The sequence below is a fragment of the Thunnus maccoyii genome, chromosome 21 (genome assembly GCF_910596095.1).
Source record: "Thunnus maccoyii chromosome 21, fThuMac1.1, whole genome shotgun sequence".
Lineage (NCBI taxonomy): Eukaryota > Metazoa > Chordata > Actinopteri > Scombriformes > Scombridae > Thunnus > Thunnus maccoyii.
This window is the reverse complement of record NC_056553.1, coordinates 12415437-12535322: the sequence shown is the minus strand read 5'-3', so window position 1 is coordinate 12535322 and position 119886 is coordinate 12415437. Positions and strand designations below refer to the sequence as shown.

The 119886-nt window shown below is 38.1% G+C and overlaps 1 protein-coding gene and 1 long non-coding RNA gene across 3 annotated transcripts; one reads left to right on the top strand and one right to left on the bottom strand.

Moving 5' to 3' along the window:
* Window positions 1-35831: 35831 nt before the first annotated feature.
* LOC121888409 lies at window positions 35832-36826 on the bottom strand. Its single transcript, XR_006093234.1, has 3 exons — window positions 36563-36826; window positions 36178-36281; window positions 35832-36088 (listed from the first exon to the last, which is right to left on the bottom strand). It is a non-coding gene; the product is annotated as an uncharacterized LOC121888409 (long non-coding RNA).
* Window positions 36827-52345: 15519 nt separating this feature from the next.
* On the top strand, window positions 52346-109098 carry vipr1b (vasoactive intestinal peptide receptor 1b). Of its 2 annotated transcripts, XM_042399886.1 has the most exons (13): window positions 52346-52574; window positions 63380-63470; window positions 69754-69864; window positions 81586-81686; window positions 88085-88182; window positions 92675-92807; window positions 99644-99797; window positions 99908-99968; window positions 100055-100127; window positions 103636-103727; window positions 104394-104523; window positions 105023-105064; window positions 107535-109098. In XM_042399886.1, exons 1-13 carry the CDS (start codon window positions 52521-52523, stop codon window positions 107724-107726), a joined length of 1332 nt encoding a protein of 443 aa, XP_042255820.1. In that variant the 5' UTR covers window positions 52346-52520; the 3' UTR covers window positions 107727-109098. The 2 variants fall into 2 exon arrangements, with proteins under 2 accessions (XP_042255820.1, XP_042255821.1); XM_042399887.1 differs by lacking the exons at window positions 52346-52574; window positions 63380-63470 and adding an exon at window positions 67934-68006.
* Window positions 109099-119886: the final 10788 nt, after the last annotated feature.

Here is a 119886-nt window from a genome sequence, read left to right as displayed (position 1 = left end):
TGACTAAAACATTTTATATTCAAGAATACCGAATTATGTAGTTCTGGTTTTTAACAACCACAAAATATTACAATTATGTCCACAAACACAAAATCAGTTTGTGAAAACTGAGCTCAACAGACAAGAATAAGTGACTGAAAGGTTAGAGTTAGAACTTTTTAACAAGATGCAGCAACTAATGTTAGCTGCTTTGTATCAAAATGTCAAGGCTTTTCACCAAAACTCAAGGTTCAGGAGAGCTGATGATGTTTGGCTTGAGGGTTAACGATAACGAATGCTGGTCCATTAATGTTAAGAGATGGATGACCATCAGAACATAACAAAAAATCATGACAGGCATTTAGCCATTACTATTAATCTATCCTGCTCTCTGCTCAGGGTAGTGACTTCATTTAAATATCAGTATTTTCAAAAGGATATGCAGCTATTTGCAAAAGAATACCATACTTTAAATACTTAATTAGAGCTGCAATGATTAGTCGATTAATTACTACTACTATTTTGGTAATCTAGTAATCCTTTTGAGTCATTTTTTTTAAAGGAAAAAATGCCAAAATTCTCTGATTCCAGCTTCTTAAACGTGAATATTATCTGGTTTCTTTAGTCTTCTATGAGAGCAAACTGAATATCTGGGTTGTGGACTGTTGGTCGGGACAAAACAAGACATTTGAGGTTGCACCGTGTGTTTTGGAAACAGTGATCAACATTTTTCACAATTTTCTGACATTTTACAGACCAAACAACTAAACGATTAATTGAGGAACTTGTTAGTTGCAGCCCTAAACTTTATAGTAATTTCAAATGTTATTTTTCTTATGATGCACAACATAAAGTCATCTTTTAGTCCGTCTGTTTAGTATTCTATGTAAAATGCAGCACCACACAGTTTAATCTACCTTTTATTATCAGGTACTTGCAACAGAAGGGAAACTTTCAGATAAGAATAAATACCAAGGTTCAAGCTACAGTAAAGTCTCTGGTGGTATTCAGTCAGCACAAAAGTGATGTAAAAAAAAAAGTGAATCTATGGTAAATGGGGTTATTATATTTTAAGGTAAAGACTGAGCTCAGACACCTGAAACAGTGGTAATATCACACAGACAACACACACCCAAGTCATACCGACTGTTCTGTCATCAAACATTTACTGACCTACTTCATGAGGCCTGAATTATCTCTCCGCATATGAATCTTATTGTTTCTTCCCCTTTATACTGTTAAATAATTAATGATACACTGATGCCAACATGTTTCTTAAACAAGAACCTTGGGATTGCTTTCTGATATTTGAGCAAACCTTGACACTACACAGCAATTTAGCTGTTAGTTAATAATGTAAAATATAGGCGGCGTATTGTGTAATTAAGGTGCTCCAATTAAAAATGTTGGGTCTATTTCTGCAGGCTACAACATGTCCATCACTGTGGCAGACGCCTTCAGATAGAGCAACTCAAATTAAACTAATCAGTATTCATGACTGCAATGCAAAACAAAAGAACAGTGCCAGTTTGATAATTTATAATCTTTGAATGTCTAGTGTTAGCTGTGCACGGTGCATCAGCAGCCTGAATCGCCTCAGGGCAGGATCTCCTTCAGTGAAGAAGATGCTGCTTTGACCACCAGAGTATACACTGGAACGACCTCCCAGGTCCTTAATTATAAACTATGTCTATGACCAAATGTGCTGCCTGCAACACATCTGTGCAGTGAAATGGTCTGAGATACATCTCTCACTCTCTGCTCCTGAGAAAGAAAAAGTCAGGGGAGTGAATTGTTTGTGGAGGATTTTGTGTTCAGATTGAACATTTTAACAAGTGTTGGATGATGGTATGTTACAGAGTGATAGCAGTATATTGTGCAGGGAATCAGTATTCATATTCTGTATGATGTTTTTATTTGTTCGTGTGTATATATTGTGTTTTGGTGTTTTATCAATTCCATATATGTGCTTTTAACACATTTATTAGCATGACTTTAATGAAAGACAGTGTTGCCAAAGCACTGTATGAATAATGAATGTTGACAATATTACAATATAAAGAAATCTATACATATACATTTATATATACATATATATATACACAAAATAATATAAAAAGGGTTCGAGCAGATTTAACATATTTTCTTTACAGGAAAACCAAAGTATGAGCAACAAAAACAACCCAACAACCCAACCAACATAAACATACATGATTATTGTGTGTGTCATGTGTGGGATACAGACTACAATACAAACATATAAAACATAAAAAGCAGGTCAGTCTGATTCCCTCTTGTTGTGGCAGGCAGAGACAAACTATCCTGCGAGAGCATGCCTGTCTGTCAGTTCCCCCAGTATGAGTTTTAGTTTTTCATTATCTGAGTTATTAAAATGTTGATGCCAATTACTGAATTTTGTGAAGAACTGTTCCTGGGCAGATTTATAATTTGGTTGACTAATAGTTCTGGTCTTAGACTGGTGACATTGCTTGAACTGCTTGAAGAGAGAAACGTGCAATATTGTTGTACGGCACAAGCTGCACTTGTTTCTAGTGTTTTACTGATACTACAGAGATGCCTCATGGTGAGCGAGTAACTGAGTGAGTGAGTGAGTGTCACAGCATTCTGATCAGCAAAGCCTTCAATTCACATTGACTGAGGTGTCGCAGCCCAAACAGAGCCAGCACACATGCTGGATGGCACAGGGTGGTTGTCAAAAACAAGTTTCCTGATCCTCTGGTTTCACTGATTCAAGCCTGTGTGTTTTCTCACCTTCTACTGACTGGATGAATCATGCTTTGTAATGAAGTACAGTAACAAAAAAATATCCTTTTTTTGGTTAATTTAGGAACTTACATCTTTGATAGATTAACAAGTTGCTTTTTTTCTATTTCATTTGTCGACCTTATCCTTGATTAATAATGCTAATCAAAGTTCCCTTCCAATCAAAGATGTGTTTTGTTGATTGTTATTTCATTTGGATGTTTGAGCTTCACTGTGCAGTGATTTATGTGCAGTTTGACACTCGAAGACTGTTTTCACATTTATCTGCTAAAAGTGGAAAGTTTCTCTGTCTACTTAAAATCTCAGTTCAAGGTGTGTACCAATGAGCAGGATTTGTGACATCACAATTATTTTGGAAGTCAATCGTGTTCCAATATGCAGCTACACAAATGTGATGTGGAAACCTGAAGCCTCCAGTGCACAAACACTGAGATTTGACTTTTCAGTGAAGTAGGAGACATCTTGTGTCCAGCAGTTAAACTATGGAAATGAAAAATATTCGCATATTTATAGTATCTGGATTTTTAAGGAGGGAGGAGTAGATGTCAACTAAGACATTCATAACCAGGTAATTGAACTTTTTATGGACACACCATACCTGTCACAAATGATTATTTGTGTTATATTATAATCATGAGCACCATTAAAACAAGACTAGTGTCTACAGCTATGCTAGCAGCTCTATGAGGCAGTACAGGCACTGCTGTGCTTTGTGCTAAATGATAAAAGTTAGCATGCAAACCAGTCCCTCCAGGAAATTGCCGCAATATTTGCAAGAGCTTGCAATTTTGCTAAATTACCACAACTGTTCTGCATGAAATGGCCAAATCTATAGACTGCTTGTGATTTAGACCAATTGTCGCATTTTGTGTCGTGGTAACTTACATCATCACAGCGTGCATTCAGCAAGGATTTAGGCGCACATCCAGATGGAAAATGGACAAATCTCACCTGGCAACAAAAATGACGCCATAGACCGAGCAAAACAACTCCCACATGTTCCCAAATGTAGTTTACATTCAGTTTGTCAGAAGAATACAAGTTGATGCGTTGTTCAGACAGCAAAGAAGGATATAATCTACCTCAAACAAGCACTTTGGAAATGAAACTGTATTTTAACTCAATGGCTTTATTTTAACGGTATTATTGACAGATTTTTTTTGGTGCTTTACTTAATAAAGACTTATAAATGAAACTCAAGTACAGTGTTTTCTTTCTTATATAACTTTGAGCCCATGGTTCTGATGTGAAGAAAATAAAAAAAGCACTGAAATATAGTTGTTTCTGTGATATGCAGTGTGCTTTTTATCAAAGGAAGTGATTATATGACTCTTCATTTGTTGTAGTTTTTTAAAAAATTTGCATTATTTTCATTTGCTTGCAATTTTTCCCAATTCCTGTAATTTTACTGCAATAAGAGCACATAAAACATCGCAAATAGTATCACAATTAAAAGTCGCTGCAATACCCAGCAATTTTGTATAATCACAAACCAGGGACTGGCTAACATGTTCACAATGACAGTGCTAACATGCTAATGTTAGTTGCATGCCACCATCTTAGTTTAATGTGTAAGCATGCCGTCATTTGCTCATTAGCTTGACATAAGATAAAGCTAATGGTAATGTCATTAGTTTTGCAGGTACTTCGTCATATTTGACAAAATTTATGGCACTAGATGAAAATTTCAGGGATCTTAAAAGTTATTTCAATTCTGAGGAGTACAAGAATGTGTGTACAAAATTTCATGGCAATCCATCCATGCGTCGGGGATCACCAAAGTCAATGAGATTCATCTTCTGGGGACCATTGATGTCTGCACAGAATTTAATGACAAGCCACCCAATAGCTGTTGAGATATTTCAGTCTGGACCAAAGTGGTGGGCCATCTGAATGACAGACCCTGCCATCCCCAGAACAGAAAAACTCACAAAATGATCAAACAAGGGACATAAATGGGTTTTGTATTTGTCTTAGCCGTCTAACTTCAGGTAAAGTGCAACTGCAGAATCCCATCCTTGGATAAGTTGGTTTAAGTCGTGAGAAAGGCTCTGAATAATGTATTCCTGAGAGACGACTGCCTCACATGGAGCTTAATCTCAGCCCTCACCAGCAAAATGCACCTTCTTACTCATCGCTATCTCTTAATGCATCTAACATAAGTATATTTGAAACCTTAGTTCTTCCGCCCGCTATACGCTACACAGTCAGCAGATGTAAGTATCAAACACCAGAGGCAGATAAATAGTTAGATCAATCAGAATATTAAAAAATCAGGTAGAAAGTAGAATGCAGAGGTGTGTCGCTTTAAGCCTAAAGATATGAATGACCTTTTAAATTTATCTCTCTCCAGTAAAAAAAGATTTGACGCAGGCAGTAGTTGCTGTGACGTCTGGTTTGATTGATTTCTTTTGCAAAGAGATATGACTGAATATGACTGAAGTGTTTAAAAGCAAATAGCTTGTACTGTGAGAAAATGAGACTCCAGACACTTTATTTACTCTTTTGAGGAGCTGGAGTGTGCACATATTTGTACATTTTCAGTGGCAAAAGTAACTATAATCCATTTTAACTCAGCAAATGTCACATTTCTGTCCACTCATAGTTTGTCTCACTGCTTTATAAGTATGTAACTGTGACTTAAAACAGCAGGAAGAAACAATGTCACACTAAAATCTGGTGGCAGTGAACACATTCACTAATCAGAGTGTATTAATCACACAGTATTTGCCTTGACTGAGCTTGGCAAGCCATGAATTCATTTGTCTACACAAAGGCTATACAAGTGCTCTGTGATTAGTTTCTGTCTCAAGTCTTGGAACAGACTTCAAGCATTGAGTATGATTTCCTTCCTTTGTTGAAGTTGGCTCTTAATATTTGTTTGGGGGCTGCAAACAGGCAAAATAGTGCATAATAAACTCCTCAACATGAGCTTGTGTGTTGCTCCATGAATCATCCTCTAACAATCTCGGAATTCTTTCAGGTTCGGGCAAATAACAGGAAATTATATTGTCTATTTCAATTTTTCACACAAAGACTGATTTAGGAGGACATTAAAGGCTTTTAATGTTTTCCGAAGCTTGTAGGTCTAGAGGCTCTTTGTGCATGTTTTCACCCAAATATGCATCTTGAATTAAACATCAAACAGCAGAAAGAGCTGCATACCCAAGACTAAACTCTACTACCCCACCTCCCCTTATACTCCCAGGGAGCCGCTCTACCATAATGACTTATTTTACATCCTGGTTACACCCTTGTTGACAACTAACAGAAGATACTGACATTTCAAATGACATTTTTACATTACAAGGATTACTTTGATTAATTATACACATGAGTCATACAGAAGAGTTTGTTCTTGTAAACAGTCTCAATGCTGACGTCAGTAGGACAATAAATGATATACAAATCCGTTGTGCAATATAGAAATTGCACCATTCAAAAAATTTCAGTTTTACACATGGTAGTTTTAAAGATTGTTCCCATGTTGCAATATTGTTTATATATCTTAAGTGGAGTGGAGCTTTCTTACTTGTGGAGAAGGAAGCTAAACATTTATTATTTACATGCAGTGGGTCTAAATAAGGGAAGCCACTGTGGCCACCATAGTAGGTTCATTCAGCTCTGGCACGAGCATTGAGTGTGGCTGTTTTATGTTTTTCCAGATTTTTTAATGTTAATTTCTGAGCATAACGAAGCATGAAACAAGAAAAAAAGTTGCAAATTAAGTTTACTTGCAAATTTTATGTAGTATAAACCAGAGCTGTCAGGATATCAGATTTTCACTACATGATTATCATGGCCAAAAGAATTCATGATAACAATATTATCGTGATATCTATAGAAAATCTGAAAAAAAAAAAATGCTGTCAGTCAAATCGTCTTTAACTTTGTTTATTGTGCATTCTGGCAAATTAACTACACTCAAAATACAAGTGTTTTTAAATATCATCATCATATCATATTATCTTCAATACCAGTATTTTTAAAGTAGCTTGTTAGATTTTACAGTGTGGTGTACAAAGACTCGTTCAGACATAAGTAGTAGAAGACTTTGTAAACTTTTCTGGGCAAGTAGAGCTAATAGTAAAAACCAACAGTGACAGGATTACCCTCGGTTCAATAAAATGAAATGAGATGGAGTTCAGGTGCTGCACTTTACTTTACCAAACACAGCAGAGTGAACAGTGCTGCATTACTCATTAATCACTGTCTGTGTTAAAGAGAACTGTGCACATTGAATACAAAGTACAGAGTACACTTCATGAATGAAATACAATTTAACCTATACTTTATGAAGTTTAATGACTTTTCTGACTTTTATTTTAGAAAATGTGGAGAAAGTGATGTGACTGTCTTGTTAATTCATTCTGTCTTTTTATGTAGATGACATAATAACACAGCGACAGCAACGTATTTCTTGTGATGCTGTCTGGGTGGTATCGAATGAAGAAGCACCTCAACCCCATCAAATTTATGCCGTTGCTGGCAGCCTTGGAGCTCTTAACTGCTTGAAGGAGGACGACCGCACACAGACTTCCTTGTTTCATCAACATCTTGTTTATTCAAACGGCACTGTGCTGAATCAAAGCCCAACATTTCAGCTTACGCCTTCATCAGCAGCCAGACAGGAATATTGGGTTGAAAACCACTTTTTATATATTTTCAAACATCACACAAGAAATCCTATATTATAATTACATCATTCAGTAATCAAGCCATCATCTGTGTAACCTGTGTTTGCTTAACACATTATGGCACCATTTTGTGGTTAAATCAAAACAAATCAATCCAGCCGAAAGAACAAACATAAAAAAAACACTCTGGGCAGATCTGTTCAATAGTTTTGTAAGAGTTCAAAGTATCTGCACTCTTATCAGCAGAAGGGTTGGATGATAAATGTCTATTTGCAGTGGAGACATCATAATCAAGTTGTTTGTACCTAACCAAACCTTAACCATCAGCAGTGTAAATGGGTGTTTTTGTTTTTTTGAAAAAAAGGATAGTGGCATCAGAAACTAAAAAAACGCTCATATGTGTCTTTCTAGAGAGCACGGACCAACAACATATTTTGTTGTCTAGTTTGAAGGACTTCTTGGGGTTGAAGGTGCTTTGACTTCTTTTCATTTGTGATATTTTTGCCCCATCATCTTCTTGACGTGTGGTAGTGTGCAGTAGCCTTTGAAATTTCTCACTTTTAAAAAAAAAAGTTGCCAAATTAAATATAAAAAAGAGAACCAGAGAGAAACAGGAAGTGTTTGATGCGATGTGAGTGTGTCTTTGACTGAAATATAGAAAAGAATAGTTATCTTATTTTCCATGTGTAGTCTGGTCTTCTTTTTTGAAATCCAGCCAGATCTTAGAAAGTCACTTAATGTCAGCTGTAAATTAAACATTCAACTGAACTTACAGCCATTTTATGATAACAGACAATGTTGTGTATACATATTTTGTAACGATAAAAAAATATACAGCATTGTATTGGCTATTGAAACCTTCCAACATATATATATATATATTTTAAATCTGTCAGCATTAATCCATGAATCTATAAATGGACGTATCATCATGATACAATAATCTCTTCCTGGACCACTTTTAATTTAAATCCATGTGGACATTTCACCTAATGACCTCTACCTGTTTCACCACTCCGCCCCCACCGTTAACTCAATCCCTGCACATCCACCGACAATCTCCCCCGTTAATTGAGTTCTGGCCTTCTGATCCTCTATTGCACTTATGATTACACAGCGGAAGACCTCCCAGAGGAAAAGCACACAGGTTTGATTTATGTTGGACCTAAGTTTCTCTTGAGACTGAAAAAAATTAGGCCTAATTATACAAGATACAGTAGAGCACTATGTTCAGGGTTCGTCTTGATGAGGCTTCTGGGAGCAAAAATAGCCTTTTGAATCAAAAATTCCAATTATCTTCTGACAGCCTGTCTGGTAGATCCAACCAAGCATGTTACGAGGTGGGAATGAGAAGGTGTTGGTAGCATTCCAGTTGAAAAAATGTAAGCCTGGACTGAGGGTCCAATGCTGTTTATTCTGTTTCCTCACAGTTCAAAGACCAAAGTGAGCTTGTTGCAACTCACTACTGGAGCTAAACTCTCATTATAGCCTCCTCTCCCCATTCATCCTTATCACTTGTTTCTCTCCCTGTGCTCTCTGTTACCGTTTCTGCAGTGTTTACTGTCAGTTTCTGCTCATTACATGCACACAATGTCTGTGTTCACAGGAAACAACAAAATAACAATATGATGAATACATAACAAAGGAAAACTTTATACATGTGAAGGTTACACATGTGCACGGGGACGAGACCGCATCTAGCTGAGGCCTATTCATTCGAGCAACAATGGAATATAATGGTAAATGCACTGCATTTATATGTAGTATATATATATAGTCTTCCAACCACTCAAAGTGCTTTACATTACATGTCACATTCACCCATTCACACACACATTCATACGCTGATGGCTGAAGCTGCCGTGCAATGTGCCAACCTGCTCCTCAGGAGGAGTTTCTAATCATTCACACCCATACTCACACGCTCACACACGCTCACCTCCTGAGCCACAGCTGCTCTACAATATAATAAATTATATAATTTAAAAATAGGGTTTGTCTTAGGCCTAGGTTACAATGAGGCAAAATTCTGTACCACCTCTAATGACAGTACAGAAGAGGTGATGCATGCTGGGTAATGTTTTTTCGGAGGCTGGCTGACATTGATAAATATATAAAATGTGCTACGATTGTGTTTAATTGATCAAACAACCACTTGTAACATTGTATAACTTAATTCAACTCCAGTGTAAATGCTTTAATGTACCAGTTACTATGCACAACTTCTGCCCGATGGAAAACCAAAAAAGGCGAGTAGAGTCAAGTCGAGCTGTGGAAAAGGGGCAATAGTTTGAAGCATAGGGCCACTGACAGAGCTGCATGTATCTGACAAGCTGGGAATGAGAATGTCTTGTTCTTTCAGCAACATAATAGGTTTGTTAAGAAATTGTTTGAATAGGAAATCAGTGGACAAACTATAAATGACAGATGTCCACATGTATTTACTTCTCCTTGTTAAACAGGGTTGATTTAGGGAAAAGTAATTTTTCATCAGAGTGCAGTAATGCTGCACACACTTCAAGTATCCTCTCTAGATGGTTGGCTGAGTTCCTCTTTAACCTTGAATTCAATCTGCTCCCACGGAGCACTTTAAAAACTGCAAATAGATGATGACAGCCTCAACTCCAGACAGATGCACCTAACTGCCTGTAGGCAACCTGGCTCTGAGATACAGAGCTAGAGGTCCCATTTTTACTGGATATCCAATGTACTGAAAAACAGGGCTGTAGCCAAGATTTTAGAAATACTGAGGTGAAATTACATGACTGATAAATAAGTAAATAGAATGTGAATAAATAAAACATAAATGAAAAATAAAATACTAGCTAAATTAATAATCAAATACTGAATCAAATCCCACTAAACACCTAAAACATGACACCCAATATAAATGTTTAAATTAGATTACAAGGAATTAAATGTCTGACCTAAAAATAATAAATAAAATATTTTCATAAAATTTGAATTACATTAAAAGAAAATTCATATTTTACTTAATTAGATAACTGTTCACATATGCTTTCTGTAAATTTTGTCTCTCAAATTGATGGTTTGAAAGCCCTCTTCACACTGCCACTGGATGACTGCTAATTTATTTATTATTAAAAGTGCAATCAAATTTAAATATATTGAGTCAAGATATTGCAATCTTATTGTAAAATACCAATCGTATAAGTTTCTTATTGAGCAACTGTTAGCAACTGTTGCTGTATTCTAGCAAGGCTTATACGCAGTTTTTACGGTTATAACTGGTTTTACCACTCGAAATTGTCTGTAATTTCTGAAATGATGGGTCCTTGATTTCACACAATGGTAGATAAAAGCAAGCTTCTGGGTCAGCTGCTCACCTTGCAGGATCATCTGGGTCTTTCTATGAATGGAGTTGAATTTATGTCCCACCTCCTTTTGAGGACTGATTTAAAGCAAAATAGTAAAAGTATATAAATCTATGAGAAAAGTGACATGAATTACAGTGTTATTTCAAATATTTATCTGTAAATTAGCCTTTAAATTAACAAAAAAACATGCACACTGAGTTTATTCCCCCATGAAAGTGATGATTTTTGACTGTCCCACATCAGTGACATTGAACTACAACATAAAATATTTCCTAAAACATCTTCCAGTAATATGGTGATTTAAATATAGTTGTGTGCAATTGTATGTATTTTAATATTCATAAATTATATAAATTATAATTATATAAAGTCCCACGTTTAAAGCGCAGCCCTGTTACCAAAACATGACCCCCCCCCCCCCACTAAAAAAAATGGAACACTCCATAAATCAGAAGTTACATCATCAAGATCTCTTCTGGAAAATAGAGAGGCGAAGTCCCTCCCCTTAAATTTCATGGTATTAGGCGTCATGACAGTTGTAGTTTGTACATGTATACACATGTAAACACAGGAAATACAATATTTGCAGGCTGGTAGAAAGCTGAACCTCAGAGGAGAGCAGACTGTGTAAGTAAAGAGAGAGAAAAGAAGAAGAAAGACGTTGAGACAGGAAAGAAGAAGTTGATAGGAGACATGAGTGAAAGAGCACAGTGAAGACAGTGAAAAAAGTGGACGAAACTCATAACAGTAGTAAAGCCAGGAAAAGCTGCTTTGCAAAACCTGAACAATCCACCAGCAAGTCTTGAATTCCACCCAGAGCGGTTCGCTTCCTCAGGTTCAGGCTCTTGTGTGTCAAGCTCAGGAGAAAGACTAGTTTTAGGTCATACGAGTGTACAGTGAACATGTGCTTCCTGTGCACAATGCTTGTTGTTAAGTGTGTGTAGTTTTGGGCTGAAGAGAAAAGGGGGCTATTTTAGGTAATAAGGACAAATAGTAGGAAAATTGCCTAAACATGAAATCTCTTGGTTCTGCCAACCTGCAATGTCAATGCACAAAAGTGTACATTTAAAAATTACATGATTACAATACATTTTATGATGGTGTAGTAGTCCAGTGATTGAGTGACTGAATAGTTTCTTTGTTTTGTTTTGTTTTGTTTTGTTTTATTTAATGCAACAAGAACTTGGCAAGAAAATAAGATGACGAACCTAGGAGAAACTGCACGAGATTGTTGACTTAAAGGAACGACTAAAGAAACAAGAACAACGCACAGCCAAATATAGAAAGAGGATCCGGCAGATGAGAAAGGGAACTGCCTCACCTCAAGAACAAGTCAACAAGCTTGTGCACTCATACTATGTTAGCTGAGAACATAAAAAGCAGACACAAAATCCAAGAGTGATAGGGTGAGGCAAATCATTGTGAAGATAGTAACAGGGTAAATCTTTAAAAAATACAGGCTTCAACAGTTGGCAGAAAAGTCCCTGAGCTTTTCATATCGAAGGTAGCAACACCTGTCTGATGGAAACATCAGCAGATACCAAAGGAAGCCGCCAATCAGAATTGCTTGTGCCCTCAAAGCAAAGATCAGGTCCTTCTACCTCCGTGATGACATCAGTAGGATTACAACAGGGAAAAGGCAAACAATAACAAGAGCCAAAAAAGACACAGAAGAGGTTTCTTACAGACACACTGAGGAATCAACATTGCAAGTTCCTCTCTGAAAATGCGGACTGCACCACCCCCTATTTGCTGTTTTGCTATCTGCACCTTTTCTGGGTTTTCCATCCCTCACTGGCAGATAGAGAAACCTGCATACAAGCTTCATGGAAATTTAGGGTTTGTTGTCAAGAAGCTGCACCAACTTTGTATCATTGATCACAAATCTAAATGTCCTTGCTCAGTCTGTAAGCTGTGACACCTTAAATCATAGGTGTATGTATGGGGAGCGCTCAGATTGACCAGGAAGACCAGGTGCTATCCCCTGTCCAACCAACACAACGCCAAAAGCCATGTCTCCTTCATTCAGTGGGCTACTGTTGAGAACAAGAATTAGCAAATATCAAAGGTCACCCTCAAACAGCAAGTGGAGAGCACTCAGGAGGAACTTGTTGAACGGTTTTAGACAACATCAAGCAGCAGTACCCATGCATAGATCCTTGAAGCAGACTCTCACACCCAATGAATGCCTCATCCATATCAATTTTTCAGAGAATTATGGTTGTTAATATAGCTCTGAGATACAGGCTGTGCATTCTGGGTCCTCTCATCTGCAGGCCACCCTACATACAGGTGTGTTGTACACAAACACTATTCTCATCTGCTTCACCTCTGTGTCTCTATCGAAATGTAAAGGTCTGCCTGCAATATGGCAGCACCTGAAATCAGTGCTTGAATATGTCAGAAAGGAGTATCCCACCATCTCTATTATCCACTTTTACAGTGATTGCCCATGCACACAATATAGGCAACAGGGAAATTTCTACCTCTTTAGTACTGAGCTCTTCAATAGAGGGTTTGAGGCTGGGACATGGAACTTTTTTGAAGCCAGTCATGGGAAAGGTGCCCCTGATGGAGTTGGACGAGCGCTCAAGAGGAAAGCTGACAGGCTTGTCAGCCAAGGTATCGAACAACCATCAAGCTTTTTTATGTGGAGTAGCAAGGTGTAAAAAGGTCAGCGGAGGAAATACTGGTGAACATCCCTGCTGTGTCATCCACAATAAGGCTCCAGCAGATGGTCACTCTTGCCCCTGGAAACATTACATACTGTGATGTTCGCTGCCTTTTCTTCACACAGAAGAATCTCTATTGTGAATGTTTTAATGCAAAGCAGATGTCCTTCAATAATGCAAACGAGTCATCAAGTGTTGCACTGGCAGACAACATGTGGCAGAGCACAGATGTCCAAGGGAAGTGGTGTGCTCTCAGCTATGATGGCACTGTGTACCCAGGGGTCATACTTGAAAAGGATGAAAGTCATTGCAGGGTGGAATACATGCATCGAGTTGGCCCCAATTGGTTTTTCTGGCCCTTCAAGGCAAGGCAAGTCAAGTTTATTTGTGTAGCACACTTCAACAACAAGGCAATTCAAAGTGCTTTACATAAAACATTAAAGGCATTAAGACAAAATGTAAAAGCAATACAAGGCAATATAAAAAGACATTTAAATACTATTAAAAAGTGTTAAATTGGAAATGAAAATAAGCTAAAATAGAATAAGATGGATAAAACAGGAAATTAAAAGTTACAGCGCAGTGTAAGAGACAGTATTAATCAAAAGCCTCAAATGTGATTTAATGAAAGGCAGCAGTAACCAAAGGTCTTCAGACTTGATTTAAAAGAACTGAGAGTCGCAGTAGACCTGCAATTTTCTGGGAGTTTGTTCCAGATATGTGGCGCATAAAAACTGAATGTTGCCTCTCCATGTTAAATTTTGACTCTGGGGACAGAAAGCAGACCTGTCACAGATGACCTGAGAGGTCTGGATGGTTCATGATGTAGCAGAAGATCAGGAATATGTTTTAGCTCTAAATCATTCAGTATTTTATAAACCAACAGTAATATTTTAAAATCAAGTCTTTGACAGACAGGAAGCCAGTGTAAAGGTCTGAGAACTGGGGTGACATGATCCACTTTCTTGGTTAGTGAGGGCTCGAGCAGCAGCGTTCTGAATCAGCTGCAGCTGTCTGATCGATTTCTTAGGAAGACCTGTGAAGACACCGTTACAGTAGTCGAGCCTACTGAAGATAAATGCATGGACACGTTTTTCCAAATCCTGCTGAGTCCTTTAATCCTTGATGTATTCTTAAGGTGATAGTAGGCTGACTTTGTAATTGTCTTGATGAAATTCAGGTCTGAGTGCATGACTGCGCCAAGATTTCTGGCTTGGTTTGTGGTTTTTAACATTATTGATTGAAACTGGGCTCTGATTTTTAATCATTCTTCCTTGGCTCAAAAACAATTACTTCAGTTTAATCTTTGTTTAATTGAAGAAAATTCTGGCACATCCAATCATTGATTTGTTCAATGCACTTACTCGGTGCTTGTACTGGACCGTAGTCCCCTGGTGATATAGTTATGTAAATCTGTGTGTCCTCTGCATAATTATGGTAATATGTATATATATAGGACCCAGAATGGAGCCTTGGGGAACTCTGCGTGTCATTTTTGTCTGCTTAGATGTGTAATTACCTATAGACACAAAGTAGACTGAGATCCAGTAATAATAAGACTGAAATTCTGCCACTGTCTGTGTTTAAGTTGATGTCACTGAAGACCTTAACAAGAGCGGTCTCAGTGTTATGGTGTGGTCAAAATCCTGACTGGAAGGCATCAAAACAATTGTTTAGTGCCAAGAAGTTGTTCAGCTGTTGAAAAACTGCTTTTTCAATTATTTTACTTAAAAACAGAAGGTTTGATGTGGGCCTATAGTTTTTCATTAGTGATGTGTCTAGATTGTTCTTTTAAGGATGGCTTGATGGCTGCAGTTTTCAGGGCCTGTGGGAAGATACCTGAGAGAAGAGATGTGTTGACAATTTGTAGAAGATTTGAGGCCCTGCAATTTGAAACATTTTTGAAAAAGCCTGTTGGCAGAATATCAAGGCAGCAAGAGGAGGATTTCAGATGTTTTATAATGTCCTCCAGGTTTTTATGGTTGATCGGATAAAATTGTGCCATACTACCTGTGTCCACTCGAATTTAAGTGGACACAGGGACAACACATATCCTGTAGCTGATATGGAGGCACTGACTGCTTGTCTTATTTTCTGAATTTTGTAGTGAAGGAGGCAAATTCATTGCAGACTCTGGTAGATAAAAGTTCATAGATTACTGACACAGGAGGGTTTGTTAGCCTGTCGACAGTAGCAAACAAAGCATGTGCATTATTATTGTTTTTGGTGATGATGTCAGAGAAGACGGACCAACTTGCATTTCTCAGTTCCAAATTTCAAATGCCATGTTAGAATCACCAACAATAACTACACAGTCAAAGTCAAAACAGATTATAGACAGCTTTTCAGCAAAGTCATCAAAAAAGGTTGCACAGTATTTAGGTGGCCTGTAGATATTTAGAGCCACATATTCAAAAGAAGTAAAATTTCCATAAGACATCTGCTTGCCTTGGAGGGAATCATTAAACAAAATGGCAACTCCACCTTCTTTCTTATGCACTCTAGCTTCGCTCATAAAACTGAAGTTGGGTGAGGTTGACTCGATAAAAACAGCTACACTGTTATTGTACTTGACAATAAAACCATTGATTAAAAATGGTTTTACTAACAAGACCTGATGTTTAATAAAGCTAGATTTAGTGTGTTAAAAGCATTATCTGCCCAGTTTTTTGGGACAGGTTATGGCCGACAAGGAATGGATGCTAAATTTGATAAATTTGCAGAATCAGTTGGATGCTTCCTGTTTCCTAGCAGATTCACCATTCTTTTTCCATTACCTATCGGGAAAGGAATTGAGAAAGCTTCCGGCACAATGGGCTTCCTGGACCCAGCAGATATCAGTTGGAGCTTGCTATATTTTGTACACAAATAACTGGACGTGCTTTTATCAGGCTGGGGAGACAGAGGATGATTCTGATGCTGTCGTGGAGGTGGGGAGAGTGGCCAGGCGCTGTAACTGTGATGAATGTGTCAAAACTGGCTGAGGACTTAAAGCTAGTGGTGGAGGTAGATGCCGAGGGGGGTTTAGGGGAGAGAAAAGGGTGGGTGGTAAGTTTGGTCCCAGCAGTGATCAGCTCTTTCATCTGGTCAGGAAACGCCAAGAGGGGAGGGGCAGGAGAAAGGATAACTGGAGAGGAGGGTGACCTGGACGGGGTTTGGGTGGGGTGATGAAGGTGGAGACTCTTCCTTCCAGCTCTGATAACTCTCATGTTTGAAGCATTCTTCAGGCAGGGGCTGACGTGGCTCTCTTTCAAGGTTTCTGCTGCATGTGTTATGTCTTCTTCTTGTTTTGATTCCTCTTTGTTTCTTGTCCTTGGCAGAGAGAACAGATAGGTGATGCAGGAAGTAAAATAGGTGAGAGATGAGCAATTTTACTCCTGACTTGTTAAGGCAAAGTCCATCTGCCTTAAATGTCTGTGGTCCCAGAAAAAGTTGAAATTGTCAATAAAGTGCAGTAATTGGACGGTAAATGCAATTGAGAACCATGTGTTAAGTGCCAACAATCTACTGAATCTCTCAGCTCCTCTTCTGACCGGCGGTAGAGGCCCACTGATAAACACCTCAGCATTCAGAGAGCTGCCTGTGTTCAACAGATCAATAAAGTCTTGTTTCAGTACTTAAGACCGTTGTTTCACAACATCATTGGTCCCTATGTGCAGTACGATGTTTTCACATTTGGAGTTACTGCCACAATAAGCAGAATTCTTTCTGTCATGTCAGAGACCATATCATTGGGAAAGCAGAGTATTTTGTTGTTCTTAATGCACATGCTTCTTACATCTTTTACAGCAAAGGCACCCACTATCAGAGTCTTAGGCCCAGTCATTACCTTTCACTGTAGCCTTTTACTTTGAGATTTACTCTCAGTCCTTACTCTGCTGTGTGAAGATGAGAGGTTATCCAGGCCATCAAATGGAGATCCAGGGTCCTGCAACAGTTGAGCAAATCTGTTCTCCTTTTGCATACTCGGTTGTTGGGGAGGTTTGTTGCTAGCCGCTGTCCACGGCTGTGTCCTAAGAACAGGGGTTGAAGAGGCGCTGTGCCAGGACGATAATGCACCAGTCGCAACACAAATCTCAAGGTGCTGGGCTCTGCCTGTTACTTGTCCTCCCATTTCCCAGGGAAATGATTTACTCTTTGGCTTTGCACCAAGAGAGTTCCAAGGAGGACTACTACTTGTAGATTTATTACCCGGTACACAGCTCTACTGTTTCTTGATAGTCTTATTGTGCTAATTAGCCAGTTGTTAACATGATCTTGTCCACTGTTTTGAGTCCATGGTAAAGTGGTGTCATCCATTCACTTCCACGTTCACTTCTAACTGGTGAATTTTGGTTTCCAGCACAGCAATCTTCTGTAGAAGTTTGTGGTAGTCATCACAGTCACAGCAATAGTGAGTGTTCTGATAAAAGAGATAGTAAATGCAATTTTATGTTTAAAAATGTGCATAAAATATGTTGAAGTGCATTATTTGTTCAACCTTGTTACTCGTTGCAACCCTGTTAAACAAAGTTCAACCCTTTTAATCACTGTTTAATGAAAATAGTATATATTAATTATATCTAGAAAACAGAAAAATATGTTGCAATCGAATTTTAAATGTTATTCAGAAGCCCACTTAAATATTAGTGACATAGTTGCAAAAACAGTGTACATGTCAGGAGAAAACAGCTTATAAAATACTTTGTTTGATGACCTGAATGGGGCAAATAACATTTTCTGAAGGTTAAAAATCTTCTTTCATTATGACTTTATTGAAATAAACCCAAAAACCTGCTTTTTCAAAAAAGCTTTAGACTCAATTTCTACTCCATTTGTGGAAAGGCCCACCTTATGACTTATCTCCCATTTTAATTTTCCAGTATCGACTAAAGAATATAACTTGTAATGAGAGTGGTGCCTAATGGTTCTGTGGCTCTATTCAAAAGTATTCCACATCCTGCTGATATCTCATCACATTACCCTATTGACATTCCTCATGGTAAAATCTGCATGTACCATCTAAAAATAATAATAGAGCTGTATATTCCCTATTTCAACAAAAGAATATTTTTATCTTACATGTCACCACCTGCTGGGATAATTTTGTCAGTGATATTTCATGGCAGAAGGTTTGGCTGTTGCCTCACAAATATCTCATCACCAATAAGATAAAGGGGGTGTCCTTTAAGCTTAAACAAAAAATATACCCTGTAAAACATTTTCTTAAAAGAATGATATTAATGTATTGTGATCATTTTGCTCTGCACAGCCTGGAACTGTGCCTCATTTATTTTGGCATTGTTACTATACTAAAAGACTATGGAAAGGGGTTTCTAAGTTTATTAATGTTACATTTATGGCTGATTTTGTTTTATTGTATAAACATGTACTGTTTGAGTTTTACGTTACAGCAGAAAGAATGGGAAACAAACATACATCATCAATCTTATAATTATCTTAGCTAAGTTTCATTTTCATAAGTGTAAATTTGCCAACAAAAAACCTCTTCTCAGTTTAAGAATGTGAGCAGTATTTACAGAGCATTAAATCTTGCACTAATAGGAAGGCTGTAAAAACTGTAAAGTGTATTGTTTTTAATGATTTTATTCTGTTGTTTTATTTATTTTATATATTTATTTTCTTATTCATTAATTTTAGTCTTTATTCTTGTTTGAAAATTTTTATTTAATTTTCTCTCTATTTCTTATGTGTTGTTTGTGAACCCCCCTGGCATTTTGTTCCAAAGAATGTACCTCATGTTCATTCATGTATTCAATAAAGTAAAACAACAACAAAAAACAAAAACAAACACACAAAAAACCCCCAACAAAAATATTGCATATTTCATGTAGACACAATAGTAACTGTTCATGAGTAAATGTATTCTAAAATATCCTTCATTAAGCTGTGTAGTGGGTCATTAGTATTGTTACATCACTGCTTATCAACAGTAAGTGTCAAATCACAGTCACATATTTAATAACTTCATATTTTTAGGAAGCTATACCAATCTGGTGGATTGTATAACATTGATGGATGTGAATTGAGAGTAAAGTACTGGACATAAAAAACGTAATGTTACTGTGAGACAAAAAGGCAAACATGTATGAGTTACAAACTAGCAAACTGATAGCTGATTACTAAATAAAGCAATAGGAATTAGCTAATGCTAAATCTTAGCCAGTTAGCTTGAGTGTGTTACAAGTTCAGAATGAAGCTGAGTCCAAACTGGTGCAACAGTAGTCAGTACGTTATTCATATCATCATGGCGTTAGCTCAGCTTGCATCAGCTTTACTATCTCTGAACTGTGAACTTCACTGTAATAGCTTTAATCTTACAGCTTTGATTTGAACTTCTCAATGGACTTCACTTAAGCATCCTGTACACAATGCTAAAAATACCTATGTGTAAGCTGAAGAACACACTTTCATTGATGCAGAAATGTTGTTAAAAGTAATCAACTAATAGCTCCAAGTCACCAACAGAAAGGCAGCGGGATCCTCTAAACATGGCGTTTACCCAAAATTCAACACAGTTTTGACGTCAACTTCAGATTCTCTATTTAACCTGCAGTACGGAACTTTTACATATATATAAATGTCCATTACATTCAAGCCCTTATCAAACGAGTTCACACAATACTGATTATGCCTATCACCGCCAAGGAAATCTCTGTGTATTTCACAGTATATGGAGTTTTTCTTTTTTTTTCTTCTTTTTTTTTTTCGTTTGACATTCCCATGCTGGCTGGATGAATGCATACTGCACATGTTCTACGGGCAGAGCTTGCACACTAGAAACTTCCGCCAGCGGAGTCAGCTAACTGTCCACCAGCTTTAAGCTAACGTAATGTTTAAAGTCTGATCTGTAGCATGCAGCTGGCTCCCACTGGACAAATACTATACAGTGGATGTGCCAGTCCTGAGTCTTAAACGTAACCTGTAATTCCACAAAATAACGTGGTTGGCTAATAAAATGCTCCTTAGCCCAAGTTATGTGGGGTTAGTTTACTACTACTGTAGGGAGTAAGCTAGTTAGCAAGACATTCTAACGTTCGTGGCTTCAGTTAGAGCAGACATAACCATTTTGGTCATGGAAATACCCCCTAAAAGGCATCCTCCAAACTCTTAAAAATAGAATAAAATAAAACAGGACATAACCTCAGTGTCCTAAGTAGTAGCTGCATCCTTCTGGGAAAACGTGCAAACTACATGAAAACGGAATCCTTTTTCAGCATTACAGACTAGCTTTTCGCCTACTGCTAATCTCATATTCTACATCAACAAAATGTCTAAATAATTTTTAGGATATTACATAGGTTCGTGGCAGCAGTCGATTTCACTGTCCGGACCGGCCTTTCCCTGTGATCCACGTAAGTATAAGATGTGACACAGGGCTTGAACTTTTCCCCTGCTGTCTCAGATAAATGAAAATTGGTTGTTGATTTCCAATAGCTCTCCATCGGCAGTGGCTGCAATTTACATTATCTACTTTCCCACTCCCTTTATAACCTTGCAATCAGATTTGGTTGTCTTCCTGGTGGCATCATTGCAGCTGACCGCCAGAGAAAACTTTCTCTCTTGGCCTGTACTTTTTTGGGGGTGCCGAAGAAAAAATCTTCAAAAAAGCCTTTAAAGCTAGAAGGCGAGAGACAGATTTAGAGCTTTAGTCACAGAGAGAGGGAAGAAAAACAGAGAAAGAACCATTAATTGGTTTTTTTCTGCTACAGCAGTTCTCAACCATGTGCCACAGACATTCTTGGGATTTCAGTCCAACCAAAAAGTACACTAGCTGATTGGGTGTCTAATGGTTAAGAAGAACTCCTGTCTGAGTCTGGAGTCTCTATTTCTTCCAATTAAACCAATTAAAACGGACTGTTCTGGTGGCATGCAGCCATGACATCTCGGGTTCAGTTTAACCCCAGAGCGTTCCTGCTTGTCATCCCCTTACTCGTTTACACCTCTCATTGCAATCATGATCTAGTAAAGCAGAAATTCCCCTAAAGTCACCTTTTAAAAAAGTTAAGGTTCTTTCCGTTTCTTTTCTGTTTGTAACACTCTGTGTAATCCAACAACCACACATTTTCCCCATTCAGTTAGACCAACAATTTGCTGATGACAGATGCACTCAAGATTTTACAAACCATCGATGCAAAGTGACAGTCAGTGCTCCCAAAAAACTGAACCCAATTTATCATTAAGAATGCTGTAGAAAATATTTTGATGTCTTGGTAGACTGATAGAAAACCTACACTATACAGTATGTAAACATTTAACACTCCTATGGTCATCTAATGCATGTGATATAGTTACAGGGATGAAACCACAAACAGATATACAATATGACATAATACAGCACAGTAGCTCTGCAATAAATGTTAAAACCTATACATTTTAATTAGTTAATACGTTCTTGACATTATATCAGAGAATTGTTGATTCAAGACAACTGTACAACTGTCAAGGGTAATGATGTAAGAAAGGGGGGAGGGTTATGCTTTTTTTTTTTTTTTTGCTATAACTTTTTGTCATCCCAAATGTACATTTTATTTTATTCTTTCCCTCTTGATATTTATTGTAAGAAATGGCACAATAAATGGCTGCTTATTTTCTTTAACAATGTTTTGAGAAACAAATTAGGCGTGAATCTTTAGTTATTAATGATTCACTATTATCTCTCAAGAGAGTGTGTATCATCTAAAGTCACAAGTTCAGTGTCACACCTTTATAACTTGTTCTACTAATGGGTGGATTTAAATTAAAAATGTTAACCAAGACTATTAACTGTTTGAAACGTTAATATGACTAATTCATTAGTGCACATTTATTTCACTCTGCGAGCAGTCTGAAAACATTTTACTGTGTTTACATGTATATTAGTTATAAGAGTATCCCAGTTATGTGATGCACATGTAAACACCTTATCCTGGTTTTGAAAAACCTGGATAAGATATCTGGAGTAGTCCAATAGAAACCAGGATACTGTGGCATGTAAACACCTGATCCAGGTTTCTGAACATTCTCTGTTTGTAGAGAAATAAGAGGCTGAGATGCTGAGAAATCAAGACACAACTGGATGTGGATGATCAGAAACCTGGATACAATTGGCATCATATAAACAGGGATATGAATAACCAGGTTTTCAGCCTAGTGACTCACTGCTTAGTGCAGCTAATGATGCACACCTGTTGTCACTGATTAAGCAGACAGTCTGCCCGACCATCACAAAACTCTGAAAAAATAATCACAGTAGAACTGAAGCACTTCCACAATATATAACACTGTGAAACACAAAATACCCAGCTGAAACCCATATTCCATTATCTGTATAATATGACTGATAAATTAACAGAAACAGTCGACTGAAATCAGTGATCTGATACACAAAACACAAGTAATGTGGGAACCAGGGACCAGTGAAAGCAACCTTTTCACAGAAACTAATATGTGAAAATGTTTTTTTTTTAAATTCTGTTAAACTGATTCCAGTCAATCTCAAATATTCCTTCAGTGTGGACCAGTCAATCTTAAATTGAGATGCTTAAGTTTATGTTTGACTCCACTGGTCCAAATGAAAGGCCAGTCCTCTCGTAGAGACATCATCCTGCTGCAAAACACATATATGTGAAATTCCTTCATTAAATGCGTGGTGATCTGGAAACTGACAGTCATTGCACGGTGATTTAGTGAATAATCATGTTAGCAGTATACATGATCCCCCCCCCTCCCTGTGCTGCAGGGTCCCTCCTCCTGTATCCCACTGTTTATCTTCCATGGAGACGGGGAAAAAATAAAGTCAGTAAATCCACAGAGGGGGGATGGAGAATCATGACACAAAGTAGATCTGAGCAGGGAGAGGTACTGCATCGGACACGTTTGGCCATAAATCCAGAAATACAATCTTTCATGCTGTAGAGCTCTACCTTTTCAAAATCTATGCGCGGTGTAAACTGCTACGGTTATTTTCTGAGAGAAATACTTCTGTGGAATATGACACTAATACTAACAATCTTAGCAATGACACCTGAAGGTCAAAAGTTGTGTTTGGAGAGAAATGTATAGTTTATGAGCTCAATTCATCCACAAAAACAAAAGCATGAATCATCTCTTTATTTCAGTTCCTATTTATCTAAAAGAAAACTATCCATGAAAAAACAGGCCATCTTTCAAATATCGGTGCTTTTCAGTTTCATTCGTGAGTGAAATCCAAGGCTAAATTCAATTCAGTACAGTTGTATGCAATTTCATTGAAAGTTCTGATAAACTGAAGTGCGACCACTCACCACTCAGTTGGTGTTGACTTGCTCTCAATAAGTAATTCTTAGTCTTTAAGTGAGAGGACGCAGCTAGTTTTATAATATATACTTCTTACTAACAGCAAATAAAGACCAAAACCACCAATGAATTGACATTGTTGGACAAGTATTGTTTGTGTAGCCAAAGCCTGATATAGCTTGTTCCTCTGTGCCACAGAGCTCCATTGTTGTGTAAAATCTATCAATCTACATGTTCCTTTGTTACATTGAATATGGGCACTGTAATTTCCTTTGCGTCAATCCCACATACATTATCCTGCTGCTGTAAATATCAGTCCAGTGGGGATTACGTCCATATTTAACCATTTACGTCCAATGCCAACATTCAGTGCCAATGCAGGATGTAGTGTACCCTTAATGTAGCAAAACTAAGGTGTAGAGGTGAAGGTCAAGGTGGTGGACTTTTGCTTTTTTATTAATTGTGATCAGGATTTTTCCTAATCTTAACCAAGTCTTAGATATACTCTGTTCCTTAGGTTTATTTGCCATAACCATGGTCTTTTGCTAACTTTTACCGCAGATATTGCAGGAAGTGACAATTTAAAAAAACAAATGTATATGAATCCACTGCTGAATACTGTTTACTTCTGTTTGAGTAATGTTTGCTACAGACTAGTGCACAGCCATTTTAGTAAAGTACCAAGCCTTTTATAAAATGAAACTATACCTTTGTGACCCGCTTTTAAAGATTTGCATCTGTCTTTGTTGACTGTAAGGGTGTTTTCAGACCTGCCCTGTTTGATTGAACAGGTCTGAATTGTACTGGAGTGTGGACCCAAACAACCTAACCAAGACCCTTTGAGAAAGTGGTCTCCATTCACAAACAAACTTTGGAGCAGTTTGTTTGTGGTTTGAACGTGATTCGACCTTGAGCCGACCCAACCAGGAGGTGTATTATGCAATTTTGAGCTAAACGGGCCCCATAGCCAGGTGTGCTTTGCACACAGGGATGCAGATGAGTGAAATCAACAGTTACTAGCAGCTAGTATGAGAATGAATTGAGATGCGACATGGAGTGCAACAAAGAACGTTGCATTTGGCCAGAGGGCCTTAATCCTGTGTTTATGTTCTTGCTCCCGCCTCAGACACATCTGGCCAATGAGTGAAGTGAATGTTCTCACGTGGCTTGTACTGTACTTTATTTTCAGCCCTTCCCCACCCACCTGAGTTGCAAGACAGGATGCTCACAGTAGGAAACTGAGGACAGGATAGTCACGGTTGGGTTTATTTCTGGCTACAATCAAAGTTGGGCAGCTGGTGGCCTGTGGAGGGATGTGGTGTCAGGAGGCTTATCAGAGGCTGTTAAAGGAGGATGGCCCACTCATATAGCCACCAATTAGTGTAAAAGCTCTGTGGATCATCCCTCTTTCACCTTGTGAATGTGAAATTTGGAGCCAGATATAATGGTGTTGAAAAGCAGCCAGTAGCCTCTGAAATGCATCTGTGGTCTGACGGAGTGAATTAATCTACAGCAGATAGTGACTCAGACGGGCTCAGGTACCTCTATTACTCTTCTGCATACTGATTTAAGAGCCATCAGATAACAAACAATAAATAATCACACCTAACCATGTGTTTAAAGAGAGAGAAAACAATCCCGGCACTACTTTTAATGATTTATGGAAAAGAGGCGTAGTTGGAAAGAGACAATTACAGTGAATTTATAGGAAAAACACACCTTTGGATTTGCACATAGATATTTATCATCAATCTATGTTTAGAGCAGTCAGAGGCATCTGTGTAAGTAGTGACCTGCAGAAGTTGTTTGGCAGTATTCTAAATTCAAGAATTAGAGACCTCCTCATCAAACAGTGTCTTAAGCAAACATCAGATTGGATTCCTTCCAAATTATAGAACAGCTGACCACATTTTCACCCCCCACACACTAATTGATGTAAATCAAAATGAAGACACAATTCATGCATGCTTTGCTGATTTCCAAAAAGCTTTTGATTCAGTCTGACATCAGGGTTTCCTTTTTAAACTAACAGAAGATAAACACACAGGAGATAAACACACAGACTTCTCCCCACAGGGTAGAGGGGTGAAACAAGGCTGCACCCTCAGCCCCACCCTCTTCAATACTTCAATACTCAAATACCGTCACCGGCACCTGGTCTCACTCTTCAAGACACAGAAATCAAGTGTCTATTATTATGCAGATGGTCATCCCCTACTAAAGAAGGTCTACAGGGCCTTCTCCATCAGTACTGTCAGACCTGGGCCCTGACAGTTAACACGAAGCAGACCAAAATTACCACCTTCCGAGGAAGATCAAGGTTACAGAGCAATGACCCAAAAAATAGGTGGGACCCAAATAGAACAAAGAAACACCCATACTTACCTAGGTTTACAAATTAGTTCCACAGGAAATTTCTGCTCTGCTGTGAAGGAACACAAAGAGGAGGCATAAAGGGATTTCTGTGCCATCAAGCATTCAGTTCAAATCCAAGTTCCAATTAGGACATGGCTCAAAATATTTAAATCAGGTATAGAATTGATTACATTGTATGGCAGTGAGGAATGGGGCCACTCAATACAAAATAATTGGGCAAAATGGGACAAAAATCCAACTAAAACCCTGCATGCAGAGTTCTGCAAAAGTATTCTCTGGGTACAAAGAAAAACCCCAAACTCTGCATGCACAGCTGAATTAGGCCAATATCCTTTACTCCTAAGTATTCAAAAAAGATCTATCAAATTCTGGAGCCATATTAAAAAGAGCCACCCTACCTGTTACCAGTATAAAAGCTCTTGCCTGCAAAGAGTTGAAAGGCATCCCCTCGGCCAACTGGTCCTGAGGCTGGCTGACCTTCTGACATCACAAACCCCAGCCAGCCTCAGAGCAGTTACACTATCACTCAGAAGATTAGACCTAACCAAATTATAACTAAAGAAAAATACATAACTTATTAGAATATTACATGCTCACAACACAAACTAGAAATGTATTCGGCCCTAAACAGACAGTATACTGTGGCGGACCGAACCACAGTCACTGATAAGAACCTGACAATGTGCAGACTACGTGACCATAGTCTGGCAACAGAGCAGGGAAGACTTAGGCAGACCTGGCTGCCCAGAGAGGACAGGCTGTGCTGTCATTGTGATGAGGGAGCTGTAGAGAGAGAATTACACTTTCTAACAGAATGTCAAAACTACAGAAATATTAGGGAGGAATTTTTTCCAAAATTTGAAAAAACTGCCCAAAAAGGGAGAAATTACCCCTCATTCATTCAAGGGGAAAAGACAGAATGTGGAGTGTTGGCTGCTAAATATGTCACTTCCTGCCACAACAAAAGAGACAACCAGTAAGACATAGACATATAGACAGATATACCATATTCTACTTACAGCTACTTTCTCCTTTTTTTATGTTGTTATTTATAATAATAACATTAACTAATAAACTAATGGCTGTCTTGTATTATCCCTACTATTAACATCTCTGTTTCAACATCTCTTTATTTTATTTTATTATCAGTAGATTTTCTTATGTTATCTATAGAATAATGGATATCATATATCATCTCTTTATTTTATTATCAGTTGATTAACACTTGCATTGTTTTTGTTTATCTTACATTGTTAAATTCACATTTAAAATGTACCAGCACTAACTTGATTACTTATATTACTTATATATTATTTCATTTCATTAATTTATTTCATTATCTATTTTATTCCATCAACTAACGTTGTTGTTCACATTGTTTTTTGTTAATTTCATTTTTTAACATTGTCTTTCATAATTATAATTATGCTTTAGCAACACATGTCAAATGTCATGCTAGTAAAGCCTTTTGAATAAAATTGAATTTAATTAATTTTATGACATTGTGTTGTGATTTACCTCCACTTTCTCTCAGCTTGCCTTGCCTTCATTTTCTCCTGGTAGTGATTTCCTATATTTCCTAAAATTACTTTTGACAACCTCCATTAAAGGATGTCAACTTGTTCTCTTCAGCTTATACGTATTAGCTCACCAGGCAAGAGCAGAAGAGTGAGTTTTTCCACCTCAGATTTGCAGCTCTCACTCGTGAATGCACCGTGTCTTCTGGTTGTGTTGCATTATGGTCTGCTGATGCTGCCGTCACAGGAGATATTGATTTCTTTGTGCCTTTTGATTCCGAGGCAGTGACAACAATACTTGACCTTAACTCTATAATTTTAGATAGCTGAGAAATATTTCTGCTTCTAAACTTAATTTGCAGTTGTGATGGTAACATCCTTTTGTTGTGTTATTTTTATAGAAAAACATTTCAGAGGTTGAAGCTGCCGGCTGATGCTTTTCACTTTTATTCAGTTGTGGCTGCAATAACATTGTACAATTTCTATGTGTTTTGCAAATTCCTTTCTTAAAGTACTGCTATTTGGTTCCAAGGCCATAATCAGAGGGATATCAACCAAAAGATTACAAGATTTAATGTAGATGATTATTGTTAATGTGGAAAGAGAAAGCTGAAACAAGTCCTCATCCCCAAATGACAAAATAACATATTATATAAACATATTATCACCCTATAAAGGTGAATGTGTTAGCAAATAGTTGCCTATGTACACATCCACACTGTTTAAAGCATTTCAACTCACAGCAAGTACTGTCATTTTTCTTGTGAGGAAGTATCGCCCTCTTCAGCGAACAACATCTCCTAAAATTAACATATTTTATATTCTATTAGCTTCTAGTTCTACATTTTCATAGTGGTATTGGCCCGGCGACGTTATTCCTTGTGCAAATTGTGCTTAAGCAAGTCAAAAATATGATTTTGGAGCATTTTCATTTTATTTGTAAGTATTTCTTTAGATAAACCCTGCCAATTTTTTTTATTGAATGTGATAACCATTTACACCTTGAGAGTAGTCAATGAGGAATGCTACATTCAAATACATACAGTTGTCTAGAAGCAGGAAGCTGTGAATTCAGTAAGTGCACATCTACTTGTGTGATCACAATTGAAGTGACAGGTAGCTCAAGCAATCTTCCAGCCCTCAGGTTTTGCTGAGGGGTTGGTAACTGATGGTGATGATGGTTGAAGAGTGTTGGGGATGTGCCAGGTCCATGACTGCGTACTGTATGTGCAAAATGAAAAATGTTCAGAGTGAGTTTTATTTGAAGTACTGTTAAGAATCTCCATGTTATTTGACAAACTGGTCTGGACACCTGTTGTATATGCAGGAGGTTGTGAAAAGATGTAAGAGCTGTCTGAAATTTATTTCAAAGTCTTCAATGTGCCGAATGAAGGTGTACATGAGTGTCATATGAGCCCTGACTCTGGTTGTGCTGATAAATAGCAGTTTTATACACAACCAGCATAAAAGGCTGCACAACTTAGAAGTCCATTATTAGGAGTCCATTACTCCATTATTATTCTGTCCCACTCTGTGAGCTCTACCATGTACTGTGGAGTGACAGTGTAAACTAAATGAAGGATGGAGGAGAAAAGATAGTGTTGTAAAAAAAAAAAAAAAATGTACAATATGTCCACAAAATGCATTACCTGGTGACTGATGAATGAATTTACATCATAAATATATCATAAATTTTCATTGATATTCTGCTTGTTGTTTGGCTGTAGGTCTGCAGGCTGTGATAAAAGAAAGTCTCTGATGTTTTTTTGGCTGGACCCCAACAGCGGCGCCAGAACTATAATCGCGAATGTCCATCACTGACTGACTGACTAACTGACTGAGTGAGTCACTGAGTGATGAAGTTACACCATTGGTTGGCTGGCCGAGTGTTGGAGTTTCCCCACTGACTGTTGCATTACATCCGCAGGGGACGTTTACAGCGGTTTCACTCATTGACTGCAGCTCATCCCAAATTTATCGCATGCTAAGAGCGCCCTGAAGCTGAGCCAACAGATGCCCTTCCTCGGTCTGCACCTGGACTCCCATGCCATGATTACACAACTGTCGGAGGAGCATGTGGAGTCGTTGTTGCGGCTGACCCGGTTCGTGAGGTCCACGGCCTCAGTAATGGCGGGGAGCATCATGTTGCTCCTCAGGATGATGTCAGCAGCTCACCCGGTGGTGCGCCTGGGACTTCTGCACATGAGAAACCTGCAATGTTGGTTTGTAGGGCTTCAGCTGCATCCAAGCAGGAACAAACAGTGCAAGCTGAGTAGAGAGAGGCATGAGGGAGAGTGGGACCCCTACAGAAAATTGCAGTTGAACATTTAATATCCAGGAATTCACATTATAGACACAACCGCTGACTATCCCTGTAACAAATTGGCCACAATTTAGCCCACTGACCACACAGGGTCCAGTCATATATTAAGTTTTGACATAGTCTTGTTATGCAGATGCTGCTCCTGCTGTGGTGATGGTGCCTTTTGAAAGAATGCAGAGCCTGACGGACACCTCTGAATTTCAATTAAATTAATCTGGCTGGCACAGAGTGTTGAAAAGTGAAAGGTCTGTTGGATTGAAACCAACCAGAGTTTTATACTTTGAAAAACAATTTAAAAGTTCAATTGGAGATGATAAAGAGTGTGACGCACATGGAGAGGAAAACTGGCTCAGTGTTTGTCTGGACAAGGCCCAGAAGGATGTTAAAATATTTAAGCGGTCCTCTCTGTTCGGCGTCCATTCCCTGGCACCAAAACAATATTGATCTATGATGTAATCAGGCTAATCCAATTGGTGTGACAATGAGAGACCAGTATGTGGGATCACTGGGGCTGCACAGCACCAAAAAAACGCCAAAAACAGCTTGACATGTACTTAAAAAAACTGGTTGTGTTCTTTACATTAATTTTCATGCTCATCATGCTTTTACCCTTCTTAGTTTTCTCTACAGACCTACTCTAAACGGTTCTGCACAGCATATAGTAAGTAAAACTCAGTAAGCAACACAGAGTGCCCTAATCATGAAATTGATTTCTCTCTCTCTCTCTTTTTTTTTTTTTAACATTGATTTTCTCTGCTGGAGTCAGAAAGATGAGGTGAGCTGTGCTGTTCTCAGGCTGTGTTAGAGTAATTTAGAGGTGAGTTTATTGACTGGATCAGATCAGTCTCTCCAATTAAGCACTAAAATGCCGTCCAAGCCTCAGATACCAACCTTGCAGACATTAATTCAATAATTCAATAATTCAATTGACTTCCATGAATACAGCGAAAACTTTATGAAAATGGTTCTACTTATGTACTTAGTAAACTCTTGCTTTTAAATTCAGCACTATTTGTATTTTTTTTTAAATTAGCCCTCTGCATACTAAATTGAAACTCAGCTCAGCACACACTGAAGGTGGTTTTGTAAACCTGTGTGGTAATGTTTTGGTTTCTTAGTTAATACTCAACAGCAAGCTGTAACCACAACACTGACATATTATCACCTTATAAAGTCTCAAAAGTCCTCCGATATGTCATTGGTCCCTGCACTCCAGAACGACACATCCATTCTGATCTGACAACCATGATGATCAAAGTTTGGGTTAAAATAATATAATATATAATATAATATACTTTGTTAAAGGTTAGAGGATGACTGTGGTCATGGTTTTAAAAATCCCAATGTTGAGTCAAGGTTGAGAATTAAAAATAATAATAATAATAATAATAATAATAATGCATTACATTTATATAGTGCTTTATGTTAATACCCAAAGCGCTTCACAGTGAAGGGGGGAAACTCACCTCAACCACACCAATGTGTAGCATCCACCTAGGTGACGCACGGCCGCCATTTTTGCACCAGAACACTCACTACAAATCAGCTTGAGGTGACGGAGGGAATCATTATTAATATAGAATAGTAAATGAACAGCGATCTTCTATGTTAAAGTCCATCCATCCTGATCTCCTCCCTCTGCGGACTTTGTTGGTCTGTAATGAAGAGGATCCATAGTGGTCGAGACGTTGTCATGTCCGTGTGGAATTAAAGAAGATTTTGGAACAATTTAGCAGTGTGCAGGTACTCTTGTGTTCTTTTATGTAATGAAACACCACAACCTTCTTTGCCCCCTTCGGACAAGAATTATAATTCCAATGGCTGTTAGAGGGTTTTTTCACATGAAATTTAACATATTTCGTTTTTGAGGATTTTCTTAAATGACTAATGCTGTTGTGTTTCTCGTCTCTCCAGAAGACACAGACCAACATTGGCATTCATTTGGAGTTGGCACCTGATGAAATTATGTCCAATATTCACTCCTCTCCTTTCAGTCCTGTTTTCGTCTCCACCAACTCCTGAGGGAAATATCATCTGGCTCTTTTGCTGCTGAATGCTCCTCTATGTTTAGCAGTTAGTCGCTAACTTTGTCTGCTGTTTGGCGCTGTAGAGCCAAAACAAGCGACCCCTTTCATATGATACATAGTCAATGTATCTATCGTTAGTATAAAAATATTGACTAGAGCAGCTTTAACTTAAGCTTTATGTTTAGCTAAGTGTCACTGGCCTGTGCGCTACAGACAGTAAAACCTGATTAAATCTTAGCTTGATACTGAATATCAGTTTTCATATCACTGTTTGATGACTTGAGACTTATTTTAATCATTTCATACACTTACAGTAGGTTGAGGTGAAGTATGGTTCAAAACAAAGATAATTTCATCCAACAAATAAGTATTTAATGCACAATTGTTGCATTGAAAAAAATGTTTTTACAGTGTCAGTTTGTCTTTGCTCAAGGCTCACTGACGTTATCTTCATGCGTCACTACTGCAATAAATAGAGGAAGGAAAACCTCTTTCTTCATCTATATTTATGAGGGATGGGTATTGTTAGGATTTTATCGATACCACTACTCTTATCGATACTCGTTATCAGTTTGGTTCTTAATTAATTCTCTTATCAGTTCTTTTTCATTAATAAAGAATTGCTTTTTAAAAAGATATTATTTTAAAAAAAGAACAAATTGAGAACAAGATTAGAACTGATTTATATTTTAAATATAAATATTGTTTCTTGAGCAGTAACAGTAATGTTTACAACAGCAAAGTCACTATATAAAGTTAAATAATAGCTCACTGGCAACTAATCTAAAATAAATAATATTCCTGACATCAAAATACTGAGTGAAGTCCAGAAAGAAGACCTGCCTGCAGGTACCGCTGGTAGAGAGAGGAGGGGCTGGTTTGTCTCAGCCAGTAGCTAAAGCACCTTTCACACATGCACTGCAGCCCTGAACTTATGTAGACACCACCCGGAGGAGCTGTATGTGAGAACGCAAATGTCCGAATCAGTTAGACCGGACATTAAATGGACTTTACCCTGCCAGCTTCTTAGTACAAAGTCTGTGTCACTATCCCTGAGTTGAGGAGGTCTTGTAGGGCAGCAGAGAGGAGATGGAGAAAAACTCAACTGGAGATCCATCATAGTATTTACAAAGAAAACTTGGTTACCCTGTATGCACTATGAGAAGGGCTTATTTTTCCAAAATCATCTCAGGAAATAACAGCAATCCCAGAATACTGTTTTCTACCATCAATAGATTGTTAAACCCTGCCCCTGCCTCTGACCTTCTTACTCAAGCCTCTTCCCCTAAATGTGAGGAATTTGCTAAATATTTTATACAATAATATCACAACTATCAGAGCTGAAATTGTTAAAACTCCTGGTGACCTCTGTGGACAATATTGAGCAACAATGAAAGATTCTCAGAACTTTACATGATTGTAGCTATGAGCAAATCTTCCACTTGTTGCCTTGACCCAGTTCCTTCTGCATTCATTAAGAGGCTCTTCAATAGTATTTATAATATGGTCATAAACAGAGTTTTTCCTGATATGTTCAAAACTGCTGTTGTGAAACCTCTATTGATGAAACTTAACTAGGATTGTGGAGTTCTACGCAATTACAGACCCATATCATACCTCCCCTTTCCAAGCAAGATACTTGAAAAAGTTGTCTTCAACCAAATAAACAACTTTCTGAACAAGAACAATCTCCTGGAGAAATTTCAGTCTGGTTTCAGAGCTAATCATAGGACAGAAACTGCTCTCACTAAGATAGTTAGTGATCTGAGACTCATAACTGATGCTAATAACGTATCTATTCTGGTTCGTCTTGATTTAAGTGCAGCATTCAATACTATTGACCATGAAATCCTCATAAATCGCCTCAAGAGCTGGGTTGGCCTCTCAGACTGTGTTTTAAACTGGTTTCCGGACATACATTACAGGAAGGAAAGTTTTCACTAGTCTTGGAGAACATGTCTCAGAAAAATATGAAATAACTTTGAGTTGAGCAAAGGAGCTGCCTCGGGCCTTTGCTATTCTCACTATATATGCTTTGGCTAAGTGATGTCCTCAGCGAACATAATGTTAGCTTTTACAGCTATGCTGACGATACACAATAATACATATCTGTTGAACCAAGCAATCCAGTTGCTTTAAAGTCCCTGACTGCCTGTCTGTCCGCAATCAATAAATGGATGAGTAATAACTTTTTAAAATGAAATGAGGAGAAAACAGAAATCTTATTAATTGGCCCCTAAGCAAAAAGGGACAAGCTCTTTAAAAGACTTGGCAACCTGACTCCCTTGATCAAACCAGAAGTAACAAGCCTAAGAGTCATTTTAGACTCTGACTTGAGCTTTAAATCCCATATAAACAACATGATTAAAACAGCATTCTCTTATCTCAGAAATATTACCAAGATTCGACCATTCCTAACTCAGCAAGATGCAGAAAAACAAATTCATGCTTTTATCTCAAGTAGGTTGGACTACTGCAATGCATTATTTACGGGTTTTCCTTAAAGGCCCATTGAAAGATTACAACTTATTCAGAACTCTGCGGCTAGACTGTTAACAAAATCAAAAAAGAGAGAACACATCACTCAGTCTTGGCTGGACTACACTGACTCCCTGTGTCTTCCAGAATTGATTTTAAAGTCCTCTTACTTGTTTATAAAGTCCTCAATGGGTCGGGGCCAAGCTACATCACAGACTCCCTGTTGCTTTATGTTCCTTCACGGGCCCTTAGATCCTCCACTGCAGGCTTACTAGATACCCATAAATCTATCCAAAAGAAAACTGGAGATGCAGCTCTCTTCAATTATGCTCCCAAATTATGAAACACCTTGCCTAAAGACATTAGAGAAGCAGGCTCGGTTGAAAGCTTTAAATGACACCTAAAAACATATATTTTTAACCTAGCTTTTCTATAGCACCATTTCTTTTGTGCCATATTCCACCATCTTTAAGACATTTTATTCCACTGTGGTTGTATAAAATACACCAGGAGTGGATGAGAGACTTTGGACAAAGCTATTGAAAATATTGCTTTTCTACATGTTTATGCTTGTTGAACAGGTGGTTTGATAAAGTACTTATTAGGTTTTTATTTGCAAAACTTTTATTGCACTTACAGTAACAAGTGTTGTTGTTGTCAACTTGTTATCTTTTACTTCACCTGGTTCACTGTCTCCACCTCTCTGCTGTCCACTCAGGGAGCAGAGGAGAGGACAGAGAGGCTGCCTGCAGCACAACCATGAGTTACACCAAAATGTATAAAAGTGCTTATAAAAGAACCAACCTTAAAAAAACGCAGGTTCTTAAAATCTTAGAAACGGTTCCAACTCAGAAATGGGTTTCCAGGGGCATCCCTAATATTTATATATGCCTTAGTTAAACATAGTAGACTTTCAATGAGTCATTCGACTAAGTGTATAAATGATAAGAAACTGAGTAAGATGTTGAAATGTCCAAATAAAGTGTGAATGAATAAACACATGAGACTATAACTGGCTATAACTCAACTGTCACTTATCTTTCACTGTAGCCAGGAGGATGAGTATGCCAAAATAATCCTGGCAAAAAACAAAGAGAACACATCCTAAAGCTTCTTACATACATTCATTGATTGTCCATCCTGTCTTCTCATGGTGAAGCCTCTCCCAGCATGCACCAGGCTGGGAAACACCCTGGACACATTGCTAGCAGTGTCTGACGGGTCTCCTTTACTGTAAAAAGATCATTATTTAAAATGAACTAACCAGTGCCTGTGAACCGCATCAATTCTCAGGATCAAAACTATGACCGACGGAAGCTAAAGGCACGAACAGGCAAAGGTCATTTTCAGTTCAGAGAGTATATATGTCTCTCTGTAAATCTATTCACTGAGCCTTTGGCTCACACCAGCTGTCTGTGGCTGGGGCTCAACATGCCTGCAGTCAAAATTGTAATTTTTTTTTTGTTTGTTTGTTTCCCCGGATAGCCTGCAGTGACCCGCTACTCCTAGCAGTGATGTAATTGCACCAGACAATCCCTTCAACATCTCTCATCCATGTTCAAAACAGAAAAACGCTGGACTTTAAACTCGTGGAATATCATCTGGTACGACATGACAGATCATACTACTCATGCTGCACTCACAGATGCAGATGCATACAGCTAGCGGTAATTCACTCCATTGGCTTGACATTGAAGTGGCTGCAAAGAGGAAGCAAACAGAGCCACAAACTGTAATAAATCCTGTGTTCCAATTTAAAGCTTACATGTACAACAATGTTTCCACTTACTCTCCTACTGAGCCGTCATGCTTTCTGGACACTATCATTTCATGAGAAAATAGTGTTCATGCTGATGATTTGCCTCTGGAGGCTCTGCAAGACTGATGATTAGGCTGTTGGAAAGAGAAAGAGGAAAAGACTACATTAGACAATCTTAGGATGTATCACTTTTCAACATGTCTTGAAGGGAAATGATACAAGAGATTATGATGAGTAGGATTATGTTAGCAGTCAGATGTTGGAAAATGGAAATTCACACACATAATAAATCAACAAAAGAAGAAAACATACACAAAAAAACACTGCAAAACATGCTAGAGACCAATTGAAGGTGAACTATTTTAGTTCACCTTACTAACACTGATTGATTGAGATGGTCTCAAAATGCCAATACCTGTATCCCAAAGTCCATCTTCAGGTATTGTACGTGTTACGCCAAACATTCAGAGTGAGGCCAGATTCAGATTTATTGTTGAAGTTTAAAAATCTTTAAACATTATATTTTATGCACCCTCTCCTGAGTAATTTTTCTTCTCGGCTGGGTTCTCTGCAGGCATGCTGCTCCTGTTGACTCTGCAGTTAAGAAAAAAAAGTTGCTCACCGGTGGACTTGACCTGAAGAAAACAAGTGTCAGATTTTAAATCAATAGTGGCGAGAATATCTGATTGTCCTGAAGTAAACAGCAGGATAGTTACTTTATCAAATTCAGCATCAAGTGTTTTAACCTGGACAACTTCCTGACTTAAATACTCAGATATTAACACATATTTTTTTCCTTATTTCAGTTTTCCTGACTGTATGTTATTATGTAGCAAATGATCAGAACACTACTAATTTGGTAAATTATTTTGGTCTTTGGCAGGTGATTGGGAGAATCAAAAGCTGCTCATATGGATGTTTCATAACTAGTCACTGGACAGAAATGTTACCATTTTAACTGTCATTGCTCTGACAAATGACAGCTCTTGAACAAAGACGTTCTGCAAAATGACTCTCATTCACCAGTGCCGAGGTTTAGACATGGACCAATTTCATTTTGATTCCCAAGGCAGCTCTTCAGGTGTCCTTACAGAGTGTGTTCAAAGTACAGATCCCACAGTTAGCGTTAAGATACATACAACTGTATCTGAAAAGTAGATTATTAGGTTATTACAATGGAGGGGCTCAAGTGGAGCAGAGGAAATGTGAGGTAAAACCCCCTGGCTTGTGTAGCTGGTTGTGTATGTTTTTAAATGCATGATTTTAACAAAATTTGGAGTGATCTTGCATTTAGCATATTTTCTGGCTTTTGTGATAGCCATTAGGGTGCTATAATTACAACATTTTTCAGCTGAAATTTCACTAGTTCAATCATTTTTCATGTTTTTACCTGAATGCAATGCTATGAATACCACCCAGGAGAGACTGCCTGAAAATGAGCGCCATTATCCTGCATTGAAATGATTAAATTATACACGGCAGACATCAAAGCCTACTATATAAGTCTTCAAATTTTTATTAAAGCAGCCATAATTTCCACAATGACCACCGGCACACTTAGACACATTAGAGAACCTGAATTTAGCAAGTGAGCCGGCATCTAGCAGTTGTCACTGGCATTGCACTTTCAGGTACTTCTGCATTGGCTTCAGTTTTGAGCCGTGGTAGTTGCAACTCTAAACACTTTCTACCTTCTGTCATGGTTGGACAACACGTTGAACTAACTAGTTCTCCCTTGTGTGACGGCCCCTGTCTGCTTGTTTGTGCTGTGTCAGTTACTGTGTCTACCCTTGTTGTCTTTGAGGTGCCAGAGAAGCTGATTGCAGGTGCTGATTGCAGTATCCAACCATATCTGGAGCACCTGGGTCCAGTGCTCTAGGATATAAAAGTCCCAGCTTCCAGTATGGCTTGCTCTTTTCCCAGCGCCTGCACCCTTTTGCTTTGCTTAACCTTTGTTTTGTTTTTACTCCACAACACCTCATCCTACACTATCCACATACATCTATATGAACACTATGTCACTGACTAACACACCTCATATCTGAAGTTACCTTGCAGTTTATTTTCTTTATTACAATAAATAACTTGTATTTATTGGCATTTGGTGTCTTTTCCCATTTTTGTCATGGCCTATGGGCCGGGTTATGACATTTGTATAACCTGTAAGAGTGCACAGTTTGCAGTTCTGTGAGGTTGTACTTGCTAAATGCTAACGTCACAATGCTAACATGCTCGCAATGACAATGCTAATATGCTGATGTTTAACAGATATGTTTACAATGTTCACAATCATAGCATACTAGCATGCTAATGTGCTAATTATCACAAAATGCAAAGTATAGCTGACTCTGAATGTGTATTTGGCCATAAATTAGACTGGATGAAACGTTAAAGGATAACCACAGTTATTATAATTCAGGGAGACGTGAATATCTGCTCCAAAATTCATGTCAACCCATCCAAAAGTTGTCGAGATCATTTCACTAAATCCCACACATGCCTGCCTCATGATGGTGCAAGAGGAAAAGTCATGGGGTTGCCAAGTCATCAGGATTCATCCTCTGGGGAATATGACTGTCTGTACAAAATGTCATGGCAATCCTTTCAATTGTTGTTGTGATATTTCAGGCTAGATCAAAGCGACAGACTGACATTGCCATCATTGCCGCTTGCATGGCCAAAAAAGCATTCATTGGCATGATATGACATATCTCTAGAGCCAGTTTTCATAGACTGATCTGATTAGGATGTCTCCTGGAAGCCTCCCTGTGGACGATTTCTGAGCATGTCCAACTGGGAGAAAAACCCAGAACACACTGGAGGGATTATGTATCCCATCTGGCCTTGGGATGCTTTGGGATCCTCCTGGAGGAGCAGGAGGATGTGGCTTTGCCTGCTGCCAAACTTAAGTGGACCCGGATAAGCACTGGAAAATGGGTGGATGGATGGATGGATGGACTGATTGGTCTGATAGAGAGACATCCATTAAAAGCCCCGAACTGCAACACCACAGGTAGGATTGGAAAATGAGACCTGCATCATTTGTGGAGATCATGTTTCATAAATCAAACACATAAATGCTTTGTTGCAACAATTTATGTGTGAATAATATTATTTTTAATGGTATGAACCTGTTCACACCTGCAAGAAATCAAGTGTCATGTCACTGGAATTTAAGTTTCAGAGTTTTTCTGCCCAAACATTACTTCTTTTTTTCTGAGATGGTATGAAACCTCAGGTCCTTCAATTACATTTGAAGGCCATAACCATTTTACACTCCAGAAACATAATGATTACATTGAGGCGAAAGGTGAGGTCTCAGTGTGAAATAGCATTCTGCTGCGCTAATTTCCCCTCTGGGAAGTGTGAGTGAGGAACAGCTTTCTGTCAAAGTTGGACACAGCTTTTCTCTGCAATAGCTCTGTGACACTAATCCACATCCAGGACCTGGAGGCATTGATGAGTTTTGGTGGAAGAGCACACAGTGACACTGACTTTGTAACTGTCACTTCGCTCTCACTATGTAGGCATCATTTTCTAAACATCCAAACAACAGACAGATGCCATCATCTGATCAGGACAGTTGTCAGGCATTTAAAAACATCTTGTGCTGATTGCAGGTCAATCTCACGCTGGGCCTCTACAGGGTCATTTAATCCTGATGTCAATAGTCAACTTATTATAATGGTTTCATGATTGCAAAGTGCAAAATTGTGCACTCTGAGAGTAAACTAAATAGGTGAAAAGAGACTTGCTGTTTGTCCTTGAGGAGATGCAAGAGAGGGCTGTAGTTATTCCATCATTTAGGCTCAGATTGCTTATCAAGTCAGTTGATTGTGTTTGTCTGTGTTTTGTCACTTTGCCCGCCTCACTGACACGTCTGACAAAGGGGAGGGGGTTGTGGATTTGTGTTTTGTCAGATGTGTGCAGAGACAGACATAGATCAGAATGTATAGCTAGAATATAAAATAAAGTATGACAGCTGATTGGCTGAACCACAGCTGGCAGACAGGTCTTTTATACCTCACAACGGTGAAAATCAGGTTGGCTGTCAATGTGATTGCTGTCACCACAAGGCACCTTCCATTAGGGCCCCCTTCAGACATGATCCGCTGAACGTAAATGTGACAACAGTTTAACATGTCAGTTACGTGAAAGTCATGACAGTTGCATTTAGTCACATTTCCGTAACACTTTCAACATGGCACAAGTCTGAATTGAATGGTTCCAGATTAACATACAGGCTAGAGCAGCAGATGGTTTAATACACAAAGAGAGAAACTAAATGCTCATCTTGTTTCTCTGATTAAAGTCAGTGTAATAAATTTCTCAAATAGTATCATCTCTTATGCTCTAAGAACATAAAATCACCTTAATAAAAGTTGAAAAACTGGGATGTGTGTATGTGGGAAAATGTTCCTCTTGGGTTGCGGGGCAAAAGAAGGTAAGAAAAAACCCTTGTATAACCACAGTAATAATCAGGCCAGCTGTCTCCCTTCTTATATTTTTTACTTTATTCCATGCCAACTGCATGGGTGAATAAATAAATTAATATCCAGCAGAACTCAGAGTCAAAAAAAACCCCAGAACGCTTCTTCTTTCATATCATTAAACTTTTTCAGAAGTGGTAGTACTCCATCTGTTGCACCAGGTGCCAAATATCACAAAAGAACAGATGTCTCGTTCTGTCTGTCATGTCTAAATAAATCTGTAAGGAACATTAACGTAAAACTCACCTTTCTCTGGTTTTAACATCTTGATGAAGCCAACAAATGTTGCACATTCCTATGTCTGAAAAGGGCTTATGATGCACAACGTATGTCATGTTTTCACCTTTCAGCCTGCAGCTGCTTTTTAGCACATCTCCACTGCACACAGCAGAGCAGCCAAGCCAAAGTACAAACCACCTTTTAAGACATGTGGGAGCCTTTGAGCAAAGAAAGCTTATCCTAAGCTGCCAGACCACGCTGAACACTGGAAATTGAGGTTTGGCACTCAGACATAAATGCATGCCTCCATTACTGACATCCAAAAAGCCTCCTATAGTAAATAAGTCCAACTAATCAGTTGGTGCACTCGCCACACAGCCAACTTTGCCGTTAGCTATGTGTATGGAAATGTATCCCTTTTGTAAACTCAATAAAAGCTGAGATTTAAAGTCTGTAGTACAGCAAGGAGAAAAGGCTTTTATGTCATGTATTTGTGTTCTGGAAATGCTGGCATCTTTGTTACTTTGTGCATCATCAGGCTGGTTCTTTCGGCCATGAGCATCACGCAGAGGGACAGTCTGACCACTGGAGCAAAATTATACCAATCATCACTATTGGTATAAATTGCTTTAATTGCATAAGGGCGCAGGATGTGGCCCTTCAGTTTGACCTCTGCAGCAGCTCAGATAAAACTGTATTGATACAACAATTTGCTAAAAACTTTGGATTGATGACATGGAAAAGCCTGAGGGCTGTGAGCTCCATTTTCTGGCCTTCAATAAGCTTTCAGATTCCCAGCCAGCCAAAGCGCCTGCAGCCCAAATTATATGAAGAGTCAGATAAACGGAGATGTGACTGAAAGGAAAAGTTATCTGTACAATTTTTACAATCTGCCACAATGTGGTGACACAACATAGATCAAGCAAGATACACCTCAGGAGGAAAAAAACTGGAAAGCAGTCATGATATACAGCAGCTTGATCTCACTGTTAGTTTCAAACTGTATCGATTCGAGTCTTGGCACAAGATGTGTTATCGTGATTCTCCTTTGTGTCTCTGCTGTTTCGCTTGAACAACTGATGAAAAACAAGAGCTGCAGAACTCCTATTCAGTTTTATTCAATTCAAACCCATTTGTTCTCAATTCAATTTCAGATTCACAATTGACTATCATGTTCTTGATCTGAATCGGCAATGACATACTGATTATTTCCCATTGTTCCCAGAAAACAAAAGGATGTTTATAATGTAAAATATATTGGTGTTGACCAAAAACGCAGCTGTAGAAACTCACTTCCAATTTCCTCTTGCTCTATTCATTCTGACCAAGCTCAGCTGGCTAACGTCCTGCCTGCATATGTGTTTGAATCACAGGCTGACAATGACACTCGCACACACACTACATTAATGCTCTAACCTTCACATTAGGTTAAGGCTTTTTTTCAATGGAGGCAGACAAAGGATGTTGCTTGGTGCCTTGGTGAGAGGATTACTGGAAACATATTGTGTGGTCATAATAGTTGGGGTTATATTGATGATGGTCGTATTGCAACCTCAGTTTCATACTGTTAATTGTTCTGTGCCACTGTTTAAAACACAAATAAATGAAATGTGGATACGGTCTGAGAGCGAAACCCTTAACACTTTCATCCACATTTACAATATCCTGATCCATCTATAAAATCACCTTCACACATTTCCGGGGCTGATTCTCTAAGATATTAACTGACTGACAACGATGATATGAGAATAAAGAAAAAGTAATTTGACATTTGATAGGAAGTCCATTGATAATCATCAAAATTGAAAGAGATGGAATCAAGATTACACATAAATCCCAACGACTCCACTTTCTAACTTCCTAAAGCAAAATATGATTCTGCTGTATCTCGGACCTTTTTAGGTTCTGTATCTAGGTACATACTGGCAACCTTAAATGGTTCAATATAGAACCATTTTATAAACCTTAATTCTTTATAAGCATTAAAAGGATCTTTTACTTTCCCAGAAAAAAAGGTAGCATTAGGTTAAGTTTTACAAAAATAGTGTATAATTAATGAAATGAAAATTTCATGAATGAAAATATTTGTGGCGCTAGCTGCTTCCTGTATATTGTTTGGTGACTCACCTAGTTTATTCGGATTATGTTTAGCTTATGTTACAGGGAAATTCTCAGTTGACGGATAATGTTAGAAGTTTAACTAATTGGCTAGCTAACAGTTAGCTTTGACATATGATCAACATGTTACGGTTTGTTCAGACAGGATGCAAAGTGAATGTTTGGCTTGCGTCATTCACATGAATTTGATTGCTGGACCGTTTGTGTTTATTCGCAGCCAGTCCCTCCAGGATTTCACAGATTTTGTGTGTGATTATCGCGGCCAAAACTGCTTCATTTTGCTGTGGTAATGTTTTATGTGCTCTTATTGCGGTAAAATTGTGGGAATTTGGAAAAATTGCAAGCAAAGGAAAAGCATGCAATTTTTAAAAAACTACTGCTGATAAAGTGTCATATGTGATCACTTCCTTGGATAAAAAGCATACTGCAAATCACAGAAACAACTATATTTCAGTGCTAATTTTGTAATTTACTTCTTAAAATGAGAACAATGGGCTCAAACATAGGTCCATCTTTGTTGTCTGAACAATGCATCAACTTGCATTTCTAACTAACTGAATGCAAACCACATCTGGGAACATTTGAGAGTTGTTTTGCTTGGTCTATGGCACCATTTTTGTTGGCAGGTGAGGTTTGTCCATCTTCCACCTGAATGTGCACTGGAATCCTTGCTGAATGCACGCTGCAATGATATAAGTTACCACGACACGAATTTTGCTCCAAATCACAAGTGGTCTGTAGATTTGGCCATTTTATGGCGGTAATTTAGCAAAATTGCAAGCTCTCGCAAATATTGAGATTTCTTGCATTAACGCTTTAGATTAAAAGCCCACAATGTACAGCGTAACAACCCCATAGTTACAGTGTAATCTTTTGTACTAATGGTGTACCAATACAGTATGTACCGATACATATATGTAGGTACAGGGGAACAAGATGTGAAGTTATGGAATAAGGAGGTAACAGTTCAGGAGCTTACAATGAACTTATACTGTAGTTATTTTTTAATTATTGGGTACCTATTCTATTATTACAGGATATGTAGGACCTACTGATCACCTACCATCACCTCACTGGCATACTTTATTACTGGACGTTCGTTTATGGCCTCTTGGCCATTGGTGAACAGAATTCACCCACCGTAGATGTCACTCACTTTTGTTTTGGTGTAAACACATGTTGACAATTCTGAAGTTATTAAAATGTTGAAAGTCTTCTCCCTGGTAATTGTTTTCGTCCAGCACAATGGCTCCTCAAGAAGGTGCAAGCTTACTTTTTTTCAGCTCTGTGCACTGGCTTCATTTCATCCCAGGAAACAAATATATAGCTATAACTAATATAAATATAGCTAAAGGTAAAACATGAGGTATCTTCTGACAGCAAACTGGAGTTAATGTAGTTTGTTCTTCCATGTTTTGAGGCAAGTAAAATCAAAACAATTGACTGTTCTGACATTATTATCTGTAGTTATAGAATTAGTTATATATGTGGTGGCAGTTTTCCTCAGTTACATTTAGTTACAGAATAACTATGGGGTATTCAGGCTGTAATCTAAAGCACTGATAGTTCCCCTCTTGTTACATGTAGTTGCAGGGTAACTATAGGATACGCCGGCTGTAATCTTAAGTGTACATTGTACACCTTATATCATATCAAAAATAAAATCACACTTAACTTAAAACTTTTATTTAATATACTTCTTATTTCAAAATAAATTAGAAATCTTTGAGGAACAAACAGCATTAAATTCTTTATTTCTCTGTTTTTCTTGCATTGCTTCTTCATTTTATTCTTCTTTTTCATCTTCCTTCCCACTCCTCATGAAGATGACAGGGTTGAAGTTTAGATGATGGGAAAGAAGCTGGTGCACCGTGACCATATGTTGACCCTATAGAGAAAAACTGTTAGTGTCAATCTCTTGACTGTAATTATAGTCTGAGATATCTGGATTTCTGACAGCTATGATGTCTCCCACTTGGTGAGAAGTTATAAGTATCAAACTGTGGCCACACAGCTGCTAAACCATCTAGATGTGAATAGATGTAATATTTATGGGTTATATAAGGCTATACAAGAAATATATCTAACTAAAATCAGGGTCTTGTTTGTCAACAAAGCATTACAAATATGTGGCACAATAATAATGGAAAAGTTGAAGCTAATTTCCAATTATCTGATGGGACAAGCTTGCAACAATAGTAGTCATCTAGCAGTAAGGCAAGAAGTCAGAAGCATGGACAATTTTCCCTTTTATTTGATTTTACTGACAAAACCTAAATGCAGCATAGGACACATTTGATATGTTGTTAATTGCCAGCAAAGGCATCATAAGTTAATTTAAATTCCAATGAGGATGTGTTGAAAGTTTAGCCAGTGCAGTAGCAGATTATTTTAGTGTAAGTTATGTGAATAAAATCCCCTGAACATGTTTCAGCTTCTGTAAGACACAAACCCACAAGTGTTATACTGTATTACATTGAATGTAATGACATTACTATTAGAGGAATCATGTTAGCTTGTAAAAACGTCAGGGTACCGCTTTGCTCTTCCAGCTGGGTGCACAGCGTTAGCTTGGACGTGAAAGTCTGGTAGCTAACTAATGATTATTAAGCTAACAGTCGACAGCACGTTTCATTTATTCAGTTAACGCTACATTTGACAAGAGCCACAAACCAGACAGCTCTGTATCAATAAATATATTAAGGTTATTACCCACCATATGTTTGCTGTAAAGTAGGTTTGCAGAGAACAGATTGGGTGTGTTCCTTCATCTCAACAATGTACGCCTAAAATGTGGGCGAGCGGAGAGCCTTTTCCATTTCTTTATAGAAAACATTCCGTCGCCCCTTGTTGTGATCTGATATTAATGAAGTGTACCCAATCAAATCGCAGTGAACTTTGATGACGCTGATCACTCGCTGTCTGAACACACAGTTAAGAGCACAATTCGATTCATGCACACATCTTATGCTGAATATTAAGAAAACAGAGAAGGTTAACGTGCAAGAGAAATGTCTAAATAAGAACCACTAACTCATTCCTACGTTTCTGCATGTAAATAATTCAGTGCTTTAATTCATCCGTTGCCTCTTCAGTGTGGACACAGCCTGACACAGGCAACCTGAGAATTAATTGAGCAGTGAAGGACTCTGGACCTCACATAGATAGAAGTTCTTTGTGGACATCTTTTAGTTTTCCATGGTCTGCTCGCAATACATCACCCCCTTGGATGTAAAGGTCAGTTGGAATGCAAAAGAAAGAATAGGGTATTTTATTTCAATCTAATGACTCCAAATTGTCTCCTCCAACATACGGCTGCTCTTGTTATCCATCTGGAAAGGAAAGAGGCATGTCAGTTCATGCTGTCAAGTAGAAAATATATAAATCTTTAACAGCACGGGCACTTCAGAATAAATCACAAGATCCAATTTTGGATCTCTTACATAATTTATTATTTTATCCAAATTATGTTCATTTGATTGAAGAAGGACTATGACTCTGCTCAGTGCTTTTGATTGCTGAACAACCACGTCATGAATCAATGTAAAAAACTTTTGTGACAATTGCAAGTCTGTCCTAGTCACACCGCTGTTTTCTGCTAAGCTGGCGTTTCTTTGTGTTAAAAAATGCAGCCCTCCCATTTATTTAAATGGGACCAGTGTGATTACACAGCGGTCGTCCAGCTAAAAGTTGAACCAGACTCAACTTTTGCTGCAACGCAACCCGACGTCATCTGGTGAGATGCTGCGTTGGCCAATCACACATGCAAGCACACATTCCTGGTGAATTCATCTGTAGCATGAATGCTGTATTCGACTGTTTTACCTTGCGATGGTCGCAAAGAAAGCATGTGCTGCCATGATAACTTTCCAGAGTTGTCAAATCATGTCTGCATATTCAAAAATGCTGTACAGTGGTTTGGGTTCTGATAAATATTTAAATGTCTGTAAGTCCAACTCATCTTCCTGGATTGTATTTCATTGTCTCACCGGTACACCAATTTTTTTCCCCCTAGGATGGCGAAGTTATGACCCTCCCTATTCTACCTCTGATTGACTAGTACTTGTTGCCTTCATTGGTTGGGTTGGTCTAGGTTTGAGGAGTGAGATTGGTTAGGGTTAGGGTAAGAATATCAGGGTAAGCCAATCAGAGGCAGAGAAGGGCAGGTCATGACTTCGCTGTCCTAGGAAAAAAAAATATTGACACCAGTACCTCAAACAACATACCCCCCACTGCTGCAAACCTTGTATTGTTTTCATGCAGGGCAATTTTTGGTCTGAACATGGCCTAAGTGCTAATGTCAGCATTCTAACATGCTTACAATGACGATGTTAACATGCTAATGTTTGGCAGGTGTAATATTTACCTCGGTCAACATCTTAATTTTGCATGTTAGCATGCACCATTTGCTAATTAGCACAAAACACAAAGTACTGAGGCTGAGGCTGGGATTTAAAGAACCAAAGTTTTGATAGTGGTGATAGTGGTGCAAGAGATCAAATCATCAGGTTTCATCATGTGGGTATCATGAATGTCTGTACCAAATTTCATAGCAATCCATTTAAACCTTTTTCCATATTTGCTATTCCATGCAGTTAGTGTAACTAAAATGTGTCAAAATGGTACAGAAATGCCATCTGAATCTGTTAATTAAGATATAATGACAATGTCAAATTATGTAATTATATATTGTTTAGTTATCATATTGTGCACTATTCGGGATTTATTGTTATATTTATCACTTGCACCACATGTCAACAGCATGCTAATAACCTTATTACACTTGAGCCGATGGAGAGCCGCTGCACACAGATACATGAGAGTTATGTATTATGGCAAAATAAAAGGCAGCATGACAGCCGTCATGCTCATATCAAATTCTGACCATGAATTGAGGCTGCACAACAATGTAACAGAGAAAAGAAAAGAGCAGATAAAATCTGAATGTTTCTTGTTCTTTATGTGTTTTTTTTTTGTCTCATGTCTGTGTTGTGTTACGCCGGCTTGTGGGAAGTGTATCAATATTAATGGGTGGGCTTGTGCAGAGAAATGCCTCGCAGAGCGACCTCGGCCTGTCACAGAGGCTGAAGATGAAGCAATGCAGCCAGTCCAGTCGGCTGTGAGTGGAGGTCGATCAGCAGTGACACAGACAGCACGCATTAGCACACTTTACACTTCATGACACTTTATGCATCAGCAATTACAACAGGGTACACCGGTGTAATTTAGGTAATGGGCTTTTAACCACGGAAAGCAAACTGCTGTTTAGTGGATTCTTCTGTATATATTCCTTACCCTTGTTTCAATTGTGCTGCTTTATTCTCGCATCACATTAAAGAGCTACTGGCCACCCAGAAGTCCCTGAGTGCTGTTTGTGTTGCTGACTGTTCTCTTCAGGAAGTTTTCAGGAACATCTGGTTTACTTTACATGAGTATTTTATACATCCAAAGGGTTGAGTGCAAGCCAAATATCCATCCATTCAGAAATCAGTAGTGTTTGGGAGCCTCTGTGCAGGGCTTTTCTGAAACATGAGTACAAGAAGTTTGTTGTGTGTAACACCGGGTCAAAATAATATATTGCTATATTTTATATTGGTGCTATATTGACCCAAACTGGTTTTTAGTGTATGGTGAGGTCAGCATTTGTCTCCAAAATACACAGAGCCACGCAGTTTTTATGCACATTTTTGGAGGCTATCACTTTTTTTGTTAGTTTTGAGTCAGTTAGAGTGAGTGGAAAAGGCTCTTAGATTCTCTAGTATGAACATTCACTGGCTTCTTACCTGTCACTCTTTATAATCACCTGTTGGTGACGGCCAATTCGGCTTGAACATTTCCGGCACTTCGAGCTAGCTCTGTGAGATCCTTAATGAGCAGGTGTTCAATGAGCACAGGAGTTGGACTGTTATATGCTGAGTCTCTACAGCTATTTGTTACTGCCAGTCTTTTATATTATAATTGTTTGTTTTATTATCTGTGTGGAAAGTGATTAGTATGCATTTTCTTTACCATTTAGCACAGTAGTTTTATGTAAGTATTTACTGTAATGCTGTATTTACTTCTTTTTTATTTTTCATATTTTTTATTGCTGCTATCAAAAATAAGAGTAACAAAAACATATGTGATGTGAAACTATGTATTTATATATGAAAAAACAGGACTATATCTTTTTATTTTTGTCCAAACTGACTGCTTGAGATATTTTGTAATTTTACATCCCTGGAGAGGTAGATAACTTCTTGGTGAACAATTGAAATGAATTTTTCCATGTCTTTTTCCAAACTAGTTTGTCCTCTGAGTAAGAAATATTTCTATCCAATACAATATTTTTAAGAAACCCAATCTCTTCAGTCTAAAATTAAATTTTAAATACTGGACAGATATGGAAACATGGAAACGTCCCAACCATAGATTATCGTCTTGATGCATTTTCACGGCTAAAGTTTGGGTCAAGCTATTTGCTAATTCTCCTTTAAGGGCAAAGTTTCTTTATTTTGTCATTTCAAACATCTTTGTTGGAAAGGACCACATGTTTAACAACAAAAGCCCACCAAGAGGACTACTGCAAAACTCATGAAATGGCTTCAGAAAGAGACTGCTAGCAAGAGAGAAGTGTCAGATAGCTTCATATAGCTTTCACTGGTGGGTTGATGCTACATGTACCATTAGATTTCTGAATTTCTCCTAGTTTCAGGCGATATCTCCAAGAGATGAGGCATAAAGTGTAACATAATTCAAAGACGACGCTGTCTTCATGGATCACGTTTGTTTACTGTCAGTCCTTCAAAGTGACTTCTGAATCCTCGATACATTGTGCAAAATCTGTGATTTACTGTGGAGCCGAATTAGCCGATTCATTAACTATCACAAAGCAACTTCTGTCATAAACATAACACCGTATCCTAACAGCGAGTGAGCGTCCAACTAACACATGGCATCGTGTAACATCGGACGCTTTCTGTCCACACTAAATCCGTTAAATATGCACTTCTGTCACATGTAAATAAACCACGTACATATCAACCCTTTTGCGCATTTAATTCAATGATTACAGACCCCACTAAGGATAAACTGTAATTACGGCTGACCACTCGACAGCAAATAGGGTCCATCTCTGTTCATATTGCAGGTTCATGGGGTTAATGGCTTTGCAGACATGTTTTTATTGCAAAGGAGGAAACGTTCATCTTGTGGACATATAATACATATTTGAATTGCCTTCACCATGGTAACAGCAGTAAAGCAACTTTAACACAAAGTCAGTTACAGTGGCAGTGCCACCAGATCGTTTTCATTACTTTCCATACATGAAATAGAAGCTAAAGATAGATGTGTATTGAGAAGATTACGTTTCATATTTTTTTAAATCAATATTTTTCATAAAAAACATGTGCTTAAAGTACTATATGGAACAGCTAATCACTAAACCAGGTCTTGCTACAGGTATTATGGTCAACTGTATGTAAAAAAAAAAACAACCATAGTGCTCCCCACAAAATTACACCAACACATCTAATGTACATTTTTAATCCATTACAGGCATTTGTAATGTCTTAATGTCTATATGAAAGCCATTTCTATGTTTTTTTGCCAATTTTGTTTTGTGGCAGTGATCTTTGCAGATCAGCAATGTGATATAATTTGACTTTTATAACATTATGGTCAAGGGAGGTCAGCCATAAACATGGGGATGAAGGAAGTGGGTCTTTGGCATACTAGTAGCAAGGGACGATTTGTAAAGAGAAGAGCACAGAAGTATCTTATAGCGATAGTGGTCAGACATGTGCGTCCAGGCACCACCCTTATCAGTGATGAATGGTGAGCTTATAGAGGTGCATTAGCTGCCATAGGTTACATCCACTTTACAGTCAATCACACTCAGTGGTTTGGACGTCCCAACAGTGAAGTCCACACCCAGCATCTCCAACAAGAATGGTTGAAGTACAAGTCTACTATTTGTAAACAGGACTGAAACATTCGTATCTGTTTTTTGGATTTTCTTTAAGAAGTAACCACTGTGTAGCTCAGTGTATTTTGATGCCAAAATGCTAAACATGATTGCTATGAAACAAACCAAAGACCTGCAGAGTATTGTGTAAAAAATTGAGGATTTTACATTTATCCTTTTTACTGCGTGGCCACAAAACACATTTTGTTGTAGTTCATAGCGTTATATGTGCAGAACTGAAAGGATTAGTTGATCAATCGATTAATTGATCCTCAGAAATTAATCGGCAACAGATTTGACAATCACAAATAATCCCCTGGTTCCATATACCAATTGTGAATGTTTGTTGATCTTAGTTTCCTTTACTAATTGGGCCACATTGCACCACAAGACCTGCATATTTCTGGCTGGTTTTAATTGTTAAGAAATAAATAACCCTCAGATTTTGATATTTGGTTCATGTTCTACAGTTCAGCTCAGCAAGTGGATCAGTGGGTCAGAGTTGGATCTGTCTTTTGTTGTTGTTGTTGTTGTTGTTGTTGTTGTTGTTGTTTTTGGGTGTGTAAGTCCAGAAATGGATGTGTGGTTTCACAAATGTCACGTTTAAAAATCCCATGGATGGTCATCAGTGATGTAAGTAATGTAAATGTAAATAAGCTCTTATGCCAGTGGGCTTAAGGACATAATGATTTATGCATTATTTAAAGCATTAACAACTGTTTATTTGTGCACCAGGATTGTAAAGTGTTAACTAATTTGATTCCTAGCAGTGTGGACATGGCTTTGAAATAGCAAATATTACTGGTCTGCAATTTACTGATCATTTTTAATATGGTTCTCAAAAATAAGCATGTAATCTGTGAAAAAATTCTGAGACAGCTATTTGACTTGACTTGACAGAAGATTTTTTTAAAGAATTAATCCATATATAGCAGAAAATATAACTAAACAGTCATGGATAAAAAATGGCAAATCCAAATAATTCGAGAAATATTCAAAATTGTCATGGGGGTGGGGGTGTTTTGGGGGGACTTGGACTCATGACCCTGTTTTTTCTCAGGCTACGACCCTGGCAGAAGTTCAAAGAGCAGATTATCCAATGTAATAACACGGGTAATTCCCTATTACTGAGTCAAAACCTCCTCGGGTGTTTGTTCCTTAGACAAAATCAGTTTGGGCTTTTGGGGTCATTGGCATCATAAAAGAGGAGTCACGGGTTACACGACAGGTAATTAGTGACCGTCGTACTTACTTACAGGATCCTCCTAAACCACATTAGTCCATCACCGGCAGCCTGACAGGCTTGTAACAAACTGTCTCCCGGGACATGCGGTCTGGAGTTGTGAATGGGCGGAGGGGCGGGTACAGTCCAACAGAAGCAGCTCTCCTGCATGCTGGAGGAGCGCACAGAGAAAAGCGCAGACCGATGGAGCGACGACGGCAGCGTTTCACCTCACACATCTGAACACACATACACACGCACACACCCACACACACATACACACACACACACAGAGACACACACCCCTTAACACGTTTGAGGAGTTTAGCCATTATCAAGGAGACGCAAATAAGAAAACTCCAAAACTTAATCCAGGATGGATGCTTCACAGCTGTTCTTTCTGCTGCTGTTCTATGGATATCTGCCAAAAGTAAGAACAATATTATTTCTTTTATTGTAAAAGTCTTTCACGGTGTGTAGTGGAGAATCAGTTTAATATAGTCAACGCAAGACAGCATGAAATTAGTTTTTATTGACATGAGAGCCATTTCTAAGAGCGCAGAAGGAGCGCGATAAAACCTTTTACAGCCAAATTTAGATGAGTTTGGAGATCTGATTCAGCTTGTTGTTAGCTCTAATCTATCTATCTATCTATCTATCTATCTATCTATCTATCTATCTATCTATCTATCTATAGCAGAATTTGAAACAATCTTCACATGAGCACAAGGGGTCAGATGCATAAACGATGCGTACACACAAAAACCATGCATACGCCATTTTCCGCACACAAACTGATATTTATAAACACAGAATTTGCGCAACTCACGCATTCTTCATATCAGGCGTACACGTGTTTTAATGAGGGTGATGTGATAAGGTGGAGATGAAATATACGGTGAGAGACGGAATCTTTTAGTCAAACATTGTTTAGGTTGACAACAGCTGCTTTTTGCGTTTACACAGATCTATAAAACGCCAGTCAAAGGCACATTTACAAACTAATGTTGATTAATCATTAATGTGTGATTACTTTGATCATTCTTTTAATTTACACAGGAGTAAACATTGTATTTTGCTTTTTATATTCTTTTTATGCTGTCCATAGTTGTGTCACATCTCGTAAAGTCTGTTGAGAGCTACAAACTAATCATTAATTACATTTCTGAGATATCACTGCCGATGATGGTTTACAGATCTATGTGATGAATTAATGATATGGATGCTATAAAGAGCCGCACAGCTGTGCGTAATGGTCGCGCGTAATGACAGCTGTTCTGCTGTTGGAGAACCTCGCAGGTGCAACACAATCTGTGAAGCTGCACTTCTTCTTTCCCGTTTTGTTTCATTGACAGGTGTACAGACTGGTGGAGCAGACAGCATGTTGATGTGAAAACAGCTGGTTAATGGTGGGTCTTCATCCATTAATGGATAATTGTGAGAGTGGAAATGAGGCTCGTGCACGTGCGCCCAGTTCCTCAATGAGTGAGATTTATAAAACGCTTTATAAATCTGATGAAAAGAATGTGTATTTCTAGCTTTGTGCGTACACACAGTTTTAGTCATGAATCTATACACTTGGCCCCTGAGCTTGTTGGGTGATAAAAGGTCAAAGTGATTTTGTATAAACTGGCCTCTCATCCCATTTAACTGGTTGTGTTACTTTTATTTTATTCAAGGTTGTGTTCAATTCATAGAGGGAACATCCTTCTGGAATTCAGAAGAATTCATAAACCCTTTGTGTGCGGCTGAGTCACTACTTGTGAAGGTGAAGTTTCTTCAATAGTTGGCAGTGAGACCAGTTTGTGCTTTAAAGCCAACACAAAATAGTGACGATTGTATTTGGAGTGTAGGAGTAAGTAAGAAGTATTATGAAGTCATATTGCGCTCACATTGCTGTAAATGTATGTGATAACCACATATACATTATGACAGTAGCTCAAATCAGAGCATAAAATGTGTTTTTTTCTTCACATGGTCATTAAAAACAGAACAGTGTCATGTGAAATTTGAGTTGGATGTCAACAAACTCCTCATATCAAGTGTTTTCTTTCTTCTTTTTGACTACTTGTGCAGTGATTACCATAAAACCAGTTTCAGTTTCAATTAGAGCTGCAACGATTAGTCGATCGTCAGAAAATTAGTTAAAAGGAAAAAATGCAAAAAAAAAAACCTGCTTCCAGCTTTTTAAACATGAATATTTTCTGGTGTCTTTAGTCTTTATGATAGTACACTGAATATCTTTGGGTTGTGGACTGCTAATTGGGGCAAAACAAGACATTTTAGGTTCCATCTTGGGCTTTAGGAAACAGTGATTTACATTTTTCACCATTTTCTGATATAAAATAATCAACAGATTAATTGATAATTAAAATAATTGTTAGATGCAGCCCTAGTTTAAATCCTGTAATTGGCTGAGTAGAACTCTTGTCAATAAGCTGCTATTAACATTATGTACACTGATTGTAATGTTCATGATACACAGACAGACTTTGTGTTGAGATGAATATATGTAACACAACAAGCTACTGATATCTGGAGAACACATCAAAGCACATATACCACCCACTACATGTTTTACAAGTACTGACATTTCACATGCTACAGGGTACACCACTATTTTGATCAATTTTCTCCCACAGGTCATGTATAGTAATGTATCTGCACTAATTCATGACTTTTCAGTAAATAGTGGGTTATCTCTGGGTTTAGATAATTGGACAGAAAGTCTTTAAGCATCGCCACATGGTAATATGTCACCTTTCTGTGTGACTGTGCATTGCTGCAGGTAGGGCTGTCGCAGTGAAGGAATTTCCCCTGCAGTGATTCAGGGTGGCTCAACAGCGCTGTATGTGGTAGCAATATTTTTTCTTTCTTTTTTATGTTTTGTGAAAATCAAGGTATGTTAGTCTGATTATGCGTCGGCCGAATGAAGCAGCAGTACCTGACGAACACAGAAAACATTTTAAATCATGTTGTGGCAGGAAACAATGTTGGCCTACAGTCCCCTTAAACCTGGGATTTATGAGTCTGGTTGGACGTGCCTGTAGATTGAATGATTGGTGGAAAACGACTTTATTTCTAAGGTTAAATGGCAGCCTGCTTGGCCGCATGTTGACCCAGGAGAATTTCAACATGTAACCAAAACAAAATAGCCATACAGACGTGTTTTTAACTACCAAGCATCAGCACCGACCCCTGGTCAGCTCACCCCAAGCCTCATAACCTCTGTTATGGTGCAAAGCATGCAAGACGCTGCATGTGGCAGGCAGGATCCTCTGGAGCTCTGGAGGTGGACCAGACCCGAGGAGCCTTCAACTGGAATAACAGTTCAATACACACACATTGAAGTGTAAAACACGAAGGGCCTAGCCTCATGAAGAAAAGAAAAAAAAACTTGAACATAGCACAGGTGTGGCGGTTGCTTACCATTCACCGCGGCTGGCTTGTCTATAGTGCAGTATTGCAATACTGTGGTTATTGCGACAGTCCTAGCTGCAGGGAGTATTCGTGTTGAGGAGGCTAGATGCATCAATGTTTTCAATTAAAGAGGACATTTTATGCACATTTACATTCCCAGGTCTATATTTTTAATCTGGGGCTCTACTGGAATATCTTTGCATGATTTACAGTTCAAAAAACTTATTTATTTTATACTGGCCCTTTATGCAGCTCCTCAGTTCAGCCTCTGTCTGAAACAGGCTCCTGTCTCTTTAAGGCCCCCCTCCCGAGAGACCACTCACTTCTGATTGGTTAGCTTCCAGAAGCTGCGTCTCAGCCGACTTTCGACAGCTATATAAACATGCAGCAGTAGTAGGATTTCACTTCTTCTTCTCGTTCTTTACTTAAAATGTCAAGCTCTCAAAAAAAACATCCATACATGTTCAAGTCAAAATAGTGGACAACGCAAAACCTTAGCAACTAAGATTATTGAAAGGATGGCCGTTAGTGGGCAGGTTGAGGGGAGGGAGGGAGTGTTACTTTATGTTTTGTAACTTTAACATAGATATCCGACATCATAACAGCATATGAAATCACAGAAAGCAAAATATGTCCCCTTTAATGTGTCCTGATGTATCCTGGGAATTAAACAAACAGCATTTAAAGGACTCGAAGTTTAGACCAACCTGCATTAAACCGAAATCATCCATCAGGCAGTGAGATAAGAAAATCACCTCTAATTTGCCTCAGGTGATTTGTCTTTTCATAGGCTCACCAAGACTAAGTGTCACCTGCAGTTACATCCTGTTTCTCTTATCTTCATTAAAAATGTCAGAAGTGCTCCGCTGCTGCTCCTCTCACGGTCCACAACCGCTGACAGGGATTCACTTGTGCATCTTATCTCCGACTGCTCTGACAGATATCAGTGTAATTTCAGTGAACGGGAATGACAATTCTTTTTGTTCAGCAATATGTGGAAGAAAAATGAAGAGAAGTCTAAGAAGCTTAACATGTCTGATTATGATAGTGATCATGGCTTTGGGCGGATTTTAGTCATTTGACACCCAGCATGGGTTCCTTAATGTCTGTTAGGGAAGCCCTTTCCAGGCAGAATGGATTGAATATTTAAGTGACTGAACGTTTCTTCCTCCTCACCTCTGACAACTCTCAAATGTCCGGCCCACCCCGAGGCTTTAAAAGATCAGCCAGATGCGTCATTTGTTGACATATTTTAGTGGCTCTTATAGGCACCAGTGTGGAAAACATTTAATGGCTTGCCATTGTGCTCCTGGTCTGCTACATTTGTGTCCTTTGTTCAGTCCTAGACGGCTGCCTTACAATAACATACCCTGACATGTTTCATCAATATATCCAGTGAGGAAACGTGTTGTTGGGGGGAGCACAGAAAATCATGTTAATGGCTTATCTGTTTAACACAATGCAGATGGTCGAGGAGGAGATGGAAGAAGAGAAGTGAGGGTGGGCGATAATAACTTCTCCTATATGCCTCTTTTCAAATATGACACCGTGTGATAGAAACCAAAAGAAACGCTTTGAATGAATCATCATAGATTTAAGTATTTGAAAGATGCTCCAGTAAGGGTGTAGGACTCTTAGTAATTTTTTAAACAATGGGTCTCTGATTTCACGCACAAAAGCTTCTCATTTCATTTTTTGGCTCAAATGACAACTAGCAGATTGCAGCTATAGAAAGCTAGATTCCAGCTCAGTGCGTTTATTGAAAATCCGTCTCCAGCTGACATTTGACTCATTTTAAAAGACAACTCTGTAAAAGTCTTACAGTCTTAAAAATGCACATGATATAGCCAGTGCTAAAAAAAAATTAGGCTAAAGCTACATTCTAGCAAAGAATCTCAAGCTTGCTCAGGCCAGTTGTTGAGAAGACATAGAACGAGCTAAGACATTCATTTGGTTTAACCATTACTATACTAGAAATACTTCGACCATAATACGTTTACCTGTTCATCTCTGTTGCTGTGTGAGAATTGTTTGGGCAGCGTGAGAACATGAGACTGAAGGAGAAAGCATTTGTCACGCTCCTGAAGCGTGAGAGTTGGCGACGCTGATGTATGATATACTGTATGTTGCTCTCCAAGTGAAGTGTGCGATGGGAATAAACACAGTACTCTGCTTTGTCTGGCCACACACAGACATGAGCTTCTCTTTTCATTTTCCTGTCAGCTTTCCTTGTTCTTTATTTGATCGTTATCGTGTAGTCAAACAAAGCAAGACCGGCAACCATATTTAATGACAACAATCACTAAAAGCTTGAAGCAGCAGCCTGGCAGCCATTGTGATGAGTTCTGTGCTAACAAACTATCAAACCTGGCAGGTATTTATGTGAGGTTTCACTCACAGAGACACTGTGTATGTGTGTCCTTAAGGCTTTGCAGAAGTCCTTTTATCGTGTGCATAGTTTGGGATTGACATTTTGATTCATTGCCCACTACAGCAATCTCCTTGGCTGTGTTGTCCTAAGTGTCAATATTGTTGGTACGTTTTCAGCATATCTAACTGGCAGACACTTATTAAATGTCCTCAACTTTTTGAGCTTGAGCGTAAATCACTGTCAGGACCTTCCCATAAATCACATACTCCCCTTTATTGTTTTGTTATTGTTGGTCTCCCTCTTTGTGTACTCTGACTCTATTCACAATATACAGGGTTAAACATGAGCTAATAAACTACCTCCTTGCAATGAAGAGAGCTTGATCCCAGCAGCCTACAGTGCAAGCCCATGCACACATTCCATTATCTTGTCTGTTTTCCCCCCTGACGAGAGACTTTGCTCTAGTTTTTCTTTTGTTTATGAAGCATTAATGGTTTTTTGGGAAACATCAGGTTGGTTGCCACTGGGTTGCATTTCCCAAAAGCCAGAAGACACAGAAACAAAAAAGATCCACATTTTCATTTCATGTTGAATTGGAAATCTGGGTTATTAGCGATTTTTTTTATACATAGCTTTATATATAGCTTTAGTTTGGAGAAAACCCACAGCCTGTGTCTGAATATTACCATATCCTAATCTTAAAACTCCCCTCCACTCAAAAATTTGTTTTTCTTCTTGTTCCTGCAAGTGAATGTTTGAGCTTCACTGTGCAGGATGATATATGTGCAGAGTTTAACAATGGAAGGCTGTTTTCACATTCATCTACTGAAAGTGGAAAGTTTCCCTGTTCTCACGAAAATCGGATTTTAACACTAGAACGGCTGCTGTTGAAGCAAGATTTAGAGTTTATTCATTTTACAATTACTTAGGCTATTTCATTACAGATCGAAAAGGTCAAATACCTTTTAAAGTTCGTCAATAAACTGTAGTCTACAACAAACAAACAACAAATTAATACATTAACACACATTAATTAATACATTTAATTATAGTAGAAGAACATTAAGTAACAGTAAAAAACACATTTTGGATAATATGTTGTTTTAGTTATTCTAATGGGAATAAAGACACAGAGCACTCACCGTTTATTAATTTTACAATAGCTTTATTTCTTAAATATGGAAAAGGTCAAATACATTTTAAAATTCATCAATAAACTGTAGTCTACAACAAACAAACAACAAAATGATTAACACGTTTAAATAATTTAATTATTGTAGAAGAGGAAAATGAATCTTGGATAATGTGTTTTACACTGGGAATAAAGAAACAGGGCACTTGCTCTCACTCGCTCTCTCTCACTCTCTCTCTCTCTCTCTCACACACACACACAAACACACACGCACACACACACACACACACACACACACACACAGTGCTTTGGCAACACTCTTCGTCTGTTCTGTCATGGATCATACATGTTTGCAGTAGTGCTAAATTCTCTGTGTGCGTAAAAATAACTGCTGATAAGTGAGGTTGGAGGATGTAAGAATGTAAACACTTAGACGAAATAAACCTGAACTAAACACGCTTTTCAATTTCCGTTCTCACTTGTTATAGCTACAACAACAAAACTGCCACAGCAACTACACAATCAACACTGAAGTCATGCTGAAAACTGCAAGGAGACGATGAGGGAATGTGTCTGGAAAATTCCCAGATAAGCTTTTGGTATATACAGCAACAGACTAACAGCATTTTCTTACCAAGTCAAAGAATTGTGCTTTGCCCACCCTTTCCAGAAGAAAGATGCAGTACACACACACATGCACAATACTCACAATTGGCACACACGCTGTAGACTTTCACAGTGCACCGTCCACACACTGCACGTAGGCACTTCATGCACATTTTCATTGTTTTGTTTGTTGCACACTTTCTTTTTGCACTGCAATTCTTCCTCTACCAGCTAGCTCTAGCTCATGATATGGCAGCCTGCTTATTAAAAGACATCTAAACAATGGGCGTTGCTAAGTAAGAATGTTGAGCATTGTACAGCGGTTTCTATGAGGGATAAAAATGACCCCATGGTGGTTCGAGGTATAAATGATTATAACCTTTTTTCTTTTTATCCCACACCCCCCTAGATTGATTAATAAACACATTTTAAGAAAAGTCATGAACTGAGAGATGTAGGGCTTTTACTTTAACAGAGTTACAGGTATTTGAAAATGCCAGGGGGGTAAAAATGGCAGCTCTAGTGTTAAGGGGCAGGCCTACAAGCAGGATTTGTGACATCACAAATACTTTGGAAACCAATCCTGATCCAGTATTTAACCTACAGAAGTGTGATGTTGAAACTTGAAGCCTCCAGTGCACAAACATTATTGACTTAACAGTAAGTAAGACATCGTGTGCCCAGCAGTTAAACTTCTGACATGAAATATATTTGCATATTTATAGATTCTGGAGTTTTTATTGAGGGAGAAGTAGTATTAATTTTGAGGATTTTAACAAGATAATTGAACTTCTTTTGTGGGTAAACCATGTCAGACACAAATTATTATTCAAAGTAGAGTATTTTATATACATTTTGAAACATTTCTGGAGGGGAAGAGTTTCTTCTTAAAGCAGCATTAAATGATTTTTTTTCACCACCAGTGGGCAGCAGAACAAGCTGAAAACACATTATGAGCATCATGTTATCTCCTTACAATCACCTTAAAAAGCAAACAATTTCCTATTTACACATCCAGCAGACACGAAGAAAACATAAACATTCATTTGGAGTCAAGATTCAGGAAACCTGGCGAATATACATCCAATATTTACTGTCCTCTTAGCTCTGTTTGGTCCCAACCAACTTCAGAGGGAATCAGTCTCTTTAGCTGTGAAATGCTCCTCTATGTTCATTGTCTAGTCGATAACTTTGTCTTTCTGTTGTTTGGTGACGGGCAGGTAGTTTATATTGGGTTAATCAGAGCTTATTCACTGGGAAAAGCTGCTGCTGCTGGAAACAACACAGATGAGAACGGTATGAGTGAATCAAAACAGTGAAGTTACGAGCCACAAAACTAAAGGCAATGAGCTGAAATATGCTAAAGCACAGAACTGTACAAACGAGCAACTTTGTTCACATTACAGTCATTCGAATAATTGTTAATATAGAAATATTGGTGAGCACAACTTTAACATTAGGGCTGCTGTTCTAATATGTTCTTGGTTGGTCTTACTAACTATTTTCAGTTCCATCACTAAACTGGAAAGAAATTTGTCTGGTTGGTGCATTTATATTGAAACAGTTGGCTGATTTTCTGTGTGTTAATTTACATTATACACACCATGTGCACAAAATAATAAATATCTTAAAACTAGCAATTAAATAATATTGCAGGACCTGCCTCACTTGATTTACAATAATTAATGTGCAGTCAATCAAACTACTAAACACCTGAGGCTTCTAGGATCTCTTCTGGTTTCTCTTCTGGTTGCCGGGGGCAGTGGCCCTCTTGGCACAGTTGATAATTCATCATAATAGTAGCACTAAGTTCAATGTACTGAACATTATTTTGATAATGATGATGTGATTTTGCATACATCTGACATATGATGATATATGCTGTATTTTTAATAGTGCGGTATTGTTAAACAGAAGTCGTTCTTTTAGTCATTCAGAGTAATTATACCTCTACTTGTATTGTGTAACAGCAGCTCTATTTGACTGTTAAATCATCTTAAACACAGATAAAACTCAGATCAGGTTGTACAGGCTGAATATTACATTCTGTGTTTAAAGTACACTGTGTTCACAAGGTACCTATTACCTTACCCTCTCAGGGTCTTTTGGACTCAAATCCTCTCTTAAGTGCTCCATTGTTACATCACCTCACAATCAATTTCATGCTAATCAAAAATAAGGTTATCAAAGGGTCTGACCACCCAGAGATTTCCTCCTCTATACATGTTGCTCTGCACAGATAATGTCGGCAGATTAATCTCTTGCCTCCTGGCCGGGGCTCTGCTATTACTTCAGGATATGTTGGATTTTCTGCTGTAATCGGTTGCAGGCAGAGACTCCTGTGAGCACAGTTCTGTGGATTACGATAGTGTCAGGACGACCTCACTCACAGGGTGAATAAGAGTGAGGGAGAGTTGTGGTAAATAGCATGGAGGTATTTTAAAGTTTGTACTGTATGTACTGCATGTTTCGTCGCATTTTACATGAATGTTGCTCACCTAGAGGTCGCTCAAGTATCGGTGACATTACATAATGCACATTATCGCCTTTGTTGCCTGTAATGCAGTGGTACAGTGATGTTCATGAGTCAACTGTAGCTCCCTTGTCTCTGCCACTGCAGCATATCCAGTGTTTTAGGGGAATCAGTGACACTTCTTTCAGCACTAAAAGCGATAAGCTTCAAACTCTGAAAATAGACTTTTATGTGGATTCTTCATCTTTACTTTGAGCCAAATATTTGAAGCCCTTTCTCTGTGTGTAGGATTTAAAAAAAAAAAAAACATGTTGACATTATTTTTCACTCCAAAGAGGGATTATTAAATGTGAAGTGACTCTAAGAAGAAAAGCGATGAAGTTTCCTTGAGATGTGTCCTTTTTCATTAATGGCAGTTTGGGGTGTTTGTGTGTGTGCTGCTGACTGCTGGTTGCAATAATGTCACATCTACTGAGAGATCAACTCTGAATTTAACAGGGCATATCTGGATGATTGATGAGGATGACTTCAAGTCTGGCAACACCAGGGCGATCGAAGCTTATTAGGAAAGAGAATAAGACATCTTTAAGGACCAATTAAAGAACATGAGATGTACAGTTGTAACTACAATATGTAATCTTCTCTCTCTGACCTTTACCGCCTTGAGTCTTGTAAGGACTGTAGCTTTGGTAACAGGATGCAGGGTGAAGCTTTTCCCTCTGAGTTTATGAATACACCCCACCACACGCCGACTGCCTCTGTCTCTCTCTCTCTCCATCTCCACTGACCTTCTCAAGCCACTCACTGCTCATCTTACACATTTTCATTGACCCAGTGGCTGTCAGCCCGCATTTTTCAGCCGCTGTTGACACAGATGAACAATTGCAGCATATTACTCAGTAGCTCCCTTCTCCACTTCCTAATCCATTTGCATGATAGCATCTATTTGCCAGGCAAGAGGGAGCTCTATTTGGATTTCAGGCACAGAGAACATTTCTGTGTATTTACTGTATTATTAGCAGGGGGCTCAGTCTAATAGGAAAACTTAGCATAAAAGGTTGCAGGAATATGATAAAAAGAAACTAAAATATTTACTAGCACATATTCCCCGGCATGCATGCTATCTACCGGCCTCGACCTTGCTGATTATGAATTCTTTCAGTTCCTAATTGCGGTGTTATGGAAGCATATTTGATTCTTGACACCTCAATGTGCTTTCCGCTTCTTTCACAGGTGTTATCGGTGCAGATGTGTGATGTGGTCAACGAGATCGAGCTGGAGAAAGAGCGCTGCGAGAACAGCACCTCTGGGAATGTCACTTCAGGTCATTCTTGAAAACATATTTTCCTCTCTCTGACTGTTTAGAGTGTGCAGAAGGCTATTTAGAGAAAATTGGAAGCAGCATACATAAATAAATTGTGAGGTAAGGTAATACAATGTGGGAGTATATAGATAAAGCACCAGACCAGTTTTTCCAGAGGCATATTTGAATAACCCTGACTTTACCTCAGACAACTCTTCAAATCACAGCAGATTAAAAAAAAAGTTTTTTTTAAGATAGATACACTATATTCTATATAGTCAGAGTTATAGGATTGCAACAGCTTTGACAGAGTAATAAAACACTCAGGCCATGTATTTGAGAAGCAAGCAATGTTAATTTCCCAAACCAGGACAGAGTGTCTTTCATTTTTTTATTGGCATTACTGAATAACATAAAAACACAGACGTAATTATGAGGATCAAGGGTGAAATGAATCAAATTGCAGAGAAAAATCAATTAATTGGGATAAATTACTAAAAACAAGACAACATTGCACAGAGAACAAAGACAACAGTGTGTGACTAGTGTCATGACTATTAAAAGGCTATAGAAAAGAGGTAATATCAATATCGATTGAGGGGGAAGTTCTAATAATGAGTGGCAAACAGTTCCACAGTTTAGGGCCTACAATGGAAAATGTCCGATCACCCTTTGATTTTAACTGGGAGTGCGGAATGAACTGGGAATCACTTAATAGTCCCACACTTTGGGAAATACATTTATTTCCTGTACCACCTTCATAAACGTCCAGTAAATATGAAGCTACAGCCAGCATTTGGTTAGCTTAGCTTAGCACAAAGACTGGGAACAAGGGGGAACAGCTAGCTCGGCTCTGGCAAAAGGTAAAAAAACAAATTGCCTCTAAAGCTCACTAATTAACATTTTATAGAGGTACTTCACACTAAAAATGTACTTTGAACTGTAAACTAAATAATATGACTGTACTGTAATGAAACACATCAATACTAGTGTTAATATTGATATCAAATTTTTTTAAAAAAATTGGCTTTTCATGGGTTGAAAATTGCTCAACTTGTCATCTGCTGTTTAATATCAACCCTGAAAAGGCAAGGCCAATGCTGACATAGAGTCAACTGTTTGGGAGTTCTCTACGTCATGAAACTTATATAAACGGTAGAATGATAACATGATAACACCCACCTCCCCCAGCCCCGCACTCATTTCAAATATATGCTGATTGAAAGCGACAGTTTTAGCTTCAGGAGCTAACAGTGGCTACAGCGGTGCTGGCCTGCTGGAGGGGGTCTCTCTGTCTGTGACTGTCCGTGGGAGGAAGAGCTGCTGCAGTTCTTCAACTCTCCGGCTGTTGATTCCTGTGGTTATCAGCTGGTAAAATCTTGTTTTACAATGTTGTCGTGGTGTAACTCCACCAAAACTGTCTGTCCTATCTGTCAGCTGAACCTGTCCGCTGCAGAGCACCTCCGCCCAAACTGAACCTGAACAAACAGGTTCAGTAACAGCTTTGGTTACACCACGATTTAATGTTTTAAAACAAGATTTCCAGATTGCAGATAACTGCAGGAACAGACAGCCGGCGAGTTGAAGAGCTGCAGGGTGATATGTGGAGAGGATTTCTGTTGTTTTTGTGGCTGCCATCTCTGACTTCTGGCTTGTTTAAAGGTTGTACTGTTTGTATTCCTCTCATTATTATTATTACATGACACGCAACTCCTGCTCTCCTGCCTCACATAGCCAGCTCCCCCTCCCCTCCCCCGCCCTCCTCACCCCCCTCTCAGCCTCTTGCTCACTTTTTAGCATTTTTCAAAATTATGCACTGGGTTGACTTAGGCTCAGAACAAAGGGTGCAGTTACATTTTAAGTTTCCGCTGGTTGCCTGGAAAAATTACAGTGATGACAAAACCTCTGGAAGTTACTGCTACTGGCCAAGACATAGTCTGGCACATAACCCAGCTGAAGCTGGCACCAGTGTTGTTTTTTTAGTGCTTAAATGTACAAGCACACCCATTTTTTCCTCCAGTTTATTGCAATCAAAATGTTTTGAACTCTTCTTTGTAGTTGAAATTAAAGTCACAACCTTCCACTCCTGACAGTGCAGGTCAACGGCTCGGTGCACAAACCTGTAACAGCTGATTGAAGCTCCAGAAAAGTGTGAAATAACAAAAACACAAGCAATGAACCGTTTCTGAGACGGACAGATACCTGAAGTCCAAAAACTGGTGGAAGTGCAGTTATAAACTCTTTTATAGAATAAAGACAGTGTCTTTGTAATGATCTCAAAAGCCATTTTGTAAACCCTTAGTGCTACATGCCAGAATACTGAGGATGTGCATCTCCATCACTGAGGCTGATGCGATACGCATCTCGATACATCGCCAATGATCCGATACATTAAAGATACATATGAAGGAACTGTCAGTGTGATACAGTATGATTCACCCCTATTGTGATGCAGTGCATGATTTGATTCAACACAATGCGATTCAATGCTATGCAAAAGAACGATGCTATGCAATTCAGTATGTTACAGAGTGTTTGATTTTATTTCATAAGCATACAGTAAATCATAAATTAACTAAAAAAGTGCCTCTAGTACTTGTTTCTCTAGTACTGCAGCTCAGTAAGAATCTATGAAAACACTTAGACCTTTCACAAACAGGCCTTTTCACAAGTCCTTTGTAGTGTAGTGTTCTCTGTCTCCAGTTAATGTGCATATGCTCTGTGACCCAAAGAATTACTGTCAAAATAGTTTAATAATCCATTTACTCCGACGTGCGGAACAATATTTCTAGAGTTTGAGTTCCACCTGGAATATTTTGGCAGTGCACCACTTAGCTGTAGCATGCTAGCACGCTTGAGAAACAGTTTAGAGAGGAGGAATCAAGCTAAATATCAAATTATTGGTCACATTTCTAAATAATAAAGGCATAGGGCCTCTACTAATAATTATATATAAATAAATCAGATTTTACTGATGCAAAGATGTATGTAAAAACGCATCGCGAGTTGATCTCAAACTGTATCTGATGCACACTTTTTTACTCTGCTGGTGCAATGATGCGAATCAGTGAATCTTCCATCCCTACAAAATACACAAACTGTCAAGAGATACTCATTTTTGTGTCTGTTGTGTTTCATGGAAGCCAAGGAATTGCTGGACAATCCCTGTATTAATATGTTGCTGTGAATGTACGGTTTCTCACAAAAGCACACACTGCTAATTCATTTACAGTATTAGGGATGTGACCTCAGAGAGCAGCTTCCACTACCTTCCTGTTGAGGAAGCAGATAGGGAAGTAGAGAAATGAGGGTCATTGCAGAGATAAGGAGCAAAGCTGTTTCCACACACGCAGTTCATGTATATTCACTTAATGCGCCGTGCAATATGTACGGTATGTGGTGTGAAAGAAGTGATTTTTTATTAAAATGAGCTGACAAAGCTGATATAGATGAGTCTTTCAGTGTCTTCTTAAAGCCAGACACTTCAGTAACCCAACTCCTTATTCATATTCCACTGATACTGTTGAGCATCACTAAGCATGTTCATTCAGAGGGCGGACTCTGTACATATATTTACTGCTTCACAAAGAGGACGGGCCTGTGGGTGTTCAACTCTCAGTTTAATCATCGTGTCAGGATTTTTATGTTGTGATTAAATATTTTCATAACTTCGAGTGGCAGTGTTGGATGATAACCACATCATAACTTAACTCATGGTTATGCTTTAACCATGTAAGGTCATTTCTAGGCTTTAAAGGACGGGTTCACAATATTTCAAGTCTTGTCTTAAAACAACAGTCAGGTGCTTCTATTAATACTAAAATAGGTCTTTCTTGCTGTAATCATTCCTCCTGTTCATACTGGCTATTAGAAGATCCTTTCATAATGCACTTACAATGTAAGTGTTACGGCCAAAATCCACAGTCCTCCTTCTGTGCAAAAATGCATTTTAAAGTTTATCTGAAACTAATATGAAGCTTCAACCATCCAAATGAATCAGATCAAGTAGATATCTTTCAACTTTACAGTGTTTTTAGTGCCAAAGTCCCTCTTTTTATTACTATACTTCCATCGCAACTCAACAGGGAAACACGAAGAGGGAATTCGATGCTAAAAAGACTGTGAATGTGATAGATATCCACATGATATGACTAACTCGGCCTGCTGAAGCCTCATATAAGCTCCAGATCAACTTTTAAATGCATTTTTGCACAAAATGACTGAGTGGACACACTGTGGATTTTGGCCCCCATCACTTACCTTGAAAGGGTATCTTGAAGGGGATCTTTTAATAGCCAGTATGAACAGGAAGAACGATTACATCAAGGAAAACCTCTTTTAGTGTTCATATGGACACCTCACTGTTGTTCAAAGACAGACCTGAAAAATTGTGAACCTGACCTTGAAAGGTGTTGCACACCTTCACAGGTGTTTTCAATTATTCTAGCTGATTAGATCTCTGTTCAGGTTGAGGTTAGGTGGAGCTTTGCTGGGATTTATGTGAAGACTGTGGCCAAAATCACTCTGTATTATAATGCACTATAAGGAGCGCCCAGGGTATGTACACCATTGTCTGTTAACAACACAAAAGTATGAAAAAATTAGTTGTCTTAGACAGCATCTGTCAGTGATGATGCAAAAAGCAATGACTAATAAATGTCTGATATCTCAATTTCCTGCTCATGATAGAGTTAATTTTTGAAGAAGGAATAGTATTGACTAAATCCATGACCTTTGACCATCCATTGACCTTCATCCAAAATCTGTATAGTAACAAAAGAGGCGATGGTATAATTTGTCTTACTCATAAAAGTGCAAGACAATAGGCCTCATTCACTAATATGTGTGTAGAAATGTTCTTACTTTGCACACAAAATAAGTGTGCACACAAGATTACTGTCAGATTCATGACATGTGTGCACCGGCCAATTTTGTTCTTACTACTGTGTGTATAGTAGTGAGTCAGAGTCATCCTAAATCGACAGGTGCTTGCTCGTTATCGTTAATTAGCATACTACCACACCTCCATTTCTCTATATAACAAAAGCTCTGTTAGAGTGGTGATGGGGGCCGTGATGGTAAAAATGTAGAAAAACTTTACTACTAATGAAATGCAAACAGTAATTTCAGAAGTCAAAGCCAGAAAAGGTAGATTTGGCTGTAAACATGTCATAGGCACAACCTTTTGGAGCCTGATTGTGAATCCTGTAAACAGCCTGCATACCTGTTGCACCACTACAATGCAGTACATCTGTAACAAAATTTAAAAACTGATCTAAATAAATCTCTATTGCCGCCAGGTGCACATTGTGTTTTGTCTCTGTCCACAACAAGCCGTGATGTAGCGAAAGCAGAGTGCCCCTTTCTGTGCCACTACTGACCTGTCGGGCTGTGAGGACACTTAACAGGCTGCTTATGAACCAGCTGTATATATCACGATGAAATCTGATGTGGAAATTAATTGGTGTCACATTCCAATATGGAAATCCCAAAATATAAGCTATTGTCATCTAGAAGTGGGAACAGGACAATTTTAGTATATTAATTATTTCATAACATTTATGAGGATGATTATAAATTGTGTGTTATTAGCAATTTCACACTTTTAAATGTTAATATTTTGGCCCAATCATTTTTTTTTTAAATAATTGTGGTTCTACTACAGTTTACATTGAATAAATATTGACTACATAATTTTTTTAAGACAGTGGGACGTTTATGATTTGTGCGTATGCATGATCTAAGGCAGTTCTAGATAGTAAGAACAAATTCAAGTAAGAACATATTGATGAATCCCTGATTTGTGCTTAAAATGTTCATACTCACAGTTTAAGCACAGATTTGTGCGTACACGCTGTGAATGAGGCCCAGTGAGCAGGAGAGTGAGGGAGATGTACAGATGGCCTTTAAATGATCCTTCAAAAAGAATTCAGTGGGCTGAAATACATGACAGTCATAAAGAAAAAGAAATAGTTCCTGAAAAGTACAGTATATTCTGAAGATACAAAGACAAAGTTTAGGGGATTTTATCCTCTTTTCTTCTGATATTGTTAGAAACAGCATTCATAGAAATGACAAAGTGATTAAATATTGATTTTCCTAAATCAATATATTTTTTAATTTCATTTTTAAATTAATGAAATTAATGTATCTAGAAAAATCAAAAGGTTCTGAATTAAAACTAAAAAAAAAATGCTGCTGACAATTATGTGTTCATATTTGACACACACACTACAGCATTGATTTTGTCTGTGTGAGTGTGTTACTCTGGAGTGATGGCGTGTTAATTGTCTTCTCCTGGCAGGTTGCCAAGGCATGTGGGACATCATCGCCTGTTGGCCTTCAGCCAGAGTTGGAGAGGTGGTTACAATAATGTGTCCCACTTACTTCAGTTACTTCAGTGACCATCACAAAGGTAAACCATCTTCCTTCAGTTATTTGTTACAAACAAATTACTTCTCTGTCATACATTTAGCTTTCTTTTAATGTTGGACTGGTTTTATGTTTTTATTTCTGTGTCTACTATCATGTTTCAGTCTATTGAGAACAGTAAAGAGAGCTGTTCAGTGTCAAAACATCAACAACTTCTGGTAAAATCATTTAAATATCGTAATTTATGTCCTACCGTATTAATGGAATAATTTATTGTGACACAAACAAGCCTACAGGTGTCAAAACAAGATCCTCTGTTGTCATTTTGCTCATTAGCTCAGGGCAGGCTGACACATTTGTATATTTCTCCATTTTATTCACATTTTCTCAGGCCGTGGGTATGTTGATATTTAAAAGCGTATTTGCATGCAGTTGAGCCTTTGGGTAGATGCTGCAGATGAAATGTGTTGCTCGCATGCAAAGGGACATTTAAAGTCATCAAACTGATAGTTTCGCCGACACCTCCTGAGGACATTGAGAAATTACTAGAAACCCCGCAGAGCGCCCAAAGCGAACAACTCGCAGTTTTATTATGCAATGAGCACAAAGCAATGAGCTTCATGAAGTGCGTCATTACATCACTGTTATTTACAACATGAATCCATAAAATTTCACAACTTTGACCATTTTATGTTCTCATCATTTCAAAGAGTGAGAAGAGTAGACCACCAGTGCTTTAAACAGCAGAACCTTACAGACAACTCATCAGTAATAGTTTTGACCCTTTAAACTAGTGCGATGCATTAAAAAAAAACTGGATAAAACATTTCAGATACATATGTTTTTCCCAGGTACTTCAAACCCGGGATAAAAGTTCATCCAGGTTACTACACACAATATGTGGCATTTAAATGAGCCAAATGAAAGATCAGCCTTTTAATGTGCATGTAAACTCAGCCACAGTTTACAGTAAGGGTCTATGAAAACAAGGAGGAAACCAGCTTAACCTTTATCTTGGAACAAGCACAGACAAAGAGGAGGGGAGGAAGAGCGTTGATTCACTGACCTAAGATAAGAAAGAGAAACACTGGCTAAATTTTGGGGATTTGTTAAATCTCTTTGTGTCTCTCTACAAGGAGACCTTCTTCTTCAGTATCTTCGTAATAGTCTGTCGTTTAGTGCCTCAACCTTGTCTATGAGCAATCTAGATGTGTTTTGCGTGTCTGAATCTGAGGTCATTGTTTTGAATGCTGTTTGCTTTTTTTTCCCTTCAAAACATTGTGTCCTCTCTTGTTTCTGTCATTACATCAACTCCTCTGCTGCTTGTTATTTCTCTGAGACCTTCAGTTGTTGCTACCAATACCTGCACTATCAAAACTCCTGCTCCTTCAGCTCCCTGGCTCAACAAAGGACTAACATTCCTGTCCAGTGTCAGACATCAGCCTCCGTTATTAACTCTGTAGCCTTTGTAAGAAGGAAGATAATGAGTCAACAGTGAATCACAGCACTGGACAAACATCTTTTTCGCATGTTACGCCTCTGTACCTCCCAGAGAGTGATGACGTCTTTTGTTGCCTTCAAAATAATTTTGTGTGGTGGGATTTTCAGCCTTGGAAGTGATACAGAATATGCTGTGTGTTCAAGTATTTTAAGCAGTGAAAACACTGTTGCTAGGTGACTCAAAAAATGTTTCGCCTCGGTCCTTTCTTATGAATGGCGAACGATTTCTTGTTGCCACATTTCAATGTTATTCTAGGAACAAGGACATCCAAATGACTTAACTGAAATAAATTCCTGTTCTTGAAAATGTCTCTTTTTTCCAACTGCTGCCTGCAGACCAACGACTAACAACCCGCTCTTCATGGAGCATTTGGGTGCTTGTGTTAACCTGGTGCTCCTGTGCTGCCAAGAAATGAAATTCACTAGGTTGTATTGGGACGTATTTCATGGGAAGTCGAGCGTGTCATATGATTGGCATTCAAGTGGTATAAGTAGTGAGAATGCTGTTGATATGTGACTGACAACTAGGATTGTGCTGGTCCCAAAGATATTCTCTTCCTGTTTCCTTTTCAAAAACGCATTAAATAATTTTGCATTTGCATTCACCAGAAAACCTTAACAAAAGGCAACTTCCATGGACTTTGACAATTTTTAAAAAGTCATCCTATGTCAGGAAATTTTCTGCTCATGAAGTCATGAATACTTAATGGGTCGCTCAAATTGAGTCTTAACACAGTGAAAAGGAAGACACTCAAAGGCACCATTTAGCATATTATTTCTTCACTTTTTGTTCCTCCTTGTCCAGATTCCTCAGCGTGGTGCCTCAAGGTCTCTACTGAATTATTCTACATATTGATTCATCCTGAGGTGTAAGATCTCTTTTCAGATGTTAAGCAGATAAGACAACTCCTCTGCCTCTAAAACATAAAGACCAGTGCAGCTTCAACGAGGACTCTTTTGAGGACAGGATATATTTGATGGTACGATTTATTTAGCAGGAAAACTGAGAGTGCCATTTAAGGACAGCTGCCCATTTAGGCATTATGCCGAATGCTTCGGTGAGACAATTGTGACATATTTTACACTGGCATGTACAAATCCATGCTCTGCATGCAACTGGTTCATACCGAGTCTAGTCGTTGCAGAGGCCACATTAGACATATTTTGGCTTATTTCCAGTGGATGTCAGTATGTTTAAGCTGTTTTTGAAGACCTATATTTGCGTATCGTTTGTCACCTGGCTGCTGTTGTTTAATGTCAAGGGGTTTCTATTTCCACACTCTCATCTTGAGCCAAGGACAGGCATTTTTAAACACAGAGGCAGTTCACTGTGCTTCACATAAGGAGATGAAATGCCTCAGAAAAACATTTAAAAACACAACCAGACCGGGTTAAAAATAAATTACTATAAAACTAAAGAAAATACACTACAGCTACACTCTGAAACAGACCTGTAAACGCTATCAACTGTTACACTCTATTTTTTCAGTTTTGATCTATCTGCCAACATTTAGGTTTCATATAATATTTATATTCAACATATAATGTTTTACTAAAGTTGATGACCTTTGCGAGTAAAAAGACAATAAGTATTTCATCAAATCACCTGTTCAACAAGCATGAACATGTAGAAAAGCAATATTTTCAAGTGCTTTGCCCACAGTGTCCCATCCACCGCCGGCATGTTTTACACAACCACAGCGTGCTGGTTATGCTAATAACACAAAAGCTGTCTTTAAGTAGCCTAACTGTTTATCTGAATTTGCCACATATCTTAAAATTTGGCAAATTCTTGTTAAGCCAGACAAACATACAAAACTTATGCATCCATGTGTATGACGATTATTCATGATAAAGGTTGAGGGCCTTGCAAATTATGGGAGTTTCCCAGGAGAAATAACAAAACGAGAGCACAGCGGAAGAGGGGGTGAAAACATGAGAGAAACCAGGGAAAAACAGGAGTGTTGGCAGGTCTCATTATATATTTAGATGTTTTGTTAGTATTATTCTGAAGTTCTACATGTTTTTTTTACAGTTTTATGAGGCTCAATCTAACAGTATGAGTATGAGTTTATTACGGCAATGAATAGGCAATCTTCTCCCAAGAAAAACAACATAATACACGTTTGAATGACATGCCATCTAATGGCCATAGTAATTATGAACCAGAGAAGTGGCGCAGTTCAGGTGACGATGAGATAAACTAAAACTTCTTCACTGGCAGGTGGTGCGTTGGGTGGATGGTTCAACCCAAACTTGCAAAAAGTGGACTTTGCTACACAAGCCTGTTGTTTGTTTCTATTTGCAATCGTAAGTGTCACATTTTCAACTGCCAGTTTTTTTAATAAACATAACTTCAATCATCCCCTAACCTTAACCCTGTGGTGTCTATTGTTGCCATGACAACAAAGGACACCTAACTCTAAAGAAGTAGTAACTTTAACCCACACCATGTTTCTCAAACTTTAACAATGCTAATTTTGACCCAAACCATGATCTTTCCTTAATCCTAACCAAATGGTTTTTGCGCCTAAACCTAACTAGACCTTAACCACAGCGTTGTCACATCATAAAACATAATTATTTTTTGACAGTGATTTGTAACAGTTTTGGACAGCATAGATAAATTATGCTGTCCTGCTGATTACTGCCGATTGAGGCACCATGTTAAAAAATGCTCTTATGTGTCGTTCTGGTGTGCATGGTCAAATGGCATATTTAGTTGTGTAATTTGGAGGACTTGTAAATTTGACTTGAATTGAGTGTTAAATACACTTCACAGCTGAATAAACCATGGTGCAGATCAGCATGGCCACAAGTGTTGCTCCTTGACCAAAACCTCTCCTTCAGAGCCTTTTCCCCTCCACACTATTCCTCTTACAGAGGGGCATTTTCAAATCTGTGCTGATGGATATCCATATCTTATCTTTTCAACACCTCTGGGTGATTTTCATCCAATGTTTTACCTGCTTCTCTTATGCTCCTGTCTGTATGACCCAGCAAATCAATGCTCATTCTTGGCCATTGACAGAGATCTGCTAATATCCAACTATTTACAGCACCGCAAGATAATGGGGCTCTTATTGTTAGGAAACAACAAACTAATAGCCTCACTGTGACATTCAGCAGGGTTTCACAGATAATAGGGCACATTCTGCTGTTTATTTAAAGTCTACACTTTTTTCTACCTCAATATATAATCAAATGGTTCAATAAAATAAAAATATTATTATTCTACTTTTTCTGCTCCACCAGAGCAATTATTGTTTTTTCCCTGAATCTTGGTAACTAGTATTTACATTTTCCTCTTGTTTTCACATTAATCTTGCAGTAAAAAAAGAATGGCATACTGTAAATATATGAATGGATTGGTGCATACCATAAATTAGCGTTACATATCTTATTTGTTCAGTTTAAACTTTGTTTTAGTTTACAATTCTTGAAGGGATATTTCGACATTTTTGGAAAAATATGTTTGTTAGCTCTCTTGCTAAGAGTTAAATGTGAAAATTGATATAATTCTCATGTCTGTAAGTTAAAGATGACAACAATTAGTAGCCGGTTAGCTTAGAGCACAAAGACCACGGATGTATTATAAGAACAAATATAAGACAAACACTGGAAATGGTGGGTACCGTCTAAAGGAAAAAAAAAATTGCCTACCAGGAACTCCAACGCTCACTAATTACCATGTTAAATTTCGTTTGTTTAATCTGTACAAAAAACCAAAGTGAAAAAACAGCAAGTTGTGGTTTCATGGGTGAGATTGGAGGCGGATTTTGTTACATTATCAGAGACAGATTAGCATTTCCCAGTAAAGCTACACTAACATGCTGCTGACTGTAGCTACATATTGTACAAACATGGGAGTGCCATCGATACTCTCATCTAACCCTGGGAAAGAAAGTGAAGTGATTCAAAGCAAATAAGCATACTCTTTAAAAGGAATGATTCTGTGTAAATCAAGATTAACTTTTAATTTAACATCCCCAATTTGTATTGATTACAGCAGGACTAATACACTATTTGGATGGCAGTCAAGATAAATGGATTACTTGAGTGTTTTTCTAGCCATGCTGGCTTACTGTCATTTTTCATTCTCAAGTTATTTGTCACAAAGTTTCTAAAGGTTTTAACAAAACTCTTTTACATATTTTTGTGAGTTTATATCCCACATCTCTAAATGTGGGTGTGCTCTTCCACCATTGTATATCTTGTGGGTGTTAAAAAGCCAATCCATCACTCTTAAACAGTCAGTAAAATGTGAAATGTCTATATCCACTAAGCCATTTGTGCATGCTAACGTGTGAACTTTTTTTTTTTCCCTCTGTGAGTGTTGCTGCACTCATACAGGCATTATCACCTCAGAGTGTCACACAGCAAATTAGAGACACAGGGAAATGTGACACTTCAAAGATGGAGGATGCACTTTAGACCCAACATGTATTGATTCTAGCATGACAGCTGTTGAGTACAAAGCTGATGGTAATAATCAAAAAAATCTAGTAATGCTTTGAATTGACTTGTGAAGTAAAGGTACACCAGCACAGACAATTTTGTGAGAGCTGATATAAGGTAGCATCTGTATTTGTTCAATTCTTTACATTAATTTTAGGTTCTGTTAAAGGTTATGGCTGGTGATTTCCTATATTTTTCTTTTTGTCAACAAATCTCATGTGCAGAGCCCAACAACAATGAACTGATCCTACTTGATTGATCCTAAGTATTGTGTGTGTACCGAAAGCCTGATATATTATTCCTCTGTGCTGTAGACCTCCACTGTTGTGCAAAAACTATTTAAAAACACGTCAGTGTGCCAAATTGTTGCACTGGGTGACACATTCCTTCGCCATGAAATGTTTGTGGCACGATAGTTTGTTTAGAAACGGCTCCAAAGACTAATAATAACAATCATGTTTTCAGTTCTCTGGAGAATAGTTCCATGTAAGGCAGACGCCACTGTGCATGCACAGGAACGCGGTTTCGTTTACAGCGCTTTGTTTCCACTAGCTACTGTAACTCAATGCAATCTGTCAATGGTCTTCTGAAAAAATGAAGCATGTTCCTGGGGCTTACTTTCCGTAGTCTAAGACAGCTCTGCATCCGCTGCAGCGGTTGCTATAAAAAATTTCAACCTTTGTTATTTAGTTATTTAAGTTCAACATTTTCATTGTGCACACAGAAAAAAACTACAGCCCTCATTAAAATATCCATAAAACTCCCCAATGCTTTCTTCTAAAGTCATTTTTCAACTTTCTAGTTGTAATCTTTGCTGTGTAAAGACGTTTGCGTTTGCTCCTCTCCGCCCTGCTGTTATTACAGACATGTATGGCGACCCCTCCACTCACATGGACTCGTCCTCTGTCAAGCCGATACGTTTAGCCTGCAAACGTCTAGGACTTATGGGAAATGATGTTCATTAAAGCACACTAAGAAACATAAACATCGAATAAACCATGATATTAGATGGTTTTTCAGAAAACTCCCGTCCTATCAGCAGAGTTACAAATGTCAGTGGGATTTTTAATGAGGTTTAATGATCACTGAGATATTCAGACTTTTCATCTAGCACTGCTAGCAGTTGACATTTTGACTTGTTTCTTGATTTGATATTTTACCTTCATTATTGGGGTTTGTGGATTTAGCAGTTTGAACTGTGATAGTGATTTGCATTAGACACATATCAGTATCAGCAAAGAAATTTGTCTAGCTGATCACTCTCCTGTTTACAGTTGTTATACTTCAGTAGCAATTTGAACTTTAATAAGAGCAAGTTCTTCTGTGAGATGGAGATAGTTCATGTAGCCTAACCGGGAGCCATGAGAGCACCAAAACATTGTGCTGGACATTGAAATAAACACTTTCCTCTTATTCAATTAATTTTTTTGTGCCCCCAAGAATGAATACACAAATTAATATTCATAGTCCTGAGACCTTTATTTCCCACTGAGGCAGAACTGAATGATAGATGACGACTACCTTGAGTTGCCATGTATCGTTAAGCCAAATTGTCGATGGACAGTGGAACAACCAATGGCAGTTTCTTTATTTTGTATGTTTGGTGTGATTTGTGTTTGACAGTGATTAATGGTCCAAGCAAACATTGAAACATTTGCATTTATAGTGCAGTTTGTATTACCAGAGCAACTGGTCAGTAGAATTTAAGCAGATGGCACTTTTTAGGACCATCCCTGCATATTTTCCTACATTTATTCACCAAATTATTCAAAATTTGAAAAAAATATAACCAGTTCTTTATAAAAATTAACTTCAAGTATGGTTTAAGGACATAAATATGGTTATTTTTTATGGAAAAAAATGTAATCAGCTCCGTTGATTATGGAAGTAGTTGATAAAATGAAGAATATACTATTTAATGCATAATACATATTTCATTTTAAAGATGCTCACAGTTGGCAATCTAGTAATACTTTTGTTTAACTTGTCAGCCATTAAACCTTAATAGCTGAGCTGTTTGGAGTCCAGATACTGGCTCAGAGATCCTACTAAAATGAGGCAGTATGTGTTATCAAAAGTAATAAAAGACTATATTTGATTTTTTTTTTTCTACAGCAGGGTTTCGTTCATTTTGGAACTGAAGTCAGAATCACCTTGAAAATTGCCACTGAAAGGCTTTCAGATTGAGAGTGTCAAATATAAATGAATCATATAATTTTCCTCGATTGTCAGCAGCAGTTTCAGCAGGTTTTTGATTCGATGTAGCTCAAAGTCCAGACATGCATTTCTCCAGCTTACATCTCACCTTGCCACCATACAGAAAGTTTTAGGTTTTATTTACAAGTAGTGAGAAATAGAATCAGATTAAAGAGCAGCAGAGCTTTGCAGAACATATGTTTAGCTTCTGAAATGTACTCAGACAGCAGGGTGTTTTTCATGTGACATCATCCGGAAAATGTGCAAAATGAAGGCAAAATTATGTGACCTTTTTGTCAGACAAGGTGTCGTAGGCGTCTTCAAATGAAAGCAAATGTCATTTTGGAATTAAAATCTTTACTCTCTGCTGCTTCACTTTAATTCACTCTGAATGTACAAACTATTGGTGACCTTTTGCTATTGCTGTTTCAGCCTTTTTTGCAAATCCACATCTCAGTCATCCTTTAGATTAAATAAATCATCTGCTTGTCTTCATCTATCTACAACATGGAAAATCAATGAACAATTATAGCTTTTACCTGGATTCACCTCATCACTGTGCTTCATGAAAGGAGGATTTTAATTTGTTTTGCGAATCATTCTATGCACAAAATATCAAAAGAGTAAAAGACTTAGCCAATTTTCAGCTGGATAGTGAGTGTTGTGTTGTCTCAGGTGCAAAGTGAAATACTTTACTGAATTTACTGGATGCCTCGGTTCTCTGCCGCCCTGCCCACCAACATTATCACACCCATTACAGCTCAAGAGGCCTGTTCCACACAACTGAGTGCAGGTTGGAAATAACTGGTTAGTATGCCAGTTTTTCCACACAAAAAGCGCCAGAAACAGTTGTGTAAATAAGGAAAAAATAGACTTGAGAGAGAAGTTCAAACCCTAATGAATATTTACAGTAATCACCCTTTTAATTGGATTCATATTTTTATTTGATCAAGTGCAGATGTTATAGTACATAATTCTTGATGTTATCCAGACTTACATCTGCAGTAGACCCTGACTGACACATTGGCACAGTCAGTATTATCAGATGATTTTATACCATTACAGATATGTCTGTTCTGGTACATGACAAGAAATTGCAGTTCAGGAAAACAGAAAAATAAAAAAATATGTTTGAGATCATTTAGAAAGTGTCTCCAATACATACTTTGTCCAGTGAGTTTATTCTTTTATTGTAAAATGTCTTAGTTCATTTCAATATTCTTTAATAACTAAATCTGATAGATCCTTAGTAAGAGCAAATGTTTGTTATATGTTCATGCTGACAAAACAAAACGGCCAATATATTGTTTTTGGATTTTTAACCCTCAAAAATTCAGTCTTCAATCTAACAGACTTGTAGAGGTTAACAGGAGGGATGGCAGGACAATGTACTGCACGGGGCAGAGACACTGCTCTGCATGGCACATGCAAACAATCAATGTCTTCATTTTGTGATGGAAGAGGGCAATTCAGGCTTAAAATTTTGCCAGGAATATTATCATCTTTGTGCCTTGACTCCAGGTAAAGTTGCTGTGCTTTCGGGTGCTTTTCTGTCCCCCTCCTTTGTGCCGTTCTGCAATATTCTGCAGTGTGGCAATAAATCTGTTGAAAAGACTGAAGCTCGCCACCCAGACTACAAATGAATGTGAGTCCGGGAGCCTGAAAGATGACTTCACATCTGCTTTAGTCGATGTTTTCATTCGGTGGATTTAGCTTACTGTACCACTTCCAAAGACCTCTGAAAAGTTTTTTTTGGTCAGGAAGGTGGAGGATGTTGCTTTAATGAGACTGATGCTGGGCGTGAGTGTGTGCAGCAAACTTGCACATCCATGAAAGTGTGCTTGGTTGATAGAGGATTGTATTGAAGATAAAATAGGAGAGAAGATGAAGGAGAATTCACAAACATCATCCCAGCATGATGCTCAAATTCAGTAGCAGCAATGTTAGAAAACGTGACCTTTCCCCAACTGAGCAGCATTTCTAGATCCCAACCTCCTGCTGCACATGCAGTTCATTGCTGGCATATGATAACATTTTGTTGTAATTGGCTACGTTTACATGCGCAGAGCAATTTGGCTGTCGGTCACATTGTGGTTAAGGTCTCATTTGGGTTAAGCTGTTTACATGGACCTTTGATGCTCCATAAATGAATAAACCATGAATAAATCCCATGAATAAACCAAATAACAGACTATTTCTGGTGCCCCTTTGACAAGATGGTTCACCTGCAATTAAGTTCAAACACAGTAATATGTCTTTGGCAGAGAAAAGAGCAGGTTATTTCTAAAGCAGGAGAAAGAAATGATAATCTGTGTATTTTCTGAATGTTCTTTCCGTGCAACCTATGTTTTAGCAATAATAGTCTTTTTTGATGTTGCTGCTTGAAACTGACCTTACATACGTCGGTCAATCAGTCCACCACTTTGGTTCAGACTGAAATATCTCAACATGGATTGCCATGAACTTTGGTACAGACATTTATGTTACCCTCATAGTGAATTGTATTAAATTGGTTGACCCCCTGACTTATCATTTAGCACCATCATCAGACCGAAATTTGACGACTACTTTGGTTTGCGACAAAACACCTGAGTGCAAAATTAGTGGTATTCCCATCAGCCTCAGCTGTATTTGTGTGCTATTTAGCAGTTGTTCTAACAGAAACACGGTAAACATGACCTGTTCAACATCATTGTTACTGTGAGCATTCTGGGACTGGAATGAAAGAGCACATTACACCTGTTTTCAAGTCCTTATACTCAGTTCCTGTTTTGATTTTTAAAATGATTTTACTTGTTTTTTATGGTTTTGCACAAGCCTACTTGTCTGACATGCTTACGATGTATAAACCAGGACAACCCCTCAGGTCCTCTGGCACAAATCTTTTCGTTGTTTGTAAGTGCAAGACAAAAACTTTTGGTGAAGCAGCTTTTAGTTTTTATTTTCCCAGCTGTTGTAGCTCCTATTTGATTTAATCTGTTTAATTGGTTTTATAACATTTTAATCTTTTTTGTCTGCATTAGTCTCATTGTTTTTACTGTTCACATTTGTTCTGTCTTATCATCAGCTTGTCAGTCATCTGTACAGCACCTTGAATTGCACCATCCTGTACAAAAGGTGCTATACAAATAAAGTTTGATTGATGCTAGCATGCTGACATTAGCACATAGCTGCCTATTCAGCCTGGCAGTAGCCCCTTTAAATCAAATGTACCCAATAACATAATGTTGTGTGCATATAAATGTTTCCTCTACTGCATGTGATTCTTTGACTCAAGCATGTTCTTTTCTGTTCACTGCTGAATGAGTGACAAGATAGGAATCAGAACGTCAGTAGCTGTATGAGCCAAGTGCTTTTCGGCAGGCACAGATAATAACTCACAAGTTAATAATGGCACACATTACCGAGAGTGCATCATACAGCAGTCTGTGGAGTTTGAGGTTTTCTAGTGGCTTTGCAGTGACCTAACAAGCCTGTATAGGAGGACAGTGACAATGTCACAATATTTCTCACAGCAGTACATGGACCAATTTTAAACTAACTTGGTGAATAGATGAAAGAGAAATTTACTGACTGGGTGGCTGTGACCTCTTTATGTCTCCATCTCCAGGTAACCTCTCTAAAACCTGCACAGCAGAGGGCTGGACGGAGATGCATCCTATTGACATCGCCCTGAACTGTGGGTACAATGTCAACAGCACTAGTGATGATGTGAGTAAACCACCACAGTCTATAAGAGGCATCAGAATAGATACATATTGGTCCTGTAGTGAATCAACTCAGCAACACAGTGGGACACCATCTTGAGAGCCAGTGGGCAGGAAGAATTGAATGAGAACATCTTTTCTTTTCTCTGTGGGTGGGTGTTGTCAGGCTCTGTCTGGAAAATGGCTCTGATTGTTGGTTTCATGACTCAAGTGTTTACCTCGCATTTGGTCTATGTCTTCATTCAATCTAATTTGTGGTTTCTTTGTCTTATGAAGTGCCCCAAGCACCCAGGTACATAACACAACTGAATGTGCAGATTAACAGATTAACACAAATTAATTGTGTGTCCATGTTAGAGCTTTAAGTGATGTCATTTAAAAAATAATTGTTATACTGTTGGTACAATAGAATGAACGTCAAATTTCTCTAGACATTTTTTAGAAATACCAGGAAAAAATTTAATGAAGGAAACTGTTCTGTTCCTGCTGAGTTTTATCAAAGGAATATATTTTTAGGAAATTTGCTTATTTGCTTTCTTGCAGAGAGTTACATAAGAAGAGCGATACCACTCTTGTGTGCGTGTTAAGTATGGAGATGGAGCCAGCAGGCAATTAACTTAGCTTAGCTTTGCATAAAACTCAAGGGGAAACAGCTATCCTGGCTTTGCCCAAAGCTCAAAAGTACACCTAATAGCACCTCTAAATCTCACTGATTAACATTTTGTATCTATTTGTTTCATCCGTACACAAACAGAAATGTAAAAAATATTGTTACCTGGATGTAACTGCGGTTCTATGAGTCAGTCCCTCCAGGAAATTGCGATTTTGCAATCACAATAATTTACGCAAATTCAAGAAATCTCTGCAATCTCTAGCAATTTTGCTAAATATTAAACAACTTTTCGATGTGAAATGGCCAAATCAATAGACCACTTGTGATTTGGACCAATTGTTGCATTTTATGTCATGGTAACTTACATCATCGCAGCTCATTCAGCAAGGATTCAGGTGTACATCCAGGTAGAAGATGGACAAATCTCACCTGCCAACAAAAATGATGCCATAGACTGAGCAAAACAAATTCCCAAATGTTCCCAAATGAGGTTTGTATTCAGTTAGTCAGAAGAATACAAGTTGATGTGTTGTTCACAGCAAAGATGAAAATAATCTACCTCCAACATAAAGATGGGCACTTTGGAAATGAAACTATATTTTTATTTTAATGGATTTATTTTAATAGCACTATTGACTGATTTTATTTGGTGCTAATGTTGAGGTGAAAGTTTATTCAATGAAGGCTTATAAATGGAACTCAAGTACAGTATTTTCTTTTTTATATAACTTTGAGCTCATGGTTTTCATTTCAAATTTCATTGTACCTGAGTATAATGACAATAAAGATCATTCTGAGTCTTCTGATTCTGCATCTCATAGAGAGAAGAAAGATAGCTCTTAATACACACAAAATCAACAAAAGCATGACAGCAATCAACAAATCAACAAATAGGATGACGGCACATTAAACAAATGGCTTCATAACACAATGTCAGAATAGATGAAGTGTGGATATTATGTACAGAGCCTATGATAAGCAGGAGCAGCTCTTACACTAAGCATAATATTGACAAATAAGACAACAAACAATGTGAAAACACTTAACTGTTCTGGTGTTCGCAAGTTTGATTTGAATAAATGGTATTTGGCACAGTTTGTTATGTGATGCAATAAGTTGTTCCAATCCTGAGAGGCTCTGACAGAAAAAGCAGATTGGCCAAAAGTACTTTGTCTTCTAGGAGTAAGACAATTTCCTCTAGTTGTTGCTCAAGTAGTCGGTTTGTTTTTAATGTGATGTAAGTACAGAGTGGTGGAGAAGCTATGTTGTGTGATACCAGCTTAATAAATTGTGGTTTTTCAAAATATTGCAATGATAGTATCCTTGTGGCTTCTTGTCTAGGGTTTTTAATGTTTGTTTGTACAGGTATTCTATTGGCTTTACTGTGGTTTTATTGACGTGCCCCCAACGTATCAGACAGTACGTGATGTGTGGGAGGATCATTGTATTCTTGAACATTTTAGCTTCATTAGTGGTCATGCAGTTCCTTGTGAATTTGAAATTAGCTAGATTAAATCTAACATTCCTGCAACTTTTTTTTACATGTGACGTGAAAGACAGATTTGAGTCAACAGTGATGCCAAGGTGTTTAAATTCAGACACAATCTGTAGTTTTTTTTGCCAGATACTATGATATCTGGATCCGGTGATGAGGTTGGTGTTTTTGTGAAGAACATGCTGACTGTTTTTGTGGTGTTAAACTGAAGGTAGGATTGAACAAGCCATTTAGTAACTTGTACCATAACAGCAGACAGTTTTGATTCAGCTTAATCTTCGTTTTTGCCATACACATAGACAACCGTATCATCTGCGTACATCTGGACATTGATATCAGAACAAACTGTTGGTAGATCATCTATGTACAAGAGTGGGTCTTAAATAGACTGGTAGAGGACTTGATGAAGCTGATTGTTGGTTGTATACCCTCACACATTGGGTTCTGTCTGCTAGGTATAATTTCATAAAGTTGAGTGCATTATGGGAGAAGTTGAACCTGGAGAGCTTAGTTATAAGGACATTATGGTTAATGTTATCAAAGGCTTTCCATAGATCCAGAAACACATCTCCAACAACACCACCCCTGTCTATCATTGATTTAATGTTTTCTACAAAGTAAGAGTTGGCTGTCTCAGTAGAGTGTTTTGCTCTAAAGCCAGACTACATAAGGTGTAAGGAGAAGGGCTGTTGTTGAGATGGAAGATGAGCTGTTCAGACACTCATTTCTCAGCAATCTTAGAGATGACAGGCAATTTTAAAATATCACATTATTTTCCTTTGCTTGCAATTTTTCCCAATTCTCAAAATTTTACCACAGAAAGAGCACATAAAACATTGCAAATTTCAAGCATTTTTGGCTGCAATAATCACAAAAAGAACTCTACGAAATCCTGGAGGGACAGATGAGTACTTTTTCGCAGTTTAAGTAGGAGTTACATACAGTAGGATACAGTTTATCCATCACTCCACTATGTTCATCAAGAAATAATCACACTTTATCCCCATAAAACTACAACTCCTTTTTTACATTTCTGTTTGTGTGCAGAATAAACAAACCCAATGAAATATTATTAATTACATTAATCAGTGAGCTAGAGGTGCTAGTAGGTGTATGTTTGAACTACAGAAACAGCCAGATTAGCTGTTTCACCATGCTAAAATAACTCTAAGCTAAGCTAATCACCTGATGGCTCTAGCTTCATATTTTAATGCAAATGCTGATGTTTTCTCAACTTGGGGGCAGTGGAATCCAACTGTAAACACTATATTGACATATAATCAGCTTTTATGTTTATATGGTTTATATGGCAAGCAGTTGCTTATTTACACATGCAGCAGCTGCGTAACGACATTACAATTTATTTGGAGTTGTGTTTCTGTCCACTGGATGGATGTAAGTCCAATATTCACTCTCCTTCTTGCTCTATGTGGGAAAAATCTGAGCAAGTAGTGTACGGCAGGTTTTTAGACCTTTTCTGCTGAAAATAGCTCCCTGCTGCGTCCAAAAATGACACTGATGAGAGCAGTGAAAGTGAACCAAAATACTACAGTTGCACAGCAAAGAGCTGAAAGTCAATGAAAAGCTCTGTACAGTTTGTACTACAAACAACCTCACATTACACATAGTCATTTCATCATTTTAAAGCACAGACATGGTAGTGGTATTGCTCTTAACCTTCTGCAAGAAAGTGAATCAGAATATTTCTCAAAAAGTTGAACTATTCCTTTAAACCCGTATAAAGAATTAATCACCTAAAAAGCAAATATCTTCTGACTACTGGTACATTGAAAATGAATTACCCAATAAGTCAACATCTATCTTTGTACAACACATTTGATTTTCATTGACAAGGCCAGATCAGTTAATTCCTGCTTCTATTATCAGGCATTATGAGTCATTTAGAAGTTATTCATGTTGCCTTCATGGTAAGAAAGGGAATAAATATATGTTGGTTTTATTTAGTTTAGATTTAATGCAGAGAGAACTAATCTTGTCTGTGTGTCTGCGCTGATGAAGGTGGAGCTTTGTGAGAAGTGAACGTGCACTACAGAGTGGTAAAAGCTTTCTTGGTGGGCACTCTGCTCTCTGAGTCAGCCTCATTAGTATGCCACATAGGAAGTCAGGAGGGACCAGTCTGGTGAAGTACTCTAAAAGGAATTCGATGTCAGTCTTTCTGCATACTTCATACCTCAGTGTGCCACAGGATGCAGAGCTCTTAATCTCATTTTCATCAAGCACAAAACATACACTGCCATGACAGTGACATTGTGAGGCTGCTCTGAAAGGCTCTACATGTTCATGTGACAGTGCTGTCTAAAATCCAGCTACCACTATTACCACGAGATTGTGGTTCAAGAAAGTCTGTACTTGAGCTCATTTGTTGTTTTCTTGTGCACTAAATCATAAATTGAACCTGACAGGTGAACCTCCTTACTCTGTGTAGTTGTTCACAGCAGGAATTGGCTTACTCGTAGAAGATTACAATGATGTTTCATGGTAATGAAGAAAGACGTTGTATAAAATAATACAAAGCCATGTCTGTATGCGACTCCTCATCACAGGTTGCATATCTGTGATCTCTAAGAAGTTGAAGTAACTTGATTCTTTTGAAGCATTTTTAGAAACCTGTAAAACTATACAGTATTACACTGTAAAAAAAAAAGGCAAAGACAGCACAATTTGACACAACAATTTCACCTCAATGTCCACATTAAAGGTGTTCTTGAGCTCTCAGTCATATTACATGATCTTCATCTGCTGTCACAAAATTGTAGATATTCAAATTTCCATTTTCCCCTGAGCACTTTAAGGACCACTTATCCATGTGGGCTTAAAAGTGATTCTCTCTTGACCTTGGAAACAGCAGTTGACAAAACAATCTCACCTCAAGGTCCATTTAGTAGCTGTTGTGGGGCTTTCGATCATATCACAGATAATCAACAGCAGATACGGCAGTTCTAGTTTTTTGGGGTTGCTACCTTGTTAAGCATCTCATGACTCATTGAGGCCCCTTAACACTGTGCAATTTTGGGCTGTCTGAGACAAAAGTTAACAATTATAAGAGAAATGTGCTAAAATCTTTGGTTGTCAATCCAAAGTGGTGGTCCTAGACCACACTGTGAGACTTGTCCACCGACGACCGATTTGGCTGCAGCAAAATTCTGACACTGTCAAAAATTTAAGACCAAATTCTGACAATGTGACTGCTGTTACAACTTACATCTATTTCTAAAGCTATTTCTTTTTGTCTATTTCTGATGTGTTTAGTGAAGCATAATCTGAGCAGATAGCTGTTTAAGTCACACAAATATCCCACTGTATATATGTTTTGAACTTATTAACAGTATCTACATTGAATAGTCAAGGCTCCCAGTCTGTCTGTGAGCTTGTTTCACTATAGGCTGATTCTCCTCACTCGCTACAGTGGGCAGGGAAATAAAATCAATGAATCAATCAATACAAACACTGTCAATTTCTTCCCGTGGAGCTGACATGAAAACTATATTGGTTCAGTAAATTCTTGCTGTCAGTCAGCCTGGTGAAGGTAGTTTGGCCCGACTCGTTCCTCTCAGCTCCCCAGGAGCTGCAGCTGACAGACGGCTGCTTCTGTGGACAGAGACGCTGAACGCATGTCGGAGATCATCATCACTGTATGATGATGAATCCATCATTTTTTCCTGAAGAATGAGCTGTCGAAAACTGCTGAAAATGACAGTGCATGAAAATAGAACAGGGTTTGAAGATGTGGGGCCATGTTATTTGATGGTGAGACAATGAAATACGATCCAGGGAGTCGAGTTGGAATTAGATTAATTGCGTTTAAGGACTTATCAGAGGCCAAAACACTGCAAAGCAGTTTGTAATACTCACAGACAGGATTTTACAACTCTGGAAAGTTATCGCGGCGATAAATGTTTTATCTTTTGTTGTGACAACTGCAAAGTAAACAGTCGAATACAGCGTTCTTGTTACCAAGAAGTCCAACAGGAATGTGTGCTTGCATGTATGTGACTGGCCAACGCAGCGCCGATTCAACTTTATGCTGAACGACTTCTGAGTTTTTGTTGCACACAGCCACACACTGAATAACAGGGCTGCATTTTTTCACGCTCTGCCGGTTTCGGTCTGAAGCCAGCCTAAAGACGGCCTTTAGATTCATCTGGTTCTGACCCCAGCCATGGGGTCCTGGGGTCCTTTCTGGAAACTACCAGAGACAAATCATTTCATTTATTAGTTATTTGATAAATGTGTTGTTTTTTTTACTGTGACTTGTATTTATATTTCTCTGCAGGGAAAGTTTTTTTGGCAAGTGAAGATTGGATACACCATTGGCCACAGTGTCTCCCTCATCTCGCTAACCACAGCTATTGTGATCCTCTGCATATTCAGGTATATACACAGTAAAACCTAACACACACTTACCACAAGATTGCCCATGTGCCTGCCAATATTAATATTTGTTTGAAAAAGTTTTTATCCTTGCCAGCAGTCAAGAATCTGCTCTATTGACTTCTATTATAATTCCTTATTGAGTAGATAAGTCAATTTCCTGGGTTCATGTGGTCAGTTATTTAGAAAAAGGATTAAATAAAGAAGAAAATGAAACAATCACCACTGCAGGACCCCTGGGTGAAGCATTAGTATGAGCAATTTACTGTAAAGCACATTGACATTGTGTGATTATTCCTGCTGGGCAACGTGATATAGGGAACATCAACATCGTTCCAGTGTCACACATCAAACACTTATCAGTGCAGCTTCACACCCAAGCAGAGATAGAAGTCTTATGTTTAAATATGGGAGACAGGGGGACGCATACAAACATTTTCAGAATAGAACAATGTCAGTCAAACTCGATGATCTTTCGGGGGTCTTGATCTTTTGATGGCACATATCTGCAGCAGTTTGGAGATTATACGTCTGAAATGTGAAGTGTGGTGGGATAAAAATACTGATATGTTTCCTATCTGACAAGTCAGGGGATGATTGTAAGCTTCTCAGAGACAATAATAGTTTTAAAATCAAGGATGACTGAGAGCACAGCCTTGGATTGCACCGTCTTCACACTAAAGGACAATAACTGGGCTATATATGTACTGTATGTATGTGGATGACTTGCATAAAAGCACTCACGAATATTACTAGGAAATAATAATGATAAAAAACCTTTTCTTATGTCTAATTATATCATATTTATTCTTTTATACTCTTTTTTTCACTGATCACACTGCAAATAAGCAATTTCCTCAAATGCAAAAAATCCCCATGAGTGCAGTAGCTGTGAAATTTTTACATCATTCTTCCTCTCCTCAAATTCACAGTCAAAGTGATATGATGCAACAGGTGGTTTCTTTCTTTCATCCAATCATACATACTCTACTGTATACCCTCTAACTCTTGTTCAGGGCCGCAGGGATGGAGTGAAATTTCCTTGATTTCTCTCATCGCAGGAAATTGCTTTTTCCTGTATAGTCCGTCACTGCCACTGCTGTGTGTGCTACTGAATTAGTCACTGATCAAACCTGTGCTAGGTGTGAAAGTGTGTCCACCTTAGAGTTTTGTTTGCTCCCATGCATCCAACGCCACCAGGCAGGTCAAGGTCAGGATTATTAAAAAAAAAAAAGTGTGAAATCATGGCAGCTAGCAGTTTGGAGCCAGAGGGCGAGTTGTGACAGGGGCAGTGGGTGGCGAGTGTAGCTGGTGGAGGGCTATCTGTGCGGACTGGTGATTAAAGATACCACAGATTATAAGAAAGCACAAGTATGACTGTCTGTCATGTTTGTGCTTTCAGAGATTTTTTTCTTTGTATGGAGCCCTGAAAATCTTAAAATGATCTTGAAAACAGGAAATTATACTTGCAGTAAATTTATTTATTATAAGCCAAAATACACACACACACACACACACACACAATGATTACACATGAGGCGTTTAAGATAAGATCAAACAAAATAATCCTTTATTAATCCCACAGAGGGGAAATTTGCAGTGTTACAGCAGCAAAGGGAGTAGTGCAATAGCAAGAAGCATCAGTAAAAAAGCAACATATAATAAATAAGTAAATAAATAAACAGACTCAACGGTTGAATTCACATTATTGCACATAGAAAATATTGATATTGCACATGAGTGAATTTGTCAGTTTTGGTGTGTGCAGTCTACTGGGAGCACTGTTGATTGTAAAAGTCTGACAGCAGCAGGAAGGAAGGACCTGCGGTATCTCTGCTTCACACACCACAGGTGAAGCAGCCTGTCGCTGAAGGAGCTGCCCGGTGCTGTCATAGTGTCCTGCATAGGGTGGGACATGTTCTCCATCAGGGGTGATAGCTTAGCCATCATTCTCCTTTCTCCCACCACCTCCGCTGAGTCGAGGGGCCATCCCAGGACAGAATTGGTCTTTGTAACCAGCCTGTTCAGTCTGTTCCTGTGAGCAGTCGAGATACTGCTGTCCCAGCAGACCACTCCATAGAAGATGGCTGGTCACTTATCAATTTCATTCTGCCAAGTATCCCCCTCTCTCAGTATCTGCCCAACCAGTTAGATTTGATTCAGGCAGAAAAATGCTGTAAATGTCTTAAATTGACCCCGAGTATTGCTTATGAGGTTAAACAGCTCATTCTAATGTCAGATGTGAACCAAGTATTAAGAAAATATACTTAAATCAGCTATAATCAATAATTTTTATAATAACAATGTATCGAATAACAATGTGTAATGTGAGAGGCATCACTCGTAATGATGAACCTATAGAGAATTATCAGTGACTCTCGCTCTCCTCGGCTTTACTGAGCTTTATAGTGAGTTTTTAGCTCATTGTTTAGCTGTCCGGCTACAACTTTACTCTTTTGGTTCACTCTCACCGCTCTTATAATGTCATTTTCAGCCACATGCAGGCAGCTGTTTTCAGAAAAAAAGCTCCAAAACCCACTGTAAACGACCTACTCGGCACCAAACAGAAGAACAGACACGATAAGCGACTAGCTGGTGACCATAGTGGAACATTTAGCTGCTAAAGAGTCAGATATTTCCCTCAGGAGTTGATAGAGCTCAAAAAGAGAGCTAAAGGAGGTTTAATATTGGATTTACATTCATCAAGCAGCCAGAAACATAACTCCAAATGAATGATAATGTTGCTCCACAACTGCTGGGTGTGTAAATAAGCAACTGTTTACTAACAAGTTCACCATATAAACTTAAAAGGTCAGAGTTGTGTTCATAATATGATTCCTCTGCTTCCAAGTGGCCAAAAAATCAGTTAATTCAGGTTTTAGTAAAAGTAGCAACACAACATAAATTCATAATTATAAGGGGAAAAATCCTGTGCTCAAATTTTTACCTACAGTAAGTACAAAAGTACATGAAAATGTGCAATTATCAAAAGTACTGATATATTATTATAATATTAGGTCATTATGACTGATGCATAACGATATAAGCAGCATTTTAATGTTATAGCTGGTTGAGCTGGAGCTAATTTTGACTACTTTATGCTCTTTTAAATTTTAATCTATTACAAGATCTCCATAATAACTACAGTTGTCAAATAAATGTAGTGTAGTACTTAGGTAAAGTACTGTTACCTCAATGATGTACCGTATTATCTTAATGTAGTCTCAAACAACAGCATTACAAACATGTGGCTCTATAATCAATTTACTGGCTACTTAGGAAAAAATATACTGAGATGACCAACAATATTAGTCCAGCAGAGAAGCCATTTAGTGTCCACTTCTTCAGTCTTCAATGATGATTAATGACGCTCATCTGTCATATCCGTGGGTGGCGAGGGACGCTGCGGTGGGTTGTAGTGAGGGCCTTCAGTGGGGGTAAGTTAGTGGGACGGGGAGCATCTAGCACAAATCACAAGTAGGAGGAAAAGCTGACAAAGTGCTTTTTTTCCCCTTCAACGGGAAATTGTACATCTAGTAAATGTATTGATTATAAGCCAAAATGGAAAATAATCTCTGTTGTTGTGCTGAAAATTACAGTCTGTGTTATAAATATTTTTGCATCTTCACATTGGCAGCACAGTGATGGAGACGGAGATTAGATCTCACATTTGCCCCCAAAACACAAAAACAAATCATTGCACATGTAGTATTTCATCACCGTCATCCCGCCGAGCCTTCCCATCTCTCACTGTGATTTCATTCAGGCACAAAAAAAATGCTCTAAATGTCTGAAATTGGTTATAAATACTTCCTTTTACATCATAATAGCGGCTGAAGAAAACAGCAGACAGTACATTTAATGAAATAACAGTCGCAGTTTGTAAAATTTGTATAACAACAAATTACAATTGGAGGTTTAACTAGCTGTGACAAAATGTGCTCTCCTGGCTCTGAGATAAGGTTAGATGAAACTTTAATGATTCCCATGGGGACATTAAGTGATTGGGCATGTGCTGAATCACCGCTGAATATTCCCCTGCACTGGAAACAATCATCGCCAGGCATAAACAAATGATCGTAGCTAATGGGAGCCTTGACACAACTACAGACATTTGTGAACCGTCTCTCTCCCCTAACCATTTAATCTTCTCAAGTATGATAATGTAATCAGGAAGTCGAGAAGTATTCACAAATTGATGCTTCAGAATTTCAAGAGTTTTTCTGATTAGTCATTTGGAAATTCACCTCTCTTGCTCTCTTTATTGCTGAAATGTGTTTGAAGCGCAGAAGCAGAGCCACCCACGCAGTGACGAAAGGAACAAAGAAGCTTAATTATGAGTTAATTCAGTCTGTAATCTGCTGTCGTTTTAGTTATTAACTCCAAGGACATTGGATAATTAGCATGAAGACCGCCTTTATCGAATTTAAGTGTGTGTGTGTTACGTCTTTGTCTTAATCTGTATTCTTCTTTTCCTTTCTGCGTGTCCCAGGAAGCTCCACTGCACGAGGAACTACATCCACATGCATCTGTTTGTGTCATTTATCCTGAAGGCCATCGCTGTGTTCATCAAAGACGTGGTCCTCTATGAGGTCGGGGAAGTGGACAACTGCTCCTCAGGCTCTGTGAGTTAATTGTCCAAGACTCTGCTGTTTACTGTGGGTATTATAGAGATGAATGGCTCCGGGTTTCAATGGAGGAGGGATGCCGGGATGTCCTTGAACCTTAAAGAAGTCAAACTCTGTAAGGAGCCCAGCAGGGGAACATGACACTCAGGGTGTGCAGAACTGTTCGGCTAATTATCCACATTAAACCACCTAATTGGAGATCCCCTAGGCTCTAATGGATGAAAAGATAGATTTCAGTAGTGCTGATGTTTGTCAGGAGACGAGGAGGGAACGTAAGTGAAAAAAAAACACCACCTCTCCCAGTGATACAAGGACAAAATTATGTCAAGATTTGTATTATTAGATTATATTTTTACAGGACATGCAACATCAAGATTGTATGCAAGGTATTCTGAAAATACTCCAGTTTTATTATTCTGTTAAATTAGTAGTTATAATGTTTTATTTGTGATAAAAATACTGGATATTGTTTAAAATACTGTACATTTGAGACCAATCGGATATTTATATTTTAGAATTTAAAATAATCTGATAACAATACAATATATAGGTTTTTTTGCAGCTGCCAGAGTCTTAACCAAAATAAGTAAAAGAGAGACAATCACACCCATCTTAGTATCTTTAAATTGCTCCCTGTCTTATTTTAGAATCAATTTTATATTTTTATCACTACTTTACAAGACCCTGAATGGTTTATCATCCCCAACTTAATATACCAACTGTGAAGACAAACAAAGTATGGCGGCAGTTTTTTTATTTCTTAATTCTATGGACAAGACAATGTGGAATAACCAACCCATAAATATCTGACATGCAACATCTGACTTATCTTTTAATCTTGCTTTTGGGTAGATTTTTGCTTTGCTACTTTATCAAATCCTACTGAAATGTGTTATTATATTTTAAATCGCTTGTATGCAACTTTTTTTAAAACTTTGAGCTGCAACTTATGTATAAAAGGTGCTATAAAAATTATCTTTATTATTATTGTTATTTTAATAGTTATTATTTTAACATAAACACATAATATAACAAACATTTCTATAAGGGTTCCTTAAATTCAGCTGTGCAGGAATTGCAGCCAGCATATGTACTGAATGACACACATTAGTCCTCTCTGATGAACAAACTATGTAATGGTGACACTATTTGGAATTACTTCCCACATATCTTTAGGTTTTCTGTACTGCAGTTTCTTGTTACTTTTTGGCCAACATACTGTATTCACAACACTGATATATCTGTAATTAAATATAAATCAGCAGGTAATATTGGGCATGTTAAGTCAGGATCTATTGTTTATATTTAGATGTTTAAATATCATTTTCATATTTTGAAACGTGTGCATGTTAAGACTTATTAGTTTATTTAGTTTTGTCAAGTTAGATAACTTGCATTCACTGTCATCAATTAGCCACAGAGGACAACTAAGATAAGAGTGAGCAAAAAAAGGTTTACTACCATAAGTGGAGTAAACAGGTTGGATATTTTTATGGTATTCTTGTTTGGATTAAAATTGAAGACTTGAATGGATATCAAGAATGTTAATAAATACTACTGACAGAAAACAGCTAAAAGTAGCTAAAGGCTACAAGGCTGCTCTTAAATAATGTCAGGCTTACAATCCATTTTATGCTTGGAGTTACATCAAACCACAATGTTTGGGTGTCTCCCAGTCAGCTTTCCACACCACCACCATCACATACCACTGAGCCACTGACCAGGGGCCCCTGAGGCTACAGTTTGGCCTGTGAACATGAGGTTTACGTTTCAGCTCCACGTTTACGTGGCCACACGACGAGAGGAGCCTCTGCGTGTATTTATTAGTGAGCTCTCTGGCTGGCTTCAGTTTGTTAATGGAAGCACTGGGTTGACAGGAGCCAGCTGCAGTCACGGGTTGGCTGAAAAAGACATTATTGAAACAGGTTTGGTGCTACAGTGCTCATCATCTCCCTGGCATTACTTCCATTACAACTGCTGGCTCGCTTACAGTACTGTAGCTTTCTGTGTGTGTGTGTAGGCGTTATGCATGCTTGGTTCATTACCCTTTGTCTACAGTTGGATGTTTGCTGTAGTGACCCATTAGATTAATTCATGATATAATCGCTGCAGGGATGCCTATAACTAATGCATTATTTAAGATACCTTTGTGTTTGTCACAGTGTGTGTGTGTGTGTGTGTGTGTGTGTGTGTGTGTTTACTCAGTACCATTTCTTCCCTTTGTTTTTTTCCAGTAGCAGAATAACTCATCATTCATCCACACGCCACTGATGGCAGGCTTTTTAAAATGGAGCTCCAGCAAGCAATTTGTACCGATTTGCACGCATTAGAACTAGCAGAAATGTTCAGACAGCCCACCTGGCTCCATTTTCCTCCCCTCACAATGCCAAGTGGGAATCAATTTATATAGGTTACCAAATCCCTGTCAGCTTCAGTGCCAGCTGTGTTAATGAGCTGTCCGAAACCTCCATGTACAAATCGTTAATCCCAGCAAAACAACACAGAAAGGTAAACTTCTTGTTTGAGTGTTAACTACTTAGAGTTTCATACTTGGGAAAACAAAACTAAAGTCAGTATACTTCATCAGAACTGCTTGTTGGATGGTCGAGCCCAAGCCCACTCCACCAAACTATCTAACCCCTAAGGGTCTACAGCCATGTTAGCAGCTCTGTGAGGTTGTACTTAGGCACAGCACGGCTTTGAGATTCACTGTTTTCCTTTTTTTGGCATGCCAACATTTGCCAATCAGCAGAAGGTACATGGGGACGCTAGTAGTTTAGCAGGTATTTTTTGTCATAAATCAAAGTGTTGGACAAATTAAAAAAAATTGACCTGATGATGACACAAGATGAAAAATCAGGAAATCAGAAAAGATATTAAAATTTATCCTGAGGTCTGTGCCAAATTTCATGGCAATCCATCTAATAGTTTCCGAGACATTTCACTCCAAATCACAAATGTAAACCTTGAGGGAAAGTCAGGGGATCACTAAAGTCACCATGGATATTTATACCAAATTTCACAGCACATGTTTTCAGTCAAGCAATCCACATCGGGCATTTCGACAATGCCTGATGAAGGTCACTTGACTGAAATGTAGCTACTAAATTCACTATAAGTGCTGACAGTGTGCAGCATAATATGGAAATCCAGTAAGCAGGAAATCAATCAAATATAGTATACAAATATCTAAAAGTTGTAGTTAAGTGCAGTACTTGAGTAAATGTAGTTTGTATTATCAAACTGCAGCCTCTTCTCACTGTGGCTGACCCATTTTTTCATTTGTTCAATTTACAGTTTTGTCTTTCAACCTGCTTGTTTGCTATTGTTGGCCTTAGTAAATACAGATCTAAAGTCATGTGACCTCACAACACCATATATATCAAATTAAACATACAATCTTTGGGACAAAGTTTGTGTTAACTAGCTTACAACTATCTCAAGTATCAACATGAATTAAAACTTTTTAACCTAAAATGCAATATTTACTATATATTTTGTCAATAACATAATTCTGAATAATCAGTTTGTTACCCAATAATACACTCATATCATGGGAAACTGGTGGTAATAGCTATTGATGATGTCTCTCATTTTCTTCCAGCTATAGAAATCCTTCACGCTGCACCTTTTAATGTAAAACTGGTCAGATATTTGCTAAAATGTAAGGATGTAAAGATGGTCACAAGCAGCAAATGCTACATGTTCTCACTTATGGTGTAGACAGGAAGTGAAAAGACAAAACAATGTAGTCTAAACACTTTCTTGTTGCTGAAACACATACGATCAATACAGTAAACGATGCTTTATTGGCCACTCTGGATGAAAATGTACTAAAATAACCTGCAGTATCATCCCAGTAAGTCTGTGAAAGATCAGGGTACTAAACTATGAATGAGACACTGTTTGATGTCAACTTCTTAAGTCTTCAATTATGATTAATGATGCTCATGTACCCATGAGGTGTGTGAGTCCTCTTGCAGGGGCTCAGGCATCACACTTGAGTTCATTTTTCATGTGAGACTTTCCCACTCATTCATCATTCTTTGAGGCTGAGGTAAGAGGGATGGCATTTTCAGCGTTTTATCATGACTCATTTGTCCTTTTTTCTGCTCTAAAGTGTCTGTGAGTTGAGTCTCTGAAAGAAAAAAATGTTCTTGCCGTTGGCTCATCCATATCCCCCTTTTTTTTTTCTTCATCACTTTTTTATTGTCTTTCCCTCTGTGCTCTGCTATCCACATTTCTTGATCCATAATATGCTTCAGTCCATTTGTAATCACACCCTGTCCTCTCCACTCTCCTCCCAATTCATCCCATGTTTCATATCTGGTACATCTACTAAAGTGCTCAACGCATTCACTCTCACGGGGTCATTTTTAAATGGTGTACAGTGTATTGATTTTTCTTATCTCCATGCCGCCCTCCCTGTAGGTTCTCTGGGACGCTCATCCCCAAAACATACAGAGTGAAAGTGTGTTTCCACGGATCGAGGAGGCTGTGAAAAAGCTACACGCTGCTCGCATCAGCTCAGCCCACCCGCACCATTAAAAAATGAACCTTTAATACACATCTTTGTGTAACAAGCAGCCTCTCTGCTCGACGTTCGGCAGAAGCAAACTGAATTTTGAATGAATTCACCCATCCTGATGGAAGTGTTACTGTCAGCCAACCAGAATACAGCTGATTATGTTATCCTGTGTGTTCATTCCTTGTGCCTTGTTCGCTGAAATATCTACTGGAACATTTCTGCTCTTTGCTGACTGTGGTTTCCTGTAGTCTGAAAGAGATAGAGCTTATATGTCTTCTGGCATTGTACAGTTATTAGGACACGTTGTCTGGTTACCATGAATGTTTGTATAAAACATCTTATCGTGCGTAGAACACAGTTTAAAGGAACTGAAATTCTGCATTTGTAAGGCCCCACTTACACCTGGTATTAACATGCAATCTGTATCCAGATAGGTTAGTTTGATAAAGGTAAACGTATATCGGGTTTGGAATGCAATCGGATCAGCTAGACCATATTTGGAGGTGGTCAAGCTCGCATTGTGATCAGATTTCAGCCAGGTGTAAATGCAATCCGTACATCATAACCACATTCATAAGAAAAAATCCACCCGTGAAGTTCAAAGGTCACCTAACTCAGCCACTTCCTGTAAGCAAGCCTGTCAAAAGCTACGAGCATTAGGGGTGGCTGAAAGTAGAAGTATAAAGTAACATAATACGGAAATCCAGAAAGCAGGAAATCAATCAAATAAAGTGTACAAGTATCTTCCCTTGCAAAAAAATAATTACTCCCTTCCATGGCATTGTTTCCCATGACCTGGGACGCACCATGTTTGTTGACAAGTCTGCAAGGCCCACTTAGCTAATCTACATATTGAGATCTGATCATAACGTGGGCACAATTGAGAAAACAAGGATGCATTTTAATACCAGGTGTAAATGCAAAGACCCATAGATCAGATTATCCAGATAATGTATCCAGATAATGTATCCAGATACTGCCACTTTCTAATATGTCAAAGGGTTCATAAGTTATAACAAATTACTGTTGCAATGAATTATTTACTAATAATTTACAGATCAGTTATATGCTACTAAATTGGGTTGCCAGGTTGTGGAAAATCTCTTTGGTTCTTGAGTCATGAATAAAGTCATTAATTAAGGGTAATAAACATCAAGGCTGATGAAATAATGAGTTTCTCACTTTCTAACAAAGTTAGTATATTATCTGTAATTATAGGTGTTAAGACATTAATAAAAGGCTCTTACAGTAATCAAAGCCCGCAATTTTAAATGAGCTTGAAATAATTATAATAGAATAAGTGAATTTTGGTTCATTTGCTTTGCAGTCATTTCCTTAAAGGTGAGTGCTCAAATGGTCCATTAGAGGAGTCATCTTGATGAACTAAAAGACTGAACTTTAAAAAGTCAAATCAAGAATCATGCTGGAGGATGATAAACACACAGATCTGTAAAGCATCAGTAAACAGGATATTTACCAATAATATAGTCATAATGTACTTATAAATGCTTTACAAATGGTGTGTTATTAGAAGGTGGTGCCAGTTAAATTCTTGGATCTATGACTTTGCAGGTCATTGTATGACTTATGAACTAGTGCAAGGCTGCCAAATGAGCCTTTAAAGACATTTTACATAATCTAATAAAACTGCTGTATCGTGCCTACTGACATTACATTCATCATTCTGCTTCATTTGAATGGCACTCAGGAGAAATAAATGTTCTTTATTAGAGATATTTGAGGCAATGATCAGCTAAAGAGACAACTTTTGCAATGCAGAATGACCTTTTTTCTCACCTTACTTTCTGCCTGAATTAGCCTATAATTTCTAATTCACTGAGGGCTCAGAGGTGGATTTACTTTGATTAACCTGTAATCAAACACACAGAGGCAACTTTGCAGCTACCCTCAGTTTGCTATATTAGGCATCACGGTTGATGCACCACTTGACCTTTTTTTTTTTACTTTATTATGTGTGTGTGTGTGTGTGCGTGTGTGTGTGTGTGTGTGTGTGTGTGTGTGTGTATGTGTGTGTGTGTGTGTGTGTTAGTCGACTTGGCTGAAAGTCACACATAGCAAAACTGTCTTAATTTAAAGTTTGGAATGTGGGCAGTCTGTACCAAAAGAAAAAAAGAAAATCAATATGTGCATTCTTCCACTTTCTAAATGCGATTCTGCCGCTACAGGGAATGAAATTACAGTGATATTTTCACTGTAATCTTGTCTCTGTTCAATATGTATCCACTTGTGCACCTCAGAAGATCAGCCAGAGATTTATGCTTTTGTGTCTTGTGCCCTTTGCCAGGTTGGCTGTAAAGCAGTGATTGTGTTCTTCCAGTACTGTATAATGGCCAGCTTCTTCTGGCTGCTGGTGGAAGGCCTCTATCTTCACGCACTGTTAGCGGTCTCTTTCTTTTCCGAGAGGAAGTACTTCTGGGCTTATATTCTGATTGGCTGGGGTGAGGAGAGCTCTCTTTTATGCTTGTATACACGTCCGCTGTCCTGGATTGACATTTGCCGGAGGGGTGCAATACTACCTTTGGTGTTTATATCTTTTCTTGTCCACCAGGAGGTCCAACAATTTTCATCACAGCTTGGAGCATCGCTAAAGCCTACTATAATGATGTGGGGTAAGAACAGAACAGAGCCCAGTACAAAATCTAGGTTTTTGCACTGCTTTGATTTTGTACACAAATATTGTTTCATGTCTCACTAGGTGCTGGGATATCATCGAGAACACTGATGTCTTCTGGTGGATCATTAAAACCCCTATTTTGGCATCAATCCTGGTAAGTTTACATGCCTGTAGCACTTTTTCGACACTCAAATTTCATCACATCAACGTTTGTGGATCTTGAGCCGTTGACGCTCTGAAGTCAGATTTTTCCAAAGTACACCTAATTACCTCGGAGAGAGAAAAAGTCTTTGTCAGTTATCATCAGTTCACCTCAGACTTTATCCGTCAGTGTAATGTATGTGAATGCGTTTGAAGTCCGCTTTCTGTTTTGTATTCCTACTGTATGTCTACACAACTGAGAGGTTAGTTCGACCTCAAAGTTCTCATTTCACTTTGGAAAGTTGGCAAGATAATCACAGTCAATTTCTTTTCTGTTGACTGACAGGTCATTGTCTACTTCTTTTTTGTATTCAGCCTCTTTATGGCTGTTTTTTCTCTTCTATTTCCTTTTTGAACATCAAATTAGCATCGATAGAAAATCTGTAGACACACACACACAGAGAGGCTGAGGAGAGGAATGTGTATTTATGCACTATGTCTGCTCCAGCAAAACAAGTCCGACATTTGATGTGCTTTAGGTGTTAAAGGAATAGTTTGACATTTTTTCTGGCCGAGAGTTCAATGAGAAGATTAATACCACACTCATCTGAGATTGGTATCAATTTTCTCTCCTCACTTTTGACAAGAGAGCAAAAAGGCGTTTTTTCCCCCAAAATGTATGTCTTTAAAAATCAAATTCATCTCTTCAGGGCAGTAATCATACATGAGACATGTCACACTTTAAGCTCACATATAGATTTAACCTCTTATTTAGTAAGTGATCTCAATTGGCAGTGTGTCTATGTATGTGTGTGTATGTGTGTGTGTGAATAAGAGGAAATAAAAGCAAATGTGTGGGTGTTTGAGTGAGAAATGAAGATGCTTTGAGAGAGGAGTGAAAAGGAGGTTAAGAATGAGTTCAATAAGCTGTATAACGGTAAATATGAGAGTGTGTTGGTATTAGGGGTGTGCCCGAATACAAATACATTATTCGGCAAAGCACAAATAGTGGGTTTTATACGAACATTTGTTTCATGCAAATATTTAAAAATTATTTGTTGGAGGTGTTCCCCAGAGATAAAGCTGAGCTACTGACACAAGCAAAGTGCTCCCAAAGGACTCTCCATAACATGTGTTTCCCCTGCTCCTTTCCATAAAGTTAGGTTGTAAAAAATAGACAATAAATGAAAAGTGCAAAGCAATAATTGCCTTTGAAGTGCCTCCCTACACATTACATGGTGTGCTGTCTCTGTGTTATGGGTGTATAAATAGGTAGAGGTCTGTCTGCAATGAGGCAATGAGTAAAGTTTTAGCTCAGTAGTCAGCGCAGTCGTCTATGATCTGGGAGACTCCAGTTCAAGACCCGATGTGGGGACTTCCATCATAAGGTAGTTTATTCATGAACACTTATTGTAACACTTTAATTTTCTAAAATTCAAAGTGTCATAAAAACAAAAACAGGATTTTTAAGCCTCTTTCCACTTTTATTCGAATACAAATACAGATACAAATAATTTTGCTGCCTCAACAAATGCAGATACAAATACAAATACTGGGATCTCTGCACATCCCTAGTTGGTATCTTGACCCTTTATTTAACGAGACCATGACTTTCTAATAATTTCTAGGAACTAAAAATTTTGGTCCAAAAAGAGTGTATTGAGCTCATAAGCAGCTGTTGATTTCTAGAAGTATTTCTTTGGAAGAACTAGTTCATATAATCCCAAGTAAATGTTAACTCACGAATATTTTAATATTAGAATCTTTATTCTCTGTATATGTTGTAATTGTATACTTAACTGTAGACAGAGGTTGTATTTTTTATTTGCCACACAAGCCTCATGACTCTATACATCTGTCAGTCAGTCCACAACTTTGATTCAGACTGAAATCTCAACCTATTGGATGGTTTGCCATTACATTTTTTTTATAGACACAACCCTTCTAGTCCCCCTCTGGATGAACTGTGAAAACTTTAGTGAAAGCCTGTAACTTTTCATCCAACATCATCATCAGGTCAATAATTAATTGTCCAATACTTTGGTTTATGACCAAATACCTGCAAACATTAGCATGCTGATGAAAACTGAGCTGGCGATTATGGTTACCTAAACATTAGCATGTCAACAAAGTCCTTATGAGCATGTTAGCATACTGATATTTAACTCAAAGCAGCCTCACAGTTGCTAGAATGGCCGTAGCCTCAAGGTGTGTTCAGACAGAAAACAAAGCTAATTTTCGCCTTGTGTCATTTGTGCAAATTTTACAGCTGGACCATTTGTGCAGTCTGTGTTATTTCACCCCAAACAACCAACATACTGACTGTACAGACTTTAACTGCACCATATGAAGCACTGACCTCGTGTGTCATAGACTGCCTGTTTGTGTTCAGCTCAGCCTCTGACTGAACTCACCTGAAACTCCAGTTCTTTCTGTAATTGTCCTTCAGTCTCTGTCCTTCTTTCTCTCGTCTCTGTACAATTCATAAAGCCCTGAGATGAGCATGATTTTTTCACTCACACTGATGCACTTTTAACTCAAACGATAAAAACAATTGTGTCGTCTCTATAATTCACCTTGTGTCCCGTCTGAACACACAATAAGTCTCGTTCTAAATTCCAGGAACCTGTCTATGAATTCACAGTTACATATTCAAGTGTAGTCAAGTCAATTTATTTGTACAGACCGATATCACAAATTTGACTCAGGGGGCTTTACAATCTGCACAGCGATACACCATCCTCTGTCCTTAGACCCTCGATTCAAATAAGGAAAAACTCCCTAAAAAACCATTTAACAGAGAAAAAAATAGAAGAAACTTCAAGATGAGCGACAGAGGAGGGACAGATAGATCCATTATAATGGATTTATAATATATATATGAAGAATGTTCCCTAGAGAGTTAATTTCAAGGGAAGTCTTATAGCACTTTAACAGCCTGATATTCAGTGTTGCACCACCAGAATTAAAAAAAAAGACAGTAGTATGTGCAGTCATGCAGATAACCTTATCCTTTTTTACTGATGTCTGCTGATGTTTCGTTTTTCATTACTTGGCAGCAGTTGTTGACAGAGCAGGTTCAGTTGTGTTATTTCACATTAGGATCAGGATCAGCAGGCTGGCTGTCAGGTCGCTCTGTCTCTTTCTCTCCGCAGTGGCTGACTGATGTTTGGAAGTGCGTCTTGATGTGCGTGATGTGATTGCGGGTTCAGAGGCCCAACACAAATTAACAATTTAGAAATGCTCATCCCCCCCCCCCCCCCCCCCCCCCCCCCCCGCGCAGGGCAGCACCGCAATCCAATCACAGCATGTTAAAACTCAGCATAAATCTTCTGTTATGGGATGCATTCCTCAAAAATTCCTCCACAAGATAAAACACTGAATAAATACTGAAATGAAGTAGTAGCTGGATAGTTTTACATAGGAATTTCATATTTCTGATGAATATTTCACTAACTCACCGGCTCTAAATCTCATTTATATTATAAAATAGTCAAATGACACTTAAATATCCTCCACAGATGAACTTTATCCTCTTTATCTGCATCATTCGAATACTCCGTCAGAAGATCAACTGCCCAGATATTGGAAGGAATGAATCCAACCAGTACTCGTGAGTACAATTTCATTTCTTTTTCATTTTTAATGCTGAAAATTTGTATTATTTATTAGCTGAGATACAAGATGAAATGTTACTAATTCCTGTGAGGATTAATAAAAATCTACACTGCTTTCACAGCTTATGTCTTGGACTGAATTTTGGTCTATTTTCTGTTAAAGCTAACTGCATTAAGCAGAATAAACAAAGACTATCTGGAATAAGCTCAGAAAGCTGCAAGTAAAGAATGGATATATGTGCTGTAGGTGCAACTGCTCTTTAAATTTCACTCTTTCCCTTTTAACTTTTTTATTGCTCAGAGCAATGCAGGGATGACCAATCCTTTTTCAGAAGAGAAAACCGTTGCCTTATGTGATGCTCAGCACACTGTGGGCTTCCCCTGGCAGCTGCTTTACACAGAAATATAGCACTCTTTGTGTTTAAGTGATTTTTCCTGTGATGGAGAGCATCTCATAAGCCAGCCATAATGCATGAGCAATTTCCCCCTGACACTTTAAGGGTGTTTTTTTTTTTCCCATTCCTGGTCCTCTGAGCTGAAATGTAAAATGAAAAGTACTGTGGAGTTGCATTCCATTACTGGCATACAGTATTTGGAGACAGATTGGAAATTGGTTTCACCGAAGGGAGAAATTTGATTCTGTTTTTGCTTTGTCGTTGCAGGAGGTTGGCGAAATCCACGCTGCTTTTGATTCCTCTTTTTGGCATCAATTTTATCGTATTTGCATTCATCCCAGAGCAAGTGAAGACTGAGCTGCGGCTAGTTTTTGATTTGATTTTGGGGTCATTCCAGGTACAAAACCAACTTTTCAGGAACATGTGATAATAAAAAGAAAAATATACATCTTACACTGTATAAATTTTACTTTGAATTCTTATTTCAGAATTGGCATTTTGTGTTTTTAGCGGAAACATTTTCTTTTTTTTTTTAAATTTTTGAAAGTTCATTCATTGAAATTTGGCCTCCACAGTCCACCGTGACCTCTTGTATTGAAGAAATCCTCACAGGCAGGCCTCCAGGCACCTTTCTGGCTAGTTCAATCGTGGTGTTACCATTTTAAACCCCGGTGTTATTTCAGTTCATCACATAATGAGGAATGATGGAGAATGCAGCCAGACAGCACAGCTGCATTACTGACAGCATGGAAACCAAAGAAACCTTTCCAGCACATTCTTCTCATCCCTCTTCTCATTATTGCTAGAAACAAGCCATCATACCACAAAACAAATGTAACCGGACATTCAACTATGACACAAACTACTGTCTTATCTGTGTTTTTCTTTCCCTTTAGGGCTTTGTGGTCGCAGTCCTTTACTGCTTCCTCAACGGAGAGGTAGGTACCTCCTCGCAGTGATGTAAACAGTTTGTATAAACAATTTAAACCTCAAGATATCCACACAGAGATAAGCCACATGCATGTGGTACTTCTTAGGGAATGTAGTTCATCAGTATTTTCTCTGTGGCTCCCTCAGTGCAGTATTTACATTAACACCATCCTGATTGGTGGACAGAGCTGCGAGTATGAGTCACCGGTCGCTCCAGCTGTCTCTCCTCCCTCGGACCTCCTCTCTGCATATTTTTTCTGCGCTCTGCCTACAGGGTGGGAGGGCTGTAAAAAAAAAAAAAAAAAGCACAGCCTTCTTGGCAGTCAGCCATTCAGTGATGTCTGCAGAAGCTCTCTGTGGGCAGATTAGTTATGTTCCCAGTCCTGGGCCAGATTGAATCACAGTGATGGTCTGGATGGTAAGGCATGAAACTATGCAGGCTGAATTTTAATCTGGTGCAATTTTCAGGTGTCCTTCTGCCCTGGCAGGGTAGTATTATTTAGTGTTTAAATTACTGGAGCCTCGAGAGTCATATATATTCCTGGAATCGTGCCCGTTATTTGTTACTTCTATCTGTTATAATCAAGACACAACAAAACACATGAAATGTTATATTGAAAAAAGACAGAAATTACAGAAATTTAAATTCACGCTTTGACTTTGATTTATTCGCTTTGCATAAAAACACCCTGCCACATACCCACATCAATCATGTTTGCTCTCAGCTACAGTGTCTCTTCAAGCACTGACTGGATCTGTCTCTTATTTTCACAACATATGGAAGAGTCTCATTATAAAAACACACCAACTTATCACATTATAATGAGAAATGTTTTAATGAGATACATTGATATTGTGTAATAACGGAAAACTTTTGTGATACAAGATAAAATGATATGAAGTTATAACAATAAAAGTTTCTTATAAAAATAGAATGATTTGGTCCCTCGTCATACCAAGAAAATATTGTAATAATATGAAATAAATATAGATATAAAATGATGTCATTAAAACAAGAAGCTTTTCTCTTTATTACTAGAAACTGAGTAAATACTATTTTGTCATGGTGACAGTAATACACTGTGATGAAAGATACATGTTGAGTATGTTAAGAGACAAATACATAAAAATCCAATTAGAGGTTAGAGCAGTGGTTCCCAACCTGGGGTTTGGGACCCCCACAAGGGGTCGCTTAAGTTTTTTGTTAAGCTTTCTTCTAATTTCTGCTTTATTTCTTGTGGTTTTCTGTGTTTTACCGCCTCAAGCCTCTAAAAGTTATTCAAATAAAACAAAATCAGTCCTCTTTCTAGAGCCGCAAGGTTAATCGATTAGTTGATCAACAGAAGATTATTAAGCAACTATTTTGATAATTGAATAATTGTTTAAAGCTGGTTTCAGCCTCTCAAATGTGATAATTTATTGTTTTTCTTTGTCAAACATGATAAACTGAATATCTTTGGGGTTTGAACTGTTGGTCAGACTAAACTATTTGACATTTGAATATGAAACTTTGGACTGTAGGGAACTTTAACAAATATTTTTCACTATTTTGTGACATTTTGTGGACAAAACGATCAACCGATGAATCAAGACAATAATCGTTAACTTAACTGGTAGACAATGCAATATGTGATGAGGGTTCCCAGGGAGACTTTGCTTCATTTTAAGGGGTCACAGGCCAAAAAGTTTGGGAACCAATGGGTTAGAGGTTAAAGTCATTTTTAAAAACCTTGAGGAAGATATCGTTTAACCAAAAGTGAAAAAGAGATCAATAAGTAAGGACGCCTGTTTCTTTGAAAATTTGCCTCTGCTAATAAGATGTTTGGGAAGATAAATATTAGATGACGGTGCGGCTGTGATTTAAAATGTTTTGCTTCCTTTTCACATTCAATTCGCATATCAGTGAATTTTCACAGTATTTCAAAGGTTTTCAAATTAGTGCTTCGCATCAACTTTGAAAAGCTGCACCTTGGCCTGGTCCAACATAATAAAGTTACTCACTGCAGCAAAACCTGCCCGTCCGGGGAAAAAAAGTGAGGCGATGCTAATGCTCACTCTGCTTTCATCCTTCAGAAGGTCCTTTCACAGTTTAGTTTGCTTCCCTCCCTCTGACTTAGTCTGAATGAAAAGTAATCTTTGTGCTGCAGCTTATTTTTAATATTCTTCAATCTGTTATTCTTTGGATGCTTTTAATGTCCCTTCTTTATCTGCTCAGCTTTGGTTGCTGTCAGTGGCCATACCAACCACCCAGTTTATTTAATGTAAAATGCATCACTTCTCATGCACCAGGGAGTTCTTCCATGAAAACAGACACATTCACAGGTGCTTAGAACAAAGTGTTCAAGAACTGGGTATAAGCTGTATCACTACTGTCTTATATAGGTCAGCACAAGAGAGTAGGGAAAAAAAGAGAAATGTATCTATATAAATAATATATGAGATTATTGCTGAACTTCTCACTGTTCTAATCTACTGCAGGTCCAAGGAGAGATCAAGAGGAAGTGGCGGAGGTGGCACCTGCAGAGATACATGGGCTCAGACACCAAATACCAACACCCGTCCATTGGCAGCAGCAACAACTTCAGCACGCAGATAACCATGCTGACGCGGTGCAGCCCGAAAACACGCCGGGGTTCATCCTCGTGTCACGAGGATTTGTCTAGCATATGACTCACGCAAACAATGATACAGTCATACATGCTATCCAGAATACTCTCATGCCAAACATCAGGCAAAAATGACGCAGCATAAGTAAGCTAGAATAAGATGTTAGCACACATTAGCACATGCACTCCTGGAGAATGTGATGCTTGAGTGTGAAGGACGGCGATGAAAAGATAGGAATCAAATCAGCTTTTAAGCAGCTTTTAATCTTCACGCTTCTTTAAAAACAAAGTTTAGTGGCAGAGATAAAAATGCTTTTGTTTCACACGCGCAGCTTTTGCACATTCACTTTTTTTTTTGTATTTCATGATTCAGTGAACATGTACAGGTGAATCTGTGAGTCATGTCATTATGGATCATTTGGTCAATTGTTATTACGTTCTCTGTGTGCTCAGACACTGGGCGATGCGAAATGTCACATATTAATGGGGTTAGGTGAGCAATCCAAATGTGAACTGCACCAGCACACACGCAATCTGATGTAATTATGATTTGATTAAAAATCACTTAGTGGATTCCTGCAGCTGCAACCCTCAAATGAACAAGGCTGCTGCAAAGACACAGCCGTTAGTAGAAAAGGGACAGGAAATCCCATAACTTATATTCTTGCAGTGTGTGCAGCGACATCACAGGCAAAGAAAAGCACCAGAAATGCATTATGGGAGTTTCTTTGAACATTTAATTTGAGTGGAGATGGAAAATGTGTTTTAAGGCATATTTTTAGGCGACCAAAAAGAACAAAACAGTGTGCAACATGATGTTTTCCTCACTGTGTAGGAAAACAGAAAAAGAAAGACTGGCTGATAACCAGCAGGAAACTTTATTTACATTAATGCCAAACAGATGTGGCTTCAGACCAGGTGACCAGTGTGATGCTGATTCACAATGATGGGTTTGGAGTACAAATGCCCTTCTCTGCACTATCACTGTCACGAGAGACTGATTGTCCTTTTGCCTCCCCTTTTATGAGTACAGCCTTCCCCTTTTGTTTTGTGTGATTTTGTGTCTGATGTTTTTTTATTTGGGGCAGTTTTGTGCTGATCACTGACGAGTGCCTGGTTTCGATGTTTTGAAGTGACGCTTTCAGTCTAATCATACACTGGCTGTCGGGCTTCACAGTAACTCTTGAGAGGAAATGCCTTTAAGCAGTTCAGTCCTTGAATATTTACATTTACGTGCGATGAGTCATTTAACATTGTACAGATAAGTATACAGTGTAAAGTCTAATGAATTGCTTTGGATTGTTGTGCCATACTGACTCTGTCAAGGTTACAATATCAGTAATGTGTCACTGTAAGTGTCATTTGTTCATATTATTGCAACACTTTGGATTCAAAGGCTCGCCAAGAACATAACATGAACATGTTTTGAACATGAACATTCTCTTGTACAAGTTTGTTTGTGTAGCAGTCTGTGGCTCAGTGTTAAGCATAAGAGCTAAATAGAAAGCCCCTCATTGCTTGACTTTTTTAACAGGCTTAAGATTCATAATACAGAAGAGTAATGCATGCAAAGATAAGCTTTCACACTGGCAGAAACTCTTTTGGAATCCCTAAATCATCCACTGTGAAAAATAATTCCTGAACCCTCCGTTGACTTGTCAAGTTCAGACTTCTTCACTGGAGGAGTTTGAATCTGACAAGCCAGGAGAGACTATTGCAGCCAAGCAAAGCAAAGCAAGGTGACAAGAATGACTGGCCCTGTCACAATGATGATGCTATCATTGTGCTTTTCAGCTTATGAGGTCAGACTTGAATGTCACTTGCATATTCATGCAAGAAAGAACATCCAGAAAGTCCAGCTGTACCAGCAAAATATTCCTCATCTCAATCCACACTATTAATTTAAAGAGTCAAACACGATGCGAAATTTAAAAAACACTAATGTTGATCTCAGAAATTATATGAGGAAAACTTTATATTGGATGTTTGGTTGGTAACAAAAAGCTTAAAGGTGTAGTTTGACATTTTGGGAAATACACTTACTTGCTTTCTTGCGGAAACTTAAGACAAGTAGGCCTACAGTATACTACTCTTAAACTGGACTAAAAACAAGGGGCAACAACTTGTCTCACTCAGTCCTAAAGTAACAAAATCGGTCTACCAGCACATTTAATTGTGTGTTAGCCAGAACGCAAAGACGCATCCCCGAGAGTTGAAAATGTTTCGACTTGAGTGAAAAATTTGCGTGTTTCTGACCACAACCAACCACAGACACGGTTGGTGCGTCTGTTGCTAGCTAATGGTCCAGCGGTCAAACTGCAGCGAATGACACAAGGTGAAATTTCACTTTGCGTTCTATCAGAACACACCGTTAAGCTCACTTTATACCTCATTCTCATGAGGCCATGTCATCATTGTGACAGTGAAGACCTACTGGAAGCAAAGAAATCACAATGTCAGCAAGGAAGTGCCACTGCGTGTTACCGCAACTTGACATTTTTTGCACAGACATGTGATTTAACGTGTTGTATCTAATGCTACACTAAGCTAACCAACAGCTAGCTGTATAGTTTATTACGTATATTTACTGTACAGACAAGAGAGAAATATCAATCTTCTCATCTAATTCTAAGTAAGAAAGCAATAAGCGTATTTTCCAAAATGTCTAACGGTTGCTTTTAAGACTCGTTACACCACATTTTTTCGATGTCTGTCTCTTGTTGTCAGTAATGTAACTGTGTGAATCTGCCAACATACCTCTCATGATGGTGAATGTAAATAGATTAGTACAGGGTGCGATTTGTGAAAAAAATCAGAGGGGGGGATGTTTTTGAAACATTTTTATTCAAAAAAATATATCAGAACCAGAGTGGGCCTAAAGTATGTAGACTATGTCTATATATAGACTATATATTTCTTGCAGTTATTAAAGTAACATTTATAAAATAATGAACTTGAATAAAACAATAACGAAACTTGAACTTGACCAGTTCATTTGTAGGAATATATTTAATCCGTTTTTTAAAAAAATTAATTCATCAAGTAGTGCGATATTTTCACTCTCAGGGATGTGATAGTTCGTCCTTTCCTCATCCGGACACATAGGAGATGTGATCATATACAACAAAACAAAAAGGTTAAATGCTAATTTAACAAGCTAGAATTAAATCCCCCAACCAATACTGTGATAACGCCACTCGGCCAGATGTGCTAATACGCTTAATGTCATTCTTGCAAGTCAATGTTTAATTCAGCTCTATGCGCAGCAAACGTCAATATTCAATATAAAACAATCACAACATGCAATAACACAACATGCTGTCATAATAACAATAAGTAAATAAGCCACAATATACGCCTACTTGTCAGACTAACCAGTCTGCTTTGATGATGGACTTCTGTCTTCTTTTTATGCTTTCCTGTGGAGGGGTCATCTGTGGCACTTTGCCCTCTTTTAGCCACATCTCTGCAAATCTCCGAGCAGAGAAGGAGGCGACCTCTGGTCCATTTACTGTATCATCACATAGACTAGACATGGTGTCACCTCTATTGTCACACAAGTGCTGACAGTGAAAGTCCATTTCTGATTTCATTGTTTTTTGCACTATTGACTGTTCTCACGTTGCAGCCCTTTTCTTAGATTGTGGCTATTTTATTTTAGATATTTTTATGGTCTATGCGTGAAGCAGCATAAATCACTATGAGGGGGATAGATTTTTGTCCCTGCTGGAGATAAAAATAACTCAGCAGAGGCAGGGATACATGTATGTAGACCAGAGGGGGGGAAATCCCCACCATCCCTCCCAGCAAATCGCACCCTGGATTTGTACATACTGAAGAAACCATCCAAGTATACAATGTTTTCAAAGTCAGTCACAAAATGTTGCTAAAAATGATTTCTAAGTATCCTGGTGACCTGGCATGATTGTTGTGTATTGGTGAGATAATATTAAAAAGGGATATTACGTCAAAAATCATTATAATGTGCACTTAACTATTCAGTATTATAAGTATGTATAATATGGATTTGTTTATTTGCAATATTCCACTGACGTTAAAACTGGATATTGTGTTGTGTATATTTGAGAGAGTTGATTTGTTTGGATTGTTGTTGATGCCATGTGTGTAACATTGGTGCAATGCATACCATTGTGAAGCTACAAATGTACTGTAAGTATTTATTAGCTTAAGTTCACATTTGTGTACACATAAAGTCACTTTTAGTTAAAAAAATATATATATTTAGTTTTTTGTATATTGTTATTAATTTTGTTGTACAGTAGATGTAAAAATGTGTTTTCTTGGCAGGAAATTTAACTTGCCATTAAATTTTGACATTGTTTCACTCAAACTGTATGAAATAATTTATTTAGAAATACTCCAGAATAAGAAGTTCACTTCTCTATGGAGGGAACTCCGTGTCACAGTTTGGTGCAATTTTCTTGTTTTTAAGTGTAAACTTTTCTTAGGTTGAAATGATCTCATCATAAGTCAAACTTTTTGCACCTTGAACACTTTGTCCTCCGTAACATGCTCTTGCCTAATTGAAGCTTGTTTCTTATAAGTGCTCTTTGCTACTTGACAAGAGCATGGCTCAAGGTTGATTCATTTTTTATTTTACTCCCACAGATACACACTTAAGCCTCAGACTCAAGTTGTTCATGCAAATGTCTTAATCTATGATAGTGAAAAAATAATGTTCAGCAAGCTCTGTGCAGGTATTTTTATTCAAATATTCATATTTCTCTGTCGATGTTAAGCTTTGGAAATGTATTTCTTTTAACCAAACAGATGTGATGCAATGATGTTCTAGCTGATATTAATATCACCTGAAAGCAGCACATTAGGTTCTTTAGTGTTGTGTTTGAAACAGACAGCTCAAGGAGCTGGAAACACTCTCTCCAGCTCACAAAACGGAATAATTACAGTAAATTATTGTACTTTTTTTACTTCACGGTGTGCTGTTACAGGTCATGGTGCTCTCAAAAGACAACAGCTGCTGAAAAAGTAGGAAATACGTTTTCACAAAGTCAGATTTTCACCTCAACAAAGTCAGTGTAACTAATTTAACATATTTTGCATATATTCAGTCAGAAATCAACAATGGACAGTAACTAAAGTAGTTTTCAGTGCTCACATACTGAAAACCTGAAAATCAATCCAAGATACCACAGTAAAAATGCATAGCATAGAGGGAAATATTATACTTTTTACTCCACTGTGTTTATTTTAAGTTTTTCTACCTTTCAGATTAGGATTTTACATCTTGAGCATATGATCAGTGAAAATAAAACAAGCAGTAGTGATAGTAGTTAAAATTTGTTCCAGCTTGACAACAGTGAAATGTTGCTTAAACATTAATGCAGCAGTAATAAAATTCCTATAATATATATGATAAATATAACATTCTGAATTGGCCAATAAAAAGGTCCCCTCCAGACATGTTTTAGGATGTATAAAAATCCTGGACACAAGATGTCTCCAACTTCACTGTAAAGTCCATTATCAGTGTATGTGCACTGGAGGCTTCAAGTTTCCACATCACATTTGTGTAAGTTGTTTACTGGCCCCCAGTTGGCTCCAAAGTAGTTGTGATGTCACAAATCCTGCTCATAGGTGCACCCCTTTGACTCAGATTTCTGGTGAGTACAGATAAACTTTCCTCCTTCTGCAGATAAATGTGAAAACAACCTTCTGGTGTCAAACTCTGCACATACATCATTCTGCACAGTGAAGCTCAAACATCCAATCGAAGGAACAAGAAGAACTAGAATATTTGAACTTTCTGAGGAAAATGCTTGTGAGAGCTGGAAGTTGTTAGCCGCTGCTTCCAGCTGCAAGCTGCTACTCCAGCAACAGCATTTTAAAAAATCTTTAGGCACCAACTACAGGTGAAATTGTATAAAATGCTAGACTTGTTCAGCATGACCATCTGTGCAGCTCTGCTGGATTTAGTTACCCTGGAATATTACATTAAAGAGATATGGCAATTAATGAGTAGTATGGTGTTGTTTCACTAATGACCACAAGGTGGGGCTACTGGTGCCATGCTTCAATATGCCGTCTACATTCTCCTGGAGAACTTGTGTACCAAGTTTCATTTTATTAAAGACAACAGAATTGTAGAAATATCCTGTTATATTGTACCGTAGCACCTCCTGTGGATACAATTGTATGAAATGTTACACACTTCTGCAGTGTGGTTGTATGAACTAAATTCCCAGATTTGGTTGCAATCGAATTATGCATTGAAGAGTTATGATCCTTGTAGTGCATCAGAGCTAGTTAAAATATTTATCATAAAAATGTGGCTTAAAACTGAATAAAAGTCCATTTATGACAGTTTATGGCAGGCAACCATAACGCCAAGGTATTATCTTGTATGTGTATACTCTTTGGTAGACGCCATTGCGGCGGACAACCACAACGTCAACACATACATCTTGTGCATGTATACTCTTTGGTAGAGGGAGTATGAGGTCATTGGCAGGCGACCAAATGGACAACATTTGGGATAATGCAAGTAAACAACTCAACAAAATATATAACATAGGTCTATAAAGTAAAATAGTTACAGTAGTAAATAATTACTTATTATAGCTTTAATAGCTTAATATCTTAAAAAAGTATAAAAGTTACAAAAAATTACAATACAAAATACAATACAAAAAATCTGAATTCTAGCAGTATTGTCCTTAAAGAGCAGAACATTTTGATATTTAAAGGTTGTCTGTCTTCCTCCAACCGTAACACTGCAGTCAGCCTTCATGTCTGTCCTTGACTATGGAGATATTCTGTATTGTCATGCTGCCCCATCATCACTTCAGCAGTTAAACCCTGCATATCACAAAGCATTACACTTTATCACAAATGACACATTTCATACTCATCATTGTCCTCTGTATCACAAGGTTGGTTGACTTCCTTACATACAAGAAGAATTAACCATCTCATGTTATTTATATATAAATCTCTACTGTTAAAGCTTCCAAACTACCTCACATCTCTTCTCTCATTTAAATCTCGTACCCACAGTGCACAATCCAGTAACTATTTAACCTCAGACATCTCTCATGTTCGCTCTAATGTTGGCAGAAGTGATTTCATGCATCTTTTAGATGGAGTGAACTGCAAACTGCCCTCAAACTTGAGTCTCACATTCCTTTAGGAGATTTTAAATTTTTATTATCTGATATTTCATATGATTCTTGTAACTTTTTATTAATTCCTTGTTTATTGTGTGGTTGTGTTGTTTCTGCTGCTGACTGTGTTCTTGTCTTACGAATGTTCATTGTTCTCTGGTCTCTCTTGGAAAAGAGATCTTAATCTCAATGAGACTGCTGGATTAAATAAAGATTAAATAATAAATAATATTTGAATGGTTTCTGTAGCTGAAAGTATGCAGAAGTAGTTAGCGACCAAAAAATGCACAGAAGAAAAAAGAAAGACAGAATAAAGAGCGAAGATAACAAAAAAACACATTTATGAGTGGAGGGGGACTACATTTTGCAGTTCATACTCATGTACTTTCACATATGTAAACGTTTTGAATGCAGGACATTTACTCACAATGTAGTATTTTTATTCTGAGGTATATCTTTTTTTTCAAAATAGAATCTAATAAAACGTACTTCTTTAAAAAAAGAAGTAAAAGATCTCAGTACTTCTTCCACCACTGAGTAAAGAATCATAATTCAGTCATTCTGCTCAAGTCAGAAATCAAAGCAACTCTCGCTCCAATTCCTTCCCTTGCAGTTGCACCACTTACAATATTTGACAGGTATGACTGACCCACTGAGTTTGCTTTGGTGTAATGAAACTCCAGCTATTTGAGTTAATCCGTATGTTGTCCCTCAGGTTTATTGGTTCACTTGCTGTCTTTGAGCGTTGCGGACCTCATGCTGTGCTCAGCACCATGAAGAAGGGAGAATTCAGCCAAAGCCAGACGCTGTGTGCCGTTAAAAGATGAACAAACACATCCTGCTATGCCTGGTTTCTCAGATCTGCTGCTCATGGGTCTAATGTTTCATTAGCTCTACCCTTGAGGTGGAAATGAGCATGCATATAATATCATTAACTATTCATGGGAATTGTAATAATTGTAAATAGAGGAATTTTCAGGGTTGAAGGTTGCTGCATGAAATTGCCTACAAATATGTTTCTCTGTATATTACAATATGTCATCAGATGATGCATTTGATTATTTGTGTATGGATTTATACTCAGTGGGTATGTTGAGTATCTTAAATGTTTTAGACGATACCAGCTGTCAGAATTCATCAAAAAAGACAGTAGGATGCAAACAGACAGAAGAGAGAAGATGGATGAAGTTATTTTCAGATTCCTGGTGACTCTTAAAATGTGAGACAGGTGTCTTGCCTTTAAGCATTTTTCAATATTCATGATACCGGTTAAATATTCATGTGACAAATAAGCGAAATGCAAGTGATTGAACAAACAAGTGAGCTCTGTCCAAACCGCTACGAGGCTTCTTTGATCACTTCTGCCGTCCTCACACTGGCTCTGAGAACCTGACTCATGATTTAAAGAGACGTCGTCTGCCAAATCTGATCTGATCAGAGCTTTTCCCACTTTTCAGAGGAGGTTCTTATGACCTCTGTGGTGAGTACCTGGTTGTAATGCACAACAGTGACTACTTGAATGAATGAATGATGACAAATGTTTCAACTCTCTGTTCCACTAGACTCACGGGAAGGATACTTGGCTCTGATCTTTTCATTTGTATATAACAGAATAGAAAAACAAACCAAACTGCCTTGAAAATTATGAACATTTCTCATAATGGCATGCAAAACAGTATTGCCATCCAATGTCAAACGGTATTAAAGAACAATATGACCCAAGACTGACCCACCACACCCGACCCACAGCTATCTGTACCAGATTCATTACTGCTTCTCATTTCAGTAGGCTATTACTGGAGATATGCTGAGGATTCTTTGGTAAAATGTAACAAAATAGGATTGTGCAGAGATATTTAGCTTGATTAATTGAGATTAATCATAATAAGAAATGAAAAAAAAATCTCTTTCACGGTCTAAACTATATATCTCAACAAGTTTGGGATGATAAAAAAACATTTTTTCCTCTTATATGTAATTGATATCATAAATTAAGTCCGAACAATAGCTTGAATATATCTAGTGGTGATATACTGCATGCATATAGACGTGCTGACACTGACTTCAGGTCTCATATTATCAAATGATCAAACTTATTTTAAGCAATTCCCCTCACCTTTACAGAGCATTTTAGCATCTTTCAGCTCATTGTTTTGGTTTTCTGGCACATGACATCTCTGTTTTGATTCACTTTCTCCACTCTCATCAATCCTGTTTCAAGCAGTGGTAGACAGCTGTTTTCAACAAGAAAACAGCACCTAAACACAGGCAGAGAAAGTTAGTGAATAGCTGAATAGCTGTTGAACAAAGTGGAGCATTTTGCAACTGAAGAGACAAACAGAGCTAAAAGAAAATTGATCATTGGACTGAAATTCATCAGGTGGGCACAAACTGGTCTCTAATGTTTTTCCATATCTGTTGGATGTATAAATAAATATCTGTTTGCAAACACATTTGCTTTATAGATTTACATTTCACATTTTGTCATTTGGCAGATGCTTTTATCCAAAGCAATTTACAAGCAAGGTAAGATAATCAAGAATTAGGGGACAGTGACTCAAAAGAGCCATCGTACAAATTCTCAAGTAGCTGACTAGGTACAAATGCAATGAGACGGAGTGCAAGACAAAAGGGTTTCTATTTATTTTATTTTATATAGTTATAAATTGTATATATATATTATGAGTAAGAAATGACTGGAAGCAGACAAGTGCATAAGAAATACCAATATTATGCTTTCAGCTTGTTCTCTTGCTGCCATATGGACGAAAACAAATCTATTAATTCAGCTTCAAAGAGAAGTTATTTTTTCCTTTAGTTCCTTGGTCCTAATCGTGCATTGTTGTTGTGCCACTCTTTCATCTTGACTCGTAAGGTACACTCTGTTATGATTAATGCACACCACAGTTTACCAGACAGCCATTCTTCTAACATACACACTTGTATACAGTATGTAAAGTAATTTGTCATCACTGAGACACACTATGGAAGAAATTGTTTTAAAGCTTTGATTCATGTTTAACCAGGGTGTAAACAAGCTTAGGAAACTGTTCCAAACTTTTATACAATGACAGGATGCTTGATCTCACTTTTGACATAAATACATAATTTAGTTAGGGGGAAAACATGACTCATGTAGTATTTAAAGTGTGCCACTTCGTCTGGGTAAAGCGATTGCATTGTGTTTAGGTCTGGGCTGGTGTGGCTGGGAGAGTTTTGGGAGCTGGTGGTGTGTATTGTACAGAAGCAAAAAGCTTAGTGACTGCTCTTTCAGCCTCAACATGGAGCTAATGGCCTCTGTCTCGCCACTTCTGCTGTTAAAGCTAAATGTCTAAAAGCTAATCCCTTCCCACAGTGCAGGTCAAAAACCTTTCACATGACCCCCAATACCCTGTAACTAATACTAATTTAATGGCCTAACAGTTTTCTGCACTAAGTAGCAGTGTGTTGAGCTCTCTCAGCCACTTTTCCTACATTTTACGTTTATCATTGCCAAATATATAAGAAGCCGTTTATTGATTTATATATGGCATCTATGCATTAGGAGAACAATGATAGAAAAAATAAAGTTTGCATTATTTTTCATCTTTTGTCAGTACACATTTTGATGTCAGAGTCAAATCCAAGTTTGCATAGCTTCAGCTGATACATAGAACAGAAACATTATGTACAATATGTGCCACATTAATGCATCGTAATTAATCTAATTGATATGAGTGAATCCTTTGAACCTCACTTAAAATAATTGAACTTGACACTGAAAACAATATCTGTTTAAAAACCGAATTGAACCCTAAAATAATGATGTTAAACAGACTTATACCCAGACAAAATACCCTTGACTTGCTCTCATCTGATTGCCTCTCTAATATTCCCGTGCAGCAGCTTTATATATAGCTCTCAAAGGAGCGGTTAGTGTTGGACTGATAGCAGAGTCAATTTCAGGCTATCTCTGTGTTCTCTGAATTTCATAACAGGAGTGGAGGATTATGGGAGTGCTTTCTTTAAAGATATATTGAGTTTTGACTTTAAACATTAAAAAAACGCCATGGGCTCGGACTGTTGCATTTAAACATCAGACGGCTGCTCCCAAAAATTGACTATATCCACGTTTTGATAAATGAAATGTCCCAAGACGTCCTCGTTCTGACTGAAACATGGCTTTCCCCTAAGATCCCAAATAACGGCGTTACTATAGATGGATACGACGTTTTTAGATGTGACAAAGAAGTAAGGGAGGCGGAGTGTTGATCTATGTTAAAGACTGCCTCACTGTCCACAAACTCACCTCCTGCTGAAAGCTCAAGAAATATGAATATATTGTGTTGGATCTCTTTTCTGGAAGGGACAAGCACACGGCCGCCCCCCCACCACCTCCTCTCCCCTCAGCACATTTTGATGCTTTGGAGAACATTGCAAAGCTCTGGTCACTGAGTCCTCTGAGTTAATAATAATGGGGGATCTTAACCTGGACTGGCTTTCTGACATTTCTAACAGATTAACAGAACAGTGCCTGGAACCTAATCTTTTTCAGCTCATAGACAAACACACCAGAACAAATTTCAAAAATCCTCTTAACCCCACATTAATTGATGTCATACTTACTAACAGACTGCACAAACACCCTGCTTCTGTAGATTTTGCCCTTGACGTTAGCGATCACTGTCCCTTCGCCTATGTCAGACACCAAACTCCCTAAATCTCAATCTCAAATTATCATCACAAGAAATTATGAGCATTTAAATATTCAGGATTTTTAAATGATTTGTCCATCTCTGACATTGATAATACTTTCTCTATTACTGATCCTGACACTTTTCACTATCTTTTAATGTTATTGCTGACAGACATGCCCCCTCTAAAAAAACCATAGAATTAAAAAAGATACAGTCCTTGGGTCTCTCCACATCTCTCCAATGCCATCCACAACAGAGACAAAGCCTGGTCCAAGGGATCCAGTGGCATCCCTGAGGACTGGTTAACCTTTAGGCACCAAAGAAACATCTGCACCAACATGATTGGGAAGATTAAATCAAATTATTATCACTCTTTCTGCCTGTGATAGTTCCACTAAATTTTAGA

Coding starts and splice junctions, on each gene's coding strand:
- vipr1b (XM_042399886.1), top strand. CDS start 52,521: ATGGATGCTTCACAGCTGTTCTTTCTGCTGCTGTTCTATGGATATCTG. Junction 69,865..81,585: donor CTTCAGTGACCATCACAAAG/GTAAACCATCTT, acceptor CTCCATCTCCAG/GTAACCTCTCTAAAACCTGC. Junction 104,524..105,022: donor TGATTTTGGGGTCATTCCAG/GTACAAAACCAA, acceptor CTTTCCCTTTAG/GGCTTTGTGGTCGCAGTCCT.